We start from the raw sequence: 113,363 nt of genomic DNA, 5'->3' as shown, positions 1-113,363 counted from the left end.
CAAAATCCAAATTTTTCCAATGTGTTTTACTGGGATTTTATGTGATGAACCAACAGAAAAGAATGTGGAAACCTGGGAATTAAAACGATTTGTGGTCTTTAAAGCTGGAAAAGAGTGGTGTGCACTTTTATTCATAAGAAAAAAAAAAGGAATGCAACCAGTCAACTTAAAGAGTCATCTAAAGAAAATATAGGGAACAAAGCAGCATCATGATGAACAAGGAAAACAGCAAGATTAACATTGTGGAAAAGTTAGAAAGCAGTGTTAGGAAATAATATTCCAAGCTCTGAGCATCTCAGTCAGCACTTCTGAATGTATTATCTTAAACAGAGTGAATGTTACCACTAAACCTACCCATGAACCTACAGGCTTGGCAATCAGCAGGAGGCCCACAGTAAAGGTTGAGTCTGGTGACAGAGCTACTGTTATTATCACAACTATTGACTTAATGTAAGAGTGACAAGAAGAGAGTGACTGGTTTAAAAAAGAAATTCACAAGAAGACCTATTTGCAGCTTATCTCTATAGCCAGGAACACGTCATCCACATGGTGGTAGCAGCAGGAAGCTGTGGGAGGGCTTTTTGTCCTGGACGGACAGAGAAGCAGGTCAGAGTTGATGGGAAGATGGACGGAGCTAAAAGCAGGGTAATTCAGGAAGAAAAGCTGCAGAAAGATTGAGACTGTGGGTGGAAGTTCAGCTTCTAAATACAGACAAATGCAATCTAATGGACTGGATCAATAAATCCTAATAACATACGAAGATGTTTCTGCTCTGCTAAACTTATTTTATGAAGTTCTTTGAAAAAGTACTTGTTCCCTTTCAAGTGTCCTCTGTTTTTGCTTTTTTGTCACACATCAAATACCAAACACTGGACCTAATTGGGGGAAAATAAAGGCTATCAGTCAACTTCCTATTGCTTTTCTTCTATCCATGGCTGGTCACTCCTATGTACTGTACAGAATAAGCTGCGATGCATTGTGAGTGTAAAGCTGAAACTAGCACTTGATCATCTCTAGTTCACAAATACATAGACTAGTCAAACCATATTTACTATAAACAGAGATTTAAAATATTTTTGCTAATATAATTAAGAATTTCTTACAGTTAGACTCACACTTACTCATACCTCAGTTAGACATGGTTTTAAAATGATTTTCATTGACTCAAGAAGGTTGTTTCTGATAGGAACTGAAATAGTCACGTCTTTCAAAATGATAGATATATCTAAAATGAGAAGTAGTTCTAGGGGAAAAAAATCATTGATATTCTTCTGCAAAGATGACATGTCAAAAATTGTTTATTTATACCTTTCTCATTAATTGGTGGATTATTTATCTTTGGCGATGAACTTCAAGTCTTTAAAGTTGAAAATGTCATCACCCTCTGTTGGCTGAGCAGTTCAGAAAAAGTTATTACTTCCAGTCAATGAAACATCTTGCTAACCGGAAAAGATCACTTTAAACCTAAATCAATTAATAATTTTGAGCGTAACTGAAAAAGAATTAAAAATACGTTACATCGCAAACATTTATTTATTTTTATTATTATTGTAGAGTATGGAGGATGAGGGTAGAAGAACGAGTCCAGGATAATTTTTCATGCAGAAACCGCAACTGGACCTAAAAACCTAAAGTAGTTTTAACCTGCAAATATATTTGCGAGCACTCCAGTTCATTGTTAAAATGTACCTGAAAAACTTTCAAAGAAAAGAAGCGCTTTCACAGTTTTTTTATTTTTTATTTTTTTTCCCCCACGTTTCCTCCCTGCTTACGGACCCTCGCATGGGCCCCTGAGGGCTGTGCCCTCTCCGGGTTCGGATTTAAAGCATGTTCCCGGGTGGCTCACACCGGTCTTCTGCAGTGTGTCCGGTAGAGTTTGCTGTGTCCGCTCCTTTGCTCGCCTCGCCTTCCCTTCCTCCTCTCGGCTCCTCCCCGTCTGTGTGTCAACTCTGTGACGGGTCACGGTGTGTCGGAGCTGGGGGTTGGAGTCGGTGTGAAAGCACCGTGCTCTCTTCCGACCAGTCACCGTCTGCCTCTGCTTACAGTAAAACCTTACTCAGAGAGTTGACGGGAAAGCGAAACAGTCGACAGAAGCAGCTGGGAATGTCCTAAAAGCCCGGCGTCGGGGCGCTGCGTCGGACAGACGGCTGTAATCTAACCGGAGAGAGCTGGGTTTCATCGCGGGCTGGATGACAAGCTCCTCGGCTTTATTCTAGGAGCACCGGAGTCTGCCGACGACATGGACAATAAATAGTTGGTAACGTCGTTCTCTTCCGCAGAAATACACTCATTATATATTCCGCTTTAAAGCTCATTTAACGGCAAATTACAGCGTGTAATTAAAATGTCAGCGTAGCTTAGTGTAACAACCAGAAAGGAGTCAAATTCTCAGCAGCAAGTTGTCACTCGCTTTTAAACGCCACAGCGTGTGTGGCCCTGTTGGTGAAAAGATCAGATAACACTCAGATTCATATGTAGGGTTTATGAAGTTCACTCTAAAATCACTTTGTTTCTCTTCCGCTGCTTCAAAAACATGAGGTCTGTGTACCTGTTTGCCCCTGCTGTGCCCAGGGGCGTCTCCAGAAAGTTTTCAGTCGGACTGGCCAGATGGGGGGGCCTTTAATAATTTTGGAGTGGTCCACCAAATCCGAACAGTTTTATTATGCTTTTCTGTCGTATGCAGGTGCATCGCAACAAAACGTAATTTTATTCTTGTAATTCAGTGAAAAATTGGAAACTCTTCTTTCATGCAGCAATAAAAATTTTTTATGTGTTTATTTTTGTCAGTTTAGATGAGTGTGGCTTACAGCAAATGCAAAATGATCATATTTTAGGAAATTTGAATTTTTCATCAGGGCAATTTTAAAAGGTATTTTTAATCCAGAAATTTCACCCTACTGAAAATTATGTCAATGAAAATTATGTCTGTACTTAACACTTGGTTGGGTTTTCTTTTGCATGAGTTACTGCGTCACTGCAGCGTTGAATGTAGGCGATCGGCCTGTGTCTCTGCTGAAGTGCTAAGGGAGCGTGGGGTTTTTAACTCGCCTCCATGGTTTAGTTGGGTACCTCTCACGTTCTCCCTGATAAATCATAGATCTCTCTTGTTGTATTTAGTTCAGGTAAATTAACTGGCAGTTCAGGAATATTGCTACTGTCGTAATTAAATTAGGTCTCAATGGATTCAGCAGTATGGACAGGTGCCACGTCCAGCTAGAAAAATAAATCTGCATTTCCAAAAAGGCTGATAACCAGATAAAACATCATATGCCTTAAAATTTCATTGAAGATGGCCGTGCTGTTCATATTTTGTAAATCTAGCCCCTTCCCCAGTCTCTTGAGTGGGTTCCTCTGAAGATAGTGGCTTAGGAGATAGTGTTGTTTTTTCTGCTAGTTTTTTTTTTCTACACTGAACTTTCTACTAATATGTTTGGAAACGGTACTCTGCGAACAGTAGAACTAGTAGAGATGATTACAAGTGTAGTGCTATAAAGGACACAAACATTTTTAAGAATGAATAAAAGTTTTAACAAACTCAGAGTGGCCATTGGTGTTTATCACGTCTTAAGGCCCTTCCCTGTTGTGTTACTATTGTAACACTAGATGTGCCTGACAATTAATACATTTTTCCTTATCTTTCCGTGTGATCTTCTGGACACTAAATCACTCTGCTACTCTTTTTTTTTCCTTCCCAGCTGTACACCATCAGTTTGGATCTCCACCGAAGCTATGGATGCAAGCTGGAAAAACTGCTTTGAGGAGGAGCTTCTCTGCCCTATATGCCTGAATGTGTTTGATGAGCCAATCCAGTTGCCATGCAAGCACAACTTCTGCAAAGGCTGCATCTCTGAGGCCTGGGCCAAGGAAAGCGCGGCGGTCCGCTGTCCTGAGTGCAACCACGACTACGACCAGAAGCCACCCCTGGAGAAGAACTTTAAGCTCGCCAACATCGTTAAGCGGTTTAACGCTCTGAATGCGGAGAAAGCCCCCGCTGTGCTGCACTGTGTCCTCTGCAGACGAGGTCCCCCGCTGCCCGTGAGGAAAGTGTGCCTGCGTTGCAAGGAGCCTTGCTGCCAGACCCACGTCCAGACGCACCTGCAGCAGCCTTGTCCGGCCCCGGGACACCTGTTAGTAGACATCGAAGAGCTGAGCGCCTGGACGTGTCCCACTCACGAGGAATACAGGCTGCTCCACTGTGAGGAAGAGCAGGTGGCTCTGTGCCCCTTCTGCTACATCTCCCACTGCACGAACCAAAGACACACGGTGTGCGATGTGGACACACAGCGTGTACAAATGCAGGTATAAATCACACCTACTTACACTGGTTCGCTCTAAGATGGAGAAAACACGTCGGCGTGGGAAATATTTCTTCTAGTTCGATTGGCAAAAGTATATTTTCTTTTTATGCCGTCTTTTAATCTGATTTGAAAGGGGGGAGAAAAAAGCTGTGCTTCTAAGCAGATAAAAGTACTCACTCACACACACGCACACCCCCCCACACACACACACAGCTTTTAACCTTGATCACACCCCCCATCGAGGAGGTCCACGCCTTTGCATTAGCAGCACTGCGCCCTCGGGTAAGTGCTGCGATGTAGTCGGCACCCACCGGAAGTGACGACCCCTGTGCAGCGGGGTGGGGGGCAGATCCTCGTGTGTTGGTTAATACCAGCCGCCTTGATTTAAAGCGGCTTGTTATGAATAACGCCTCAGATAATTTAGCGTTTCATCTCCCCTCGTGGGCTCCCAGCTGAACCCGGGCGAGACGTTTTCGAAAGGAGAGACACAGAAAGGTGGGAAGCAGATGCTGCAGAAAGCGATCATCTGGCAGCAAACTGTTAACAAATGAGTTATGATTCGTCTTGGCAGGGTTGACCTTAGGATGGGAGGTGCTTGGAGGAATGCTTCTCACATAAACCAGCCCGTCGCGGCTGGAATACAGTGTGTTGGAAAAGTATTTACAGCCCCTTGAATTTTTCCACGTTTTGTCTGGTTACAAGACAAAAGCATTTATGTTGAGCGATGGACCGACACAAATCAGTGTGAAGCAGAAGTAAAAGACAATAGTTTTTTTTTTTTTTCATAAATATAACCTGAAAAGTGTTGTGTGCTTTTATTAGGTTTGTATCATAAATATGCATCAACATTGGTATCCGCCGATGTTGGTAATTTCTCATCGCATCGGTATTAGTCCGATAAGTAAAACCGTTTAGATATTAAAAATTGTTGTTTATTTTCATCTTGTTGTTGTTTGTTTGTTTCCTTTATGTAACCAGGTATGTTTTACATAAACATACCTGATTTGAAATTTCTTTTTCAAGAGAGCCCTGGCCTTTGTTGCCGTTTGTGTATGTGTTTTAGGACGGGCCGAAGGTTGGTCATGTGGTATTTGTTCGGTCATGTGATGGAGCTGGTGATGCAGCACTGATTATGGGGTGTTTTAAATGAAGCAGAGAAGCAATGTAGGCGGTGTGGTCACTTTTGCACGGTGTCTAAAGTGTAATCGATTGGATATCGATTTCGGCCCAATTTTTAATATCTGTGCATTCCTAAGTGCTTATATACTCAGAATGCTACATGTGGTAGCAATCTGAATTTGCACATCACTCCAAGAGCACCATCCTTGCTCTGAAGCACGGTGGTGGCAACATCATGCTGTGCAGATGTTTTTCTTCAGCAGGAAATATGGATGCGGCTGAATACAGAACACTGCTTGGAGAAAACCTGTTAGAAGCTGCAAAAAACTTGAAACTACATCAGCTAAAACTACATTGTCATGGTTTACGTGTTAGAATGGCCTAGTCAAAGTCACACTTAAAATTTTTATTTGGCCACTTTAAGACCATACATATATTTTTTTCTTTTTTAGAATCATGTACTTTGTGATTGTCTAGCAAACAAAACCCCACTAAGATGCTTGAAACTGTTCAGAGAGTGTAAGTACTGTCTTATAGCAGCTTGCTCTGATTTCACAACTCTGATGTAAGTTGAAAGGTGTCATAAACCACCACCCTCGTATACTTTTCCATCCTGAGCCGTCCCATCAGCGACGGAAAGATAGTAAGAAGCAAATACGTTTTTACGTCCGCCGCGTTGCCTCGTCATTGATGCTTTTAGTGATTGAAATATTTCCAAATAGGAAAGTTACAGCATTTTTTTTTTCTCCAAAGTAAATCAAAAAAGTCCCAAATTATTCCAAGTCCCTTGTGCAAAACGTTTCCCCGGTTCTGAGCTATTATTGGGACAAAAGCTGTCTGTTCAGCCCTTTCCACAGCTGCTCTTTCTCTCTCCCTTTTCTCCCTTTCTGCACACTTGCATGCACACACCCACCCATCTTTTTTTTTTTTTTTTGTTCTTTCTCAACCTTATATTCCCAGGGAGGAAAGAAAAAAAAGAAAAAAAAAAGACATCCTGGCTTCTCTCAGATTAACGCCGTCCATGCTTAGACCCTCACACCCACTTTGATTCCTCCAGCAGCCAAAACGTTGGGCTTCTTCTGCGCTGCGTCGTTTGTTAAAGTAATTTGAGGCCCGGAGTGGCTTCTCATCAGTATTTACTGAGAGGTCTTTCTCCTTGACGGAGCTGTGGTCTATTTTGGTGAAAGCACTTTAAATTCCCCTGGCAGCACTCTTGTTGCTTTTGGGGCAAACGGAGGAGGGAAAAAAAACAAAGTAGCAACAGTATGTTCATATTTTTGGGTGTCTTTGCTTCTCTAAGGAGATTTCTTTTAAAAAAAAAGAAAAAAACTAACTTTCCGCATGCTCGTTGGTAATTTTGAGATGAGAAAGGAAGAGTAATATAATAGCAATGTTATCCCCGGGGCAAGCGGAGGAGGACCCCTCCCACACAACCTCACCTTGGCTTTTCTCAGGCACCTCGGCAGGAAACCGTCCCTCACCGAGGCTCTGCTGTTTGCATTTTCTCCTATCGTAGCTTGAGTGAGTCAGTTCCCCAGAATGCTGAGGGCAGTGCACTGACATCAGAAGTGGGGAATATTTGTCTGTTGATTGTGAAAGAGGCTCTCTGTTCATTGAGCCCGAGGCTCCTCATTTAAACATGAGCTTCCCGGTAGCCCACTGGTGTCGGGAAGCTTAAATAGGACAGCGTGGAAAAGTGATCATTGGCAGATTTCAGATTGATAAAGGTGGGCTTTCATGCTGCTGCGTGGCCTCGGCCTCCGTGTTGCATTTGAAGCGCAGCAAGCTAAAAATGGGAATGGGATGGGAAATGACAAAGCTTGGACAATACGACTGAGGGGCAAAAATGAGGAAAAAACAGCTATTGTGATGTACAGCATTAATTTGTTCCAAAGCTTTTCTGCTGTTTTAGAAAATACGACGTATAGGCCGAGCCACTGATGTACACAGAATACTGTGTAAAAGGTGCGACTTAAAACTGGAAGAGACAAGGTGCCATGTGAGCCTTCATGGCTAAGTCATCTGATATGGGTACAGGTCTCTCTCTCTCTCTCTGTACGATCACCTTGATTAGAAACGCTGCGGTTTCACAGTATTTGTGCAAAAATGCAAAACAAAAAAGTGCAATACGATCTCATCCATTTCGAAAGAAATGACTGCACCTTTAAGTTTTATAAAATACCTCCAAACAGAGCAGTATGTTAGCATAGCTCCAGCTATACACTTCCAAAGAGCGCAACAAGAACTCAAAAAAAAAACAAAACAATGAAATGGGAAAAATATTTGAGCTTTGCTTTTACACAGCAAACACTGAAAAGCATTGCATCGAAGGCAGCAAATTTAAAACGAATCACTGCCAGGAGTTATGAGACTCCAAGAGCAACGATTGTCATCTTCAATCTCATGTTTCAGCCACTCATTTGTGATTAGTGAGACAGTTTGTTAGTGGGATTCTTTGATCGAAAGCTGCAGGAACAAAAATGTGTTTGTTTCTGGATTTGAAGGAGTTGAAAGTTGCTGCATATTTCAGGAGTTTGTTTCAGAGCTGAAGAGCATAGAAACTAAATGCTGCTTCTCCTAGTTTAGTTCTGGTCCTGGGGAAACCGAGTGAGTGGGGTTTCTGATGACCTGAAGGGTCGACTTGGTTCATAGTTATACTAACAATGCAATATATATCGGTCCAGGACCATTCAAGTCAAGTCAAGTAAACTTTATCATCCCCAAGGGGCAATTTGTGAGGCAGACAGCAGCGAAGACGTACAAAATACATACAAAAAGGAGACGAGTCTATATTAGACCCTACAATGTGAATCTGGAATTGATCAGGAAAAAGTCAGCTGGTTACATTTGTCTTACATAAAAAGAAAGAAAATTATAGAAGCTTTTATTCATTGATTTTCAAAAAAGAGGGGGGGGGGGGTTGTTTTGTTTTTTTTAAGCGAAAACTGCATGCTGAGTAAGCAAGAAGCAAAGTTGAGATTGTGTACATCTTGTTTTGTTTTCTGCGAAGGGATGTTCCAGTAAGGATTTTTTTTGTCTCCAATACAATCCAAGTAGTTTAAGATTAGTTGTTTTGTTAAGAGTCATGCGGAAAAAGGCATTTTTTTGTGCACTGCTTTACAAGGTACATTGGAACTTGTTGATGTAGAGCAATGAAGCAACAAAGTTCATCAGAGAGCATGTTATTACAGACAAACAAGTTGAAAGTTTTTATTTCTAATTAATTTGATGAACCGACTAAGAAACATATTTTCCAGTATTTGACCTTCGATCTGCAGATCGAAGGAAAATTGCCAGATTACGTTTGATCAACTTTTCTCCACATTGTGTCTTTCAGTGCAGCCCAAAGTGATTCATAGACTTACTGGCTGATCTGTCGGTGCATCGCTAATAATAATAAATGCTCAGTTATTAACCAAAGATGTTGCTGAGTGAACTGAATCTACCCTCCAGTTAACTTTCTGAAACTGTCAGCTTTTCAGAGGCAAATATTGTCATCCCATTATTTCTCAATTATGTTCCACTGAAACAAACGTATGATGCAGTTTTCAACATAAGCTGGACTCTATGCTGTGTATTTCGTACAGCTTTAATTGGCTTGTCTGCTTCCACCGCTCAGCTTTATCACTGTCTCTTTTAAATAACTCTACCTGTTCCTGCGTGCAAGATTATTTTCTATTCCTCTGTGTGTGGTATCGGTTTCAAAACAAATTAGTCAACACTGCATCGATTGATACTCAAAGTATTTGAAAATAAGCCTACGTTGGTCAATATTTGGCATTAAAAATAGCTCCAGTGATTGACTGAATGTAATGTTAGAGGTGTCATTAATAAGAGAGAAATCAAAGCAAAGCAAATCTTCACCCGACTTCAGTTTCTGTCAGAAGGAAAAATTTCTAGCATCTCAGTTAATGACGATGAAGGTACAGGTCTCCTACTGCACCCAGTCGAGACGTTTAAGTTCAGATGACAGAAATATGTGACTTTTGAATAATTTTTACGGTGGCTGGCAAATACAAGACTGAAAGAAAATGTCCAAGACAATTGCACAGGGAGTTGCTTGAAAAGCCTCTTTTCTTTAGACTGTGAATGAAACTGAGACTTCGTAACGATGCTTAGCATGTAGCCAGACCTGTACAAATATGGCCCTCATGAACGAATCATCAGAATGTAGAAGCAAGTTTGGGAAAAAAATTAAAATGGGAACACGAATGCCTCAAAGGATATCCCTGTTTAACTGTGGTACATGGAGGTGGCTGCATGATGGTTTGAGCCTTGTTGCTGTCTTATGTTGATTACAAAAAACTTTCACAGTAGGATATGTTGATCCGAAAGCGCATAAGTATGGTGTCATTTTGTGATGATTTCTATCGTTTTCCTTCTCCGACCACCAGAAGATCTTGGCCAACCTGAAAGTCAAACAAGAAACTATAGAGAGGAAGAAAGAACTGGAGGTTGCTGCATTGTATTGTACTCTAATGGTTTAAAATTTTGGAAGGGATGGAGCTAAAAATGAATCTGGGGTAACATTTTAAATACATTTCTTTCTATTAAACAATCTAAAGCGGTGAGCTGGAAATAATCCAAATAACAATATTACTGTATCAAAACGGAGCAGAGCGAGCTAATTTAACTCTGTTTTCTTGATTTTTTTGTGTGTGTTTTTAATTAGTTTCTCGGTTCAAAATTATACAAAAAACTGCTTTTCTCTGTACGAATAGTTATAGTAAGCATATAGGTCTTCTTTTCTTATAGCTGTTTAAAACCAGTTGAGTCTGCTGGCTCTGGTCTGTGTAATGTGGTGTTAAAATATCAGCTCCTGCTTTCAGTATGAGTGTTGTCAGCAGCTGAAGAGTCCTGTTGCTCAGATACCTTAATGTAACAACCATGAAACTCCCTCAAGAGGTCAAAGGAATGTCCTCGTTCTCCTTCTTTGCTCGCTTTCAGTCTCGGTCTTACGCGCGTCGTTCTCAAAGTCATATTTTGCATTGTGCACTTTTGCACCCTATCTTTAGTTGAACCCTGACATGCATGCACACACAGACGCCAGTGTAGGAAGTAATGCGCATAAAGCAGCATAAAACGGCGTAGAGGTGGTGCTGCTTTTGCTCCCCCTGCGTATGAAATATCTCTGACATATAAATGCATAGGCAAGGCTTTGTTGCCTTGACAGCGAGGGTTTCACGGTGCCTTTTGCCATGCAGAAACGGTTCATTAAAAAGCATACCTGCCCTCCTCTGCTCTTGCTCTGATGTCGGCTTGTGTCTGCAGATTGATTTCTATCTCCTGCTGTAAATAGAGGGGGATTATGTTTACTAGCTCTCTCGCTGGCCTTTGGCTCCTGTAGCTCTTTTTGATTTTGCTCTGAAGAGAAAAGAGGTCGACTGATCGCAACAATGGGCTACATTTATCGTTACAGGGTCCCTCACAAACCTTGGAGCAATCAGAAATAGATTTGTGCAGTCGTGTTTGCCTTTGCCGCTTCCCTCCTAATGGGTAATTGCACGTGCCTACTGCGGGCAGCTGTTTCCCCTGACTAATTGGGGTTGTGGAGGAAGTCATGGTTATCTGAGGTTTGCTGAGGTCAGGGCAGCAGAGTCTCTATATATCATTGTCTTTGTGTTTTTAGTGCATCCTGTTGTGCTTCGACTCTCTGATCCGTGTCTCTCTCTCTCTCAACAGGCCATGCTAATGAGGCAGCAAGACAGACTGGATTGTCGTGTTCAGAACATCGATGAGCAGCTCAGCAAGCTGGACTCGGATAAAACCCTTCTGAAGGTGAAGCACAGCACACACCGCACAGAAACTTAGACTGGGCTAAAATCGGATCGATGGCATGGGGGTCAAATTTTGTGTGCTTTGTAAAAGCAACGTTACCTTTTTCCACTGCTTCAAAATGTCCATGTCTCAAACAGCTCCAGTTGTTATTAAAGTCAAATCAGGCAGATAGTGTATCGGTAAAAATATTTTCATATGATGGATGAATTGCACCTTACCATTGAGTGTGTAATCATAAAGAAGAGTGGATGTGGGGTGCTGTGGTGGCGCAGGTCTTAAGTACAACCCACACATGGAGGCCTTAATCCTCGACACGGCCGTCGCAGGTTCAATTCCCGGCCTGGTGACCTTTGCCGCATGTCTTCCCCCTTCTCTCATTACCCGCTTTCCTGTCAATTTTCTATCAAATAAAGGCCACTAGAGCCAATAAAACCTTTTAAAAAAAGAGTGGATTTGTATTCATTTTGAGGATTATTGTTTGTTCAAAAATGAACAGATATTGTAGAATAATCCTGGGTGACACCTATTAACTATTGATCTACAAGTTACTATCTACAAGTCATATTTCTACTTCACACACTGCTTATGCAGCCAATAGGTTTTTAGACAACAAAGTGATGTAGTGCGATGCAGCCAATGAGCTAAATGGAAACTTTATTCTATGATGTCTGATAAATTCACAGACTTTTACCCTCAGCGTTTATCTTAGCTAAAACCAATTGATACTTTTAAGGTTTTTTTAAACACCTTATCCATTTCACTTTACAAAAGAACTGTCTCGTATAACGAACGTTCACTGTTGTACCTTATGATGACTTATCGACTATTTCAGTAAAAATATTAAACAGAACAACTCAACTTCATCTTAGAATGACAGAATTAGCATTTTGCAAATTTTGTCTAAGTAACGAAGGGAGCAAAAAGTGTTTGATGCAAAAACATAGAAATAAAAGTTGTATCATGCTACAAATAAATGCACATCTACAATAGCTTCTGCATGAAGGAAAGTATATTTTGTAAAACATTTGCCTAATTCACTTCTGAGAATACAGGAAGCTTGTAGCAGCCAAGTTCCTTTTTTTTAAACTGTTTCTTCTTAAAAAAAAAAAACTTTCCAGAAGTTCCAGAAGTTGTTTGCGTTTATTTGGTAAAATGCCCATCGACAAAGTCAATGCTGGGCTTTGTTAGCATGCGCGCTTGTTTACGAATGCCTTTCCCCTCAGGAGGCTGTATGCGAGCTGAAGGAGCGTGTCCGAGCTCAGTATCAGAGGATGTATGCGCTGCTTGAGGCAAACCAAGCGGAGACTGTGCAGATGCTGGAGAGCACTTACACCATGTATGCGAGGAAGAACTCGCAGCAGGTCCTGCAGCTCAACGAGAAGCGGCAGGAGTCAGAGAAGCTCCTGAGCTCGGTTCAGTCCTTCTGTCAAAGAACAGAGAGTTTAAACTTCATGAAGGTACAAATCAAAACGTCTCCTTTTGCTTTTTTATATTGTTGATATTTTGTTGTGTTTTAAACTTTAATGACCTTTGGATCTTTTTTTTTTTTTTCAGAACACCAAACCTTACCAGCTGCTAATGGATAGGTAGGTGTCTATTTAGGGAACCAGTTTTTTATTTACTTCCAATCTAAAATGTGATAAAACATAAGAAAACGTTTGTATCTTGGTAACTGAAAACTAAGAGGGAGCCTTTGACAGTTACATGTGATTCATTGAGTAATTGAAAAGCAGCACTATATTTAGTTTGCTACTTCAGCTGAGCCAGCTATTGACTTCTTCCTTTGGCAGTGAACTTTAGATATAAAAATCATTGCTTGCATCCAAGCTGAGGGGCTTTAAACAGCTGCATACAGAGAAAGGTCTGCAACAGCAGAGTAGTGTTTAGTGTGTTTAGCTGCAAAGCAGAAATAAGATCATTCTGAATGCAGGAGGCACTAAAGAATTGTTACAAGGTCCCAGTATGTAATTTTTTTCTTGCATTACTTTGAAAGGCAACACACTTGTTTTGTGTTTGGGCTTGTAGCTCACAATGGTTACAGTCAAATTCCTGTCCAAATGAATAAATATATGGAGTGTGGAAGAAACACAGCCAAAGCTGACATATGGAGCACCCATTGCACCACATGACTGAATTAGTGATGGCATCAGATTATCTCTCTGAACTCCAGCTTCAGCTCAAAAGGTGAAAATTCATATGCCGACATGTACACAAAAGAAGAAGTCAAAAGAAATATCTGATAGCAGCAATTTGGTCACCTAAAACCCCAGCAACCCACCCAAGAATGTAATAATACTCCCTGGCAAGCCTGGTTTACCTCTTCACTGTAGCAAATTACCATGCGCAGAAGTGAATGGAAGCAGCTTAAAGTCTCATAAAAAAATAAATAAATAAAAATCAGTTTGTGTTTTGCTTGCTCTGTGTTTCCAGATGTAACTCCATATATAGTAGTGCAGGTGTATTTGATAGTGTATGAACAATTGTTTATTGTTTTAATGACTGTGTAGCTCAGGGGTGTCATTTCATTTTGTAGTCTAGAGGGCCACATAAAAAGCTTCGGCAGGTCAGATTTGGCCCCCTGGCCTTGAGTTTGACACCTGTAGTGTAGATTTATTAAATCTGGTTCATCCACTTAGCGTTGGTTATCCTGTTCTGTGTGGGACTCTGTACTGCTGATGCTGGCCTCGTAGAGGTAAAGGTACAGAGTGTTAATGAATTACATCACCTTTAATCTTGCAGAGTTAACCATTCACTTACCTAAATGACCCCAAATGGAACACTGTTGAATGTGAATAATAGTTGAAGTGTGCCCCAATTGTTTATGGTTGTGGTTTTTATTTGGGTGTTTTTCTTCCAGGTTAAACTCGCATCTAAGTGGGGCCATCCCTGCCCTCAGAGTAGGCCAGCTCAACTCTCATCATTTTTTATCCGACCTCTCGACGAGAGAGAAGAACCTGCGAAAAATGCTTGAAGGTAGGCAGGAGAAGCATCGAGTAACTAATGAATGGATGAGTGTAACCTATTAAAAGTTTGCCTGTTTAACTTTTCCAGAGCCGTTTAATGAAGCGTCCATTCTTGAGATCGTCCAGTCTCACAGCAGCCACGCTGGTTCTCAACTGGGAATGAGTTCAGGCCTGCAGAAGAGGAAATACAGCATGGCTTTCCTGGAGAGTAACTCGGAAAACTCCTCTTCGCAGGATCCTTCGCATTTAATCTACAGCAGCAAAAAGCCCTTCCTGACTGAGCAGAGCCACCGTTCCTCCTCTGTGTATTCCTCCGAGGTCCTCCCCCAGACTCCCCACACCTCCGGTCGCCTCCTCGACTCGGCGGCGCATCACATGGTGGGCCTGGGGTCAAGCTCTAGCCACCACTCAGGAAACCTTTTCCCATCGTCCCACTTCCCCAGCGGAGGAGCGTCGCAACAATCCATGTACGAGAGCAGGAAAGTGCTGATGTGCACCCTAAATAACTGCTGCTGCTCCCGAGCGCCGGCTTCCCGCGCCCCCCAGCCTTCGTACCCGGATACCTTCCCCTCTCAGGAGTTCCCCCCGCACGCCCCTCTTCCTGCGAGTCAGCCCTTGCAGCATTTTCCCGTCAGGGGCCTGATGGATGCGTCGCAAACCTCCAGGCACCATGACTTCTACGGCCTATACGGCCAGTCTTCAACCAAGCATTATGGGACCAAATGAATCAGAATCAGCGTTTGGTTCTGTTACTGCATCAGAACCCCTTTCAGGATATGATTTCAAAATCTGTTCGACAACACTTCTGCAAATCATTGTAGCCCGTTCATCCCAGTAACACTAGTAACTCCTGAACCCGTTGTAAGTTTGCAGCTAGTTTCTTTTTCAACTTCACTGTAAGTGCTGATGTGAATTTTTTAAGTCTTAAACTCCATCCAAGCAGCAAATGAGGAAGTGACATGTTCTTCATCACGAGTCCTGCTGTGGGACGTCAGTGCCTAAAAAAGACTGTTAACTCCACTCTTGATGTACTTGCATCTCCTTAGCTCTCGATTATTTCCTGCTTGCGGCTGAAAGTGAGCAGGGAAACGTCTCCGTGCTGACGGATGTCAACGTGGCTTGAGGAAAAGAAAAACAAAACACTGGACTCCAAATGCTTGTCAGTTTTTTTCATGTATTTTTTATAGAAGAATATGAATAAACCAAAGTATGTGAAAGATGTTGAATAAATAAGCAGATCAAAACCCTCTGAAGGAATCTTGAAGGTTTTTTTTTTTTGCCGTCTCACTGAACGTTGCCGTCTCAAACATCGCGTCCTGCTGTAGTTTAAAGTGGGGAAAATACGGTGCTGGAAAAAGTATTTGCCTCCAGCTAGGTGTGGCAAAAAAAAAGGTGTGCTTTTTTTTTTTGCCACACCTAGATATTTCAGATCATCAGATAAATTTTAACATCAGACAATGATGACCTGTAAATAGTTAATACAAAATTATGATTTAATTCATTAAGGAAAAAAAAATCCATCTAAAGAAACCAGATTATATGCGGGAAAAAAGTAACTCTGCCCAGTTATATATGAATTTTTTGTGGTTTTGTATTATTTTTGTAAAATTAACATAACTTTTCAGAAAAAAACCACAACATCATGGTAGTGGTAGCGTGACCTTGGACTGCTTTGCTTCGTTTCAGCATTGAGAACTGAAATGCTGAAAAGTTTTCAGGCGTGAAAACAGTCATTGTAGAATAGTACTGACATATTCTTGATAAGAACTTTGTGAAACAAGGGTGAATTTTTCAGCGACAAAATGATCCGAAACACAAAAGAAAACTCAATCGGTTTCAGAAAAAAAGAAAACTAACCTGACAGATTAGCAGACTGAAAATCTGAAGCTCAGACAGCAAAGAACTGTCGAGATTTGAAGACATTTTTTGTGGGGGGCGGGGGGGTCAAAATTACATGTGAACAAGGCACTGGGCTAGTTTAAACATACTGAAGATATGCATTTGATTACCAAATCACAAAGGAGTTGGACAAAAAAATAAATACTCCTCTACAAAGCAGATTTTTTTTTGGGGGGGGGGAATGCAAGAGTTTAATTTAAAACAAACAAAGAGCCCTGACTGTAGCTCATCCAGCTGAGACAGAGAGAACACGGTGGAGGAGGTCTGAACAATGATTTGTTCCAGCGTGGCCCTCAGCAGGCCCATTATCTGCCAATTTAGGACAGTTCACTTCCTCGTCAACATTCTGGTCTGTGGCAAAATCTCTGTCTCATCCCTCTTTGTCTCATTACGGGAGCCGCTTGTCAAGTTAGGTCAGAGAAGGGGAATAACTGATGAGCAGCACCTCCTTCTCCCCTCCTCTGCCGGGTTTTGATTTGCAGCGGCAGGACAGTGGTTGAAGAGGAGAGGGAGGGTCTGAGCGGTGGATGACATAAGCGCAGGGTTTTAATGAGGGGCTGGATGGAATATCGTCATCTTCTATATATCTGTCACTCATGTTCGGTTTTTTTCTTTCTTTCTTTTTTTTTAACAGTGCACCTCCCCCACAGTGAGATAATAAGAGAGCTGGGGGGCAAAGTCAGGGTTGAGAGGAAAAGGAATAGAAAGGGCTCGGTTGTGAGGGGAGTGAAGCTTATCACTTATTTATTGGCTGTAAAATCTTCCCCCCCCTTGTTTTGTTTTCTCGTTTTATTAGCCCAGACTGATTTTGTACGTCAAACATTTCTATATTTGCCCCCCCCACACACACACACACCCTTTAAGCAGCAAAGAAAGGAGATGAGATTTAATTACAGAACTACAGTCTGATCTGTGTTTGGAGCCCAAATAGCATCATCATTATTCACTGCTTTTCCTCCTGTGCGCTACTGTACAGCCGCTATTCTAAAGGAGGTCGCATCTAATCCCTCTGAATTATTGAAGAGTTCATTTCAAATGAACTTCACCTTTTTACCTGCCATTAATGCTAACTCAAACCTGGCCGTTTTGACTGTTGTGTTTATAGTTAGGTGTGTGCTCAGGTGTCAGAACACGGTCACAGTGTTTATTCTGTATTTGGGGTAAATAGGTGATGCACCGGCAGCTGCGCTCCGTCGTAGCAGGTGTGTTTGAGCTGCATATATGCAGGAGTACAACACGCCCCGGCCTGCTGCTGGACGCCAGACGGCCGTACCTGTGTGTGGAAAGCTTCGCAGCTGCTCTTTGTGTTATTTTTTTTTCCTTTTGTCAATTGGTCAGAGAGTGACGGAGTTGAAATGGGTGCTGGTTTTCTGTATTTCTCCCTATGTCCCCCTGTATGCCACTATGGGAGAGTTCCACATGCCATTGCTAATGTGTAGTGTGATTATAAATACAGCTGTAGATTCAGCTGCAAACAAATGAATCTAGAATTACATCCAGCAATTAAAAGTCAACGAATGGAGATAAACAATAACTTCAGCGTCCAATTATTTGCAATTACTTCGATTAAAATTTCTCGCAGGCTTGATTACATGTCCGGTCCTCTGAGGACTGGTAACTGTCTTGACTTGCAAATGATCCCAGAGTGGAATGATGGATTCACTGTTTAGAGATGGACTCATTACAGTTTGCAGATTGATGGATGGCAGCTGTCACCTCTCTAAGATATTCCCTAATGCATTGTCTTCTCTTTTTGTTGACACACTCGTCAGATCAGTGAGTACCTCCCCACACGCCCCACCCGCCCCTCGATTTATCTCTCTAGTTCAGCTTTTTTTGGGAAATAAAGTTTCCCCCACATTTTTTTTTTTGAAAACTCAATTTCCAAAAAAATTGAAACCAAACCTTATCAGTATCAATACTTATCTCTGAATAATAAGAATAGTAAAGCAAGCTTCAGCTCATTTTAAAACTTTCAAATGCAGCAAATGTAAATAAATCCTTACATAAGACAGGTAGAAGAAATAAGGACCTTGTTGGTTCCAAGTAGGCAATTTCTTAATGATGTATTTAAATGAGTAATGCGCTATAGAGCTGCTCTGCAGCAGTGGGAGTTTACTCATCTAATGAGGCATGCTGAAGTATGGAGGGAGGGGGGAGTCCAGATAAATCTGAAGGCGCTCTGATTTGGCTCAGATGGGAGATCTTCATGATTAATACCAGAAAAACAAGGAGGCGAGGGGGCGAAAAGGAAGGATTGATACATATGAAAGGAATGAGTGGGATGAGTGTGAGTTAAAGGAGGGAGAAGGGTGAATGTTTGAGGGAGAGGCTGGGTGGTGGTTCAGAGAAACAGTGTTGGACGGATGAACACTTCTTGGAAGTGTCTAATAGTTCCAGTACCAGTGTCACTTTTTCATCTGGGGCCCCTCAAAGCTTTTGACATGTTCATTTTTCCACTTTCACTCTTCATATTGTGACACCATGAACTGTGGAGAATTGTGTACACAGGTGTGTTGCCTTTGTAGCCCCAGTTTGCCACAGGTAAACTTAACTGAGCTGCCAATGCATCTTTAGGAGAGTAAAAAAAAAAATCACACACACAATGCATATAAGCACTAAGATTGAGAAGCGCTGATCTAAGATGTTTTCTTGCTCTGGATGTGCGTTTAAGGTTGTTTTCATGCTAGAACGTAAAATGACGCCGTTCTCCAGTCTGTTGCAGCATCTAACAGGTTTTCTTCCCGTTTTGCCTTGTTTCAGAGATCTCCTTCTCATAATGCGTTTTACATGAAGGCAAAAATGTTTAACACTACATTCCAAATGTTACATATTTCTTTTGTGATGTTGAATTCAGGCTAACTTTACAAATATGGGTGGAGAAAAATGCCTTTACTGAATGCCTGTAAAGTATTGCAGTGGATGACAGAGGGAGCCAACATCGGTGGTATGCGTGGACCTTTTTTTGGGATGAGGGCCACATGAAAGGCAAATGAATATAAATTCTGCTATAACGGAGCAGTGTGCTGTGTTCATGGTATCGGTCTGCACACAGTAGCACTGACAGGGCCGTGGACTCAAACAGCATAATGCAAACAGAGCGGCCATTCATCAGCCATTTAGGATTCTAACCCTCGTCCGCTTTCAAATCCGTGCCAAAACGCCAACTCAGAAAAACCAAGAGATGCCCACAGAGCGAGCCCACATCAAACACAAAGATCCATGGCCAACATTTATTGATCCAGAGCTCTATTTTTTGCCGGTGAAAATCGTTGGTAACACAAACTAGTCCAATGTCGTGTGTTTCAAATTTCAGCTGGGGAGAAACAGGCAAACGGCGCTTCAAATGAAGCCGCGGTAATACGTTCAACATCACATGAATTATGAATATAGTAGACACTTTAGAGCCCTCCTGTGCTCAACAGTTGTTTTTGAATCAGAGCACAGAGCAGTGTTAGCTGTTGCCACGGTAACTTTGGGATACACTAGAGTGTAGCCGTGAAGTGTCGGAAGTGGAAACGTTAAAAGTATCGATGATAGATAGATAGATAGATAGATAGATAGATAGATAGATAGATAGATAGATAGATAGATAGATAGATAGATAGATAGATAGATAGATAGATAGATAGATAGATAGATAGATAGATAGATAGATAGATAGATAGATAGATAGATAGATAGATAGATAGATAGATAGATAGATAGATAGATAGATAGATAGATAGATAGATAGAATGTACTTGAAGTATTTTCAGTCAAAAGAACAATAAGAGCAGCTTATTTTTTTTACTTCTAAGTGTGTAAAAAGGCACAAACAGTGAATTTGACCGCTTACGTATTTCTTCTGTTTTTGCTGTGGATACGAGACGTTGCCAGGTGGATGGTGGAGAAAAATAAGTTTTAAAATTAGAAACCTTACTTAGTGTCAACTCTAAAAGTCAGGCCACAGAAGAATCCAACACATGACGACGAAGAGCCAGAGAGTTTAAATATTATGGTGGCATAGTTACAATCCACAAAATGAATTGAATTGAATTTCAAAATAACAACACCCCACTTTGTGCATATTAGAATGAGATTTTGTTTCACCATAGTAATAGAAAATATAATTACTCTTATTTGTTTCTTTTACCCGACAGTCCTTGGTTTCGCTTGTTTAAACCCACTGAATAAATTAACAATGAGTCGTATTCATGCAGATTTTATGTTTTAAAGTTATATTTAAGGAATTGAAAGAGCAACTTCTGGCAGGAAATTTTTTTTTTTTTTTTTTTGATTTTTGTATTATTCTGCTTTGTGGGACTTTCCAGTGTTCAGACATGCAGATATGGATGGTTACCAGAAAGACTTAAAATTAAATAAAAAATTATCAGGGAGTTTTATGCCCCTCAATGTCTCAGTTTAAAACTGCTCTCATTGAACTGGAATAAATAAGTCTCTATTAGTGAAGATTGAAGGGAGGTTACAATGCAAACTTCAGTATCTGAATGTTTAAAACGATGTATTATGTTGATATCTGCAAAGCAACAATAACAGAAAAAACTAATGAAAATGGTATATGTCTTGTCATTTCTTTAAACAGCAAAACGATAGGATTAATGATAATAATAATTGTTTAATAAGTATTAAACAACGACCACTCACGTTTTTAATTTAAGAGTTTGTACAGAAAGGAGAGCTGTCATGCTGCAGAGATTTTCTCAACCGTAATTACAGTGAAAAATAAAATGAGGAGACATGCACAAGGAATACAAAGTAAGAACAAAGCAACTGTAATGTGTAGTAATGAACTAGAAAAACAAGATCTAAGCCGAAATAAATAAGAAAATTATCAAAATACCGACAGTTGAGAACCAAACACCCTCAGGATTTGAAAAAAAAAAATATATAAATCCCTTTCTTTGACCCATTTACAAGAAATTTCACACTAAAATTTGCCAGAACATTCATATAGAATAATAAAAATTTTGTTGTTGTTTCTACTATTTTATTAAGCACTCCGTGTCACAGGACCAAACACTCCTCTGGACACACATTTAACCTACACGAAAGTGGGGTCGCAGCACTGGACCATAAAATCCTTATGCCTAATAAAATTGGTGCAAATGTTCCCAAAACGCTCCCTCAGCCTTCTGTGCAGCGGCCCGGTGTGGTTTATGACTCAGAAAATAAGAAGCAGCAGCACCTGCTCTCTGTGAAGGTGACATTAACTGGAAGATTGTAATACATTGATTTCCCACCTGTCACATGACGTTGGTGCCCTGTGATTGGCTGACAGGAGGGATGGCGGTGTTGTTTACAGACAGTTGTCATTAGGGGGCATCACCCACTATGGCCGCACCGGAAGCAGGACTGAGTCAGGATACAGTTTCCCACTGCTGCGTCCTGACCGTCAACATTCACAATTGAACTCTGGGTGATTCTTTAAAAATACCAACAAACAAACAAAATACCAGAGAAAGTTCAGGATTTCTGAAACAAACAATTGAAGTGTTTGTTTCAGTTAAATTCGATGATTTTGGCTTAAAGCTGATCCAGTTATTCAGAAATGGGAATATTACATAAGAGCAACAAAAGGGTGACTTGTATCAGAGAAAAGTTATCCCACTAACAAGTCTCTGCACGTGCTGCATATTTGTTGTTTGAATTGTGGGTTTGGGAGTCTCTTATTTTCCTCTTGTCCATATTTCACAGGTTCTCTGCGGGGTTCAAGTCAGCTGAGTTTATTGCTGGAAATGATACTGAAGTCATCAAAGCAGATATCGCTAATTTAGTCAGAGTGGGGAGCCAGCAGAGGGAAGCATGAAGGGCTTACATGTAACTTCCATTGACTTTGACAATTTAAAATCAAATTCTGGAAAAAGAAAGAAAAAAAAATCCTCATTAAGCAGCTGTAATGTCTTAAACAGTTTGAACAGATCAGGATGTGGAACAAAGAAACTCAGTTCTCTTTGTATTTCAAGCACACAGAAGATCCCTTCAACAAAACCGCCGAGACAAACCAGAACAGCTGCTTCTATCTGCAGGTGAGCTCATTAAACAACACAGCATAGCTTCCCACCACAGGCCATGTCTTCCTGCAAGGCTGTTTGTACAGTTGAGAATATGTATGTAGATGATTCACCGTAACTGGATATAACCCCCATCTGCCTTCATAAAGCTTTAACGGACATTGCTTCTGAGTTATTGATTGTTGGTGGTGGTTTACAGGCAGCCTGCTGTCAGTGTTTAGAGGACATTTCTGAGCTTATCCATCTATCTGTTCCTCAGCTCTGCTTTGGCTGCTTTTCGGGTATTTTCAATACACTTTTGTTTATCATTGTGAGAAATCTGAACATGTGGCTACATCATAGGTCTCTTTAAAATGTGAAATTCATATCGATCCTTCGGTAAATCCTGCTGTAAGGCCAAAATCATGTTAGTTGATGAGGGTTGGCCTGTTATAACATCAAATGTGTAATGAAAGAAAAACCTACTGTGGATCACAAATGTGTAGAGACTAGAAGACTAAAAAACTACTTCTACTTTTACTACATGTAATGTAAAATGTATGTGTACACGTCACATATGTGTCCTTAGTTGGATTTTTCTGACATTTGTTCATTTGACTTTAGTCAGCAGAAACATTATAGAAAGGGTGTCACGGTTCTGTAGATGGAGATATTTTGTTTTTAATTAGGGTAAAAAAAATGTGATAAAATGACAGTTTATCACATTAATGCACTATGCACGCTATAACCTTTTTTTAATTTTACATTTGCATTAGTTTCTTCGTCTCTGATTGGGTTTTCCAGTCCGTGTTTGTAGAGGATTCATGTTCCTGTAAATGACTCATCAGGTACAGCCAGTATTTTACTTTAGCTCTGGGTTTGAAGTGCATATTTTGCACCCAAACACTTCCCTCTACGGGTTACGAAATCTGACGTAAAATAAGTACCAGACATATTTTTCCCATTGAGCCCACATCCATATTGAAAATGTTTATTGGACCAGTGTTATATTCCACTAAAATGTTTTCATTAGCTGCAAGCAGAAAATCATAACGGAAATAAAGGCTTGAAAACAGTGCAATGTATGCTTACATACGAGTTGAGTTACTAAAATAATGAACTTTTCAATAATGTTCTAATCCGAGATGCATCTGTATGATTTAAGAAAATCCACAGTAAAATAAGCTGTGAAATTCATTGTAGTTGTATATTAAATCAGCCTGAAATAAGAACTACTTGGATAAAATCACAAAAAGCACAGAACTGATGCATTCCAGAGAGTGTATGCAAAATTATGAGCAAAACTCATTTTCAACATTGAAGATAATTGCCAAACATTTATTGAACTGCATATAAAATCACCCATTTCATTCAGAACATGTTTTTCCTTGAGCAGGACAAACACAATGTTATAAATGACATTAGCATTGGCTGGTGGCAACAGGAGTGTTTTTTCCCCTCCTCCCACCAGTGCAGTGAAATTTACTACAATAGGAATGTCACTATATATACAGTAAAAAAAAAAAAAGTGAATATTTGGATATCAAAAAGCGCTTCTTATTCAAATAACCATCTTATCCAATAATTTTAACGCCGTGTTTAGCTGCCACCGCGCTGAGATTTCACGCAGCTGTGTGGAAGAGGGTGTAAAATCCGTCCATCTGGTACAAAAAAAACCTGATCACTTCTCACATCGACAGCCATTTAAGTGTCCTCTTTGTCTACTGGTTCTTCTTCTTCTTTGCTGGTTTGATAGCAGGAAGCTCTTCTTCCTCAACATCCTCTTCCTCCTCATCTTCGTCTTCCTCCTCAGACTGATCGGAGTCTTCATTCTGTGGGACTGAGAAAGAAAGGCAGAGACAGGATCAGAATTTAATCATTAGGATAATAATTATCATTTTCTCAAGTGATTCCATTTCCAGCTACATTGGCTCTCTGTGTATTTGAGTAAATTTCAAGTAAATAGTTCTAACCCCAACCCCATATAGGGATATTGCTTGAACACTAAAACACTGCAAATCGCTCAAACACCATCGGTGGTGGGAATTTTTTTAATTGGTGAGAGTTGATGGGGCGAATGGACCAAGTTAAGAAGGCTGCGAAAGACTTGGTACCTGGGTGGAGTTTCACCTTTCAGTAGGATAAACCAAACCAACTTTAAAGCACTTTAAAACAACCACAGCTGATACAAAGTGCTGTACATTAAAACACAACATAATAAAATTTTTTTAAAAAAACCATGATAAAGTCAAAGTTGAAATGGAATGGCTTAGCAGTGTTCAAATAGCCTAGTCAAAGCCTGGAACTAAATCTAACTGAGGAAGAACGTGGGGAAAATGTCCCTCTTTAGAATAAAAAAAAAGAAAGAAAAAAAAACAACTTTAAACCATGTGACCTTTAAAATTGTGTCTTGCTTTTCATTTGTCCATACAGCATATAAAATCCCAATTCAGCACATTCATATTTGTGTTTGTAACTTGACAAAATGTGAAAGTCTCCAAGTGTGTCAATGGTCTCTAAGCAGACTGTATCAGAGTAAAAGTTACTGATAAGGTGCAGGCCGCTGACAGAGACTGGTCCTGTTCCAGCTTTGAGTCGTAGAGTCACTGGGGCTTTCAGCTCAAACTCTCCCAGACTCACCTAAAAAAAAGAAAAAAGAAAAAGAAGAAGCAAAGTAGTAAGTCAACTTCAGGACAGCTTCATCTTTAGAATGTTTGACTATGTGATTAACTTACCATGGGCAGACACTTGATGTGAAGGTTGGCTATGGGTACAGAGATTTTCTTTCCCAGGTGGTTAATGGCTATTACCTCCACCACGTTACTCTCATCCTTGGCTCCCTCACCAAGGCAAATCTAAGGAAATAATAGTTATGCATCTGCATTTCTGCAACACAAATCTAAGTTTTTTAAAAAAAACATCTGCTAATGGGTTTGTAAAATTGTAACATCGAGGCCAAAGACCTCGACAGACGTAACGTGCGCAAAAAAGATTACAGTAAAAACTGAACATACGGTTCTAAGTTCCAGAAAGTGTTCGAGATCCTCTTCTTCATCTCCTTGGAAAGTGTAGAAGGGTACTTTAGAAGACAGCTCGCAGGCTGGAATTAAAATAAAACCATGAAATTTATATACAGCAGCATAACACGAGACATCATAGCATTCAAATATCCACGTGTGCGCCGTCAGAGCAACATTTGAAACTGATTAAACTATCCTTACTGAACAAGAAGCTCTCCAACTTTGCCTCTGTGGTAGGTTCAAGGACCGAGGATTCCTCTTCAGTGAAAGACATTTTGTAGAAGCTTCAAAAGTTGTCTTAAATCCTAAATTTTTGAAGATAAACCAACGCTCTGTGAAAAGGAGAGCGTCGCAAAGCAAGGGCGAAAGAGGTACGTCATATTTATGCGCCAGCTGATCAGATTTTTGTTTTGGTCCTCTCGACCAATCACCGTCAAGGAAATAAAATCACTCGCCAGTGCGTTTTCTTTCTGATGCATATTTATTCCGCCTTCCTTCTTGATTTATTTTCGAAAGTGAAATATGTATGAACACCATAAAACAGCAATAGCTCTTTGGAAAACAAAACAGCGGAAATTACTGGGGACATATAGTGTAACCGTAACAACAATAATAAATAAATAAATAAATAAATAAATAATAATGTTCAGGACAGTGCTTAAAATTCCTATAAATCAATTTTGTTGCCACTTTTCTGAAATTAGTAACGTATCGTGAATTAAATTTCCTCCAAAATCTGATTCATTTTAATTCAGACTAAACGTACATTTAAATAATTTCCTCGCATTTTTTGGAAAACAAAAAACAAATGCAAATTCCAAGAATATGATTTATTTGTACACTCGAAGTAGATATACTAATCTCTTATTGAGGGCACACCACAATAAGGTTTCATTGCTGCATTTTCAAATATCAGACCCTAACATATAAGTCATAAAATAATACATTCAAACAAAAATAGCATCTCAGCCTTTTGAAAAAGAAAAACTAAAAAAGAGAAAATAGAATATCTGAAAAAAGTTGGATTTTTTTCTAATCAAAATTATCAATAAAAAAATAAAACATGCAACTATCCAAGGCGGTATTAAATATTGTAATTCTTTACAACAAAACCTAAGTTTTGGGGTTGTAAAATTGGAATCTAAGCCCTTGAAATATAATTTGGTTGTCACACTTCTGTTCAGATTAGGATTTTCATCACAATTTAGTTAAAAACTAGAAAGAAAAGAAAACCAAAACATTACCTCAATCTTTTAAAAGAAACTTTGATTAAAAAAAACTTTATAAAAATGTTTACATTTTATTTTGTTGCAATATTTTCAGAATATAAACATGTGATCTGTAACCACAATCACAAATAAGACACTAAAAAAAATTGACTAAATGTAGCCACAAAAATATTTAGGTATGTAAAACTAAGCATCTCTGATCACACTTTCAGTTTCGACATGATAGATTGATGATAAAAAAAAATAGTGAAACAAAGACACAAACCAGGATCTTTATATGATTTATTAGTTTAATGTTATCTTACATAGAAATTTGTACAGAAATAGTCACTTTAATGACTCCCATCCCCAAACCTGAACTGTCTGGTCTGAGGGATTTCTGCAGCTGGCCAAAAAAATAATAAAATAAAATAAATCACAAGCATCAAACTGTAAAATATCCTTTTGGAAGAGTCAAGAAACTAAAAACCATCTTCATTTGGAGAAGACCAGGTCTGTTAGCTAGTTTCATTCCTTGTTGACCAGTGGGACGGCTCTGTCTAACAAGGGGTTAACACTCTCTTTCCACTAAAACAGAATGGAAGCAATTTTCAAAAAATAATATACAAAACCTTTTTATACTTCACGAATGATATTTACAAACCATCTAAGCACAACACTTTTATGAATGTAGTTCAAAGTGGCATGCTTTTCTTCCTTTATGTAACATCAGAGGCGACTGTAACCGTCAGCCACGGCAAATCCAACACACGTCATGCACGTTACGAATGTACAGGTTGGAAACGTCACATTGACAGGCAGCTACGGGACAGCAACCGCTGATCTTCATTTAACCAACAGAACTCGCCTGTTATTAGCCAAAGTGCTTCACTAATAAGAAAAATGAAAAACTACACAGTTGCAGAAACAAATGGAAATGAGTCAGAACAGGAAACAATCAACATACGGGTAAGAAAAAGGCCGACAGTAATTTAGCTGCAGAGTTTTAAAGCTGCAGCTGAAACACGTGGAACCACCAACAGAGGCTCGTCTGAGAATACATTCATTTGAATGAAAGTGTGAGAAATCAGAGGCCAATGTAAAGCACTGATTAAATAACTTAAAGTGTACAACAAACAGTTTTACTACAGTAGAAGTGAAGTATTTTTAACCAATGCACCTAAACCCAAAGGCTACTGAAACTTAAAAACATTTTGGTCCCAATGATACATTTTAATTTCTTTCAAAAAAAAAAAAAAAAAAAAAAAAAAAAAGGGGGAATCAAGTAGATATTCTACTGCAATTAGGAAGAAACTCAATCCACATATCTTAATAATCTCTAGAAAAGCATAAGCAAACTAAATGTACAAAAAAAAAATCTGAGAAAAATAATGGAAAGCAAGCCCCAGAAGATGCTAGACTTTAAAATTAAATGAATAATCAAATACAAAGCTAATGAGTAATTGCTGGAGGGGAGTGAAGCAAAGATAAAAAATTAGAAAAAAAGTAGCAAACTGTAAACCTGTAGCTTTTCTATCGCTTAGCAAATGTTAGTAGCTCCTTGAGCAGAAATTCAAAGAACCCCTTGGCTAATTTTCATCACTTTCTTTGATGTTCAGGTTTTCATCTCCCAGTGTAACATGTAGGGGAAAAAAATTAACACAAAGCATTCTTTTAGCACCTCTTTTCCCGTTTGACGTGCAACTCCTGTCTTTTATTGTGTAATTACAAAAATAGGCTGAAAACAGCAGGCTGAAGGTTGTACGACAGCCCAAGTTAGGAGCCACCTTTTTCTCAAAGCTGCAGCCGTTTACGGTCATCTCCTTTTTCTGAGGAATGATGAATGGAGGGATGGATGTAGTGGCAAGTCTTGGGGTCCTACAAGAACAATCCTAGGGGCCACACTTGATGTTACTACCTGGGAGTAGCTAGAGACTTCTTATTGGATGTTTCAACTCTTGATCTGCCAAATCCAACTGAGCTACACCCATTAAGGGCGGATCATGGTTTCTGTGCGATTCTTGTGCTTGTTTACACAAAAATCCCAAAATCGCAGCACATCCTGGGGTGAGCCCGAATTTAATGCAGTACAAAAATAACCAAAGTTTTATCCACATGAAGGTACCAAAAACGCTTAAGGTGTGTTGACTCGATCGCGCTCTGTCGCTGTGCGTTTCTTCAAAGGCTGCGTCCCATAATGATGACGTCTTTGGGAAAGCCGTCCATTTTGGCCACTTCAAAACATCCCAGCTTGCTGTAGAACTCCAACATTCGTTTATCAGACTGACGAACTTTACAGAAAGCACCATGGGAACCTAAGAGGAAGAAGAAAAAAACTAATCGTGACGACCACAGATTTTGATGTATTCTGATAGAAATGTATTTAAACAGAGCAAAGATGAGTAAGCGAAGTGGAAGAAATGATGGTTTTCAAATATATTTAAAGTGTGACATGGATTTGTATTCTGCCACTCCGAGTCAGTATTTTGTAGAACCGCCTGTGGAAAGTGATTTGGGGAACGTCTTTACCAACTTTGCCCACCTAGAGCCTGAAAATCAGACTGATTGGCTGAACTTGAGCTATTTGGCCTAAAATGAAGTTTTATAATTACAGACATGACATAACTCGACACACACTGTTGCTCATTTTGACCCTGTGAATTCTTACACTACCACTGAGAAACATACACTCTTTGGGATAGCTGCTACTTACCATTGGCCTTAAGAGAAGATAACAGACATCCCATCATGCTTTTGGCCACACTGGGGTCAGTGACTTTGGCGTGAATGTCCACCTTGATGAGAGATGGGAAATTGGACAGGAAAGATTCTGGTAGACCCTCCTCCTCCTCATGAAAACTCAGAATCATCTTCTGCAGAAATGAAAAGTAGACCACTCAATAACAGGAGACTCTGTGCTGCATGATGTCAATCCAGACGAAGTGAGATCGTACCTCGGCCTCAGAAAGATCCTTTTCACAGTCTGGTTTGTGGTATTTCTCCTGCATGAAGGGAATCCAGCTCAACTCGCACTTCTTGATGAAAGGCTTCACATCTACGGTGCCGAGAGCGTAACCACAGATCCCCTGGTCATCTTCCAGCACGAACCCATAGTCTGAGCTCACTGTCAGCAGTCCTCCAACTAGCCTGCAGTCAGATGCTTGGTCACTCACAGCTACTAGGTTTCAGTCAAGGAGTTGACGGGAACTTTCGTACTGATGTTTTACCTGTCCCCAATGAGGTCAGGCTCCCCATCAGCGAATGGCTCATCTTCCATCCCTTCGCAGTACATTTCCTTACAGATTTTATAAACCGCAACCTGAAAGAGAAGCAGATAGCGATCACTGAAGTTTTACGCTCTCAGAGGAAGCCGGCTAATTGCTACTAGAGCTAACGATTATTTCAGTAATCTTTATTCAAGCTATTATTCCGATGACTAATTGAGTAATTAGCTCGATTAGTCATCCGATTGCTTTTTCTTGGCACATTCTGCAGTTTAATTTGACCGCTTAAGTTTATTTTATGCAATATTAGAAATGCATGAGAAAATGCATTTAAACAATGTGCCTTTTAAATAAAACATCTAAAGCAAAGTATTTTTTGTACAGTTTTGTCTTAACTGCTCTGAGGGTGTTGTTCTTCCAGTCAATGGCATGTTTTAGAGTCTGAATGCTCCAGTTGATGATTTGATTACTAAACTAGTTATTATTTCAATAATCAATTAGCTGTAAAAACAAGGAAATCAAATTCCACCGTTATCCAAACTGTTTGGCACCCTGAAGTCGTCTGTTAAATATTTTTTCAACAATTGATTAGTTTTGACCAGTCGTTCCTATTTCACCAGTAGCTTACAGATTGCTGAGCAAATCGCTACAAAAATGTGGCACACCAAAGTACGGCTTCAATCAAAGGGACATTACCTCGTCTTTGGGATAGTAGGGCCTTATGGTATAGATTTTGGAGGTTGGCAAAGAAGGTGGAGGCTGGTAGAAAAGATCGTTTGCCCCATCTATTGGCAACAATCTCTGTGGGTATCAAAAGAAAGAGGTTCAGTCTAACAGAGAACAGGCAGTCTGTTGCTTCGGCTGACTGCCTAACTGTGCATTTGCCAAGTCGCGCCACTGTCAGCCCAAAACAGACCGCAAAAGACAGCGAAGGACTTTGAAAGTTAAGATTAATCAATGACCCAGAGTTCCTTGTTGGTCTGACAGTGGACAACTAGAGCAAACACCACTTTTTTTTCTTTTCCTAACTTTTTCCTTGGAGCAGAGAAAAACACAAGTGTTTGCAAACACAGTGAAGTGAGGGTTTCGTTTTGGTCTGACTAAGGCTTTACTGGCTGAAGGAGATGCTCCTTTCCCTTTGGTAAGGCATCGCAATATTACGCTTGCGCAGGGCCCTCCTGTTGAGAAAAATAATGATGCTGGCGCAGAAATACAGAGAACTCCATGAAAAAAATACCAGAGGGGTGGAAATCAAATAAGAGTCCTTTTGCTCAATGACATACCAAATGGAAGTGGTGTTTTAGAGAGGAGGCTGGTGTGTTTAATCTTGGAGTTCTCCCTTTGCACAGACGCTTGCGTACTCGCTTGCGCTGCGATGCTTTTTGCGCGTGCGCTCGCAAACACAGGGGTGTTTTTTATCTACAATTTTTTTGCGCTGTGCTTTCCTGCAAAGAAACGACATGTCATGAAAATAAAACCTAGCCATGCTCGCTTGCGCCGCTTGCGCCAGGGAAAAACAGCATCTCCTTTGGCAGCTGCTGAAAGAAACTAAGAGACGTCAACCAGAAAACGCCACGCCAAAAAAAAACCATTTGAACGGCTTTAGGCTCTTTTATGAAAACGGGGGAAAAATTGCCATTCCACCCGTAGAGTCTGATAACACTCCAAAGTTAAAAACCTGGATGTTACAGGATTAGTTTGTTACGATCAGCTCACCTTTGACAGACCAAACCTCATCATACCTGCGCACATTTACCATCGTCTTCCACAGCACTGTTTTTTTTTTGTTTTTATTGCCATTATTTCGGTGCATTAGATACCTGGAACTCTCCTGCTAGACCTCCCCTAAAGGCCCAGGACTCTTGTTCTCCTTTAGGGAATTGTGCTGAGGACTGACTACGACACCCTGTTAGGAGCAGAGCCAAGCGGACATTGTTACCACAGGATGGGGCTCTGATACAGATGAAAGGAGTGGGGAATGAAGGGGGCAATATGTAATATAATTTTTTTTTTACTCATTAAAACATAAAATGGAATAAATTAGTGGTGCATAAAAATACTTCAATGACGTGATGGGGTTCAGGCATCTAAATCTCATGTTTGTGGAATTATGGTGAAACTCAAATGCAAGATTACGTGTTTAGCAATAAAATTAACCAGCTATAAATCTCAGTCTGCAGGTTATCGGCTCATTTTCTTAATCTCCTCCAACCTTTGTTGCGTGTAAAGAAAATGTAATACTCCTCCTGCTGATGGAACAATGCTGACCAACAGTGGGATAAACTGTTCTGTCTATGGCTCACAACAGAAAGCTTTAGCTGCCATCACCCCACTGATCTTAGCACCCCGTGTGAAGTCACATTCTCATTTTATCTGCCTTGTCACATGACGGGGGTTGAGGGGAGCACGAGTCATTAAAAACCAGGAAGACTGAACGAGAGGAAGTCAGCACACTCCCAGAGTTAAAGGGCCTCTCGGTTTGATATTAAAAGCCACAGATAAAACAACTCAAAGTAAAAAAAAAAAAAAAAAAGAAAAAAAGAAGACGATAAAAATAAAAAATATAACTAAGAGGTCAAAACACAGCAGAGAAAGCGTATGTCTAAAGCACGCACTGCTCTTTAACAGATTGAATAAAACGGCTGCCAACGAAGTCTGAACCTGGTTGACAAGAAGCCCTGTCATGTGACCAGCCAAATGCAGCGCGCGTGCAGGACGCCTAAGCCTGCTTTACACGTGAACCTCACACTGATCAAAACAATGTCCTGGGAAGAGCTGACAGCACAGCATGCAGATGCACCCGCATGAAGGAACCCTGAACTGAACATTACTCATTTATTTTTAAGAAAGAAAAAAAAAAGCTCCATCTCTGTAGATTTACCTCCACCTGAATCAGCTGGATGTAAACAAGAAGCAGGAGTGACTGCTTGTTTTTAATCCAGCTGCTGTGGATGTGAGCTTATACGTTTGATGTTGAGGCCAAAACTCAAGTTCCTCTGGGCAGGTGCATCAGGCTGGTCTGAGAGTTTATTTAGGCCTACTGACAGAAACAAAAACAAGTTAGGAAGATGCCGCTAAAGAGAGAAATTTTTGGAGTTAACCACTGGAATTCAAGCTTAAAAATCGCTGCGCAGGATGTGACTTCATCCGGAGGGTTGTTTCCTTTCCTCCAATTCAATCGTTTCACATAAACAAATTTGGTTTGAGAAAAAAAAAATAAAAAATTCCATAGATCAAATTCAAACGTGAACAAAGGAAAGAGACAACGCCTGCATTGTGCATACATCGGCCACTGTCGATCCAATAGCAGTAGAAACTTGTACTGTGGATTCTTCCATCTGTACATAGTGAAGGGAGAAAACAGTAGAAAATAGTTATTAGTAGGTGTTCTTAGTACAACATTTAGGGAGATTGCGACTAAGTGCCGGCTGCAAGGCTTCAATCAAGGGAAAATCCACGTGAACTGATGAGACAACTTGTGTATGGTCACAAACAAACACAGCGTTAAGAAACTGCGCAACACGGCAGCAGATTAAAATCCAATTAAATAAATTCAGAGACCGATTTTCTCAGCGTCTCTGGCTTTTAGAAAAATATGTCCATTTTAGGTAAAGTCAGACGTGTAATGTGTGAAGTGAAGCCGTTTTCCAGAGCAGGTTTTGCTGCCTGCTGTGTTCTGTTGGAGATCCCAGCTTTACAAAGTAGCTGGACGGGGAAGAAACCTGTGAATGAAACTGGGTTACAAGAAGTAACCTACAGGCCATGCTGGTGCTTAAGGGTAATCAATGCAACTCTGAAAGAATGAGACATCGTTCCAATAGTGGATGCCACTCAAACTGTATCCAGTGTTTAAGCGCACACAAGTGCGAAGAGGAGACCACCTCCTTTCTTTTAAGGGTAGACGATAAAGATCAGGCATGAGCCGGTTTGTTGCTACGACGGCTTTCCAATGCTGTGAAAAATTATAGCCTGTATACTCAAGATTTCTCCCAGAGAAATGCACTGCTGACCCTCCCCCACCTATTCCTGATATCACCAGCTGGGCTAGAGAATTACAAAACCTCTCCCTCATTTACAGGAAAGATAATCATCTGCTTGGCAATTTTTCTAATTTAAAAAAAAAAAAAAAGTGTGGACAGTGATTGTGTTTAACTAAAGGAGGACCACATCTCTTTCATTAAAATGCCAAATGATCAAGAACTACATTTGGCAAGCTACAAGCAGCATTTCTTCTCTACCCAAGCAGATTACTAATTATATTGCTAATTTGTATTATACTTGTGCTATTCCACAAATAAAATAAAAAGCATACATTTCAGGTTAGTAAACATCTAAGATACACTACTTTTAGCTGGTGTTCTGATTTTATAGATATTAAAACATCAGGTTGCATTTTTTTAGCGGTAGGATTGATTTTCTGCATTTTAATGCAAGTGTCAGTATTTTTACTGCGAGCATCTCATACCGGCCCATGCCCAATACAGACTGCGGTAACAAATCAGGTGATAATCATCATCCAACTAGCGGCCTCGTCTCTGAGGCAATTTTGCTAAAATATTTTCAGCAATGTTTCAAATACTTTCAGCTAAAACACTTCAGATATGTTTGAGTTTATTTTTCTCTATGCACCAGAATGGCCTTCAACAATGAGTCAGTCAACTTGCTCTCCAAGCTCGCGTGCGCGCCAGGGCATGAAACAGGGGGGGGGGATAGGGATTTCCCCTATGCCCGTCCCCACAGACAGAAATGGAGGCAAGTGTGTCTGAGTGGGAATGTAGCAGTGATGTTACTGGACACACAGCAAGCAGCAGTAACCCTGGAGTGGTATTATCCATGCTGGATATTGGAAATGTTGGAACATTTTGTTGGATAAACAGGGAGGCTGCTAGCAGTGCAAGCGGCATTCAGTCTGATGTAAAAACATGTAAATTACAGAAAGCAATCAACATGTGTTCAATAGGAGGAATTTCTTTGATGCATTCTGCTTAGTCTGTGCAAAACTGATCTATACTGATCTACGATTACTTATAGAACTAACTTCAGATTATTGTCATGAACAAATGTTTTGTGAAGATGCTAAAATTTTTAAATTTAAATAAACCTCACTTATTAAATCTGCACACCTAATTGATTACTGATCTAAGTGTTTGCTCCATTAAATCGAATTTTCTGAAAGTGTCTTTTAACAAATATGTGTTTGTGTATACATTAGACGCTAAGCTACATTTTTTTTTTTTTTGCCAAGACGAAGAGGCCCCAAAGCTCCTCAATACGTACCAAGCCACAGGACAAAAGACTTGACCATAGACATGATGCTCTTGATGTCCCAGATGTAGGGGTAGAGGTCGAACAGGATGGTGCGGTTGGCTGTGTTGGACAGCCGTGTGAACATGTGGATGACGGAGCAGCACATGTCTTGAAACTTCTCCGCCCGCAGCTGCCATTCAACCACCTGAACGTTAAGATCCAGAAAGATAATAAATACTCGTTAAGCATAAGGGGTTCATTGATGCTCGATCTGGGATGTGAAATCGCAGCTCAATTAATCGGCCCGTCTTCCTTAGGCAGCTCTTAAATACCAATAGGTTTTATAAACAGAATCAATCTGCCTGCTTTGTGTTGGTTTGATCTGATCTGGAGATGAATTAAACCAGCTTGTCTTTGTTATTATTTATGTTTGAACTCAACTGTACTGAATTCATTTTGTGAAAACTACAGCATAAATCTTAAGATTTCTTGTTTTCGACTTTTTCTACAGAAAATATATAATTTTAGTTTAATATAAGACAGTGAAATTTGTCCTCAAATGTAGCTTAAATAATGAAAGGGTTGATGGAACATCTTTCTGTTGCTTATACCTGTGTTTTTCCACTGTAACGAGCTAAAATGTCAATACACAAAAATAACAGATGACTTAATATGAGAGGAGCTGTTTGAACAAACAATGGCTCACCACTGTGCAAGCATCCAGTTTACCAACACCACCCAATGGACACTGAGGGTAGTACACATCCACCATTTTGTTTTCAACTCCATTACCAGCTGGTTTAGTTAATAATGCACCTCAGTTCTCACACAGACGTGTCTCTCTTCAGAAAAAGTCCTGCTTAGGGAATCGCCTCACCTTTTCACTTTCTTTTCTCTTGCAGTTGACGCTGACGACGCTGCTGTTGGCTCTCAACCAGTTGAACTCCTTTAACATCTGTGTGGCCTTAGGTCCGTGTTCGTAAGGCAGGTAAAAGAGCTCAGCCAGGAGACACAGGTCCTCCAGCGTCGGAGGCTCTGGTGTGAAGAGAGGCTTCTCGTCGGGGCTGGGCACATACAGATCCTGATGATTTAAAAAAAAAAAAAAAAGAAGAAAAATATGAACTTAGAGGTTTATTCTGCAATACTTTTGTCCTAAGCTTCAAATATACAGAATCTTAGTACCTGTTTGAGTTGGTCATCCGTCTGCATAGGAGCAATATCACTCCCAGAATCCTCCTGGATCGACTCTTCTGGGGACTTGGACTCTGCCAGACTCTCCTTGTCTGTATCCATGGGCTTCAGGTCCTCGGCCATTTTGTCAGCCAAGATGGGAGCGACGTCTTTCTCTTCCGGGTCGGCTTCTGCCTCTGGCTCGTCCAGCTTCTCCACCACCATCTCCATTGGCTCCTCATCTGAATCCTTCTTTTCCACGTCCACCTGCATAGACACAGCAAATCATAATATATATACTTTTTTTTTTGAAAAGCAACTGAAAACAACAGTTTTAATGAGACGGGTGCAGGGATGAGAAATGATGCAGTATTATTTCATAATACAAACAACTCTGTTCATCGTTAAACATGAATAATTGTTAGAATTAACTATACAACAATTTAAATCTCACCTCTTCTACCTCTTCAGGCGTTTTTGCCATAGCGAGTGGGAGGGGATCGAGGAGGAGAGGGGGCATTGCAGGAGACATGATGGGCTGCTGGAACACAGTAGTGACTGACGTGGAGGAGCAAAGGGACGGAGCTGTCATGGAAGATACATCAATGGCCGTGCTTTTGGCACCACTCTGAGGCACCTGTCGGCCTGAAGGAGCACAGGGTTAATCCACTGGGTTTTCACTTAAAAAACATGGCCTAAAATATTCATTGGGATTGCTCTTACTGTTGTATTGGAGAGGCACACTGAATTCTGCAAGCCACTCTGTCAGAGCGAGCTTTAAAGCGAGCTGCGGGCTGTAGAGTATGTCCGTCTCCAGCTCCTCATCGCTGCCTTCATTCTCAAGCTTGATCTGGATGGACACAGTGCTGTCCTCGCCGTCAGCTGGTCCAGAGAGGCGCAAATTAATGACTTACAAGCATTATGCTGCATTATCACAATTTCATATTGGTAAAGAGTTCACACAGAGAAGTTTTATTTAACTTCAAAAAAATTCCTGTGTGTGAGGAAAGGACAAAAAATGTTTTCAAATCTACCACTGTGTCTGAGAGATAATGAAAGCAGGTGAATGGGAGACCCTAAGCAAACTTCAGATTATTCAAAGCAAATTTCTTCTAATTCCAAAATACCTCAAGTAGAAATAATTTTTAGGATCTAAACCAAACCTGTTTAAGAGCAACTGTTACCAGAGCCGTGGGTGTCCAAATTAGCATGTTTTCTTTGGCACATTTAATAGGATTATCTAATCCTGTTTTGCAGACTTCAGAATAATTGTAGAATAATTCTAAGTATTTATACACTTATCCAAACTTGTAAAATTGAGAGAAATGTAACCTTTTCAAAGCTGCATAGCAACTCTCAGTGTAATGTTTTTCAAGCTGCTTTGGCTCATACTTACTCATGACCACATCTTTGCGAACTCCGTTCATGTTAGACTTGTACCAGGTGGCCAAAGTGTGAATGGCGACAAAATTGGATTCGAACTCGCAGTTGGGGTTGGTGAGGACTCCCTTCAGCCGGGGGATGAGCTCAGTGGAGCGGCCCTTGTACGGACCTAAAAAGAGCCTCTTTTGGTCGTAGTCATTGGCATGAAAATTGTCCCAAATAACAGGGGCTCTTCTCAGGATCTTTGACACCTCTTCAATGGACTCCACTGGGATGTCTTTAGAAACCACTTTGGGACCTACGGATAGTACAGCATATTAAAAAATAGTTAATATTATTCCGCATCTATAACACCAAATGAGATTTATCTGAACTAATGGAATGATGCTCATATGGAAGGACACCGTTACACTCACCTGTCCACAGCACATCAATGCTGGGCAGGAGTTTCTCTCCAACTGTGCGGAGGTAGGGGGATTGCGAGACATTTGGGTAGCAGAATGTTCCACAGTACTCTGTGTTTCAGCAAAGAAGAAAATAATTAAGTAAATGATAATACAGGCATTGGGAACTGTGTAAAATTGGAAAGAAAGATGGAGTGTACCTGTGGGGCAAAACAAGAAGGTTTCAGGCTCTCCCAGGTACTGGTAGATTTCATTAGTTATAGAAACCTGAGCATGAGCAAAAGAGCTGAATACTTCTTTGTCAGCAGGGCACATGTTGTGGTCAATATCGTCAAAAAGTAAGGCAAAGGATTTGCAGCCAAAATGAGTAACCTGAGGGGGGAGGGAAAGAAAAGATGGCAGGTATTAAACACAAAGAAGTGAATTTGTAGTTCAATAGGAATGTGCCCATGATTAAGATTTTATTCCAGTGTTAAAATATTTCAATACCTGATCAAGTTTTCTTTTAAGTGCAGAAACTTCTTTCTGATTAGAGAAAGTTATGTCTAATCCAGGGGAAATGGCATATATAAACTCTATCCCATGCTCCTTGGCGGCACTAACTAAAGTCATGAGTTGTTCTGCAAAACAGATGATAAAAAAATACACACACAATTAACTATGATTTATGTTTCTTAAGCACCACATCTTATGGAAAAATTTAGTCAAAAATATTCACCTGCTTCTTCTACCGAGTACAGTTCTCTCCAGAACATTCTGTGCTTGTAGTCGTCTTTGGGTGCATAAAGATATGTGTTCAGCCCCCACTTCTGTTGCCTGTGTAATTTGGTAATGTAGAACAGTCAGTGTCATAATCCAAAATAACCTGATATTACTTTATTAATTAGAAGAATGCACAGTACCTCCTGAACAGCTCTTTTCTCTGTTCCATAGTCCATGGACGGCCGTAAAAGCCTACATAGAGAAAACATGAGTTTCAATGCAGTCTTCTTTCCATTTCAAGTCACATTAGCAGCATATTAAAGGCTGCCATATTAAACAACCTACCCTTCAGATATGAATTATAGCTGGAAAGGACATTAAAGCAGCATGCACACATGCTAAATTTGGCTTCCCATTTGATCATATTTTACTAGACTATTTTACAACCTTTTGGTATTCTCAAATCTATAATATCTTGAAATGATAAGTCTGGACTGGACTACCTAAATTAATGTAGAGGCAAAAAAAGAGGTCCAGTGCAAAACCAAACAAAAAGCTGTCCAATTGCCCCCATTTTATGAGTTGGGGAGAGGGGGGGCGACGTAAGCTTTCATGGGCCAAATGAAAGACAAAGGAGCAAACCCGAATGTAACTCGACCTTCAATATCTTTCATTTCCCATGAATCACGATTTTATCTTGTAGGCGATAAATGATTAAAATTTGGAATATATGTCTTTTTTACTGCATTTTTTTTCAATAAGCGATCAATTTAGAGCTTTCCAGACCGAGCTGAAACCCTGCATGGTGAGCATGCATTTGGTGCAAGCACAGAAAAAAAAAAAACATTCAACACAGTGTACGTTAATGTCACATTCACAGACTCGTTAAAATGTGATCCACCTGCCTCCGGGAACACATCATTGTTATAATGATAAATTACAAAGAGGATCACTGCAGCATTTCTACGTTCAATCTCTCAGTTTACAGATAATAATTGAAAAACTATTTAATATAGATTGAATTTTTATATTTAGTCATCATTACCTTCAACTACACCACTAATGAATTTTCTGTGGCCCGTCGTTTCCACTACGATGCTGGAGTCCGCCACTGGGCCCGGGGCCTCCACACAAGCCTCTCCAGAGACTGGGCTGGGGCTCGGCTCAACATCTAACGGAGGAGTGTCTAAAGTCTTGTCTTTTTGAACCATCGTAGAAGGGTTTCCTTGACCCACTCACAAAATCCGGAGGAAAAAAAGACAGGCGGCAAACCAAATGCAGGTTGTTGTTTTTTTTTAGCACAAACAGGCACCCCAAAGGAAATGCACCGCGTCACTCTCCGTGTAACGTCGGCAAAACTCGCGGTGTTAGCGACTATATTCTTCACTAAAATTCAAAACCTGCTTTTGCAAAATGTTCTAAAATTGTTATCAGGCCACAAAGAATACTATGCATGTGGACAAATTCATAAAGTAAGTAAAACCGTCGTCCGTCTGTATCCGACCACCCTCTTCGCTTTATGATCAAATTTGACCTACTTTTCCTTGGTTCTTCCTGTTTACACCGAGTGCGCATGCTCACGAGACTAGTTCAGACCAGTCAGAACCGGATCTAGGTGACAAAACAGAGCAAAGCTTTTAGGTGTAGAGAGAGCACCTTCTCTGCAGACGCCATTGTAACTGAAAACCAACATTTCTTTTTACATATTTACATAATTAGATTTAAAAAATAGATTATATATATATATATATATATATATATATATATATATATATATATATATATATATATATATATATATAATTTGTTATATTTTTGCAATACGTTACTCGCATGTTGATGGTAAAAAATGTTAATTGTATTAATCAAAAACTAAAGTTAAGCTGAATGAAAGACTAGGGTCACTCAAAATGTTTCAACTGCCATCTGTTTGAAATGCTTTAATTTATCCGTATGTTCAGTGACTGTGTATCTCCACAGCTTTTTACAGATACCCCTTACATTTACATTTTAAATGTACTATGGTAATAAAATAATTTCAGATTTATACTCTTGGGCAGGTGGAAAAAGCAACAATGCTTTTTTTCACCTGCCTTATGATTTTTAAAAAAAGCCTATAGTCCAACACAAATAAACATAGGTGCTAGTGTATAAAATAAACATTTAACAGCAATTCCCAACCAATCTTCGGATCTTCTGTTGGTACTTTTTGTGGAGTCAACATTACCTAATGCCACATGGACTGAGCTGCTAGCATGTCATAGTAAAAACAAGTTGAGTTTGACTGGTCTTACAACCTAGTAATTTAAGCTTATTTGTAAAAAAAAAAAAAAAAACATTCAACACAGTGTACGTTAATGTCACATTCACAGTCTCACTAAAATTTAATCCACCTGCCTCCAGGAACACATCATTGTTATAATGATAAATTATAGATGAGATGTGCTTTGTAGCACATCACAGCTACAAAGCAGTTCAAAGTGCTTTACATAATAAAATGTAGTAAAAAAAAAACCACTACTATGGCAGAAAAAGAGATTGAAAAGTTGTAATCTAGACCATAATTAGTCTATTTTCCAGTTACTAGTCAAAGGAAACTTTAAAATTACACTGCTCAAAAAAATAAAGTGAACACTTAAACAACACCATATAACTCCAAGTAAATCAAACTTCTGTGAAATCAAACTCTCCACTTAGGAAGCAACACTGATTGACAATCAATTTCCCCTGCTGTTGTGCAAATGGAATAGACAACAGATGGAAATTATTGGCAATTAGCAAGACACACTCAATAAAGGAGTGGTTCTACAGGTGGGGACCACAGACCACTTCTCAGTACCTATGCTGTCTGGCTGATGTTTTGGTCAGTTTTGAATGTTGGTGGTGGTTTCACACTCGTGGTAGCATGAGACGGACTCTACAACCCACACAAGTGGCTCAGGTAGTGCAGCTCATCCAGGATGGCACATCAATGCGAGCTGTGGCAAGAAGGTTTGCTGTGTCTGTCAGCGTAGTGTCCAGAGGCTGGAGGCGCTACCAGGAGACGTGGAGGAGGCCGTAGGAGGGCAACAACCCAGCAGCAGGACCGCTACATCTGCCTTTGTGCAAGAAGGAACAGGAGGAGCACTGCCAGAGCCCTGCAAAATGACCTCCAGCAGGCCACAAATGTGCATGTGTCTGCACAAACTGTTAGAAACCGACTCCATGAGGATGGTATGAGGGCCCGACGTCCACAGATGGGGGTTGTGCTCACAGCCCAACACCGTGCAGGACGCTTGGCATTTGCCAGAGAACACCAAGATTGTGCTCTTCGCAGATGAAGGCAGGTTCACACTGAGCACATGTGACAGACGTGACAGTCTGCAGACGCCGTGTAGAGCGGTCTGCTGCCTGCAACATCCTTCAGCATGACCGGTTTGGCAGTGGGTCAGTAATATTGTGGGGTGGCATTTCTTTGGAGGGCCACACAGCCCTCCATGTGTTCACCAGAGGTAGCCTGACTGCCATTAGGTACTGAGATGAGATCCTCAGACCCCTTGTGAGACCATATGCTGGTGCGGTTGGCCCTGGGTTCCTCCTAATGCAGGACAATGCTAGACCTCATGTGGCTGGAGTGTGTCAGCAGTTCCTGCAAAATGAAGGCATTGAAGCTATGGACAGGCCTGCCCGTTCCCCAGACCTGAATCCGATTGAGCACATCTGGGACATCATGTCTCGCTCCATCCACCGTCACATTGCACCACACTGTCCAGGAGTTGGCGGATGCTTTAGTCCAGGTCTGGGAGGAGATCCCTCAGGAGACCATCTGCCACCTCATCAGGAGCATGCCCAGGCATTGTAGGGAGATCATGCAGGCATGTGGAGGCCACACACAATACTGAGCCTCATTTTGACTTGTTTTAAGGACATTACATTGAAGTTGGATCAGCCTGTAGTGTTTTTTCACTTTAATTTTGTGTGTGGCTCCAAATCCAGGCCTCCATTGGTTAATAAATTTGATTTCCATTGATGATTTTTGTGTGATTTTGTTGTCGGCACATTCAACTTTGTACAGAACAAAGTATTCAATGAGAATATTTCATTCATTCAGATCTAGGATGTGTTGAGTGTTCCCTTTATTTTTTTGAGCAGTGTATATACAAGGTTTTAGCCTTGATTTAAAGGAACTAAGTGTTTTAGCATTTTTGCAGTTTTCTGGAAGTATATTCCAAAATAGTGGAACATAAATACTCAATGCAGCTTCCTCCATATTTGTTTTGGATTTTGGGGATGCAGAGTAGACTTGAACAAATAGAACTGAGTGGTCTGTAAGGCTTATATGGGAACAGATCTCTAATGTATTCTGATGCCATGTCTTTCAGCAATTTAAAAACCAACACCAGTATTTTAAAGTCTATACTCTGAACTATCAGTAGCCATTGTTAAGGACTTTAGAACTGGGGCGATGTGCTCAAACACTTAAGTTTCTCTTATTAATCCTGCGTACTTCAGGGAATAGGCCAACTTTGTTTCTGAAGGTTCAGATCTGGGTCCATCACTAAGCACAGATTTCAGGCCTGATTAGTGGTTTCCAGTTATAATAGCGGAGGGTGCATGCTGACTCTTGATCATTTCTCTTTAGGTCCAAAAATCAGTCTGTTCAGTTGAAGGAAGTTATGGCTCATATACACATTGATTTATTCTGTGCACTTACTCTGTTTGAATGGGTTCATAGTCATAATACGGAGTTGTCCATCTGCATAGTTGTAACTAATCTTTTTTCTTTATAATTTGAGGCAACAGGATCATGTAAATATTAAATAAGAGGAGCCCCGCGATTAAACTCTGGCATCTGCTTGTCACTTCTGTCCACTCCAATGAAGTTACCTATTGACACAAAAAAGTTCCTGTTCTTTAGGTAGGACTCAAACCAATTTAGTACTGTACCAGAGTCCACAGTGAGGTCCTCCAGAACCAGCACTGTGGTCCTTCCACAGTCTGCATCTATGTGGATACAGACTGTGGATAGTGTTGAATACTGACAAGGGCAGCCTCAGTACTGTAGTGAGCATGGAAACCAAATTGAAAGACATGAAGAAGCTGTTTAATTGTTGAAAACAGCTTTTTCAATACCTTTGGTGATGAAAGGTTGGAGATTGGCTTGTAATCCTGCAATGTGTCCAGGTTGTTTTTTTTTTTTTTAAATCAGTGGTTAACTTGAAACAACAGCAACTAATGTAAAAACCAAAACATAATACCATAACCTTAGTTTGGCTTTTTTTTATTCAAGTGTGTAGTACATTTAAATGCATTACATACTCTGCCAAAAACAAGGAAGCTCAACTCCTTTTTTTTTTACTTTTAAAAGTATTCCCTCCATACAATTTAATTTCAATTGTACATTTAAATAAAAAGAAACATGTTTTTCCCATTTATTCATTTTTTTTAAACTTCTTTTAAAGTTTCATTATAAATTTTCACTTCAATAGAAGGTGTTAGCTTGGAGAAACAAACACAAAAATAATCATGATTCAGCAACCAAAATGTAAAAACAGTGTTGCAGGTGCAGAGACATCAGTCGACTGAGGTAAATGTCAGCAGTTTCCTGGTGCAGACCTCCTGTTACCTCTTCAGATTCTGCTGAGCCTGCTTCAGTAAAGTGTCGAAGTCTAGTGCATGATATTTGCCTTTTGTAGGAAATGGGTCATACTCTCTGCTTGAATCTAAAAAGAAAAAGGGAAATATATTACAAAGACAGCAACATTAAAATTTGAAATCTGTATTACTCTAAAAATAACAGCACAAGCTGAGAATTTACAAAATGAGCTCAAGAGTTTTAAGTCTAAATTATTTGGGTTTTTTTTTAAGTTCAAGTACAATTTTAAATTGAATGATTCACAGGAGCATCTCAATAAATTAACTACGCATTTCAAAAAGTGAAACTCCTACAGATTCGTAACGCAGGCCGTTGAGCTATAAGTGTCTATTTCTGTTCCTTTAGAGTAGCGGTTCTCAACGTGGGCAGTACCGCCCCCCAGGGGGCGTTCAGAGGACGGCAGGGGGCACTGGCGGACATTTTTACAAAAGCGGGGCGCTGGGATGCCTTTGGGGGACATTTGGTCGAAGGTAAACTTTACACCTTAAATGCACAACAATGCCAGTTTAGACTTTGAGCAACTTGGTAAAACTGTATTGTGTAACATTAAACCATGCTTGGCTGCAACTGTATCGATGGCAGCTCTTCTTCTATTCAGTGTTTGTAGCTTCATGGCGCATCAGTTCAGCATTACACCAGCTGATTACGCTGCTGTGATTCACTTTGTCTGGTATTTATGTAGGCTCCATATGTTTTTGCAGTTCTGTGATCATGTCAAAGCAGCAATTTATATTAAAAAGTGTTTTATTTCCATTTGAAAGCTGCCCGCTTCCATGGAAGGACAACAGAAAATTGCTCTTACAAACATGTAATTACTAAAATAACAATACCTTCACTTTGTATCCCTCTGAAAAATGAACCCATTTAAATAAAGAAATCCCTCCATGGGTGATGCCACGATAGAAAGGTTCATATTATAGCGTTAACACCGGTGCTGCAAGTGGTCCGACATGAAACGGGTTTGAGGGAACAACAGTACCACAGCACTTTTATATTTCAATAATCAGAACACCGAAATTGTTTCCGTTGTTTTAAAAGGTTTATGTTATTCTGCCTTTTCCCCATTGATATGTTTCCCGACCGCCTCACACCTTAGGGAGTAAAAAAAACAACAAAAAAAAAAAAAAACAAACAAACAGAGAAGCGGGCAAAACGGAGCGACGAACTAGATGTGAATTATGTCATAAAAACAGAGAATCCGATGCTGAACAGTGAAAAATCAACACATGATGTGAAACACATGATGATTAGGCGGCGCAGCAGATGATGAGATTACTGATGGTCAATAAATGATAATGATTTAGCAACAGGAAAGAAACTAAAGTGGACATAGCAATAAACCAAGAGAGGATAATACTAATCAAAGGAAACTAAATGAAATAAATGAAGAACAAAATGCAAGAATAAACTAAGAAACTAAAGTAAATACAGAGGAATAAACTGGTATGGCAAGACATTTCGAGCAATAATTAATACAGAGGACTGTATGGCAAGAATAAACAGACACTACTTCCAGATAAAAGGTAAAATAATATTGTTGAAGTGCCATGGGCAACTACACATTATTCAGGTGGATGCGAAAACATAAATCGGCGCCCCCACGAAGGAGCGTAGAAAGATACGCCCCCCCCCTCCAGACGCCAATACGTTTAGTGCAAAACTCGCTACATTTACCCCGTTATGTGCGTGAGGTGAAGGAGCGTAAGGCACGCGGAAGTGTACGGAAAACATAATCGGTGTGCCGATTCAAAACATCTACAATAATGATAGTAACATTAATAATAAAATAATTGTCAGTGCAAAGTAGCCTACAAATTTTTTGGTGGGGGGCGGTGAGGGACCTGGATAAAGGCTAGGGGGGCGCTGGCCCGAAAAAGGTTGAGAAACACTGCTTTAGAGGATTATAGCTTGCAGCTAAACTAAATCCAAAATTAAGTTCCGCTGAAAATCGGATCATTATTATCAAGTCACAAAAGGTCCTTGCTGAAGAAGTTGTCTACTCACTGGTCTGTATTCAAGGAATTAATGGAAAGTTCAGTGGAAGGAAAAAGTGTGAGAGAAAACAAAAATTCTTCAAGAGTTTAAATGAGACTCACAAGGTTTTAACTGCACCTGAAATCACTGCTTAAAGACCCACCAGACACAAACATGTCCAGGATATAAGCTACGACTGTCACACTGTTCATCTTCAGCCAATGCTGAACCAGAGATGATGTAAAAAGAGTAATCAGGGCCAATGAGGGATAAAGAAAATGGTCAGAGTGTTCCAGTTTACTAATACTAATTTATTGAGAGGCGACAGCTGCATTAACACTAAACTAACAAACCATGTTAAATATTCTGCAACCCATGACAGAAATATTTCATAACACCACTGAAATCATGTGGGGGGAACAGCAGAACCTCTGGCATGCTCACCTAAATCAGCATAGTTGGATTGACAGAACTGTCTCCTTCCACCAAAACAGAGGTCAAAGGGGAGCTCATCAGGTTTACGCAGCTTACTGCCATTTTCAATGGCTGTAAACGCATCCTTGGTGTTGTAGTAAGTTATAAACCCATAGTTATCCCTGGGAGAGATGACAACATTTCAGCAATTTATTTTTCAGTTTTAAACACAAAGGTGTCCACATAAAGTAGTAGAAGACCTCCGTCGCTGACTGTAGCTTGCTTTTAAAAAGGCGACCTGGGGATGTTGCCAGGAGGCCCCAGTTATGAACAAGCTTGGATTTGCTGTTGCACTGTAGCTTGGCCAAGGAGGTCACAAGCAAGACCCACCAGGTTCAAAGACAGTGCGATCGATTAATTAATTTTAAAAGGATTTACTCACCCGTGTTCTCTAAAGTGCAGGGTACATTCCTCAATTTCTCCAAATAAAGAGAAGCGCTCCCTGAGCTCTCTTTGAGTCATGCTTCCCCGAATTTTGCCGACATACACAACCCGCCTCTCCTCCTGGGGAAAAAAACCATAAATAAAAGCAGACCCAATTAGATTAGAAACAAGTTAAATATTTTAATTTGGACATAAAATCCATCTTTTTACTCTGAACTTACAATGGCTTTCTCCTTGCGCCTCTTTGTCTCTTCCACATTTGTCTTCGTGCCAGTACAGTATCTAGACCTGTATGAGGGGCTGAGAGAGAAGATAAGTTATTTTAAAGTAACTGCAGCTTTGAAAAAGTTACATGTCTACAAAAATAATGGTTAGCACCCCGAAAAGCAGCACTCGAGTACCTGTGCAACCCCCTGCTTCTACTCCACTGAGCTTGTCTTTGGGGAGAAGGGGATCGTGACGTGGAGCGGCTCCAGGACCCAGAGCGAGAGGAGGAATACGAGTACCTCCTCCTCCGTGGAGGGGACCGGGACAAAGAGGGAGAAGAGCGAGAGGAGGATCGGGATGAGGAGCTTAGACTGCTGTCTGAGTTGCGGTGTCGATACCTACAGAACGAAAAGTAAGAAACGGTGTAAGAAAAATTGAAAGAACTTGTTAAAAATAACAATGGATCAACAAACCCAAAAAACAAACCTTTTCTTTGCTGGAGATTTGGACCTAGACCGAGATCTGGAGGTGTAGGCGTCTGAGCAGCTGGACGTTGGGCTGGGGGAGCGGTAAAATCTTTTTCTTGACCTCCCGCGAGTTCTTTCTTTGGGACTACAGCTGGGACTGGGGGTCTGAGAAGCAACATATCGGCGGTAGGACCTCCCTGATGGCCCCTTTCTGGGGCTTGTGACACGCTCCTGCTGGGATGGAGAAAAATCCGAAGTCTCCGGGACGGAGCATTGCTCAGACGCGTCTCCGTTCTTCTGGGCTTGAACGGTTTGTGGACATTCTTGAGTTCTGGATGAAATCACAGAATTTGTGGCTTCCTGTGGAGATGCTGCCAATACTGGTGGAAGTGTTGGCGGTGGGCTTGACGCATGTTGCCTGAGGGGCTTAATGGTGAAGACAGATTGCTGTTTAATGTTCCACCGCTTGCCTGACTCGCCAAGTGAAACACTTTTGTTGGAGAGGCAATAGTCATGATCCATGCACGCCACATCCGGGGCCACGAGGGCAGCAGCAGGAGTGGCTTTACTACGGACCCTAACCGGGGGCAGAGGCTTGGCTTCTATCTGGATCACCTTGTAGGGGGTGGACTTGGGAGCTTCAGGGTTATTGGGCTTTCCCAGCAGAGCCACAGGGGCCAGAGGTTTCCACATCTGGTTGGGAGAAGTGGTCTTGGGAGCCAGAGCTGAAGAGAAAAATAGAAAGGATGAGCACCCAATGTTTGCCAATAAGCTCAGTGCTTTGGCTACTTCAGCTTGGATATTAAATCTGAAAGCAACGAATCGAAACAAAGTTATGCTTTCATTTAAAGCAAAAGCTGAACAAAGACTTAATTGTGTTTTGACTAAATTACCTGCAGAATTGGAGAGGTCATTAATTCTTTCACACTGAACAGCTTTCTCTGGAATCGACGCAGCTCTGCAAAGCAAACGGTGTGTTAGCACTTCGGTTAGCAGTGCTCTGGTGGTCTTCAGGCCTAATTTAGACATGAGGACCGGCAAATGGGAGTTTTTGCGGTAGGTCTTGGCAAAAGGTGAATTTAGGTCACCTCCACACACTAGAACTGAGTCAGTAATCCTGAGCAGCGTAAAGGGCTGTAGGGTAACTCACCTCGAGTTTCCTACAGCTGCTGCTCTACCAGAGACCTCCGGCACACATTTCTCCTCTTTTGCTAAAAGAATAGGGAACAGGGATACGAATGTGTCAGCAGATGGACATTATTGGGAAAGCAAACGCCAGAAAGAGACAGCAAGATCATGCAGTTGAAACGGTGTAAAATGGATTTAGATGATTTCAGAAATCATTATTTAACTAGTGCTGACTAGACATGTCCTGACAACCATCATTAAGGCTTACTAAGGATTTTAAAAGTTGTGATGTAAAGACCCCTGAAATGTTGCATCATCTGTGTTGGTATAGGAAACTACGTCGACACTGTGGGAACCTCATACCCGCCCTGCCTAGCTCTGACCGGACTTGCTGCACGCACTGCGTAGCCCGACCAGTTGTTTCTAATGTGCTGCCTCTTGTGCATCCGCCCACACAAAGACAGCAGGGCGACAGTTAAATGGATCTGCAGACAAGGCAGAATTCCAGCAGCAGAGAACACAGAAGCCCCCTGCAGAACCAATCTCTCTTACATACAAATCCTCCTGTAAAGCTAAACCCTGTCACAAGTCAGACGTGTCTGACTGCCTTCTTTTGGTAAAAACATGAGTAAACTCCCATGTGACGTGAAATGACACCTTTACGTGTTTCAACTCCTGCCAACCGAGCGTAGCGCTGCAGCGTTGTGAGCCGTTACCAGTCACCATTACGAAACAATGAAAAATGATTCTCTGGCTGCTTTTAGCTTGATACTAAAGTAGAGCTGCGTGACCCACTGCGGTACTGAACATCACAACCTCAACGAAGATTTAATGCATGGGAAGTAGAACTGTAAAAGATGGAAAAAGAAAGAGCGGGTGCAGATGGTAGCAAATCAAGAGCGGTTACCTTGAGTCTCCTCAAACTGCTCTAGTAAGCTCGTCAGATCAGCAGCTTCAATACCTTTAAAAGACACAAACGTTACACTCATAACTACAGTGTGTGGACCAGAGAAACATTGACTGAACTTTCAGACATGCATGCATTGCTCACAGTTATAGTAGAGAAAAGAGAAGCCTACCGATGCACCAAGAAGCTGGCTGGAAAATGGAACTGGCTGATTTTTAGCTTAACATGCTGACTGGAAACGCAAAAATCTTTGTTCATACTAGTGAGTTTCTGCAGGTTTCACTGACTCAAATGAGACTTTTTAAGACCTTTATGAAAAGAATTAAACACTTACATCGCCACAGAAATGTGCAAACATCCTCCAGCCAACTGGTGATACATTTGTACTTATCTATGGTGGACGCAATAAAGCTAGCTGCTAAGGATTAAAGCTAGCTAGTAAGGATGTATTGGCAGATGGTTTCTCAGTAGCCTCAACCATATCGAATTACAGAAGGCAATGAAGTTGCCTTCTGTAACCAAACTTTTCTGACAGAAAAGTCATAAAAAAAAAAATACAGAAATATACAAGATTAAATAGTCCTTTCAAGACCAAGTTTAAACCCTTTGGGAATGAGATAGTAAAGGTCAATTTACTTTAAGATACTTTTAAGCCTTACTTTTAGATACATGTATGTAAACTTTTTTAAGGATGTGCAGATACTCTTTAGTTATCCGTTGTAGGAATCTTGCCCAGCAAATACACACATATTGATTATTTTGTATTGCTAGCTGTGCTAATTGCTAATGAAACACAATTTCAACATGTTTAAAATGTTAATAAATTTTCCCCTCTGTTCTTAATATAAATAATCAATGGCAGGAAGAAGAGAGAAAAAATATTTTTAAAGCTGTTGGATCCCAATTTTGCAGTTGGCAAGTTAAATAGTTAAAATGTTTATTGGTGCATCGCTAATAAAACATTCTGGAATGTTCTCTATGAACCATCCAAACTCACCTATTTCACTAGTGAATGATTCGATCAGCTCTTGCGTGTTGCTCTTGGTTCTTTGTGGGTTCATGGCTGTAGTAGATCCTTGTTTAGATTCAACCAGAGCAGAATGGTTTTTGTGATGATGGGGATTCACAGAGACGGCAGCACGGGGCTGGACACTTTGTTCTTTGGTTGCGGGTTTGGACGACTTTCTGTCGGATGCGAGTTTGCCACCTGATAAGGTAGAAACGGCGATCCCAGGCACATCCTGGGAAGCATCTGTGGGTTTGTGTACATCTGTAGTGGTTTCTGGGCAGACTTTAGTGTCCTGTACAGACTTTGGATTAATGGACTCGGTTTCACCTTTTCTTCCTGAAGCGGAAGGGGAACACCTCCCATCTGCTGAAGACACAACTTGGACTAAAGGCTTTAAAGAAGCAGGAGGAGCAAAGCTCTGAGGCACATGAGGTTCTGTAGGCTTGGCAGCTGCATCTGGATGTGCAGCTGGAGTTTTTGCTGAATCAGGGGGAACAGTTTGGAGATTTTGGAGCAGTTTGGAAGGCTCCTGCGTTTGCTGGGGCTTAGAAACAGGAACAGCAGGTGAGGCTTTGGTGGATGAAGAAATCATGTAAGCTGGCGGCTGCAGCAGAGCCTCTGGGGTGGGGGGTGCACAGGGTCCCTTCGGCCGCCAGGCAGGTTTGGCCTCCTCCAGTTCTTTCCTTGCTGCCAGGGGGTTTGCACGTCTGGGATCCTTGGGGTTGGGGTCAGGAAGGTGGGGCAAAGGGGGTAGCTCTTTGGGGAGCTCTGGAAGGCTGGGCCACCTGGTGACGCTCTTGTCTGGTTTCTCCACCGGAGCCGGCTTTTTTTGCTGCCGGAGTCGCCTGTACTCCTCCAGGCTGAGCGGCTTGGGTTTGGCCTCTGGGACTGCGGGGGTAATGCTGACAGGAGGGGAGATCTCGGGAACTGCAGCAGCTGCAGGGGTCTCTGAAGATATCAAAGGGAGGGAAACGGAGGAAGCAGATGACGAGCTTTCTTTTTCTTCTGGGGCAGTGGCTGACTGTTTCGGTGTTTTGCTGGGCTGGTGGGAGCTCACAGCTGCAGCTGAACACGTCAACCGACTTTCCTCGGGTGTCAGGGTTGCGCTCCATTCGGGCAGCAGAGGTGAGACGAGTTTCTCGTTTGTTTCAGGAGCCTGAGCTGCAGTGGTGTTTTCCTTCTCCGTTTTGATTTGTTTTATTCCTTCAGGTTTTAGAAGCGGCTCAGGTGGAGAAGAGGCAGACATAACCTTTTGGCTTTTCTGCACTTTTTCTTTACCAGAGCCTTTCTGAGGCTTTTTGGGGGGATCCGTTATCACCCTTCTGACTGTGCCGCTCCTGAGGACCCTTCCTTCTACAAGTTCAGACTGCTGCTTCTCATTACATTTCTTTTTCCTTCTTGCTGGGCTTGTTGTTTTTCTCTCCTTTTTCCTCTTAACTTTATTGCTCACATCTAAACATACCACTGGAGTATCGGCAGGAGCGATTTCAAAGGTTTTCCTAACAGGGACGTCATCTTCATCGTCGACTACTATATGCTCTGAACTGTCAGCAAGCTCGTCTTCTGCTGCTTCTGGTTTGACCTCGTTTTCTGTGAGCGGCTGATGAAGACTATAAGACAGATCCATGTTCGGGATGGTAAAGATAGGTTCTCCGTTTTCACTCTGGTCCACAACCTCAAGCACTATTCCCCCTTCAGGCAACATCTGCTCTCCCTCTTCATTCTCTACAGATATGGCCATGCAGTATGGGTGCATGTGCCGGACCAAATCTGCCAGGCTAACTGAGAGACCTTCTTGACCCTCCTGCTCCAAGAGGATAGGGAGCGGCAACGGCAGACCTTCCCAACCTGGAGGGTCTGGAGAAGACTCTAGCCTGTCTGGGCTCTGAGTGAAGGAGCCGTCCTCTTCTTCCTCCCCATCACTCCTCTGGACACAGCCCCCTTGCATCCTGGACAGGTTCTGGGCACCAAGACGGAAAGCATCCAGTCAAATCTCTCCATCCGTCTTCTGGAGTATTTTGTAAAGGGATTTTATGAGTGAATAGTTTACCTTTCCTCCTGATAACGGCCTGGTGCTACCGAGCGAGTCTTTCTGAGGTGAACGAGACAGGCACAGCATTCTCCTGAGCTGGAGACAGAGCATAATGATATTAACGTTTGGACTCAGAAGGCATGCTCCCACTACTAGAACATTTCCAGGAAACATGGTAGTTGGCTGGGTTCTTTTTTTTTTACAGCAGGAAGTAGAATCAAATTAAATCAACAGGAGGGAACTCCACCACATGTCTACTCTGAAACACGGATTGATGTTTGTTGTGTGAGGCTGATCAAAAATTATGTTCTTCCTTTTTTTTGCTCATTTCATCTCCTAGTTTAGACTCCTTCAAAGTTTATATTTCAGTTAACTTTAAATTTTGCAACAGGTATTTGATATTTTTACTTGAAAACATTTAAACCCCACCACCCACATTTAATATCCTTGTTTTACAATGGTTATGATCAACGTTAATGAAACAAATCAGTCAAGAATGGACGTATTATTAAATGAGCAACATAAACTTCCAGTTTCAGCAGTTAGTACTGGACGGGTTCTCACTCTAGCAAATCTTTTAATGGATAGAAAACAATCATCTTTAACACTTGTGCTTCATATAATACATATTTTGTTATACTCGCAAGCTGCAAGTATAACAAATCTGCTAATAAGGCAGACCTCTTCCAACTTTGGAGGGATTGCAGTTCTGCTGCGGAGTGTAACCAACATGAAATATGCAAGTTATGTTTGCAGAAGACCAGGCTGTAATCCTGACCAGAGCAGTCACCTCGTGTTCACACAAAGGTCTGTATGGACAAAGCACCTTTGTTTATTACAGTTTTCCACATGTTTTCATGGAGTTTTGATTTAAATTACCGAAGTCATTATGTGAAATCTGTGAGACAAAGTCAGCGGGTTTAGTTTTTGTGCTGAAAATTACTGTTTTATTTTCATGACTGACGTGTTACAGTAACACATTTCCAATAATCTATAGAGTGACTTTGCTTAGATTCTAAGCTGCAGCTACTATGAAACAATTAGTCTGATTTTATTGTGTTTTTTTTTTTTATATATATACATCTCACACTGGATTGTTTGCTTTGGGCAGCGATTCCTCTCTGCAGACCAATAAAGCCGAAGTACTGAACTAGTTTGCATGCTTGTGTTTGCATGCAATGCCAGGCATTCCTGTTGTACAGCTGGAAATGAATTCTCAAGTGATGGAAGATTTTTCTTCCCCCATCTCTTAGCTGCAATAAATATTAGCTGTACCCCAGAGTGGAAACACACTCAATTGTCAACCAGGACAAATCAGAAGATTTAGGGATATTATACTCTAAACATGTTTCAGGCTGCATGACCGTATTCTGCCTCTAGAGAGAGGTATGTATGTACAATTCTAATTTCCTCTTTTACTCTGTGTTTCATGTTCAAAGACAAAAGTGATTTTCAGAGAGTTTGAACAAGATGAGAGCACTCACCGGAGAGTGTTCCCGGCCCTTGGACAGCATGTCTGAGTCGGGCAGCGTGTCGAACGGCGACAGGTTCTCATCGTCTACGTTGTCAAGTATCTCCGTCAAAGCTGTCAGCAGCGTAGCCTCGCTCTCTTCATCGAAACCTTTAGCCTGGGTTAAAGTTGTTTAATCTGTTTATTCAGAGCTTTAAAAATAAAAGCCTCAAGACGTTTTTTTTTTATTTTTATTTTTTTTAATTAAAGATGCAAAGATAAAAATTTGTCTTGCCTCTAATGTTGGCACATCATCGAAGATGGAAAGGATGGAGGGGTCAATGCAGCTTTGGAGGCTTTCCTCGGAGCTGAGCCCTGCAGGCTGGACAGAGACAAGAGGACAAAACACTCCAGTTTTTATAGTGGCAAACAAAGAAATGACAAATCATGTCATCAGCTTATAAATATACATCAAGCCATCTGTACCGACCGTATTCGTTTTTGAGATTTAAAAACCCTTTAATGAGATACCAGAAAAAGTTCCCAAGTGATTAGTGTAGAAGGGGAGTTTTCTCTCCCCTTACCTCCTTACCTGTTGCTGCACACTGCAGGTGAGTGGGCTGGAAAAAAAGAGACTGTTACGTATTTTACCAGGACAAATTCAGACAAAACATTGAACTGTGGAGCTGCTAAACCAAAGGAGCCGAAACCCAGGAGTCTGGTTTTAAGCTGCCAACTGCAGACTCGATCCCAGCAACTAAACCAGCTAAAATCAGCTTTTTGCACCTAATACTCTGCTAACGGCTAACTAGCAAAAAGGCAAAGAGTATTTTGTCTTAAGCAGGAATATTTTTTATTTTTTTGCTTTTTCCGATTTAAATAAGAAGCAATAAAATTTTGTTTTAAAACAGAACTACTTGCTGCAAGACAATCTCAAATAAAAATTTTACAAGACTTATCACATTCCTGTAATTACAAGACTTACTAAATTGTCTTAAACAGGTATCAGTGTCATTTTACTTCTCCATTGCAGCAAATTAATTACTACACTTTGAAATGCACAAAAAGTATGACAAAACTGTTGATAATTTTTGGCATATATGAAAAAAAAAACACCCTTTCATTTTAATCCATTAGCCCCCTCCACTGACTGACCCCACGTGTTTCTATCTACAGCGCAGACATATTTGAGCCTTCCCACTTTCCGTCCACAGGAAGGCTGCACTACCCACGTGTTGCACTACAACAAACCATAGCAGGGCCCTCCATCTCTCCATTATTATCCTTTTAAATCTGCAAAGCAAAGTGTGTAATTACAACCCCTTATTCATAGAAGAGTTACTCCACAAGGAGTTACTACGCTTAATTTACACTGTTAAGACAATATGCGTGGAGAACAGAAGGCAAAGATAACCCTCTCTCCTGCGCATGTGTGAATAAACGCATGTGGCTTTAAGTATGTTTGAATGAAAACCGGTATGGCTACTGCAGTCCCAGTGCTGGTAACCATTTGTGACTGTACTGGTTACAGTCAAAGAGTAAACGGACTTATTCCACATTGCAGTAAACAGACTTATGCCACATTGCTGCAATGCGCTGCTATCTAAATCACTCAGGATAGTAATTGGATCCAGAAAACAAATTCAACTTGGAGTCACTTTAAAGCTTTACCGAGTGATAAAAATGTGAGCTGAGCTGGACTGCCTTTCTTTTATCATCACCACCACGTGAGCATTAGCTTAGACACGGAGAGAAAATGCATTCACTAAGCTTCATAATAAACATCTGATAGCAACTAAACCACGTGTAGTCATCCAAAGCGAGCATTTAATAATATCACACAGCTGTCACTATGTCTTATTTAGATGTTGTTATTATTATTACGAGTTATAACCCGGCTATCACTAGCAGAGTAGCCCAGTAACGCTTTCTCGTTCAGAAAGAAATCAGAACAGCAAAAAGTTCACTCTGGTCTAATTCTGCAATAAAAAACACAACGCACTGGTATCGCTTTGTTATTAAAAAAAGATGTAAAAAATATTGTTTGCTGTAGTTATACTACTCATTCATCCACGTGTCACTTTCCCACGCCAGCTTGTACAGCCAATGCTCTACAAAGACACAGAAAACTCCATCCACAGATATCAGCCGCTGGGAAAAAACGAGTACAAGTTGTTCCTCACCTCGTCTAGTGTTTCCAATGGGAATAAATCCAAATTGCACGCTAATAAAGCCTCCTCGCCTGTTCCCCACCGCGCCGCCATCTTGCATGCCCACTCCCTGCCGGGGCCTCGTTTGAGAATGAAAAACTAGTGAATCAGAGGAGGAACAAACTGCAAGCCGGTAGGAAACACGTGGTTCAGCAATCCCGGCAAAATGACGCAAAATGACGCAGAGGGTCAAATGTCGCGTGACGACGTTTTCCGTTTGTTTGTAGTTCTCTTTCCTGGTTCGCCTACAAACCTGATTGTACGGCTTCCAAAGCAGCCAACATTTGACTAAATACTAAAATATTTTTTTCTATAGTTTATTATGACTACCTGCTGGAAAACGGAGAATCATGCAAAACAAAAATGCCGTTGAGCTTACCAAACATCAAGCAGGAATAATAATAATGTAAAAAAAGATAGAAATTTTGGGGAAAAAAACTCAAATTAAGATTTGAGAGAACACAGAACAGGATTGACAGAGAGGTGGAAAAGAAAAAAAATTGCACTTTTAGGGAATTCAACAAAAGGGAAAAATAATACAAGATATAATACAAATGTAGAAATTATGTCATAAACATGAGATAATTTTTTACACTGTGGTTTTACTTTAAAATAATAATACTATGAGATTGTGGTTTTCCATAGAACGTTGGGCACATCCTGATGGAGTTTACATGAAATCAGAGACAAATTATTTACTCTCAGGATTAGTGTTACATTCATACTTGGCTTTTATTGAAAATAGCAGTGATTCACTTTCTGCCCCATTCAAACCTGAATTCAAAACTTTACATTGAAGACAAAATCCCGTGGAGGGGAATACTCGCCCACAGGCCCCTAAATGTTCATTGTTATGGGAAATTTAGGTTGAAAATATTTTCGTTCAACAAGTTTGAATCTGATAACGAGAGAGGCGTCTCTCAGATGATAAACCAATATAAAGAAAAATCCGGTTTGGGGAAGATCATTGTAATAATAAAATTGGATGCAATAACAACTGTTATGTTGAAAGTTAATAACTTTCTCAATAACCAGTTGATAATTAATTAGCATCATAGCTAATGATACTCATTTTACATTTGCTAAGCAGCTTTTTGCAAGTCTCCTCTGGTATTTTAAGGATTTCTCTAAGGTGAAGTCTTTGAGTTTGGGAGGTCTCTTGCCATCACCCTAATCTTTCTATCTCTCATCAAACATTTTTAAATCAAGACTGTTAATATTACTTCTCGTCTAAACATGTTGGTTAGGCCAAAAGTTAAAGTGTTACTTTTGGTCTAACCCTTCCAGGAGTATGAATAAGTTTGCTCTTAAATGTGCTTGTTTCTATAGTACCAGACGTCAAGAACAATTAGCATAAAAATGAGAAAACAGCCAGTGATGAGATGAAGAGATTAAACAGCGTAAAGTACAAAAATGGGGGGGGGGGGATTAATTTCTCATTATGACTTGTACTGCAAGTCTTAGAGAAGCTATTGGCAAATCCCTAAGTCTCATAGGTAAAAATGGATTACAGGCAAACCAAACCACACAGCAGCTTCTAGCCCACATGCTCAAGCTGTGTGGTCTCAGCGCGGTTTACCACTTTGTCTATCAGTGTGTTCTCCATTCGTCAGAATCTCTGCCGGGTGCAAACAACTCCTAGTCAACGGCCACTTGCAGTATTTAAGAACTCTTTCCACATTCTCCAACTGTGTTCTCATCAGTGATTAAACAATGATTAAACAATGTTTAACAATGATTAACAATGATTAATCATTGTTTAAAACATGATTAAACAATTGAGTAAAAACAGTCCTGATAAAACTTTACATTTATTATATGTAGAAAGCACACACTGCATAATAATTTCACTATTTATGCAAGTCAGTCAGCAGGGATAATGCTGTTATGGGCAAGATAATTGGTCTGCAGTTAAACTGCTGCGCAGGCTAACCAATTACATACTAGTGTCTAACTGCACAACCATTACAACAGCTTAAAATGCCTCATGACAGATGGCAGCACAGAAGTTATAATGTAAGTTATACATAATACATTAAATATAATAAATCAAACTTTTGATTATTGATTGAAATATTTTCTAATCTTATTGTAATTTTTAAGGAATGCATTAACGGTGCATTTATACAAATATTAATATTTTTTATTTTATGAATGTGTGTGTGTCACAATTTTCTTTTAGATGCCTCACATGTAAAGTTCAATCTTGATCTTATACACACTGAAACTGTATCCTCTCAGTCTGAGATTAAATCAGATCAAACAATTCATTTAGTGTTTGAGTTTAGAGATTTACATACATTTTAGTGTTAATTAGAAATACATTTTAAACCGCATGTTTAAAATGGCTGTATGGCCTTCCACATGATTTTCATACTAGCTTGCTGGATTTTCAGCCCATTCCTCCAGGTTTGCGGGTCGCCTTGCTCACACATATTTCAGTTCCATCCACACATTTTCTGTTAGACTGAGGTCAGGGCTTTGTGATGCCCAGTCCAAAACATTAATATTGCTGTCCCTACACCACTTTGAAGCTAATTTAGCTGTATGCTTAGGGTTATCATCTAGGGTTAGGCCCATTAGCACCAAAGCTTTCTTTCCCTGGCTGATTCCTTGAGACGTTGATCCAGCATTTCCACATAAAATGTTGAAGTACATCGGTTACTCATGCATCCGCACAACACGATGCAGACGATGAAATATCTTCCCCCCACTCTTCCCTTGCAAATGTAATGCAGTGCGTAATGGCTAAATATTTCAATTTTAGTTCCATAAAACCACGGAACATGTATTCAAAGTTAAGAGCTTTTTTTTTCCACTGAGTGCATTTGCAAATGGCAAATCTGCTTTTTCATCTTGCTTTTAGCACAATACTAATTTTGCTGTGGATAGAAATACTCTTAGCAGCTTCAATCGGCAGCTTCACAAGGTCTTTTGCTTTTATTCTGAGATTGATGTGCACATTTCACATTGAAACACACATCTCTGGAACCCACAATCTCTCTCTCCTTCTCAAAACTGTGACGGTCAGATCTTCTCATGCTTGTGTCTTGATTGACATCTGCCTGATATTTTTGATTGTTTTGCAGTGTCACAATAAGAGCCAGTGTTTTCTGTGTCATTTTAAATATTCATGAGTTCTTCAATGTTGTTAACTTACATGGATGCTTATTAAGCCATGACATTATCATCTGTCGTCATCAACAGTTTATAGAAATACAAATCTCTGTGTATGTGAGCAAATTTACCAAGAGTGATAGCAGAAGCTTTTAAAATATTCTCTCTCTGATTATTCTGGAATTTAGAAAGTAGAAATTATTTTGGTAATCCTAACAGGAAAAGTTTAGTTTTAGGTAAAAATAAATAAATAAATAAAAACTTCTGCATTTTATTATACACTGTACTTAAATATGACCAATTTCAACTTTATAAATATTCTTCTTTTTTTTTTTGGAATGGGGCCTTTTTGACCCCTAACATATAATACCAGTAATAATCTGTTTCTTTAATTGTTTTTAGCAGCAGCAGTAGGGATAATTGTTTCTTTCCTGTTTGAAAAAAAAAATCACATTCATCATTAACATTTTAAATGTTTGTGCAAATCTGTTGACCCAATAGTGCTTCATCATGCTGTGAAAATCATGCTGGTTGTTTTTTTTTTTTTTTTTTAACAACACACTATTTTCTCCACTATTCTCATTACCAGCTGTTGCTGTTTTGGATTTAAAGTGCGGCACATTTGTAATTGCTTCCAGCGCGCTCTCCAACTTTCTGCCGTCATAACAAACCCAGACATTTTTCCCTCCGATTATCAGCCACGTCCCGATGAATCCGCGTCGCTCATGCCTGCTTACGCACATTGCTGTGCATATGTGAGCTTGTCTGTCTGCGAGTGAGACAGAGAGAGAGAGAGAGAGAGAGAGAGAGAGAGAGAGAAAGAAAGGAAGATGGAAAGACAGGAAGAGGAGCGCTGATGTGCCCCAGCACTCTCCCAAACTGCTACCTACCTACCGGTGCTCTGCCGTCGTCATGGTTACAAGCCTCCCCTCCCACCTCACGGTCGTCTTTCTCGCTGGGTACAGGGAGATGAGAGGAGAGGAGAAGTGGATCTGGCTGCTGCCTCTGCGTCATATTCATACCAGTGCAGCTGAAAGCTTCCCCCTGGCCCCCCCTCCACCTCACCAGCACACACATCCACCTCCTCCTCTTTCTTCCTTTCCTTCTTCCTTTCCTTCTCATCATCCAATTTGCACACTGCCAGATCCCCCTCAACCGCCACCACCAGCGTCTCTCCATTTGTGTTTGCTATCTGCACCTGCTTATCACAGCACTCCGTCTCTCTCGACTGGACCTGCTGCGTTGGTGACCTGAGAGGACTTTCAGCAAGCGAGGGAGAGGAGAAGAGGGGGGGAAGACAAAGGTAAGCACTGGCAGGAAGGATATTTTTAAGTATGTTTGTGTCTGAAAGAGAGAGTGTGGGAGGTAAGAAAGAAAGAAAGAAAGAAAAAGAGAAAGAAAGAAAGAGAGAAAGCAAAGAGGTGTAGGACATGAAAAAAAAAAGCATGAGGAGAAACCATCTGTGGCAGAGATATCAAGAACCACCAGGAGTGTTTTGGGGTATTTTGGTGGGATTTATTACAAAAAAAGAAAATAAAATGTAGACCATCGATGCACAAAAACAAGTGTTTGCTGTAAAACAACGTGGCAGGAGCAGATGTGTGCCTCAGTCAGTGAGCTTGTGTGCAAGCACTTTGCTGTGTGTCACATATTGTTATTGAGCTGCTGCTATTACGTGTTCCCACAGCGGCGAGAGGGATTCGAATGCAGGGAAGAGATGTGGAGGGCAAAGGGGGGGGGGCAGGCTTGATTATTTTCTCTGAAAGCTTTCCGAGCAATGTGTTGTGTGGACGTGTTGACAGAGTGGCAATCTCTGCACCTTGAAGAGAGCTTGGAAAGAGTGTGTCCAACAGAGTAGTTTAGTCCTCAACTCAGATCTCTTGAAATGGGTCATAATATCCCTTTCCCATTACTTCCCACACACTTCATCTTTTATTTCTTTAACAGGCACCGGTGGAAATGTCCCCCTTTCTCCTCGCCTTTTATTTATTCTGCTGTTCAGAGTTTACAGTAGCGGGATCTGTTAATGTTAAACTACAATCGTGGCAGCTTTACAAGCATCGCAGGAAAACAACACATGAGAGAGATGAGCACACGCAATCACACACACAGAGAGAGAGAGAAAGAGGAAGACCAAAGGGACAACAAGATCGCTGTCTGCGAAGGGGAAATAAAAACAGGAGAAAAAAGGGGGGCCCGGAGGGTTGCTCATTGTATCTTGGTCCTGACAGCAGTGTCTGACATGGTGTATGACATTTAACTGTGATGTTTCTGTCAGTACGACGGAGTGTGGGGAATGTGCCTGTCAGCCTTGATTTCGACAGAGACACGTTTGTTTGTCTTCTGTAAGTGAGTTAGATGAAAAAAACTAGCAAATGATGACAGACAGAAAACAAGGATCTGAAGTTTGTTAAACTGAGCTTCAACCAGAAGAGTGCGAGGGGGAGGGGTCAGTCGAGGTGAGGCGGGGTGTTGCTGTTGAGATTTGTCAACATGTTGGTGGCAGCATTTTCTTGTGGGAGGGAAGACAGGGAAGCTGGTCCCAATGGAATGGGAAAACCATATTGTAGGCTGCAAAAGACGTGCCAGAGATTCACCTTCCAGTCGGACGACAACTAGCGTTGACCACCACAGACAGGTTTAAATCAGAGCACGCTTAGGTGTTGGAATGGCCTAGCTAACGCACAAACCTACTTGAAAATTGATGTTTACTTTGTGTTTGCCTATCATATAAAATATTCAGGACATATTCTGAGGTTTGTGGGTCAAGAAGTGGCAAAAAGTGAAAATGTTTAAGGGTTCTTCACCATACTATGGTCTTAGACATTTGCTGTAATTCAGTTAAACAACAGATTAGACAAATAACATAAAGGGTTTTTACCTAGAGTGTATAAACTTTATGTAATAATGCCTAAAAATCTTTAACGTTTGTACAAGGTGAAAGTTTTTACTTTATGCCATTTTCACAGTATTTCCTTTCACTTTTGCTACGGTGCTTGACATGGAGTACCAGAACACTATATCTACTATAACATCTTTCAGAAATGTTGATATATTGTTACAAAAATATATTTTTTTAATGGAAGGACATTGCAGCAGAAATTGTTATTGCTATACACTGACCACCAGAGCAGCTCTGACTCCATTGTTTATGTTATGGCAGGAAAGTATAAGCCCTGGCTTCAGGAAATTCCTTTTTTGATAAATTGTTGGTTTGTAAAATGGTGTTTCATTTTGTTTCCTAAGTCTTTGTAATGTTGCAAATTTACCAAAAAATAAATTCAATCTGAATCTGATGTCCGTTGTGCATTGCACAACTACACACAGCACAGATCGAACGTGGCGAAGAGACATTTAGCTATCAGGAGTTTTTCATTATGTCTGAGATGAAAAGCCTTGTAGCATTTGTAAAGACCAGTGACTTCATGCAGGAAAAAATGGAGAAAAAAAAGTGAAGTGCAATTGATTCTGTCCTTCGCTCCAACCCAGTGTTTTGCTACGACATTAAGATTGAGTGTGCCGGGGTGGATACTTAAGAAAACTGCTCAAGAAAGACTGGAGCAATAAAGAAAAATAAAAACAGCTAAACTTGTAGATCCTTCAATTTGAGACTCATCCAGTGGAAAAATTCGGATGGTTGCCGTTCCTTACTCTGAGTCATTAGGTTTTATACGCTACAACCAACCAGTTTGAGCCATGACTTGAAAGTTTTTGCTTAGAAACTCTTGCCAACCAGTCTAATGGAGCCTTCGCTGTTTTGCAAACAGTGGCCCAAAATTCTAATCTGCAGTGTGCCAAGCTATTGGGGACGTACCCCAAAAGACTTATAGCTGTGATTACTGCAAGAGGTGGATTTACAAAATACTGACTCAGGAGGGTTGAACACAAATGCATGTAATACTTTCCAGACTCTTGCACTTTATAGTTAGGCTCTACTTTGTGTTGGCCAATAACATAAATACGCTGAAGTTTGTGAGAAATGGGTAAAGTTTCAGGTGTTTTTAGGTTTAGAACATAGTGACACTGTGACAGATTAGTTAATGAAACTGTCTATAGTCATCTGTCAAGATCACGACAACAACAAAGGTATCAAATCTCTGGAAGTAAGTTGTGTGCTTGTGCTTGTGTGTTTGAAACTGTAAAAAATATGGGCTTTGTGAACAGAATTTATGGGGCGGACACAATCTGCATAGATTAAACAACAAAGTAGAGAGATTTAACAAAGAAAAATAAAAGTACAAAAAAATAAAAATAATCTAAATAATTGTGGTGACATCTGAAGCGAAGCCAGGCTGCGAACCTGCAGTTTTGTTGGGCCTGCACACGTGCATGCTGCATGCACACGTTGTCCGTGCCTCCCGTGGGTCTCCAGTGTCCCTGCGCTCTAGGAGGCCTTTGCATTTTTAATCGATCCTGTCTGTAGTGATTAACACTGGTGTTCTCTCTGCAGCAGAAAAACAAAAAGATGGAGCGGGATTCGGAAAGAGAGATGAGAATCTGTCATACATGAGGCACAGTGTGTGTATGCGCGCGCGTTCACGTGTGTGCGTGTTTGTTTGGCAGTAATTACCCTCTGCCTCTGGGCTCCTACTGAGTATGTTTATCTCCCACAGCAGCACAGGGCAAAAATAGATGATGCATCACTGCCACACATGCACTCACGCCTTTTGCATTTTTCCCCTCTTTCCTCTCTTTTGCCCTAATTGCCTCCCTCCTGCATTCTCCGTTTCAAACGTGCATTCGCCCTCACTCTGATCCACATTCCCTCCTCTAGTCTCACACGCTGCCTAAACTCTTTCTTCCTGTTTCACTGCTCTCTGGTTTTCCCTCCCACTCATGTTGCAATATGTCTATTAATGATGCAGCTTGAGCACTGCTGCCAACTTCCTGCCTCTGACAGAGAGAGAGGAGTGTGGTTGTGTTGTACATGGCCTGCTTTTTCACCACTCCCTCTTATCTCTCCTCCCCTCTATGTCTGTGCTGTTTTCCTCAGAGTTAGCCCATGCGAGCGGCGTGTGGACTGAGTGCAGCTGTTTCGTTCAGAGAGGAGCCCAACATGTGAGAAGATGTCTGTTGGAGGCTGTGCTTGCCCCGGTGAGTGCTCACTCTATCTTTCCTTCTCTGGCTCTGTGCTCAGCGGTGCTGTCAGAAAAAAAAAAAAAGGACTTATGTAGAAAGTGCTGCAAAGCCCCCCGGAGCCAGCACTGAGCTGTGTGACTTCTGGGTGTTTGTGGGTGTATGTGTCGGTGAAACCAATGCCAGACTTTTTAACACAAGGTTAAAAACTGAAGCTGCCACACTGTGGGATTGAGTTGTTCAGCAGAGCCTCTCAGTCACGCTGGCTTGCTGTGCAGCAGATCAATGGCTCAGAGTTTTACCACAGACAGAGAAACTGAAATATCGATACGTACTTCATTTGCTGGCAGTTTTTACTCATTTTTGCAGCTTTATCTTCCCAGTGCAGGCCTGAAAAGATAAAGCCTGCAGGCCTGTTTCTTGGTTATTTGAAAGTTGTAGAGGCTGATGAATAGTCATTGCACTCCAGCTGTTTGTTATATTATTAAAGTCCTAATAATGCTCTTTATAATATTTTAATATTCTATTTTTTTTGCTCTTTATAGAGTCATTTTGAGTCTTATTTAGTAGGTATATCAGTCTTACAATCTGCTCAGGAAGCTAGCCTGCAGCCTGCTGCTTTACAGACATGCCGCTTACAGGAGTTTTTATAAGTGAGATGGGTGATGCTAAAAGCCACCATACAGATAAATACAGACAAATACTTGTCTGTATGACTTTCTTGAACTTGAGGGAGAAATAATCAAATTCTTTCAGCTTAATGACTGACAATTCGCAGCAACTGGTGGGGAAGGGCTACATCACTTGCGTGTGTGAAGTCAAATTTCCTGGTACAGAATACAAAAAAATGCCTTTGAAGTAAGACTTTTTAGGGGGTGGGGGGAAGCAATACATAGGTATGGACATGTTGTCTTAGTTGTTGAATGCAGAAAAGATAGAAACAGATGTTGTTATCGGCTTACAGCTGGCACTGAAGCACATAGCAATCCTATTTTATATGAGCAGCAGCCATTTTGAACTCTGAACTCCAAGCTGTTCATCAAGCTCCAACTTTATTTTTTAATATTTGAATGCATAAAGTAGAACAGAATACAATGTTATCAGGTAATGGTGGATTAACATTAGGAAATCCCACTGGCTTTTAGACTTGCAATAGCTTGTGCTAAACCCGGGTGTAACATCCTTTCCCGATCCAATCTAACTTCCAAGACACATCCAGTGGAGCAAAATTAGTCGACTAGATGAATAGAAGAAAAGTTGTTCTTCCCTTCCGTCTGAGCAACATGAGAATAAAAAAGAAAGGCGAAAATGTGTCTTCACAAAGATGTCAATCAATGTCTAATTGTGGTTGAAAGTTGGTTGGGCAGAAGAAACTAACAAACCGAGGCTGACCTTTAATATCTTTATTTTGACAAAAATACGATGGGACCCTTTCAATGTATTTTAATGGCTAAATAAAGCCAAGGACTAGTCAACCTTTAACAACCTAAAGACAACTCGCACCTCCTCCATCATCTCATTAAAAGGACTTTAATCTGTATGGACAGCATGACATCTTCTTGTTTGCTTTTTACGTTTTAAAATTGCATCCTTTTAAAAGCTTGATAAATCTTGTTATCGGTCTAACCTACCGATGCTTGGTTACACCTGAATGAGACTCAAGTAACTCGCGGGCTGTGAAATACATTTAAGCCGCTCTCCCTTGGCGAGTTTTAACAATTAATGAGGGTGCTTAAGATTAAAAAAAGAGCTGAATTTGCTTTAAGCTAAGCTACTTATTTTTAAGTGTGACTTTGCACTTTACCTTTGTGTGTTTAATGTCTCTCTACAGTAATTAATGTTGACATCTGAGATTAAAAATTGATACTTGCAAAAATTACTCTAAGTCTTGCTTGGATGGAGTTCCCACACTCGGTTTGCATCACATACAGAAGGAAACTCTCTACAATCTTTCCTTCTGGATGTCTCTATTTGGCAAACAAATAGTTTTGGCCTATTTTAAAAAAGCAAATGGCACACTATGCATAAATATTTTCTTTTTTTTTTCTTCTTCTTGGTCTCAGTTTATCTTCTACTGAGAGAGAGAGATCACTGCTTTGTTTGTGGAGAAAGTGGGAGAAGGGGATGGACTGTGTGGCACGAGGGAGTGAGTATTAGACAGATATTAAACTATAGCATCTGCTCCTGGGAAAATCAGAGAAGGCGGATTGAATTAGAGCTTCAGAATCATTTGAATGAGGCTGCCTTGATTCATTAACAATAGCCCATCAGGCAGTGTGTTAGGTCTTTGCTTGACTTGTTCCCTTTCCTGCCTCCCATCCGGCTTTCTCGCTGCCTTCTGTAGTTTTCCTAGTATCTCAGTCTTCTTTCACTGCCAGACATTACTGTGGAGCATCAACTTTTAATCACATCCATGTGTTTTTGAGGGATGTATATAAAAGAACAAAGTGCAGCAGAAAGACCTGCCATCATTCAAAGACTTGCAAGCTACAAACCCTTCCATGCAAATAAGCATGCGCCTGCAGTCTCACACTTCTGCGAGCAGCCTGCTAGGACAAGTTTAGGCTGGTAGATCTCACAGATAAGCTCGCATGCTTCAGTCTCCCTCTTCCTTCTTAGGCACGAGCTGCAAATCATCATGTTTGCATACTTTGCATTTTCACGGCAGGGCAGATGGAAGATTTCCCGAAATGCTTCTGGAGTACTTTCACGGCACAAACAAATTCAAGTTAAAGCTAAACTTTCTATTTCGTGAAGTCATCCTTCTTCGCTTACTGGATGAGGATTTCACATGATGCAACAGAGGAGTTTTGCACATGTTCTAATAAATAACAGGCTGCTCCCGTCTGTCTTGTTCTTCTGCAACCCTGTGGCATTCTGCTGTTGCTGGGATTTAGCTATGAATCAGCCCTTTTCGGGCTTTGCTCCATGCATGAAGGAGATTTGTCCTAACACAGAGGAGCCAATCACATCCTTTGTTCTGGCTAAATGGTAAAAATAGATTGCCTCCGAGCTGAAGATACCCCCACCTCACAACAGCCTGACTCAAGCATGCGCTCCCCTCTGCTCACCACTCTCTCTTTCCCTCTCTGACCCCCCCCCCATCCCTCCCTCATCTCTTCGTCTTTGACTCTTGCTTCCCTTGTTGCCTTTCTGCAGGAACAGCAGCGTTACCTCATGCAGAAAGTCACAGTGTCCCCAATTGGGGAAAAAAAGTGACTTAAAGCAAGATGGCAGTCAAACAGCAAGCACTTTTCTCTCTCTCTCTCTTTTTTTTTAAATTCCTGTTACACAACAACCCCACCACAGCCTCAGCCTTATCTTTGTTGCACTAAAACGCTTGAGTCTCTCGGCCGTCGTTCCTTCTGCCGTTCTCACTTTTTCTCAATCCCTCCGTGGCCTTCTCTCCGAACCCACAGATTTTGTTTGTTAGATCAAAATGGCTGTGTGTGCAGCGGCAGAGAGAAAGAAGGAATGCGTGGGAGAAAGAGATGCTGGGGAATCAGAGAGGGGGGGTTGCAGAGCGGCGCCGGGCTGCGGTGATGTCACATCTGCTTTGGGCTGACAGGATGGCAAAAGAAAGCTGCCATGGGCCTCAACAGCTGAGAGGAAGGGGAGAAAAATAAATGCCTGAGAAGGAGAGATTTGGATCAAAGCGCAAAATGTATGCTGTAAGAGATCTGCAGAGCGGTGAAAACACGACGGCATGTTTGGAGCCAGACTACAGAGGATGATGCTGCTGAGACTGAAAACAAAAAGAGACACTTGTGTCTCTGCGGTTGCAAGAGAGTGGGCTCAAAGCACAAGAACACAAAGCAATAAGCAGCCAAAAATATCAAAAATAAACTGTGCTCATAGCAAATAGCACACTGCACACTTGTTGATGATGTTGTTACTTTGAAATAATGGGAAGGTTTATATGAAACCTGTTGCTGTGTGACAATAAGATCAGAGAATGCTCCTACGAACATAAAATAGATTACATCGAAAACATTTGGACAATAAATTATCCATTGTTATTACGTAAGCAATAAAGAGCATCTACATCTAGAGCCACAGGATATAATCACAAAAATGTGTTTCTTTGTTTCTCAGTTTAAAAGTAGGAATCAAGTTGCAAAGAAAATGCACAATTATGTTGTCTTATGATGTTGTCAACATTCCAACATCTAAAAACATCAACATACATCAGAGTAGAAGAGTTCATTTATTTATTTAACAAATTACATCCATATTGATTAATTACAGAGTGATGTAATTCAAGCATTTATTTCTGCTAATTTTAATGATTATGACTTACAAAAACTCATGTAATTTTTTTTAAATGTAATGTATCTTAAGACCAAAGAAAAATATATATTTTATACGAAAATGTTTGGTCACTGAAAATATGAATCAACGCAGTGCAGCATGGAGGTGATGAGCCTATGGCTAATCTGCAGAGGTGCAAAGAAACCTGGTTTGGTTTAATTGCTGCTTTCACCTTTTCTGCATAACTGGCTCTCATGTCTCCATCTTCTTCTTGACAAAACTCTATATATTCTTCATTAAGTTTCGGTGAGTCCATTTTGCTGGTCAGTTCAGTTGTGCTATCATGGTAATTACATTTAAGTTTAATTAGCATGCCAAGTGCAGATAAAAAATTAAAACAGCACCTCCATAAATCTTGTCAGCAGAGAAAAATGATCTTAAATGTCTTTGGATGATGTGTGTCTCCACTCTGGGACACTGGTTTCCAAACAAAATACAAACTTTACTTCAGCAACAGTCTAGACTTTGTCCAAATTATGGAATGGACATTGTTTTGTGGACTTATTTGAACTTTGGCACATTTTTAGTCGCCATAGTTTTTCCTTCCACTCAACTTTCTGTTCAGGGAAACTAATGGACAGTGTACCGGACAACCGTGAGATCTGCAGAGTTCACCAGCAGTGAACACGTAGGGGGCAGTGATTATGTAGGTCATAATATAACATTTTTGTAACGATAAATAGAATCTTTCACTAAGGAAAAGCAATATTATATTCATGATCGTAACAGACATAAACACTGCAAATGAATTTTTTAAAATATATGAGTTTCCCATTTAAAACTGAGTGACTGAAAAAAAATAACTATTCAAATATAACATTGTTTTACACCTGAGATCCTTATTTACAAAAAACCCTCACATCTTATCTTTACTTATATTTGGGGTCATCTGAAGCACTATAAAAAAACATTCCATTTACCACATTTTTATTTATCATGCTTCGATTTATCCTACTTCCAAGCTGCTGAGCTTCTTTTTGTCAGCCCGCTGTTGGGTCCTCGGAGCGCAGTGCCGCGTTAGTGCTGCCTTGTTGCTATCACTACCAGTCAGTTGTCACAACAGTTTCCCTGTCAGGTTTGTGCCTACGCTGTGGTGTCTCCAACAGCAGCAACAGGATTTTGAACATCCTGTTCGGCACAAAAAGCTTCACTATTGCTCCGTAAATTTGTGAAAGGAAGGACTTGCCTGAGTATTTTGGTTTTCAAGGCAGGTTGAATCCACGGTAGTGTACATGATAGCTGTGTTAATCCAGTTGAACAATGTTCAAACTAGGTTAGAAATTCATTCGTGAACCTAATTATAATTTAGTTCTTTTGTACATTATTATTTAAGAGAGCTATTGCTTTGTATAAGAAACTTGTTGTAGGTAGATTTGAATGTAATGCAGCTCAGCTCTACATAAAATTATATGGCCATGTTTTTTTTGTTTTTTTTTTGAGTCTATATTCTATAAATACAGGAGGATACGTAAGACCTTGTGTGGTACCAGACCAGTTTCCAAAGCCTAAAATAGGCTGTCATCTCTTTTTCTCAGAACTAGTCTTATCAGGAAATCTATGTATATAATAAAGGTGACTCTGACTGTTTTAAATTATTAAATTATTTAAATTGATTTTATTTTAATTATTTCTGATTTTATTTCAAAACATCTTGTTGGATCTAAAATTAATTTGTCCATTTCACTGCTTATTTGACTTCTTAATTTGGTAGACATTTGCTCCTCTGTAATTGCATAATTCAGGAGGCCTTATTTCAGTTGTAAATATTTAAACCCACAACTAAAATGTAAGCTCAAACACAAGGAAATGTAATAACCATCAAGGCAAAAGGTATCGTAGACAGATTCTGCTCTGAAGACACACTGAAACATTCTCAGCACTGGCCAGCAGAGGGAGATGCTGCACTTTCACCGCTCTCTACACAAAAGCCAGCCAGTTAAACATAGTCTGAGTAAACAAATGAGAAGATATGTCATCCATCCATCCATCCATCCATCCATCCATCCATCCATCCATCCATCCATCCATCCATCCATCCATCCATCCATCCATCCATCCATCCATCCATCCATCCATCCATCCATCCATCCATCCATCCATCCATCCATCCATCCATCCATCCATTTTCTTCCCCCCACTTTGCCAATCTCCAGTAGACTCATTACGTCATTTAAGTATTGTGATTATGAGCAGACCTAAAAATGTACTATGTTCAAAAAGCTTAACAGTTGGGGCTAGCTAAATGCGCTTGTGCTTTTAATATTAATTTATGTTTAGGACTATTATACTTGAAAGATTCAACCTTTTCTGAATAAAAAAGAAAAACAGTTGCATTTTGTATTGAAGGCAATTGAGATTAATAATTAACTACATGTAATATAGGTACTTGTTATAGAACCAGTGGTTCACATTAGAATAGTCGTGTCATTTTTCCTTAATTTGAACAATATGTGCCTCTTGAAAATGTTCTTTTATTTATTTATCTTTTATTATTAATGATGACTTGTTCTTTGGGCTTTTTCAGTTTTCTTTTACTTCAGTAAGTACATTATATATGTACAAGGAAGTAGTTAGGAACATTATCTCGGATCATCAGCAGGCCAGGGAAGCAAACACTTATCACTGGGTGTTTGAGTGTACTATTCCTGAACATTTTGTACTTTAAGTTGACTCAGTTTTGAGATATTTCAGTCAGATTAAGAACATGATGCAGATATGGCATTTAACTGCACGAACAAGCTTTCATTCAAACCATTCAGCGGAAGCCCTTACTGTTTAGTCGTCTAGCTGGAAAGTGAACCATGGCTCCAGTCACGTCTTTTTCAGCCTGCTGCAGGTTTTCTTCCAAATTATGTTACCTCAATCCATCTCCCCATCAGCACCTACCTGAAGAAAAGCATCAGCATGTGTTAAAGAAGTCCAGTGTTAGCTTCCTTCAGATATAGGATGTTGTTCAAAAATGTCAATTTTTGTCTCATCTGACCAGAGCACCTTCTTCTTTCTTGCTTCTTTCACACGTTTGCTGCTGACAGTTTTTCAGTTGACAAATTGTTCCACCTGAGCTGTGAATCACTGCAGCTCCTCCAGAGCTACCAGCTTTTTGGCTGCTTCTCGGAGTAATGGTCGCTCGGTCTCTGACTATAAGTGGACAATTATAGCTGTTTGGTCGTGCTGCGCTCTTTCCATTTTCAGATAATTGAAAAGGGTTCCACAAGTTGTGCTTAGAATATTTAACAATATAATCCTGCTTAAAACTTTTCCAGACGTTATCCCTGACCTGTCTGCAGTATTGGTATTCGTGATGCTGTCTGCTTTATAATGTTCTCTAACAAACCTCTGTGATCTTAACAAAAGAGCTTAATTTATACTGAGATTAAATTACAGACAGCTGACCTTTAATTAGAACTTTTATGATGGTTTAAGCCCTTTTCCTTGCATTGGATTGCATTTAAAGGTGTCAGAGTAAAGAGGGATTAATAAACACTTCATACTTTAATTTCTATCAGCAGAAATACAAATTTCATACGTACTTAACCATGTATGAACGTAACTTTGTAGTGTTCACTAAAAAGCTGGCGAAAAAGTATGCTAACTTTAGACCCACACAATGCTTTGTGTTAGCAATGCAAGTCCAATATAATAAAATAAAGCTTACCGTCAACAGGATGGAAGTTGAGAATGTTGCAGCCAGCGGTATGAATAATTGTGTAAGACACTGTACTTGTGCTTTCCTGTTTGATGGAATATTAAATCTAAATTCACACTTTAATTTTATGTTTTTGTTCTGTGCCTGGTGTGGGATTTATACAGTGAGAATAGCTGTAGGTCAAATGCACTTCTTCACTCTGCAGCATTCCAGCCTTATTGAGTTCCACAAAACTGAGTGGCAGCTAAAGTGAAAGCCTCAACAAATGAGCTTTAAATGCACCCTGAGACCACAAAAGGTTTTCTATCCTTCAGATATATTGCTTGTAAACACGAGAGTGGATATTGACTGAAAGTGAGGCTGCAGATCACATAACTTTAAGGCTTTGACAGGCTTAGAGCTGCAGTCCAAATAAGGAGGCATTTGAAAAATTGGCTGGAATTACGTTGATTTTCTGAACAGAACATTTTAATCAACCAAAGTGACTTTGAGAGAGATTTTGAACTTATTAAGAATCTTTTTTTACTCATTATGAAGTTTAGACCAGAGAGACTTTTCGTGATTAAAATATTATCACGTACAACTCTGCAAGACATAATCAAAACAATTATTTGTTTGGCAAATTTGAGGGGGAAAAAGCCTATAGATCTTGAATAGTGAATGCTAAAATTGAAAACAAAAGGTTTTTCAATTAATTATGCACTTAAAGGAGTGATTTATGCATCTAGCTTTTGTCAGCTTTTTAAAACCTCAATTCGAATTGTAATGGATGAATGTCACATTACATATGGAAAAAAAAAACAGATTTATTAAAGTATCATTGGCATTTTAAAAGTGGTGTGTATGGTCTTTTGAGAGCCACAGTATACACAGCATAAGTCTGCATATTTCTTAACATTTTCCTTCTTCTTTAATATAAGATAAATTGCGTTGTGGGAAAAGAATTGTTCCTCTCAATGGGAACCCACCTTGTTCCATGCTGGAGGCCATTGGTGCACTGATGAGTTCCAGACAAAACAAATTGGGGGCCCAGTGAGGGAGAGAGGGAGGGAGGCCTGTTTTTGTCCGGCTCTGTGAGTCGGAATGGGCGGAGGAGCCTGGAGGAGGCGGGGTCTTCGTTTGTTCGCGTCTCGGCTGCAGGAACAAAGGGGTCCTGTAGTAGTACAAGCATAGGTATCACGGTCCTCATAGCTAATGTCTGCTAAAACGTAGGTATTGTATTATTGCAGGTCGGTTGAAATCGGTGGAAGTAGCGGGAGGCTTTTTTCTGTCATATGGCCGCCGCCTTTTGGACCTTGACAGTGAATTATCAACGGTAAACGCTGGAGCTTTCTCCATCCTGCCGCTCCGGCTAGCAGCGAGGCTAGCTGGCAAGAAACACCGAGCCGAGGCGTTGAACGACGCCGACTTTTTCTGAACCTTTCTCTGCAGGTAGTTAAAAACTTTTAGCTATACATATTCAGTTGCAAGCCTGTGTAACAATGAAACACTGAAACGGGTCGCTGGTTGGCAATAAAAGAACTTAAAGGCGTACGGTGGTTATGGTGGTCATTTAGCTAGTAGGTTAATAGCTTAGCAATGGCATCCGTCTTTAAACGGTTACCGTTAATGAGGACGGCCCAGCAGTCAGTTCACGCCTGGTCCCGACAGGTAAACTGGATGCTGCCACACGGTTAAATGCATACGGTGCATTATTACTCACAGAGGTATAACATGACTCCGCTGACCTGCTGTGGAAGTATGCTGAAGAGTGTTTGCACATTGATGTTTTATTGGCTGAGGGCCATCCTCTGGATGCAGCTCTATTGTTTGCAGTGAAGGAGTTTGGGCGGACTAAATTACACCAAGGTCTTTTTATGTGGAGTTAACCTCTGTGAGATCTGGAGCGCCTCAGCACTTCTCATATGTTTGAATGAGTTATTTATTTTCATCTATATATTTAAAAAAAATACTTTAACAACCTGATTATTACGACTTAGTTTTTTTCTTGCTTTAATTGCGTTAGAGATGCTTGTGATTTATTTTAACAGTGTTTTGACTTTGAAAATCTAAGAACATTTGTTTTTTTGATGCCTTGAATAGCTGTAAATGGGTCGGTTTTGTAGATTTGATGTTTTTTGGGGGTGGATAGGTCTGATTTAAAGCTAGTGTTGTTTACAGTAAAGTAGTTTAGGTGGACTAAATTACTGCCTGAGATGCCTTTACAGCTCCCATAGGATGAAAGCTGTTTAAAGGCTGCAGTTATTTACATTCAACTCCTATTACTTTAACATTAGCTGGTTATTTGAATCGGCCTCTTTAATAAAACATTTGTGGATTTTGCCTATTTAAATTATATATATTTTAGGTCTTAGTAAAGTGATTTGTTTTTATTTTTGTAAACTATTAAATTCCATGCTTACCAAAGGTGCCTTTCCTGACTTTTTCCCTAATTGCTGATTTTTATTTATTTTTCTCTTCTTCTATTTGGTCTGACCTTCCAGTTCATATTCTGACTAATTTAGTCGTTTTTTTTAATCACACAAAGCAAAACAGATGAATGTTCTCCAAGCTATATGATTGGGAGAGTAAGTTTTGAATAGACAATTTAGCAACGAGGTCATTTGAATGTATGCATCAAAACATATGTCTATAATCATGTATAATGCTTACTTTAAAGATTTCAAAAGATGACAGTTTTATTTTTTTTACCAACTGCTGTGCTTTTTCGATATGCATAAATTTACTTCATTAAAACAAAGAGTTTAAACGTAGGACCGAATGCAGTCTGGGACTAATGAACAGGATTCTTGGGGAGCAGGTGAAAAGGTCAGATGTAAAGCATATAATGCCATTGTTGAGTTTCCCCACTGCTGGTTTAGCCCTTATCATAATAGGGAGTGGAGAATGACCTGCTTTGACTCTCAGATTTGCTGAAGAAAGGAGGAAGAGGTTGAAAGCAAATGAAGGAGGGGTCCTATTTGTTCAAGGGATTGGCATCCCTTTTTACCCAAGTTAATGTGCGTATTGCAATCACCATTTGGGGGAGTAGTCTCACAGTTCCCGTTTATAACTGCACAAAAAACTGATGAGAAAATATTGAAATGAAATTCCTGTAAGATTTGATTCTTTCTTTGGCGTTCCTTGTCGTTAGTGTGTGTGTGTGTGTGTGTGTCCCCTGCTGTTTTTAATTAGGTGTGATCCTGTTTTCTTTTGCCAAACTGACAGTGACAGACTGCTGTGTATAGATATTGAATTACAGGAACATTGCGCTGCCCTCAGGTGTCTTGTCTGAGAATATTTGATCTGAAAAGTGTAACGTGTCAACATTTTTAACAGAGAACGCGCACGTTTAATAAGCTTTTAGGATGTGTGACATCTATGACTGCAAAGAATCCGGACCACATACATGAAATTCATCATGCATTAGAAATATTGTTTGCATTTGTGGAAAAACAAAGCTGGAAAAAAAGAGCTGTGTCTACCAAATCTGGGTCAAATTTACAGAGCTTATACTCTCTTGCTTTTTCAGTTCAGTACTGTGATTATTTATGAAATATTCTTGTTTGACCATGATTACATGAAGTTTTGGATCATGCTGTTTGCATATGCATCTCAAGCAGAGCTGCAGAATAGATTTATTTTTTTTAAACATTGTTTGAACATGGCTGGGTTGTCTGGGGAAAAAAAGGGTTAACAGCAGCCAGCGTATGAAGTAGGGGGGGATGGGTACTCTGTGCAACTTAAGGGGGGAGTCATGCACACGCACATACACAAAGAGTGAAAAGATTGTTTTCTTCTGGGATCACACGTCTAATGCAGATGGCTGCATGAAAAGGTACAAGAAAATGACAACAAACCAGGCCACCTTTGCTTTCATCTGCCTACTTGACTGATTATTTGCCTCAGATGTGCAAAGGCTAATAAATGCCCTCGTGATGATTTGTTTTCTTGTCCATTTAGTAGATTGAAGATGCATTAGATAATGAATGCGGCAGGAAATTGTTTTTGCAGCATGCTTTCATTTGAGCAAATCGCAACCAAATCATCCAACATTAGATTACTTAGTTGATGCTGTGATTTGAATGCAGTAAATCCAAAGTAATCTAAATCTCCTTTTTAATTCTCTGCTCCCCCTCCCCCCACCCCTTCTCTCTCTCTCTCTCTCTCTCGCTCTTTTTTTTTTTTCTGTGCAGGCTGTTCGTCAAAATCATTCAAACTGTACTCTCCTAAGGAACCCCCCAACGGTGGCAGCTTTCCCCCCTTCCACCCAGGCGCTATGCTGGACAGAGATGTGGGGTAGGTGTCAGTTTCAGAGAGGGTTCTAAAACTTGGAACTACTCTTTCAACTTTTTGATTCACTAATTGGTTATCTTGGTCTATATAAATGTACATTTGTGTCCTTTTCAGTTTTTTTTATTTGGTCTTACTCTCTACTATCAAGTTTTGAATTATTTACAGATACAAATTGATAAGTAATATGTTTTTGATCCTTGCATCTTAAAAATTTAAATGTGATTAACAACATTTACTTTAAAGAGTTAAGTCTTTTGTAATGATCTACATTTGTAAGACTTTTTTTCTACACTTTTAGGCCTACACCTATGTACCCACCATCATACATGGAGCCTGGAATGGGGTGAGCATGCTCAGCTTGGAACATACGGTCATCTTGTTGGTCTGAATGCACATTTTATATATGCAACCCAGATATATTTTCTGTCAGAACTTAATATCCTGGAATCTTTTATTTAACCTTGTTTATCAGCTATGTGTGATATAAGGGTTCCTTTGCAGCCTTAAAGTCTGCTGTGTGGTTTTAAAACTGAGACTTTTTTAGGCGTTAAACAAAGCACTGAAACTCCAAATGTTACTTTATTCCATTAGTAAAGTTGTAATAAAACATTTCAAACTCTTTATTTATTAAAATCTGTATTTGATGTAGGAACATTCATTTCCGCTCTGACAAACCTTCAAGCTGCAGTATGTAACTTTTGTACAAGTTATTTGCTTTACATTTCTTAAGGTGGTAATGATATTTGTAAAACTTGTCACCATGTCGTGATGGTATGTTATAGCATGAGTAATCTGTGAAAAGATCAGTCTCCTCCCTGTGCTGCTATTACCATCTGAAGAAATGCACCGCTCCTGACCAAAAACAACCAGTCAGAGCCAGAAGGGAGGGTGTTGGCACTGTCAAACTCTTTTACTCGCTGCTAGATGTTAATAGCTGCTAATGGCAGAAAAAAAATAAAAACAATACCATTACTGGAAAGCCATGCTGACTAGCCTGAGCATTTACAGTAGCTGTGCTAGCTTTAGGGAGAATGAGCAGCACCATACAAGATTGTGACTGATGGCACGAAGACCCTCCTCCTGGTTATGATTGGTTGTTTCGATGTGGCACTGGGAGATGGTTGTTTACATTAAGTTTGCTGAAGCCAGATCTGCCCAAAATATTTGTGTACAGTATCCCATGTCACAAAGTTACATTTGGTTTAGTTAATCAGATGGACAAAATTTTAAACTTGTCATTTTTGCGACAATATGAAGTATTAAAAATAAGATCAGTTAATTTTTTCTGCGTTTGCAATAGATTGCAGAGCTATAAATGTATTGCATTGCATAGAGACAAACACAAAGGATTCTCCTTAAGATTATACCCAATACATAGTTTGGGTTCTTGCATACACCAAGCAGATTAAACTGCATGTGTAATAATATTTCAAAGTATATCTATATTTATTGACGCTGTCATGGAACCAACAGTCATAAAATAGTTTGTCACAATTTTTCCAAATACAATTACTCCGAATAATCCCTCTTTAGCTTGGAAGCAATTCTTGACGTGTTATATTTCAAGTTTTGTGTTCTGCCTAATGTTGATCCCCATGGCTGATACTCATTCTTAGTGACTGAGATACCATATCATACCAACTTCATTTATAAAGCACTTTAAAAACAACCACAGCTGATACAAAGTGGTGTACATTAAAACACAACATAACAATAATAAAAAAATAAAAACTCTTACAGTTTAAAAACAAAACATACAATTTAAAACTAGATCCCGCTGGTGTTGAAAGCCAAGTAAAATAAATGGGTTTTAAGATGAACTTTAAAAGTGGACAGTGAAGGGGCCTCTCTGACCTGCAAAGGCAAGTCGTTCCATAACTTGGGGCCAATGACGGAGAAAGCCCTGTCCCCTCTGAGCTTCCTCCTGGATTCTAAAAGTCGCCACAGTAGGGATATTTAGAGTAAAAATGAGGGTAATTTAAATCTGATAGCACCACAGTGTTCATTGATATCATTAGTTATGTTGCTAATATGCAGCCCAAGCTGAATCTGAGAACACCTCCTGATGCTGGAGTGTTGCTGCTTCAGACTCCAGAATGAGCCGTCAGTGAAATCAGAACGCCTCAGCACAAATATCACATTGTTTCATAGCAGTTATGTTTCAGAATCAAAGCATGCCGCTACAGACATTAAAATGCCTGACTGTTTGTTTTTTAATAAACTGTGCTGAACTCAATTCCCATGTGGTGCACGAAAGTGAGGGGAAAAAGTTATTTTTGTAAAAATAAAAAGCTGTTAGACTCTAATCACTTATTTTGCCACAGCTTAAAATTTGTCGAGTCACTCCGAATGTTTGGTAAAGGAATAACTGCACTAAACTGAATGAAGTTGAAACACTTTAGTGCAAGAAAAGGAAAGCAACAGGGTTGAGTTTCAATTTACAACTAGGCTTTGTACAGCAAGAAGTTGTGAACATTTCACAACACTTGCACTCACTTTCTCGCTCAACAGAATTAAAATCACTTTTAATAAAAGCATATGAGATATCTCTCTATGGAGCAAGACAGCGGCTGCATTCACATTGACGAGACACAATCCTGGAGCATCAGATTGTTTTAAATATGCATCTCTGAAAATAAACACTTTATCATATTGCGAAGTTATTGTTGTGTATTCCTCAAAGTGATTTTGATGAGAGGGTTTCTTCTCCCAGCCTCAACAAACGCCAAAAGAGGAAATTTATGCTTTAATTAATATTTCCCCTAAGCTTTGCTGCTCTTTACCTAAATGTGAGCCCTGTGATTACAACATGGGGGATTTGATTTAACCGTTTGCAAATACAAAACATTCCTATGTTTAGATGTCCATTAACTCCTCTGTTCAGAGTAATATTTTAAGGTTTTAAACATTTCCTGTTCTGTGCCGTAAATGCTTAATTATTTTAATTAATTACTCATTTGACATTTGACTCATCTTATTGTTTCAGGAGACCCACACCGTATGGGAACCAGACAGATTACCGGATATATGAGCTAAACAAAAGATTACAGAATTGGACAGAGGTGAGTGCTGTTCCTAGCTCGGTTCAAAACGTACTTTTTAAAGCTTTTATCGACATTTTTTGCCTCACCTAAAGTTAACTCCTAAAGTCCTACACAATCAGATACTCTTCTACATGGTAGTAAAAACATTACTGGATATTTTTAATTTTTTTGCACCTGTAGTCTGTTTCATGATTTTTGAAGTTGCTGTACCTTTTATGCTCTCAGTGTAGATGAGACAACAAGCCCATCTAAGCTGACCACTGAGCATTGTTGTAATTTTACCTACAGTTTAATGCCCATCAGTGTCTAATATACTTAAGCATGCTTTGTTTAAAGTGTTTTGCCAAGCTTGTCTTTTGGACGTTGCACAACAAACACACATTGTAAGAGTTTCAAGTTCTTTTTAAGATTTTGGCGTATTTAATTAGTCTTGGACGCATTCTCCTGTATTCCTTTTCTCTGTAGACAGCGTGAATTTTCCCTTCTCCAACCACTTCTGATAGTTTGGTTAAATTGAATCTACATATTGTTTCAGGACTGTGACAATCTCTGGTGGGATGCCTTCACTACAGAGTTTTTTGAGGATGACGCCATGCTCACAGTTACTTTCTGTCTGGAAGACGGCCCCAAACGATACAGTGAGAGATACTTTACTGCTGCTTATGTGGACTTTGTTTGACGTCCTGTCTCTTTTGTTTCTTTGCTGTGTTTTCTTACGTTGTTTTTTTTGTTCTCAGCGATCGGCAGGACGTTGATTCCTCGATACTTCAGAAGTATTTTTGAGGGAGGTGCAACAGAGCTGTTTTACGTTTTGAAGCATCCAAAGGAGTCTTTTCACAGTAACTTTGTGTCTCTTGACTGTGACCAATGCACCATGGTGACTCAAAATGGCAAACCCATGTTTACACAGGTAAACATTTTGGTACCATTCTCCTACTCGGTTGATTAAAAAGCTAATTTTCTCCAGTTCCTCTGACCGTCTCTCCTGTGGATTAGGTGTGTGTTGAGGGTCGCCTGTATCTAGAATTTATGTTTGACGACATGATGAGAATCAAGACATGGCACTTCAGCATCAGGCAACACAGAGAGGTTTTGCCAAGGAGCATTTTGGCTATGCATGTAAGTGTGAGCTAATGGAAATTTGCATGCATTAAAAACTTTTTCACTCCATATTCTATTTTATTAATTCACCTTTTTTACCTTAACCGCCAAGGATCCTCAGATGCTCGATCAGCTAGCTAAAAACATCACGAGGTGTGGGCTGTCCAACTCGACGCTCAACTACCTCCGTGTAAGAAAGCTTTCTTTTAAACCTTCTATTCTTTTTTTTCTTTTTTTTTCCCTCCCACACTTTGAGTGTAAAGGTAAAATTTGACATATGTTGCCTTTTTATTTCCCTGAAGTTATGTGTGATATTGGAGCCGATGCAGGAGTTGATGTCCAGACACAAGACTTACAGTTTGAGTCCAAGAGACTGTCTGAAAACCTGTCTTTTCCAGAAATGGCAAAGGATGGTCGCGCCTCCAGGTAACCCCCGAGTGCATATTATGCTCCTAAACTATACTGTAATCACCAACCAATTCCATGATGCAATGTGCTGAAAACCTATTATACACCATATTTTGTAAGAATACAATCGCCAGCCTAAATATATATATTGTCTATTTTATGTGGCACACCAGGACAACACAGTACATAATTGTGATGTGTAAGAAAAATGATGGAGCCGTATTTGAGGTTGATCCAAATTTGGTGGTAGCAGCATAATGCTCTTCTATTTACAAAGATTTGTCTGACGGTCCGTCTTCATAAAGAGCCCGTTGGCAGGTCAGACAAGTATGGCTCTTGAGAATCTGTGGCAAGACTTGAAATTGACTTTCAGATTTCCTCCATCCAGTTAATCTTTTATACCCACTTCAATCATGTGTTGCATAAAATCCCAATAAACTAAGCTGAAGTTTGTAGTTGTACCATTAAGAGGTTTGTGAATACTTTAGCTGGGTACTGTAATTTCAGAAGTACAGATGATATAAAAACCATTCCACTAAACTAAACGCACCTTCTCTAATCTGCATGCAGCTGAGCCAGCAAGACAAGCTCCAAACAAGCGGCGGAAAAGGAAAGTGTCCGGCGGAAGCAACGTGAGCTCCGGCGGAGGCGGCAATAACAACAGCAACAGCAAAAAGAAAAGTCCGGCCAACAGTTTCTCACTCTCCAACCAGGTACCTGTAAGCATTGCTACCTCCTGACTGACCTACAGTTGATTGTGACAAGCAGAAGAGCAGTGAGGTTACAAAGTAATTTGATGTGTCGTAAACCAAGCAGCAGGTGAGGACGGTCTAAATGCGGTTTGGATTCAGACGGGGTTCAGGGATAAGTTTACTTTTCCCAAACTTAAACCTAATTAGTGACATGCTAGACTTCACATGTGTACCAGTAATGGGCAGTCCCTGGTCCTCTGGTGCCAGAGTTTATGTCGAGGATGCACATGCGATCTCACTCTTTGATTAGTGCAGAATGTATTTTTGGGGCGTGTAGCTGAATAACCTTGCTGTGATTTATTTATTTATTTTTGTTCATTGGAACAGTTGGGTTTGGTGTTGGCTACAACCAAGCTCATCATCAAAGCGCCTGATTCACACATAACATCTGTCTTTGCCTTCATGGTTGCTTGATTGAGCAAATGAGACCCGAGGTGGAATGAACCCCCCTGTGCTGCAGCACTTAAGGATCAGGGATGCCCAGCTGTGTCAACCCTGGTTCTTGGAATAGTCCAGACAGATACCCTTGCCCCGCTAAGTTCAACTGTAATGGGTTAATCGCTCAAAATTTAGAGGTTTTTGTTTTTCCGTAAAATGTGACTGTGTAGCGTATATGATGCGTTTCATTCATTAAGATCAAGTTGAATGACTAAAAACTGAACCCAGTTGGTTTGCACCTGGACCACATGGGGAAAAATCCTCCCATTAAGCCGCCGTACAGCCATTCATTGCGCGAGCATCCCCCCCCACCCCCAGTATTATGGGGATAATGTGTACCGGCCCTTGCTGTCCCCTTTAGGATGTGATGATGGTGGGAGAGCCCACACTGATGGGAGGGGAGTTTGGTGACGAAGACGAGCGTCTGATCACACGGCTGGAGAACACGCAGTACGATGGGGCGAATGGCCTGGACGATGAGGACAGTTTCAACAGCTCGCCTGCACTAGGGGCTCACTCGCCCTGGAACAGCAAAGCCCCCTCCAGTCAGGAGAGCAAGAATGAAAACTCCCAGTCATCCCAGTAGACGGCTGAGATCTAAGTCAGATGTAAAAAAAAAAAAAAAAAAAAAGAGTTAAAAACTACTGGGACCTTGCCTCAGCCATGACAATAGCAGGATGGATGAGGGAGGGCTGCACTGAGCACTCGTATTGAATTGATGTTTAAAACTGTACCATCGCTGGGAAAGCAGAGTCAGTGAGAGAAATTAAAGCTGGTGGGCCGACGCTTGAGGCAAAACTCTGTATCTCCTGCAGATTGTTGCACATAATTAGTGGTGCTCAGCCTCGTCCCCCTCCGTCGCTTTGGCTGTTGTCAGTCCTCTTAAAGGAGTGGTAATGGTGTTGTTCGCCCGCGCGTCCACTCTCACCACAAAGCTGAGCCAGTGTCGACGTGTCCCATCAGAGTGCTCACCGCTGCGGTCACGTCGGTGGGTTTTTGTTCCAACCTCGGGTCTCTCAGCTGTGCGTTTCTTTTTTTCCCCTCCCCTTGAAGACGCACCTCATTGTTTCTGTTGGTCTCACTGTCACTGAAAGAAAAATGCTTAGCCTTAATTATTACCTTAACCTGACCTTTTTGCAGGCTGTAAACATCCAACTATGTGCACTTAAAGTGTCAAAATTCATCGTTCAGTTTTTAAAAACTCAATTATTTGTTTTTGTAGGACCTGGTTGGAACAAAAACCTGTACAGTGCCGGAGCTTGAGGACCGGAGTTGAGAACCACTACGCAAAATCTCTTAACACACACACACTCACACATTCACCTACACACACACGCACCCACCCACCCACACACACAGACAGACAGACCAGTCCACGCACCAACAAACACTGTCGCCTACATCTGTGGCCCCAAACAGTGAGGTACTGGAGAGAGGTGGTACGCAGCATGTCTGGACCAGAGCACCAGACGCCACAAAGTTGTTTTTATTTTCTATATTTTAGATTTTTTTTTTTTTGTTTGTTTGTTTTTTATGTAAAGTATTTGAAAAAAACTGGCAACCAAACAATAACACCCCAGGATTTTCTTTGCATTGTTTTCCACTATTAACGGAAAACAGTTGGTCTCACTATTTTTCTTATAGACTTTTCTATAAGAAAAATAGAAAAGTATTTTTCTTATGAAATTGACGTGTATTTTTTTTTTCCTATTACTGCTTATGTAAGAAATGTAAAACATTTGAGACTTTCAGTATATTAATGTATAATTATTGCTGTTAGATAATTTTTAATGTGGTGATAATAACTCTGTAAGCTTTTGTCATCCATCATCTGGCAGAGGTGTGGACCTGAGTCAAACATTTAATTACTTTAGACACGACTTTAGGAGAAATCACAAGAGTAGAATCTCAACTTGGACTTTACCGCCATTGACTTGTGACTTCATTTAGATTTAAACTTTTTAACTTGAAAATGGTTGAAATTTTGTCCTATGCGAAAAGTATGTTTTTCAACGTATTTTTTATTTTTTGCCATTTCTTGAATCAAATAATGTTAAAACACCTAGAGGAATTTTTTTGGGGGGAAGGTTAATAAGTTCAGGCTCAACTGCTTGTTATGACAAGAAAACACAGCTGTTGAAACACATTAATACACTTTAGAAATTAGGATTACTTTTTTTAAGTTAAATATTTGAGCATATTCCTGGCTTAAAGAAAGTTTTAAGTTTAAGATTTTAGATCTGACCTGAAACTTGAACATCTTGGCTTTCGACTTGACTTGGGACTGGCAGAACAATGACTTTCTCCCACCTCTGCTGTCTGGCCTCTGTAATAAACAGTTTGTACTACTGCGCTACAGCTAATCTGATGCGAATCCAAAGCAGAACTGCGGTTACTCGTTTCCCCACTAAATCTCCATCTAATGTCCCATCCTTGCAAAACTGTCTATTTTGTCCTTAAATCTCTTATTCTTCGGGAGGGTAAGGGAGCGGGGTTCTTCAGAAAAAATATAGTGACAGAAAACTCGAATTTGCTACTCAGAATATTTTAAAAATCAAGTTTTAACTGGATTGTAAAATAGGAAAACTTTTGTATTAAGCTTCCCAGCAATGTTTTTAAATTACAACAAAGAAAGCTGCAGACCAAGGAGCTCCATGTAAAGACTCTTACACACTGCGCTGTTTTTATTTTTAATATTTTTTGTTGGCTTTCCTCCTCATGTTTGTGTCTGTGCTTGTATATTTTTAGGTAGTACTTTCTGTAAAAGTTCTATGTATTCCTTTGAACTATGAGAAACTCAATCTAATGTAAAGAGATGGAAAAAAAAAAGAAGCCCTGTAAGTTGTTTTAAAAAACATGATTTTTAATGGTACAATCACTGATGAAATAACTTTACCTTCATTTTAGCAAACTATTTATTTTTCTATGTACTGATGTTCTGTTCAGGTTTAACCCATCTGTACAATACTCATGATTATATCTGGAGGAATTTGTGCTGCTGCTGAGTCAGAATGCTTATCACAGTGATGCTGTGTTTGACATAAATCTAGCGAGTCAGTTGCTTTCTCAGTAAAAACACGTCATAGCCGTGCCATAAGTTTCTGCTCTGAAAGTCACATCCTTGTAAATACAGATATTTCTGTTTTTCTGTGCCACAGTGGTGCAGCTTTCAATAAGACTTAAGTTTAAAACTTTTTACACATTTTTGTTAAGTCCTGTAACTACATCAATAATTTGGGGGTAAATTCACCTATGTAGTTGGTAAATCGATGCAGTTCAAGTTGCTGTCAGTGTGCAGGTACACACGTAGTGAAACGGTGAAACCCCGATTCGTCCACCAGGGGTCCCCCTAAGCACCAGACTGAGCAGCTGGACAGTTTCCTCCACCATCGTGTACAAAATCCACAACAAGCTGTCGTGTTTTAAACCCTTTTTCCAACTGTCTCCCAGTGCCTCCTCGGCTACTTTTTATTTGTGGTGTATCAGTTCAGAAGGCGGACATGAAATCAAATGCAGGGTCGACTTACCAGCACTCTGTGCTGGTAAGTCGAACATAATACATACATATTATGTTCAAACTGTAACATATTATGTTAGTTTGACATAATATGGGAAATATAAGTGTGTGAGGCAGAGAAATGGCAATGCACCTGTAGCTGGCTCTTGTAGCACCTTGTCACAGGGGTGGTTTTATATATTTCTTTGCCAGGTTTCTGTCAGTAATAATTATTGTATGTTATCAATAAAGATGGATTTTCACTGAATATCAGTTGTCCTTATTGGAAAAAAAGAAAAGGTGTACTACTCCTGAAATTATTATTTTTTTGGTTTTCCAAGGGAGTTTAGTTGTATTCAAAAAATTTAGAGGATTAAAGAATAGTACCATTTGAAATAGAATAAGTTATGATGCCACTGCTTATACAGTACAGTTATACAAGTGAGTAGTGAGTAGAGCAATCTTGTCACATACTGTACTAACTTTTGGAAGTAGATATATTAGCAGATGAAGAGGTTGGCTATATTTTGAGATTTTTTATAAGTCTTCCATTTAATTTTTACAATAGATTGACACCATCAGTCATTTTAGATAATAGATCATTTTTAATGCATATTAAACATTTATCCAGGCAAGGTTTTTTTTCTTCAAAAGGTCATTTAGTATTTGTGGGTCTACTCGTTTTACGTAGCTGTTTGGATAGTAAAAGCTGCAGAGCCCTGTGACAGAGCAACACAAAGCTGTAATTTGGAAGAGAAATATGTGTACTGTAGGCTGATGTGGAGTTTGTGGTGCTATGCAAAAATTCCTACATGCCAGTCAAAAGGTTTTGTTACCACCTGAGTAGAGCGCATTTTGCCACGTTTGCTGGATACGCTAAATCACTGGTTTTCAATCCTGGTTCTCGGGACGCTCTGAATCAAATAATTGCATTACCTCCTCAGCTGCCACGCAGTGCTGCAGAAGTCTGTTAATTACCCATTTATTGAAACCAGATGTGTAGAGCCATTTAAACCCCCTAGAATACATACAGAACCTGAGAATGAATTGTGGCTACCTGTAATAAATGAGGCTCCTTGTGGGTTTTCCCTTTCCACGCTCTCCTGAATCCCAGATTTGTGGAGAGTAATTAATAGTTGACACATATTGAAAGCTTCTTCCAACTGAGCTGTGGATCGCTGGAGCTCCTCCAGAGTTATTTTCTGACCTGGGTCAAGTGGTTGTTACAGCATTTGCTCAAGTATTCTTATTGACTAAAGCTGGGCATTGTGGGTGAAGTTAAAAGAAAGTCACAGTTACTGAGTCCAGGAAATTACAAATACAGAAATACACTTTATTAATTGCTTTTAGACTGTCAGTGTTGGTGAAGGATGTTACACCAATGCATAATAAAGAATGACCTCTCTTCACATCTTAACATCTAACACTGAACATTATTTAATTGAACTGCTTAATTTATTAATAAGCAGTGGTAAAAAAAAAATCCCATATAAAAATAACATAATATTTATGCACTAAATTGAATCAGCGATTCCATTTTCTGATTAGTGATCCATTACCATATTTCTCCAGAATATAAACATGGCACAAAGACCTCTTGTCACAATCTGCAGTTATTAATTGAAAGTTTCAGAAACTGTTGCCTTTGATTTTTATTCTGCCAGTATAATTGGTGTGTTCAGATTTGACCTTACTAGGTGATGTAGTTTTTAAGCTGAACCTGAAGGTTCAGCACCAAGACAAAACAAGAAATTACAATCACCATTTTTAGCAAATTGAATAAAGGGTTCACAAACGTAAAGCTGTATTTCATACGATTTGTCTTTTGTCAGGTTTAACCATTCCAGGTGGTGCAGTTTTTAAGGACTCCATATTGAAGTACCAACAAAAGGTCTTATAATTCTTTATTTTTTGCTTTTTACGTATCCCAAATATCACAGTATATTTTAACGAATCTACTAAGCACAAAACCACCCAATTCAAGTTTGACCATCCCTTGTTAATTTACATTCAGCACCAGAGTGGTTCAAAGGTATTTAAAGTGGTGAAGTTAATCAAGATCCAAATCCGATGCTGTGAAGAGGATGCTAACTTCAGGGTCATTATTGTCGAAAAGTAAATCTCTAAAGACAACTGATAGAGAACTATAGCAAAGTGTGAAGCCTTTCCATTACAATCGGCTACAAACTGTTCAAAGCCTGTTCTGCTCAACCATTACTAGGCTAAACATGTAAACATAGCTAAACTTTACTTGTACTTCAGCTGGAACCAGGGCCACCCCCAGGAATCTTGCGCCCCAAGACAAAAAATTAAACTGGGCCCCCTTTCGCAGCTGCTGTTACAATTTCTTGAGTCTTATCTGACCCATCAAAAGCGCCACAAGGTTGCTTTCTGTGGTCCCATACTGATATTAGCACAATATTCACTGCTAGTGCATTTTACATGCAACAGTCTACATACTGCATGCAAATAGGTTGCTTAATTAAAAAAAAAAAATTAGATTTAGCTCATTGAAATGTCTCTCCCCACCAGCAAGTCACAGGCAACGTGCAAAATATACATAAAGCAATCATTTCTCCGCAGATTTGCAAGCGACACTCTGCAACGCAGATGGAGAACCTCGAAGTTCTGGTTCTGATGGACAAAATAAACCCAGACATTTTATTTTGTCTTATAGAGATGTATTGCTGGCCCAGCTTCTCTGCTTTTCTCTTATTACTGTCAGCTCTTCAGAGAAACGAGCTAACAGCGCTACTAACTCACATTTACAAAACGTATCGCTGTGTTCCTGTCGCTCTCCATGATTACACTCACAATTACGATCCTCTGTACTGAACAACTCTCTGATACCTGACAGCGTGTCTGTAAACAAGTTTTACTAAAAATTGTACAATAACCGAAAAGAGAGATGTAACTTCTATCATGATTATAGCAACCCCCACCCTTCCAATTACAATGAAATACTACTACTTCCGGTGGGCGCCGGAAGTAAGACCCAAAATCGTTTCCACAGTAAACCTCCCTGGAATAAGGTGGTACTGCGCTATGGCTGGAACCAGAAATTATGGTCAGAAATAATTAAAACACAACCAGCATTACAGGTAGGTTTACCTGAAGCAAATTATGAGTGGGGCATGTGAAATAGCAACTTTTATCCACTGTTACCCACTTTCTTTTTTTTTTTTTTTGAAGAAACTGCCTCAAAACGACGCATAAATTATGTATTTAAATATATGTATTTATTTGATATAATCAACAATTAAAACTGAGGGCTGGGCGTAGAAAACGTCGACTTGTGCTTGTTGACTCGAGACTGACTAGCATAAAAAACACAAATGAAATCCAGTGGATTCTAGCTCGCGACCTCACGCTTACCACAGCTACATCATATTAGCATAATTTAACCACACAGCCGGAAGCTGTAGGGTGGGGCCAGAATAAAAGCATAAAACAAAACTATGGTTGAGTAGCCTTTTAAAAAAAATTCTTTTCACTTTAACCTGAATAATTCCTTGGATGGCTACTTTTTTTTTTTTTTTTACTTGAGTAAAAATATGTTGAAGTAGTATTACTCTCACCTAAGTAAAATTCTGTTATCTGCATTGTGAGCAACATAGCTGCAGAGCATTACGACAATGGATGTAGCTTTAGGAGAAAATTAGGATTAATGTTTAAAGGGAAGACTTCCATATGTTTTTCCTCCACTGAATAAATGTACTTTTTTTCTTTTTACACACAATGTGCCAACAAATTTCACTGCTACTCCATAACAGTGAAATGTGCCGACTCTGAGATGCTATTTCAGAAGACGCTGAATTGTTTTCAGCTCTGGACACCACCACAGCCACTCTTTGGTGTTTGGTGGTTGTGGTGGTGTTCACGTGCTAAAGCTTCAAGATAAACAGATTAAAGGATCAGCTTGTAATTGATGACACTGGGTTGAGGTTAACTAGTTATAGGTGATTAGCCAGTGTGCACCTGATCAAAGAAAACAGAAACAGCCAGACAATTCATCCACCGTTTTAAAGTTACGCAAACCTTTGCTGCCCCTTTTAATGTTTACTAGGCCCACCTCTAGCTCCATGCCAACAATTATTAACATTAGGTATAATCAGTAGAAAGGTATGTCTCTGCAGGTTCTGTCTCATCACAGTTCCTTTCCTGAAACTGTTTAATCTGGGGTGTTGTTCAGACAGACCGGCATCTGTGGTCTTGTTTTGACATGCTTCACCGAGAAGTGGCGCTGAAAAGCTTCCATTTGGATACTTCTGATAACATTTCTCAGCTGTTTCCAATAACCCCCAAATGTTCCCTGAAATGTTCTTGCAGGATTCCTTGACATGCTTTGGATATTTTGTAACTCCCAATCCCGAGTGTATCCACCTCGGCTTTCTTTCTCCACACATATCAAGTTGTGTGCCGTGTTATTTGGCCGCTTTTCCCTCACATATTTGACTTACTTTGCATGATCACGTGACCATAGAAGGGATTTTTTTTTAGCTCTGGGCACAAATAAGTGACTTTGTTGGGAATCAGGTGTGGTCAGTGTGTATATATTTGTCATCTAAAAGAAACAATTCACACACACGCTTAATCCAGGATCCAGGAAACCATTTCAGAAAGTTTGCCAATTACGTTCTTCATCTCTGTCCCCCACATGTTCATTCTTCTGTTCCTGCCTCTCTTTCTCTGTGTTTGGTTTTTAGGACCCTCCCTTTCTCTCTCTTCTCCAATCCCTTTTCTCTCCCCTCCCTCCATCCTCTTTGTCAGAGCTGTGCACTCCAGCACACAGACAACTTCCCACCAAGAGCAGACCGTATCAGATTGCCTCTAATGCACTGAAATTCTCCCACTCCTCCCTCTGAAGAGCTCCGGATCAGGTGAACATAAGTACAACTTTGCTGTTCGGCTAAGGAAGGTGAGTTGGCTGAAAGGACATTACAAAATGTAACTGTTGCTGCTCCTCACAGTATCTTGTCTTCAAATCTATCCTGTTTACCACTTTGATCTTATCTTTTCCCTTTTTTTCCCGTAGTGGCCATGCCTTAATGACTTGTACCCAGTAACCAGGTAAGAAGATAAAATTTTTCTGTTTTCATCACATCTCTTAATTTTATTGTATTTTTTTTGTTCACTGTTGGCGTATTTAGTTAAATGCCTAAAGGTAAAAGTTTCCTTTCTGATTCATGTTTTCCAGCCACCACCACATCATTAACAAAGTTAGCACTGTCTTAATAATTGGGCTGAGCTGAAAGTATTTTTGTTGATTTATATCTTTTGAGAAGCCATATTATCTTAAATATCAAATGTTATACAAAAATAGTTTTTGTTTTGTTCAGATTTAGAAAAAAAAGTAAATTTCTGCGTATTATTCCCTGTGTCAGGGTTTGAAGAGTCAATAGAGCACAAATAAAGACAAAATATGACAACCTTCAGAACAAGCATGGTTTGGGATAAACACAACTAATGCAGGTAACTGCAGCTTATCTGCCTGTTTACCCTTTCAACACGGGTCTGTCAAGTTACAGTCATTTTCCTGACGTTTCTTGGAACATTTAAAAGCCAACAACTACCACACTTCATTATTTTAGAAGTCAAAACAATTAACTTCTAAAACAGTTAGAAGTTCTTTTATTTAACAGTTATAACTTCCTGTTTCCAAAATGTCATTGTCATGGTTCTTCTTCTGAAAGACAACGTTGTTTATTTTCCCTGTCTCTATAGCGAAATTGTTTTATCATCTCTTTGTGTTTGTGTGACTCACTCTGTGGGTTTTAGTGATTCTTTTTTTTTTCTCTAATAACTGGAGCTATTTTCTTCTCTGAGTGCAGCATTGTATTCAGTCTGTGCTTCTTTTTTCCAGGTGCATTCAGGCAGTGCTCGCACCATGAGTTAATCACTCTGAAACTGTGACTTCTTCCGATTAACATTTTCAATCTGGTTTAACCTGTGAAAATGCACCTATGTGAGAATATGTGGAGATGGCCATACAGCGGGGCAGTAGGAACGATGCTGCTGCTGCTGCTGGGGAGCAGCTCGGCCCAGGACGTTTCTGCACAGCTTAGCTGTCCAGCGGTCGAAGTCGCTCAGAACATCACCCAACCTCAATACAACTGCGTATTAAACAAGAACACCGATGTGAGGACTTTGGTGTCGTTTGTCCACTCCTTTCTTTACACCGTCCAGCCTCATCCTTTTCCTGAACGTAAGTGAATCTGCTGTTGTCTTCTTGTTCCTCCATCTAAGAGTTTGCTTAGGACACACATAGACGTCTTGCTGCCAGCTTACAGAGTAGCCACAATAAAATAGTCCATTTTTATTGGTTTCCACTTGCTTGGGCAAGCTTTACCTATTGGGACACCACATCAATCTCCTCACATAAACATCACAGAGGTAGTTAACCAGTGAGTAAAGGGGATTTCTCGAAATTTGCCCAGTCAATCATTAACTTTCGTCTGCTGTCTTGACGTTAGATCTTCTGTTTCCTTGATCCTTCCAGGCCCTTGACATTTATTGAAGTTGCCCTGTAAAGCAGTCTCTGTTCCACTCATTCTTCCAACTTTATATTGATTTCAGATAAGAGTCAAAAACCAGTCTGACAGTACAAGCTCATAGTTGACCCAATTGCTATTGATGTGTCGAGTCCGATTTAAGCAAAAGCCACTTGCTGTTTAGAAAACCCAAAACCATACCAGTTAAACAAATGCGTAACAGAACACCACTTTTCATCTTTCTGTGACAAAAAGCTAATTATTTCCTGACTTTTTCAAGTTTGTATGTGCCTCACTTTGATCACAATCCCTTGCACCGCAGGTTGGAAATGTATAAATGCGTGTAAGTAGAAGAATAGGGGATTATATTTATAGCATGGTCCTTTCTGATATCACACAGATGGTAAATGAAACATAAAAAGCTTGTTTGATCAGCACCTGAGCGTTTCTTCTCAGTTACCAGCACTGGCTTTTGTTGTGAACTAAATCCACAATACCAGGGTTTAGAGGTAACATTAATGACTGGCTTTGTATTGTGTTATCTCCCACTGAAGGCCGACCCGTCTCCTAGTAACCACAAGATGTCGGTGTCAGATTTCCACTTGTACAATGTGAAATTTTTAAGATGTTTTATAAAGGATAGGACACACTGTTCCTGTGGCCAGGATTTTTATACTGAGCTGACCAGAGTAAAGAGGCAGGAAGCATGAAACATCAAATCAGTGTTCTTTGGAAATGCCTCACATTTATTCTTAAATTTCAGAAACACAAAGCCACTTTGTCTCACATTTCTTCCCAGGCTTATTTCTGGAAATAATCAAAGATCCTCAGCAGTTGCAGTCAAACAAAGAGCTGATGACGGAAGTAAGTAAATGTGCTTGAATCTGAAATGTACACAATTTGGAAAGCAAGTATCTGACACGTCAACCTTTTTCTCATGAAATGTATTTCGAATGAGAAATAGATTTCCATAACCTCATTTCATGCCAATGAGGCTATTGGCATAAAATTCACAGCAGTTGCTGGTAAAGACCCAAGTAATGCCCACATGTGTTGAAACAAGTCCATTAACTAAGTTATGATGTAGACTGGCACAGAGATTATGTACTGAACACTCTAGTAATAATAAGTAGTAAGTAAAAGAGCCTTTTTTTGTGAACTCGTGAGCTAAGCTCTTCAAATCTTGAAGGCTCCAGGAGTCTCTGCTATGCCATGTGAACTTTAGCTCTTTTCATAGATTTTCTATTGTATAGAAGTGAGGTGATTGATTGGGGCATTCCAGAACTTCTTCTCCAGGGTTTGGTGAAAAATCCACTATTGAAATTACATTTTCACACCAGAGTGTTCTAGGCTCCAGACTTCACTGTTTTTGGCATGGTGTTGTTAGAGTAAAGTGCAAACACATTCCTGGTCCGAACATTGAGTTTGCATTGAAACAGAGAGTTCAATTTTGGTCTAATTTTATCAGATTATGTTCTCTAACTGAGCATGTAATTCTTGCAGAGCTTTTCAGTAAAGCACATTCAATTACGCTTTTCCTTCAGCAGTTGAGTCTTGAGCAGTGTTGGATGACAGATAGTAATTGAGTGCCTAACTTACTGTTGACGTGAAAAAATGTAACCTGCCAATTGCAGATCTTTTTGAGCTCTCTGTTAGGAGTCGTTGGCTTTGGAGAAACTTTTCTGAGTTTATGTTAGAAATCTAGTGAGGAGAACCTGGCCATAACTGGTTCAGAGAGTTACATTAAATTATTTCCACTTTCAGATTATGGCCTCAACATTGCTCACTTAAGCAGTTGGACATTTAGAAAGACTTTCATAAGCAAGACAGTATGTCAGTATGTTTTGCGTCATGAAATGTTGCATAAAGTTAACTGCTTTTATTCACCATCACACACTTCTAGTAAAATGCTTTGGACATGAAATATCACAGTTTCTAGGCCATCAGTTAGGATCAAGCCATCTAACTTTAATTTGCTCTGAATGGGGTCAGAATTAAGCCTGAATGCTCTGAAGACTGCTAAGACTGCCATCCTCATGGTTGTAATATGTCAAAACATTAAACAGAGAACTTGTTTGTTGGTGCCTCACTGGGATCTGACATCATATGAGGCCACAAAGACCTAATTATCGCATGTGCTTTTGCATTCAGATCCTCACGTATGAAGTGGGTTTCCTAGTGTGTATCGCCATTGGCATCTTGTACATCGTCCTGATGCCCATAATTGGTTTCTTCGTGGCTTTCTGTCGCTACTGTGGCAAATGTGGGGGGAATATGTACCAGAAGCAGACATCCTCCACCAACTCACTCAGAAGAACTCTCTACTTCAGCCTATTTGCAATTACAATCATTATCCTGTGAGTATGCGTGTGTGCATGTATGTGTGTGTGTTTTCAAGAGGCATAATGAGAAGTTCATTCAAATGTGTGCAGCTCACTGCATGTGTGCGTCTCTTGGGTAAACTGTATTCGTTAAGCAAATTTATCTGTTTGTACATTCATGTGCTGTTTTTGAACTTTCTCTGTTTCTCATTGCAGTGCTGGTAACATTTGCATGTTCAGAAGCAACGAAGATCTTAAAAATAGTGTGAACCAGAGTCCGTTGCAGCTCAACAATGCATTACGTGACATGCACACCTTCCTGGTGTCTGTGCCACAAGTAAGTGAAAATATACGCAGGTCAGAGTGTTGGCAGCTGGCAGTTTGGCAGTCGATATCAGCTCATCTTTTGTTTGTCAAACTGCTTTTAAACCATGAATGATATAGTTTTTGCTTGGTCCGAAAAATTCCCACGAGGAAGCTCTACCATTAATATTCGCCAAGCTGACATGTTTACTGAGACATGTAAAAGTCTCCACACCCATTGAACAATGCTACTTTTTGTCTCATAGCAAATACAGACATTTACTATATTTTACTTCCTTTATGTTTATGTGGTAGATCAACACAAATAGTGCATTATTATGAACTGAATGTAAAATGATACATATTCCTCAGATTTTTTAATGAATAGTATTTCAGTTACTCCCATGCCAGTAATTGGAGTAATCACCCATTGTCCACCATTGGACATCACACATAGAGGAGCAGCTGCAAATTAAGTATTTTACTTGTAGAGAAAGTTGATTCTTTTGACTCAGGAAGGGACAATACAAATGCACACCACACTTTTCAGATTTTCAACCGAGAGAAATTCAAACATTTTTATGTGTTGTATTTCTTTCACTTCAAAATTATGCCTCTACCACATGAAATCCCACTGAAATAGTACAATTGATCAACTTCAAGTCAATGTGAATAAAATTAAAAAAATCCTTACATCTGTCAACTGACTTAGATCCAGTTCTTTATTTTTGCAGTGTCAGTATGCTAATGTGAAGAGAACAGGGTGGTACCTGGCTTAGAGATACTATAAACTCATGTGATTTATTGGACTGCATATTATTGTTTAACCCATAAGTACACACTTCAGCTGTTTAATTTTCCGTTGTTTGACTTCAGCAAGTGGATAATGTGGTGAATGAGAGCTCCAGAACTGTGGAGAAGATTACCAGGAACTTAGACGGTAAGAACAGGGAACTAAAACGACTAAAACAGAGGAACCACTGTATAACCTCACCTGTCACAAACTGAGTTGTTTGGGTGTTGCAGACATTGGACACCAGTTGGGGGAGAAAATCCAGCAGCGCTTTAGAGGAACTCTTGACCCAGCTCTGGAGTCGGTCAAACTTCTACACAATGGTATGATTTCCACGCCTGACCAGGTCTGGGCCGTGAGCGCATGCAAATGCGTTCGCTCATTTGATGTTTGCAAATGAACATCTCTGCTTCCTGCTCCAAACGGCATTAACATGTTTTTGTACATGCTCCTCATTTTACTTTTCTGATCAGACGTTTTGATCGGTAGTTTTAGGAATAAAAAGTTACACAATACAGAGCCAAGTACAGACAAGTCAGCTGCTCCCACTGAACCATAAACCGAGTAGTCAAGAAGGCTCCTGACTGAGCCTTTGTGTGGAGTAGTTGTTTTGTTGTAGTTCGACAAAGAGCCGATTTCAGTGCAGAGTATACTTGGTCTCATTGTACTGCTTCTGATTCCTATAACATTGAATGTTTGGGCTCTTTGGGAAGAAGTGCTTCCCAACGAGGACTTTGGGAACGACTTTGGGATGTTCTTCCCAAAGTTACAGCTCTTTGGCTGTAACCACTTTACCACTTTAATGTTAAAATGGTTACACATTAATGTTAATGTGTAACCATTTCAATGTGTGGTTACACATTAAAATGGAAGCAATATTTTATATTTGCATCTTCTATGGCTGGAAGCTAAGGCATCACCCCTCTTCTACCTCCTTAGTGACTTAGTCTGCTTTACGGTTTATAAGACATAGAAACCTGATATGCAAGCATTCCTGTGCGTGGGCATTTTTTTTAAATCAGATTTTATCCTCAGGTGTAAAATTGAACAACGTAATTGTAGACGTTCTCACGGAAATTGTCATTGTAATTACTATTACACTGGACTTGACAAAGCACTCTGCAAGTACAGGGTTCAGGCCATTTATACAACCCATTGGAAAGTTTGTCACTTTTCTACAATAAGCTTAAAAATGCCTTTCCAAACAAAATGTACATGATGTCATTTATTGACAGCTCTGGTAAATGTGCATGAGGGCTGAGGGTAAATTCATTTCTGTTGCAGAAACTTAATCTCACACACCCAAAAAAAAAAATCCAACTTATTGTTTGAGTACATTTATTGACTGTGGGAAAGAAAATTTATTTTTTTTTCTAACTAAGATTTAATGTTTTAAGTTAATCAGAATACCTAAGAGAATTACTTTAGTAATTGTTGACTCCGTGGTTCCCTAAGGCATAAACATGACATTAAAAACCTATGAAACAAAAAAAGCCACTTTTCAAAGTAGGAAAATCAAGAGAACATATCATTACCAAGGGCAGATGTAAGCTGATCCTAAGTTTTGACGTGACTGCAAGTGACTACTTGCCTAAACTTGCCCATATCTACATTGGGAACAAAAATAGAGAAAGTTTCCACACACATTGAGGAAAATGTGCTGGTCATTTTTCCCCTTCACCGTTTTGTACTTTTGTAGTTTCCGTCTTTTTCTATGCAGCTTTGTTCAGGATGACAGCCGGATGTCATTTCTGCTAAGAATACAGTTTGATCAGAGGATCAGAATCAAAATGAACAAAATATTCCACCAAGTCTTCAGAAAATAATGCAGTATTACAGTAAATTGTACATGAAACTTGAACATTTTGTGGCTATTTATCCTCATAATTCATAAAAATGCCTACAAACAAGAAAAAGTGACACCCAATGGTGTAAGTAAATGGGTATAAAGATGACATAGGAAGGGACATTATGGTAATGTATTGCTACAATATAGGAATGAGAATTGCTGCTGAAGACGTCTGTACAACTAAAGCCAAGGGAGCTAAAAACAATCTCCAGAGCTCATGTATTTTAGTGCTTTTACAAGTCTTTACCAGGAGTGCCACCCAACTGTGAAGTGGTTTGTAGTTATTTGTTTTCCACTATGACACCTTGCATAGAAAACCCTTTATAGAAGTTACAAGTATTAATGAAAATTAGTTTCTAGATCAAAGCCTGTTAAAAAACACAAAGGTCTGTAAAGAGTGTTTACAATGACCACTGATTAGTGGCTTATTTTCGTGTGTGTGTTTTTTTTGTTTGTTTGTTTGAATGAGCAGAAAGTTTGACCACCCGTGACCAACTTGACCAGTTGAACTCGTCACTAGCCCAACTGCAGTCCAGCATAGACCGTACTCAGGCCAACATCAGCGTTGTCAGAGATCGGCTTACTCAGATGCTGTCCATACCAGAATGCAAAGGATGTCAGAACCTAACAGCAGACATGAAGAAACTAACGCTAAACATCACCATTTCTGTAAGTGCTGGTTTTCTGTAGCCTAAAATATAACATGAATCATTCTTGTTTGATTTATTTATTTTCCTGTTGAATGGGTGAGTTCTGGGTTCCCAGAATGCCTGCCTGCATGACAAGGACACATGAGGCGCTGAACATCCAGTTCTGTTAGCTGAAGTGTTTTATGGAAGAGATGATGAGTCAGGGCTGATTGCTCAGTTTACATAATACTCAGATTCTGTCCCTAAGCATATTGTCATGAATAAAGAGGAGAAATGGTTTCTGCAGTCACACTATGTTTGACGCAGGCTCAGACGCTCACCAGAATGACAAATCTTTCTGTGGATTTGTCTGAGTGATGAATTTCTCCTCCACTCTTTTCCCTCCTCCTAAAATATTCAATCCGTGTCATCTTTGATCATAAGTGTTAGGTTGATTTATTTAAGTTTAAGATATATTTTATTTTGAGAAGAAAATGAACATGTACAAAATTGATAGTACACTTTGAAAATCACTCGTTGATTGACCTGGCCGTTTTTTTGTTGTTTTTTTTTTGCACTCTGCTGCCCTCCTCTGTTGCTTCAAATTACAACATGTTGGAAACTCTTCAGCAGAACTTGCTTATGTGTGTGTTTTATTTTCTTTTTTTTCTTTTTTTTTTACAGACTGCCAGCCTGCATAACTTTAAGTCTGCAGTGAATGAAGTCATTAAAGCTGATCTTCTGTCTGAAATAAGTGAGGTCAGTGGGAACTGTAAACAAATAAAAGCATTAATGGTCTGAAAACAGATTTCAACTGAAAAATGATGACGTTATTATACTTGCTTTCTGTGCCACAAAGAACTGGTTTGTTTAATTTTTTTTTGGTGTAGATATGTTTAATTGTCAGTGTAAACAGTACTATTATTATACAACAGTCAGCATCATTTCCTTTTCCAGCAAAAGGAAATGACATGGGTACCGTCATATGTCGTAGACGCATCAGAGCTATTTGTAGAAAACTTTTTATAATTTTACAGGCGGAGAAGTTTTTCAACACCATTCCTGAGAAGGTGACCAATGAAACTGAGAGTTTAGTGAACAGTGAGTGAATACTAAATTTATCTCCACAAATATAAGCTGCATAATTACTAAAAAAAAATGTTTTGCCTTTGTATTTCTAGGCAGCAAAGACCAGCTGAGCAGCATACAAAAACATCTTCTGCCGATTACCCGCGATCTCCCCCTTTCAGCTTTGGATGATGCGTCAAAGACTATAATCCAGCTCCAGAGTAACATTACCACGTACTTCCCTGAAGCGGAAAAATTAGAGAACATTAGGTATAAACTATGGAAGCTCAAATGTATGCAATAAGTAAATAAAAAAAACAAAAACAAAGCAAAACTTTCCTAATTAATGTAACATTATTTTGTTAGATGGAGTGTGGGTCTGGCCCTGTGCTTTGTGATCCTCCTGGTGGTGGTCTGCAACATCCTGGGTCTGATTGTAGGCCTTCTGGGTCTCTCTCCCAAGGTGGACCCCACCAACCGCTCCATGACCTCAAACTGTGGAGGCATCTTTCTCATGATGTGAGTGATGCTTGCGTCAGCCGAAAACCGCCCCACTGTCTACATTCATCTTTTTGGGAGTGTTTTTAAAGAGTTAAACCTGGATTTGATTACAGGAGCGCAGGGTTCAGCTTCTTGTTTTCCTGGCTGTTCATGATATTGGTGCTGGTGCTCTTCCCACTGGGTGGAAACATGCACACGCTGATTTGTCGACCATGGAACAATGGCCAGCTGCTGCAGGTAGAGATGTACACGAATATATATATTTGAAATGCTTCGTAATCCTTAAAGATCAAATCTGAATGCAAAATAAAAACAGAACTATTAATGACACAAAATCTTTTATGTAGCTCTAGATATAAATGTTTTAACTTGTATCCATACCCTTTAGACTTTTTCACATTTTTTCATGTTAGAACCATCTCTACATCAAAGGGTTGGCGCCCAGTTGTGAATCTCCTTGAATAGCTGCATCTCTTATTGGATCATTTTTATGATTTTATTTTATTTTTTTCATATGCCAACAAAACACCGTGATAACAAAGCGACCCAAACTATATTTCTTCTATTATACTGTACATTTGAAATGATTTGTGAGAATACAGTTTCTTTACATACCACTATTTCAAAAAAATACAACCAGATAATTTCAAAGAAATGTTTACCTTTTATACAGGCTTTTTAGGAATATGAAATATGCATCTATGGATTAAAATATTCCTCAGTCACTGTCTTTCCTGCTTACAGTTCATTGATACTCCAGGTTTATTCCCGAACTTCGAATTAGGCTCGACTTTTGGACTGAAGAGGAAACTCAACCTCTCCCATGTCTACAGGTATTCATCGCCACTTCAACTCTAATGCAAACACTCATAAACCATCCATTCATGGTTTATACATCAGTGTTTACTAATAATAGTGTGAAGAGTCAAGGTGATACAGCAAAAAGCTGGTGTCTGATTCATAGATTGCTAATCAGTGCTGAATAGCACTGAATAGCTATTCAGCTATTTCACTGTTCTTTAAACAACCTAAACATCATTTGACCATCTCTGGTTTAAAATGTAAAATAACTTCAAAGTAAAATTTGTGATTTATGAAAGCTTTATTCACATTTTGGTATTAGAGTAAGATCCGCTTAACCACCACTGATCACAGTGGTGATCAAACAAGTATCTACTTGTTTGGCTTGAGTGACTAACAAGTACATTTGACTAACAAGTAGATACTTGTTAGTCACTGATACGATCACTGTTGTATCAGTGACTGGCCTTTAATTTGTCAAGACGATATGTGTGGGCAAAACTTATATTTGATGTCTGCCTTTCCAGAGAATGTAAGAAAAACCAACCTTTGTGGACGACGTTTTACTTGTATGAACTTATAGATCTTGAAAGCGCACTCAATGTGTCTAAAGTGAGTTTTGTTGACGCTATCTCGTTTTAAGCATTTTTTTTTGTCCTTTTACTTGCATGTATTAAATATCTTCTCTAATGATCTCCTGCTCACAGTACACAGCCCAGATCGACAAGGAGTTTGAGAAAACAAGTATCACTTTGTTTTCAGTCAATATCCTGAGTCCTGACATGATAAAGAAACTTGTAAACACCTCTTCCAAAGCTACTGACTTCAACACTACGGCTGTCACACAGCAGGTAAAGCTTATTCCCATGTAGAGTTATTGTTATTATTCTATGTATTTCTGTGCAACCGGCGATCCTTTACTTTCTCTTACAGATGGATGACATTTTAAGAATCAATTTGAATACAACAGCAGAAAAGGTTTATAACTTGAGTCTTCAACAAGTGAGTCTCGTCACATTAAGCCTAATTTATATTGAAAAATAAAAGTTTTGTTTCTTCCATTTCTAATGTTTATTCTAACTTTCTGTTCATTTCTAGCCGAACGACATCAAATATGGACTTCAAAATGAATCTCTGAAACTGAGGCGAATTCAAACCGACATAGAGATGACCATCTTTCCTCAAGTGGTGAGTGCCGGGGTTCGTCTCTAATGATACCTGTTTGCGTTCTGCCACCCACTCATGAGCATTTCGTTTGCGTTAACGAGACGATCACTGCTTTCTGCTCCACAGATAAACCTGAAATCTTCCATCAGGAACCTTCAGTCCTCTTCAGAAAAAATCAACGTGAGTGCATTGACCAACACCTGGAGCTGCAGAAAGCAGAAATCTTTCATTAATTCTCCTCTGCGCTTCATTCTTTGTTTCATTCGGTTCTCTCCGGCCCTTTCAGAGAACAGTGGGGGAGGTGCTGAGGAGAGCTCAAGTAGCACAAGACTTTCTCAACACAAATACGACACAGATTGTAAAGACCGTGAGTAGAGCCGCGAGTCACATGAGTTTGAAGAAATGTGCTCCATGTGGTCTGTTAATGCCTGAGGTCATTTAGCGAGTGGGGAAGAGGAGGGTGGGAGGGCCATGGATTACTTATTATAGGTGGGTGTAGTGGAAACTGTGTTTGTTGGTTCCATATCCGCAGACCATTTGGTGTGCTGCTGAATTTATCTTGCGTTATCCACTTATGTTGCAGCAAAGCACCATTTATGTAGATTGTATTCCTAACAGTATACATTTGAGCACTTTGGAATTTAGAAGTGTCTTTTGCACAGTTACAGTAAAATCAGGATGGATGAGATACTTTTTGCTTTCAAGTGACCATCTTCTTTTTTATTTTTCCACATCTAATGATTGCCTGACCATCTCGGGCTGAAAGTTAAATGCTCAAACTACAGCCAGTTAGTGACCTCAAGTGGTCAAATACCATTTTGGTCCACCTGGTCTGACATTCTGGTGTTAGTGACATCATTATGGAGTCATCACTGCAACAATTATTTATACATGTTTTTATTTCTGGACATGATCATGCCTCAGAATAGTTTCATTATGTCTAAAACTGCATTTGACTGGCTAAGCTGGAGATCAAACTGCATATGTTATGATAGGCAGTTATTTACTAAATGCTGCGTAATTAATATGCCATCATATATGATGGTGGTATAAATGTCCAGAAGTGTAATGTAGTTCAAATCAATCTCAGACTTAAAGTGGAACCAAATCTGATCAGTCTAAGAACAGATGAACATTTATTGAAACCTTTGCCTTTGTTTATTGTTAATGATCCACCTTTTAAACCAACCAGTGTAGCGCTTCAAATTAATACTTAAATCATTTTTTTTGCAACTTTTAAATGAAGAGCTTCATGTTGAATTTGTCATATTTAACATCAAAGGTACTTTTAATTTCCAAACAAAAGTCAAGTCAGTCCTGTCGCTGAAAAAAAAAGGGCCATCTCACAGATTTTTATTAGAAATCATGTTATTTCTGTGTTTTGGACAACAAAAATTCATGGAGTCTAACCATTTTTTTTTTCCCCCCCGAATCCTAGGAAAGTAGAAGGTTTCTAAATTGCCAGCTGGATTACGTCAATGCGTATACTAAGTGGGCCAAGACAATGGTGAAAGAAACTCTTCAGATCTTTTATCGACAAATGATTGCATTGTGTTTGTAAAGTGTTTTTTGAGCCGTGTTCAATTTCCCTCAGTTCACCCAGCATGTCGGCCTCTGCGTGCCTGTTGCCAGGGTCGTAGACTCCGTTGACACTGTCGTTTGTGTTAACACGGTGGAGTCTTTGGTGAGGAGAACAAACTTCTTCCTAATTTATTCTTTATTCTTGAGACTACTTGTTATTTTCTAGTTTCTTAATTTTTTTTGTTTTGTTTTATTTTTAGAATGCGTTCTGGTTCAGTCTGGGCTGGTGCCTGATGTTCTTAATTCCCAGCATTATATTTTCCATGAAGCTGGCAAAGTACTACAGGAGGATGAGCTACTCTGATGTTTTTGAGTAAGTAGCGGAAAATGTGTAGGTGATTTGTGTGACTGAATCAGGCTGATTTTGCTTGTTAATTTCTCTGTCTTCAGAAATCACATCGTTATGAACCACATCCCTCGGGCTCAGATGAAAATCCCCTTAGGATGTGGGTAAACGCACGTGCGTGAGGCAGATTTAAAGGTCTGCAGGCACGAGTGTTGTGTTTGAGAAAATCGAAGCACATGGGACACCACAGCACAGATGTGGCACATTGTCACTTGGGTAAAACAACTGAAAAAAAAAAAGTTAGAACTAACACGTCTACTTGAATATTTTGTAAATTTTGGTTTTTACTATAGCGTGGAGAGGGAAAGCTGACCACAGTGTGTATGGTACTTTTCATGTATCCCATGTTTCTCTTTTAAAGTCATTTAGAGGGATTCTGATGATATACGAGAACCTCAAAGGATTTTTAAATTTTATTTCCTGGCTGAAATCAACCTCATCAGGCATATTTCTTGTTTCTAGTCGATTACATCTGTATATATGTTGACGCACAGTTCTACGTTTTGACATTAGTTGTGGTTTAGCAGCTTGTTGACAATGTGAAACACATTTTATTTTTGACAAAATTTCTATTTTCATTTGCACTAATGTTGGGAACAAATGTTTTCTGGGTTCAATGTACTTAGTTGACTTGCAAATAGTTTTACCCATATCATTGCTGCTGTTTGCTTACTTTACAATGTCATTAATTTCTTTTTTTTTTATCGTGAGTAGTAATTTCTTTTGAATAATGTTATGTTTGATTGGTGTTGATTTTTGTTCTACTTTGTTCTGGAGAGTAAATTCTGTTCTTTTGTTATGCAGCACTTAATGCCATTTGATTGTTTGTGATTTTTATAAAGAGTTGAAACATTTCTGTCAGCTGTTTTCCATACAGTGAACAAAAATAAAACCCTAATCAAGAGTTCAGTGAGTCTTTTGATCATATTTTGTGCAATTTTATTATCGTGATTTCTATTGATCAAAACCTCGGCCATGTTTAATCCACATAGAACAAAAAAAAAACTGGATAAACTTGAAGTCATTTGCTTGGCTCATAACAAAAAGGTTTTTGATATTTATGTAAATAAATGTTTTAGTCTTTTGATTTAGGGAGATAAAATAAAACCCCCAATTTTAACCATGCAAGTCTGAACTCTCAGCATTGTCTTCACTAATTGTTGTCAAACCAAAACAGTTTCCAAAGTTGCAGCAGTATGCACATAACGTTACCCTTTAATAGAGCCGTCACCCTCTAAAGCAATCTGTTCTCAACAACACATTTCTCATCGCTGTCCAAAACTTGTTTGCATAAGTAATGCTCTGCCAATCAAGATGGAAATGCAATAACGACCTTCGGAGGAAAAGCTCAAACTCAATTTGGAGCCAATGATCCATGATGGGGGGGAAAAACAAAGCAGCAGCAAAATCGTGTCCATCAAATCTGTGGTCTGAATCAGCCAAGTTGCTTCAAATTCCATCATCTCCCCCTTCCCCTGAAACATTTTAGTTTCAAGTTTGATGGATCTTTGTTGCACATTGACTCGACATGTGATGAAAATGTGTTGCAACGCAGTCATCCCTCTCACGGTGCATCAATTTGTGCCGCTCTGTAGGGTGATCCAGAAGCTCGAAGACGGCTAGAGGACGCAGCACCAGGGAGCAGAGAACCGGAGCCTTGTTGAGACGCACTATTGTTTAAAGCAAGCTATAATTAGGACAAGTGAATCGATGACATTACAGCACAAGCGTGACCCGAAACCGTGTAATAAGAGACGCAGGGTGCCGGGAAAAAAAATCAATGAGGGGGAACAAATGTTAGATCAAGTGGAAGAGGAAGAAACAACGAGGCAATATCTGCAGCTTTTTTTGCACCCAACCTTTTCTTCTCTTGCCTATTATAACTGAACCTCCTTTGTTGTGTTCTTAGAATGGAGAGGAGGAACTAGTCACACACTTTCTACATCTTCTCTCCTTCATGTGGAAGCTGACATTTAGCTGTGAGAGCCCCACAGAAGCACCCAGTGTCCCACATCTGCTCCACTTACAGTCATGAGTCTTAAAGTGTAACTAAAATAAACCCTGAACATGGAAACACTGCAGCTGTAAGTGGATTTGGCTGAAGCTCTGTCACCGTTTTAAGTGTATGGCCAGGTTTCAAGTTAGTAATTCAATACTCTGGAGCTTAATGCCTTTAGTTATTGTTCATAGTGAACAAGTTCTGCTTTGATCTGTGAGACAGGATGTAAACAAAGGTGAACAAACCAGAAATACTTCAAATGTGTATCGTTATCAGGCTTGATCTGAGTGACCATGACTGTAAAGGCCATAACATAAAGTTCAAGTAAATGTATATTTTTCATTTTGGCAGTGCGCAAAAATGTTCTTATTTTTTGGCTTAAAATAAATAACATTCACATTTGTTAGAAAATAATACCTCAAACATATGACTGTGTATAATTTATTATTAAATACAACATCCAATTTTGAAGTTAGTAACTAATTAACAAATTCAAAATATCAAGTAGTTTAAGTGTCTGTATTTCACATGTAGTAATCTGCTTAGTCATCATCACACCACATCTGAATGCTGCCTTGTTTAACTTTTTTTTTTCTGTTTTGATATGAATGGCATTTTTAAATGACTTTAAAAAAAAGCTCTCTCATTCAAATCTTTACCGTTTTTAATTGTCAGAAGGAAAAACAAAAATCATTTTTACATCCTGCAAAAATACTGCAAAGTTTCATGTCCAGAGAAAATCCTGCAGGAGACAATAAAACCCGACAGCGGAAAAATCTATCATTTCAAGACGCTAAAAAGGTTTTCATTGCCAACAAAAACACCTCGCGTTTCCACTTTAGACAGACTGGACAAGCAAATCACTTGGTTCAGACGGGAGATCTCATTTTTACTTTTAATGCTGATAAATACTTTTAACTTGTTTTAACTTTTTAAACTTTTCCAGTAAACATTGGCCCAAAAAAAAAAAAAAAAAAATCTAAGTTACAATATGGATATGAAGAAGAAATGAACATAAAACAGCAGCAATGAACAGGCAGAGTTGAAGGCAAATTAGCACTGAACATCCAAGCAGGCAGTCTGAGCGGCCTGTGTGGGGGAAGTCAGGGAGTTCCCAGAGAGTCTCGGTTCACGTTCGGCACACTGATCTGAAATCAGCCCGTCGGTTCTGTCACACATTAAGACACCAGAGCGACGGATTGGAGTGACGAATCCCAAGAATTTCCGAGTGACTTTAAAAACCGAGGGCGGGGGGGGAAAGGCAAGCACACCGAGGTCGGATGCTGGGAGCTCTCCCTCGGGGATATGAGGGAGCTGCTGCTGCAGAGATGCGGCAGAAACGCGACACCGCTCTGTCAGCTGAAAGGCACCGACTGTCCCGCAGCTCTTTGAAGTCTGATTGTCACGTACAAGAGACGTCTGACGTCTCGCTGAGCCACACCCACACAGAGCTTAGTAGTCTTCAAAAGTTTGGTTCAAAATAAATAAGAATATTATGGATGTTTAAATATTTTAGTATAAAATGCAATCTTTTTTTTTTTTAAACTAAAACACTCTCTTCACCCATCCTAAATCGGAAAAGCTCAATCTCAACAGAACCACCCAGAGCTCAGAGCAGTCAACACTGACTGGTGTGATATAAAAGTGCAGAGCCAAGAATACAGAAAGCCTATCATCTCTAATAACATTTTCCACAGTGGTTCCAAGAAGGACAACGCATGAGATCTTATGCAAGGAACATGGAGGCCGGATTGGGCCGTACATGTCCCTCCCACGCACACACACATGCACACACACACACTTGAATCTCAACAAGATTAGTGCCGAAAATTTAATTTAAAGTCCAAAATGTGAGTCACTTTTACTGGGAATGCAGTCTGGAATGTCCCGTGAGTTGGGTTTAGAGGGGACAAGATGGAGCCCGGAAGGGAAAATGGACGACACCGAAGGGAGAAACGGACCACTGGATGTTTTGGTTGTCATGTCGGGGCAAGCCAATCAAAGCGGAGTTAATGTTTACGCCTGTTTAATTTGTCGAATGTGAAACTAAAAGTCAGCAGTAGAACCTTGACCCCGCCTGAATTACCTCACTTTGAGCAAACAATAACAGAAAGGCGGCTCTCTCTGTTGATTACCAGCTGCATGGAAGCACGGCACTCAAGTCAAAAAGGACTAAAGACAATATAATACACCCCAGATGTAGTTAAGATGTTTTTTGGACCACTCTTTAAATACTGCATAGCTTCTGATACAGGTTAAAGTTACTCAAGTAGATGCTGTTAAGGCTTTGGAGATAAATAACACAGTAAGAAAGGAAGGAAGCTTTAAAAATAACCCAGACTATTCCTTCAAGTCTGAATTAGTGGCTTTTTTAGTTATCAAGCAATTAGTTATACTGTCCTATTACAGTAACCTATATGTCCTATAATTTAATAAGGCTGATATTAAATACGCTGGTGCGAGAACAGTTTCATTCTCATGCAGTTAAGGTTTAAGCGATAAATAACCCTGTAGATTCTGTATTTTCACTAAAAGGTCAACTGCATCATGTACACTTGTTGAGTCTTCAGTAGTCAGTTCAGAGTTTCCAGTTGTCAGATTTGTTCCGACGACCTGCTAAAAGCCACCTCACTAGTGTCAGTTAATTACTTCACTGATGAACATTTAACTTATTCGGATATTTGTGCTAAAGTAAGAATGCTGACATTCAGTTCGGACACGTTTCGTGCTCCGTCAAGTTAGTTTGGTTTTACGAAAATCCACCTGGGTCTGCAGGGAGAGCGTTTGTGTTGGGAGACGATTTCAGTTCCCGCGTCTCTGTGTGAGGAGACGGAGTGTCTGCGTCGGACACGGAGCTCGGCCGAAAGGTGGGCTGGCGGGGAAGAGCCGGCGGAGGGTACAATGGCGACTGGAGGATGTCGGCGTACCGCTGGCTGGGCTTCATTTCCCTCTGCAGAACTTTTCTCAGCAGCGGCTTCAGCTGCCCTATGGCCAGCTGGCTGCTGTGGGGGTCTGCAAATGGAGCGGGGGACGGAGAGCTGCAGGGAATGTTTTTGAGAACCAGGTTGAGGATGGTGGTGACGCTGTAGTCCTCGGGGCACAGCGCCCACAGCAGGTCCAGGTAGGGGTCCAGCTCCCGGTGCTGAGACACCTCGCACAGCAGGGCGTTGAAGATCTCCTTGTTGAGCAGCGGGCTCTTTTTGCAGAACTGCTGGGCCACCTGGGTGACCCGCTCCCATTGGCGCTTCACCATCAGGATCCGCAGCGCCTGCAGGACGGCGTTGGGCCGCCCGCTGACCAGCAGCAGCTCCACCTCCAGGCCCTGCCGCTGCTCTGTGTCCGTGTCCAGGCTGGACAAGACCCACAGTGCCCGCCTGTAGAGGGGAATGATGTTCTCCCCGCTTTCCCCGCCTCTCCCGCTGGGGAAACCCCAAGAGGACGAAGCCAGGCTGAGTCCCAACGCCGCGGAGCCCTGCTGCTGCTGCTGGGAGAGCTGCAGGAACCTCGGCAGCCAGCCAGGCTGAAAGCGAACAACTGACTGGCAGAGAAGCTCAAACACAGGCAGGACAGCTGGGGAGGTCGTGACCGTACAGTTATTATCCCCTTTCAGGCTGGGGCTGTGCTTCGACTTCCCGTTTGTGGCGGGATGGGAGTTCGGGAAAGGAGTGAGGACCATTTTCCACACATCTGGGGCGGCCCTGCTGGACAGGGAGCCCTCCCCGTTGTGGTGCAGCTGCAGGGCAGCCTGAGCAGCGCTCCACGCCTGGCCGGGGAACATGCTGAAGATGGAGTTCAGGTAGAGCAACGCTTCGCCGTCCAGTTCGGAGGACGACAGCAGCCTCACCACTTCTTTCTCCACCAGCGTCCCACCCACTGCCTCCACCTCTTTCACACCCCCCCTCACTAAACTCCCCTTCAGCTCCTCCAGAGCCACCAGAGCCCTCAGCTCGCCCTCCAGAGAGCACATTAACTTCTCCTGCCCTGCAATATAGTCACCTCCTCCATTTTGCAGCGACTCCGTCTCCGTCCTCCTCAAGCCTGAGTTGAGGTAGTTCCTGAGAATGGAGGCCAGAGAGATGGGAGCCTGGAACCGTCCTCCCTTCTTCAGGGACTCCACGGTGAGCTGCGTGCTGCTGAGGCTCCTCTGCTGGTAGTACTTGCACGCCTCCTCAAAAATGGCTTCAACCAGGACGGCTCCGGACTGATTACCCTCAGCCGGACTGAGGCCCAGAGCTTTCCCCGTAGAGTCCTTCTCCGCGAGCATGAAAAGTCCAGTTTCCGAGAGCAGAAAGGGAGTCCGTCTGTCAGCCTGGTTTGCGTATAACAACCCCTCTCTTTTCAACGCAATCTTTTGCAGCTCTCTGCCACAGTTCACCTCTATCAGATGCAGGGTTTTCCCGACTATTAGCGCCGCTGTGTTCACGTGAACGCACAGGCTGGTGTGAGTGTCTGCTTGAGGCGTGAAGTTGTCCGCCAGCTTGTACACGCGCCGCAGCATCCCGTCCTCCTGCAGGAGGTACAGCCAGCCCGTGTTGAGGAGCAGCAGCAGGCCTCCGCAGCCTGTGGGAGAAAAGCTGCAGATTTCAGGCGGCTCGAGAGCCGACAGATATCCCAAACAGTCTGCAATCAGCCGCCTGAAGTCGGACTCCTTGGCCGAAAGCTTCTTTATCGGGGTGTTTTTGCACGTGGTGCTGATGGTGAAGGAGTCGTGGCGAGGGGACCACGCCAGGAAGAATTTGGAGATGCACAGTTGCAGCTTGGCTTTCAGGTCCGGCAGCAGATGCACGTAGTCGCCTGAGCTGATGACGGTGAATTTAGGATTATTGTGAAGGATGATTTTCAGTCCTCCCAGGTTCACAGCTCCATCCTCCACCTCACAGTCCCGCCTGCAGACGCAGTATCTCAGTTTGTCCCTGGTGGAGCTGAGGGCGGGGGAGCTCTCTGAGGCTGGACGCTCCTCACACCACACCAGGAGGCTGGAGCACACACACACTGACACCACTCTGGCCCGGGGGCTGTTGCACAGATCAGAGGTCTGCAGGAGATGCCAGCCGGTCTTGCACTCCAGGAATTTCCAAAACTCGGCTTTCCCATTCTCGTACACAACCACCGCAACAACTCCTGTCCCCTTGCCTTTGTTGTGAAGGAGATCCAAGTAGAATACATCCACTATGGAGACGCCCCCTTTGAACCACACGTCCAGCTTCTTCGGGTTGAGAGCCAGCTGGGGTCTTTCATGCTTGTCAAAAGTCATGAGACCGACCTTAGGCTGGCGGAGCAGGACATGGATGTGACGTCCATCTGGACTCACACGAACGTCTGACAGTTTGATCCTGCTGGGCTCGTCCTTAGAAAAAGTTAGTAAGTCACTCAGCTTCTGGCTTCCAGCGTAGTCCTTGAAATCCGACAGCTCTTCCAAGACAAACCGCGACATATTCGCGGTTCTGTTTCGAGGAATTCAGAGCAACTTCCTTCGCCGCAGCCCTTATCAATAACCCTATTAGCTTTGACGGCTCATAAATCCGACCCCTGGCTCCAGCGAAGCTAGCAGAGCGGATGCTTTAGGTCCGGTGGAAGGAGTCATCTCTTTAACGGCCGAGCGGAGGGATACACAAATCCGACAGCATTACGATGCTGTAACTTCATGTTTTATGGAACAGAGCGGAGCTAAACTGTTAGCTGACAGTGTAAAGGTTTGGAAGAGCAGTCTGAGAAAAGGCACTGCAGTCATTCCGATGCTATGCTAGCCCTCCTCTAACATCACGGGACTGTTAATTTCCGGATACCGAGACTGCTCTGCATAAAGAGGAGGAGCAGAACGCCGACCGTTGGACTACAAAGATTTTGCAAAGGAATAGGAAGAATCACTCTGCTGATATATTTTTTCTCTCGGATTTTAGATTATTATTATTTTTTATCTTAAATAAGAATTAGACATCAACACCGTTAATTAGATTATAATAATGAAGTGTTTGACGATAGTGCCTTGCAAGAGTGTTCATATCCCTTGACCTTTTTGCACATTTCGTTACTATGTAACCAAAAACGTAAGTATTTAATCAATCTGACAAATTACAGGAAGTAGCACATAATTATAAAGTAGGAGGAAAATTATGCATAATTTCATCTTTTATTTTCATTTTCTAATACATTTTGAAAAGTGTGGAGTGCAGTTTATATATAGAACCATTTATCTTTTACTCAATCTAATTAGATCAAGGGTGTCAAACTCATTTTCATTTTGGGCCATATCAAAATTTTGAATGTTCTTTAAGGGCTGGTTGTGCCAGAATATATTTATAAAACCAATTAAATCTAAAAGCTGCAGGAGCAGTTCTTGAGGACTAGGTAGAAAACAGAATTATAGAATTAGACTCTATTTAATAGGTGACTAAGACAGTTGCCAGTGCTAAATTTTATTTAGGTGAATCACAGTAAAAAGGGCTGAATACAAATGTAAAAGTTTAGTTTAAATGTATCTTTTTATACAATTATGATTTTTTTTGTCTTGGTCTATTGTATAAAGTCACAATGAAGTACCTTAAAGGTTGTGGTTGTAATGTGACGAGATGAGAAAATTGATTTTCATGTCAAGATGGAGCTGTAGTAACTTGGTGTGAGATTTTTTTAAATGTTATTTTTCATCAGAATATTGGTGAAGCAGAATGTAGACCAAGCCCTTTTCAAATGTGAAGGATTTCTATGTAAAAGTGTGAATATTGTTAATTTCTTTGACTTTATTCACACTAGTACTGGTGTACATCTTCCACCTACTTTGAGCGTGACCAGAGATTTTCCAAAGAGACATTCAGAACAATCAGCTTTATTTGTCAAGAATGTTTACACAGACAAGGAATTTGACTTTGCTTTCATGCATTCACGGCACACATGATTAAAGATCATTTCTAATAAGACAAAAACTGAATATCTGGTTGTAGTTCTTGCTACCCAAACACCGGAGGTATACATTAACATTTTATGTTACACCAATTTAGGTTGGCAGTTCCCTATCCATAAGGCATGATTAAATCCATCTTAAATGCAAGCCTTTAAACGCCATGGTAGTTCAGTCAATTTGATCAAAGCTAACAACTTTTAGAGAAGCGTTTGTAGCCACCATGTCACATTTCCCTTTTCAGTCATATTTTCACATTGTTTAGACTGCAGTTTTGTTTGGTTTATGTTGCCTCAATGTTATTCTGCCCAGGCATACATAATTTCATGAATACATAACTTTATATATTTTAATACCTCTACACCTTTCCTCAATCTGGCATCAGATCTCATAGAAGTAAAGGAAAAGTTAGCGTGTTCTGACAAGATAACACATTAGCATTTTGAGAATCGGCTATTCTTCTTCCTGCTACATGTATTATGTGAAGCAGCGCTGAAAATATTTCAGATGATGCAGGTGCTATTAGGCTGGAAACAATTCAGGAGGAACAGTCGGTATAGAGTAAAAAGAGGAACTATGTGAATTTATGTTTCTACTTTTGAAAGCTATTTTTTGTCACTGAACCAGTTGTTTTACTGATCAGGTGTTTACATTTGATCTTATCGGAAAA

At 40.3% G+C, this 113,363-nt stretch overlaps 7 protein-coding genes, 1 long non-coding RNA gene and 1 other non-coding gene across 22 annotated transcripts; 3 read left to right on the top strand and 6 right to left on the bottom strand.

The window, feature by feature from the left end:
* The first annotated feature begins 1,864 nt into the window (after positions 1–1,864).
* LOC103476933 (E3 ubiquitin-protein ligase TRIM8-like) lies at positions 1,865–15,411 on the top strand. 2 transcript variants are annotated; one of them, XM_008429691.3, is made up of 7 exons: positions 1,865–2,253; positions 3,696–4,299; positions 11,100–11,195; positions 12,419–12,652; positions 12,750–12,781; positions 14,053–14,168; positions 14,247–15,411. In XM_008429691.3, the coding sequence occupies exons 1-7, from the start codon at positions 2,240–2,242 to the stop codon at positions 14,882–14,884; spliced, it is 1,734 nt and encodes a 577-aa protein (XP_008427913.1). In that variant the 5' UTR covers positions 1,865–2,239; the 3' UTR covers positions 14,885–15,411. The 2 variants fall into 2 exon arrangements, with proteins under 2 accessions (XP_008427913.1, XP_008427914.1); XM_008429692.3 differs by having other exon boundaries at positions 1,866–2,257.
* Positions 15,412–23,358: 7,947 nt separating this feature from the next.
* npm3 (nucleophosmin/nucleoplasmin, 3) lies at positions 23,359–25,454 on the bottom strand. Its single transcript, XM_008429690.3, has 5 exons — positions 25,272–25,454; positions 25,065–25,150; positions 24,786–24,905; positions 24,597–24,690; positions 23,359–23,890 (listed from the first exon to the last, which is right to left on the bottom strand). Exons 1-5 carry the CDS (start codon positions 25,342–25,344, stop codon positions 23,772–23,774), a joined length of 492 nt encoding a protein of 163 aa, XP_008427912.1. The 5' UTR covers positions 25,345–25,454; the 3' UTR covers positions 23,359–23,771.
* A 1,110-nt stretch (positions 25,455–26,564) lies between these two features.
* Positions 26,565–39,958, bottom strand: oga (O-GlcNAcase). Of its 2 annotated transcripts, XM_008429688.3 has the most exons (19): positions 39,454–39,958; positions 38,609–38,660; positions 38,425–38,522; positions 38,196–38,326; positions 37,907–38,078; positions 37,719–37,817; positions 37,316–37,600; positions 36,643–36,801; positions 36,374–36,564; positions 35,932–36,186; positions 35,627–35,830; positions 34,780–34,954; positions 32,787–32,840; positions 31,323–31,408; positions 30,199–30,303; positions 29,506–29,597; positions 29,233–29,425; positions 28,992–29,151; positions 26,565–28,593 (listed from the first exon to the last, which is right to left on the bottom strand). In XM_008429688.3, exons 1-19 carry the CDS (start codon positions 39,617–39,619, stop codon positions 28,457–28,459), a joined length of 2,814 nt encoding a protein of 937 aa, XP_008427910.1. In that variant the 5' UTR covers positions 39,620–39,958; the 3' UTR covers positions 26,565–28,456. The 2 variants fall into 2 exon arrangements, with proteins under 2 accessions (XP_008427910.1, XP_008427911.1); XM_008429689.2 differs by lacking the exon at positions 32,787–32,840 and having other exon boundaries at positions 39,454–39,957.
* Positions 39,959–43,652: 3,694 nt separating this feature from the next.
* Positions 43,653–60,439, bottom strand: pprc1 (PPARG related coactivator 1). Of its 4 annotated transcripts, none has more exons than XM_008429685.3 (14): positions 60,297–60,439; positions 54,371–54,457; positions 54,110–54,253; positions 52,644–52,721; positions 50,582–52,553; positions 49,585–49,638; positions 48,700–48,760; positions 48,443–48,507; positions 47,569–48,274; positions 47,277–47,480; positions 47,097–47,175; positions 46,874–46,995; positions 46,462–46,613; positions 43,653–44,110 (listed from the first exon to the last, which is right to left on the bottom strand). In XM_008429685.3, exons 1-14 carry the CDS (start codon positions 60,420–60,422, stop codon positions 44,010–44,012), a joined length of 3,951 nt encoding a protein of 1,316 aa, XP_008427907.2. In that variant the 5' UTR covers positions 60,423–60,439; the 3' UTR covers positions 43,653–44,009. The 4 variants fall into 4 exon arrangements, with proteins under 4 accessions (XP_008427907.2, XP_081472827.1, XP_008427908.2 ...); XM_081616701.1 differs by having other exon boundaries at positions 60,293–60,382; XM_008429686.3 differs by lacking the exon at positions 60,297–60,439 and adding an exon at positions 56,259–56,662.
* On the bottom strand, positions 46,702–46,841 carry LOC145555243 (small nucleolar RNA SNORA50). The gene has a single exon (XR_014091349.1). It is a non-coding gene; the product is annotated as a small nucleolar RNA SNORA50 (small nucleolar RNA).
* ldb1a (LIM domain binding 1a) lies at positions 60,412–86,217 on the top strand. Of its 3 annotated transcripts, none has more exons than XM_008429682.3 (12): positions 60,412–60,705; positions 64,396–64,496; positions 76,611–76,713; positions 77,009–77,053; positions 79,697–79,772; positions 80,290–80,392; positions 80,492–80,664; positions 80,751–80,873; positions 80,968–81,045; positions 81,158–81,281; positions 81,834–81,976; positions 82,815–83,094. In XM_008429682.3, exons 2-12 carry the CDS (start codon positions 64,469–64,471, stop codon positions 83,037–83,039), a joined length of 1,221 nt encoding a protein of 406 aa, XP_008427904.1. In that variant the 5' UTR covers positions 60,412–60,705; positions 64,396–64,468; the 3' UTR covers positions 83,040–83,094. The 3 variants fall into 3 exon arrangements, with proteins under 3 accessions (XP_008427904.1, XP_008427906.1, XP_008427905.1); XM_008429684.3 differs by lacking the exon at positions 82,815–83,094 and adding an exon at positions 83,676–86,217 and having other exon boundaries at positions 60,432–60,705; XM_008429683.3 differs by lacking the exons at positions 60,412–60,705; positions 64,396–64,496 and adding an exon at positions 73,588–73,866.
* On the bottom strand, positions 67,827–74,479 carry LOC103476928 (uncharacterized). Of its 2 annotated transcripts, none has more exons than XR_014091301.1 (4): positions 74,163–74,479; positions 73,404–73,588; positions 71,562–71,675; positions 67,827–68,080 (listed from the first exon to the last, which is right to left on the bottom strand). It is a non-coding gene; the product is annotated as an uncharacterized LOC103476928 (long non-coding RNA). The 2 variants fall into 2 exon arrangements; XR_535565.3 differs by having other exon boundaries at positions 74,138–74,228.
* Positions 86,218–88,950: 2,733 nt separating the features above from the next.
* On the top strand, positions 88,951–104,703 carry prom2 (prominin 2). Of its 6 annotated transcripts, XM_081616703.1 has the most exons (27): positions 88,953–89,050; positions 90,656–90,867; positions 90,985–91,019; positions 91,334–91,421; positions 91,813–92,154; positions 93,240–93,304; positions 94,592–94,797; positions 94,978–95,098; positions 95,941–96,004; positions 96,091–96,180; positions 98,179–98,375; positions 99,020–99,094; positions 99,373–99,436; positions 99,517–99,673; positions 99,770–99,922; positions 100,018–100,141; positions 100,649–100,737; positions 101,233–101,317; positions 101,413–101,556; positions 101,639–101,707; positions 101,804–101,893; positions 101,999–102,052; positions 102,159–102,239; positions 103,311–103,379; positions 103,467–103,556; positions 103,654–103,766; positions 103,844–104,703. In XM_081616703.1, the coding sequence occupies exons 5-27, from the start codon at positions 91,905–91,907 to the stop codon at positions 103,905–103,907; spliced, it is 2,514 nt and encodes an 837-aa protein (XP_081472829.1). In that variant the 5' UTR covers positions 88,953–89,050; positions 90,656–90,867; positions 90,985–91,019; positions 91,334–91,421; positions 91,813–91,904; the 3' UTR covers positions 103,908–104,703. The 6 variants fall into 6 exon arrangements, 5 of the variants coding, with proteins under 5 accessions (XP_017164677.1, XP_081472830.1, XP_081472829.1 ...); XM_081616702.1 differs by lacking the exon at positions 91,334–91,421; XM_017309187.2 differs by lacking the exons at positions 88,953–89,050; positions 91,334–91,421 and having other exon boundaries at positions 90,453–90,867.
* A 1,741-nt stretch (positions 104,704–106,444) lies between these two features.
* On the bottom strand, positions 106,445–111,580 carry hps6 (HPS6 biogenesis of lysosomal organelles complex 2 subunit 3). The gene has a single exon (XM_008429678.3). The coding sequence runs from the start codon at positions 111,230–111,232 to the stop codon at positions 108,548–108,550; it is 2,685 nt and encodes an 894-aa protein (XP_008427900.1). The 5' UTR covers positions 111,233–111,580; the 3' UTR covers positions 106,445–108,547.
* Positions 111,581–113,363: the final 1,783 nt, after the last annotated feature.

The sequence above is a fragment of the Poecilia reticulata genome, chromosome 15, assembly GCF_904066995.2.
Source record: "Poecilia reticulata chromosome 15, P_reticulata-male-v2, whole genome shotgun sequence".
NCBI classification, from domain to species: Eukaryota; Metazoa; Chordata; class Actinopteri; order Cyprinodontiformes; family Poeciliidae; genus Poecilia; species Poecilia reticulata.
The sequence above is the reverse complement of the archived record's forward strand: the minus strand, read 5'-3'. Positions and strand labels throughout refer to the sequence as shown.

What these genes read in the sequence shown, in the direction of transcription:
- LOC103476933 (XM_008429691.3), top strand. An exon ending in CACAGCGTGTACAAATGCAG is followed by an intron (nt 4,300 to 11,099) that starts GTATAAATCACA and finishes CTCTCTCAACAG; the next exon opens with GCCATGCTAATGAGGCAGCA. An exon ending in CGGATAAAACCCTTCTGAAG is followed by an intron (nt 11,196 to 12,418) that starts GTGAAGCACAGC and finishes CTTTCCCCTCAG; the next exon opens with GAGGCTGTATGCGAGCTGAA.
- npm3 (XM_008429690.3), bottom strand. Translation starts at nt 25,344, where the DNA reads ATGTCTTTCACTGAAGAGGAATCCTCGGTCCTTGAACCTACCACAGAG. An exon ending in GTTGGAGAGCTTCTTGTTCA is followed by an intron (nt 25,151 to 25,271) that starts GTAAGGATAGTT and finishes TTTTAATTCCAG; the next exon opens with CCTGCGAGCTGTCTTCTAAA. An exon ending in ACTTTCTGGAACTTAGAACC is followed by an intron (nt 24,906 to 25,064) that starts GTATGTTCAGTT and finishes TTATTTCCTTAG; the next exon opens with ATTTGCCTTGGTGAGGGAGC.
- oga (XM_008429688.3), bottom strand. Translation starts at nt 39,619, where the DNA reads ATGGTTCAAAAAGACAAGACTTTAGACACTCCTCCGTTAGATGTTGAG. An exon ending in TTGGATCGACAGTGGCCGAT is followed by an intron (nt 31,409 to 32,786) that starts GTATGCACAATG and finishes TGCTCCTAACAG; the next exon opens with GGTGTCGTAGTCAGTCCTCA. An exon ending in ATCTTCTCTTAAGGCCAATG is followed by an intron (nt 28,594 to 28,991) that starts GTAAGTAGCAGC and finishes TCTTCCTCTTAG; the next exon opens with GTTCCCATGGTGCTTTCTGT.
- pprc1 (XM_008429685.3), bottom strand. Translation starts at nt 60,422, where the DNA reads ATGAATATGACGCAGAGGCAGCAGCCAGATCCACTTCTCCTCTCCTCT. An exon ending in ATGATGTGCCAACATTAGAG is followed by an intron (nt 54,254 to 54,370) that starts GCAAGACAAATT and finishes ACTTTAACCCAG; the next exon opens with GCTAAAGGTTTCGATGAAGA. An exon ending in TGACCTCTCCAATTCTGCAG is followed by an intron (nt 48,275 to 48,442) that starts GTAATTTAGTCA and finishes TTTTCTCTTCAG; the next exon opens with CTCTGGCTCCCAAGACCACT.
- ldb1a (XM_008429682.3), top strand. Translation starts at nt 64,469, where the DNA reads ATGTCTGTTGGAGGCTGTGCTTGCCCCG. An exon ending in TGGAGGCTGTGCTTGCCCCG is followed by an intron (nt 64,497 to 76,610) that starts GTGAGTGCTCAC and finishes TTTTCTGTGCAG; the next exon opens with GCTGTTCGTCAAAATCATTC. An exon ending in ATGCTGGACAGAGATGTGGG is followed by an intron (nt 76,714 to 77,008) that starts GTAGGTGTCAGT and finishes CTACACTTTTAG; the next exon opens with GCCTACACCTATGTACCCAC.
- prom2 (XM_081616702.1), top strand. Translation starts at nt 91,905, where the DNA reads ATGCACCTATGTGAGAATATGTGGAGATGGCCATACAGCGGGGCAGTA. An exon ending in ACAAAGAGCTGATGACGGAA is followed by an intron (nt 93,305 to 94,591) that starts GTAAGTAAATGT and finishes TTTTGCATTCAG; the next exon opens with ATCCTCACGTATGAAGTGGG. An exon ending in GCGCACTCAATGTGTCTAAA is followed by an intron (nt 101,318 to 101,412) that starts GTGAGTTTTGTT and finishes TCCTGCTCACAG; the next exon opens with TACACAGCCCAGATCGACAA.
- hps6 (XM_008429678.3), bottom strand. Translation starts at nt 111,232, where the DNA reads ATGTCGCGGTTTGTCTTGGAAGAGCTGTCGGATTTCAAGGACTACGCT.